Here is a 144,179-nt window from a genome sequence, read left to right on the forward strand (position 1 = left end):
CCTGCTATTCTAATAGACGCTGCTGCAAATTTCACCTCCCGATGTGGAAGCGAGATGTATAACTGTTGCCGACCATTACCCTGTGTGGACATTATCAGTGGGTGGACGATGAGCCTTATCGCTGATTGGATCTTTTCTGCTGATATAAAAGAAAAAACCTTCAATTTGCTGCCAACAGCGATGTGAAGTGTTTCTTGCAAATGATAACGTGAACCAATCATGAAACAGTCTGAACTATTGCATTAGTAAAATGAAGCAGACGAGTGCCGATCTACTTCCTGTGTTGTTGATTGGCCAACTTAAAGAGGACATGTCACTTCCTCAAATAAAAGTAGTTAAATACCTTGTTAAAATCCCCGAGTTCCCCCGATTCTGCCACTCCTTTCCGTTTTGTGTTGCACCACTCCACTGCAGAGATTTTCACATTTGTTGCACATTTATATGTGAAATCTCTGTTTGCAGACCAACTGGGAGTTTCTTCTGAGTTTTCTCTCGTTCGTTATCAGACTCTGTCAATCACAGCTTGGCATCTGGTCAATCAGCCTCAGACGCTACTGAGCCGTGATTAACAGTGTCTGGGAGTGAAGGGTAAGAGCGCACACCCTCAGAGAAAACTGAAGAAACATCCACTTACACTACAAGCAGAGATTTCACATACTGCGCTCCAAAATGAACAAATATGAATATCTCTACAATGGAAAGACACAGCGCAAAATGAAAAAAGCGTCAGAATCAGGGGACCTTAGTGATTTTCACAAGGCATATAACGCTTGAAGTCTTTAGCAAGTAGGAATGTCATCAACAGATCCTTTAGTTTTCATGGGAGATAAGCTGCCGCTACAAGTTTCCCTCCGCTCACCTTGTTGAAAACACATGAAAACTCGGCAAAGCGGGGAGTCAAGTGGTTTGGCTGCCTGCCGAAGGAATGAAAATTTGGCCAGTATAGCTAGATTTAGATAGGACAAATTTGGATATACCACTTGGAGCACAAGCAGTTGCTACAGCGCTCGGTATGGTGATCAAATTGTATTTATATAAAAGACTAAATTGGGACACTAGAAGCATATAAGGCGTGGATCTAGTGAGCTATGCTGTGCAGCAGGTCAGCGGTCTGTGACACGGAGTGCAGTGCTAAGCAACTTGTATGACAATCCAGCAAGCAGTTGACCCGAAACCCAGCAGACAATGCCTTTTATTAACAGTCCTTAAAAGAAAAAAAGGATCTGATGAGAAACCGAATAGAAAAGTTGCTCTCCCAAAAGGCAAAACAGTAGAAGTGATTGGAGAGATTATAAACATTGTGGTCTTTCAATGAGCATGATATGAAAGGAAATTAATCTATACTGTGTAAAGAGAACAAGTCCTTGGAGCCCTTGGAGTCCTTAGGTTACTGAATATTCGTACATTTCTATGCACGCGCTATGAATTCAAGGCTCTTAGCAGTGATGGCTGTTGAAGAGGTTCCTTAGAAGAACTGACCCAAGCAGCCAATGAATAGAGCGTGTACGTGGCGCTCTATTCACTTTTATAGGAGTCATGGAAATATTCAAGCATCGGGAAGCCCTGTTCTGGAGATAGTGGGGTCCTAGAGCTGAGGCCCCAGAATCAGATATTAGTGGTTGCAGAAATTCTGCAAATTTTGAAAGAGAACATAAAAACGCAGAGGGTTTGGGAAAATTATAGAAAAAAAGAATTATGGAAAAAAATAATGTTTTTACATCTCATTATCTATCTATCTATCTATCTTGTATCTAGTCAGGTATCTCTCTCATAGCTAGCTATCCATCTCATATCTGTCTATGTATCTCTGGTCATCATGTGGTTAACTCCCAGCATAATATACATTTTTCCATCTGCAGTGATTGTCGTTCTCTTCCTCCGTCAGTACAGATGGACACTGTGTTGGATTTCACCGCAGAAAGTGAGACGTTTGGCAGCAGTAATTACATTAGAAGCAAGATCTTATTATCGTTCACGGCCAGTGCATTTCTGACTTCATGAAGCCGACATTGGAGAATAGGTCACTTGATAATAAGACCGACGGGTTAAATCTGAAAGACATAAATGTTATGTCCTCAGGTAGCCTACAGACATCCGCCTAGGCAGCCCCAGGGTGAGCGGGTTATTGTCCCGGTTCCATTGTTTCCCTCCCCAGCTCTGGTTTATTTCCCTATTAACCTTCAGGCAGGAAGAATATAATTGTTTGAGTTGACAACAGCCCTGGATTTATGGAGTAACACATCTTTAACTCCTTAAGTATCCAGATCATTTCACTTTATTTTCCTCCTCCATAACTTTTATATTTTTCCGTCCACATCGCCTTACGAGGGCTTGATTTTTGCTGGACTATAGCAGTTTTGAATTACACTGTTCATTTTACCATACAATGTACTGAGTTACAGGAAAATATTCCAAAGGTGATGAAAAAAAAAAAATCTGTCATTTTTATAGGTTTGGTTTTTACGTAACTTACTAGGCAGTAATAAGGTTCTGATAATATTGATATCTGACTCGTATATTTTCTATTATATTTTAGCAGTTTAAAAAATGTCATTACTTAGTAGCAAAGTAAAATTTTCACCATTTGTCTAACCTATACTTTTTTCTTTCATTCTCTGTTGAAAGAGCAGTGTTTTTTGTGTACAAGTTTGTATTGATAACTATTTTGAACTACATACGATGCTTTAATTGCTTTTTATTCCATTTTTGTCGGGGAGAAGCAATTCTGGCTTGATGATTTCTATGTTATATTTTCCCCATTTATCTATTGGGTCAATTAATAGCGATGAGCGAACATGCTGAGATAAGGTGCTATCCGAGCATTCTCGTGTTCTTCGACGTCCTCAAAAAATATGTTTGAGTCACCGCATAGGTATAATGTGGAAGGGGGAGGGGAGGAGAGGGGTACAATCTTACAGAATGTCCATGAAAAAAGAATATAATCACAGAGACATGAATGAATACAATATTATATAAGCGTAACAGGCATCCTGTTCAGTTAGAAGGCAGAGGGAGAGAATCAGGAGATGATATAAAAGATGACGAGATCCAGGGGTCCCACCATGTGAGAACCTTATTTTTTTTAGAAAGACAAACAGCTGTGATTGATTCATAGCTAAAATGCAGATTAATCTTGGCTATTAATTCAGATCTGGAGGGAACAATAGGGGACCTCCAATGTTTTGTAATACAATGTCTAGCTGCAACCAGGATATTAGAGATTATGGGTTGAAGGGGAGGTGGGAAGTTCAAAAGAGAAATACCTAATACTGCTAGAGGACCAGTTAGGACGAAGGGGAGACGAGTGACCTCTGCTAGAATAGACTCAACCTGACACCAAAATATTTGAATACTGGGGCATTCCCACCAAACATGAGCCAACGAACCAGTAAGATTACAATTTTTCCAGGACAGGGGGGAGGAAAGCTGAAATTTAGATAGGAGTTTTGAAATTTAGTAGGAGTGAGGCACCATTGAAGATGAATTTTTTTAATCTGCTCGAGGTGACCAAGGCATGAGGAGAATTTGGATGGGTGTGTCATAGCGTTATTCCAGTCCTCCAGGGAGGCCTCAAATGAGAGGGCAGCTTCCCAAGAGGACATAAAGGGGAGCCTATCTGCAACACCTCCAACATATTTTTTGAGCACGCCGAAGACACTCGGTTAGCATACGGGCATGCTCGGTCATCACTATCAATTGCTTATAAAATAAAAAAAATATATATATATATATATATATATATATATACATACATATATATACACAGTGCCTTGCGAAAGTATTCGGCCCCCTGGAACTTTTCAACCTTTTCCCACATATCATGCTTCAAACAAAGATACCAAATGTAAATTTTTGGTGAAGAATCAACAACAAGTGGAACACAATTGTGAAGTTGAACGAAATTTATTGGTTATTTTAAATTTTTGTGGAAATTCAAAAACTGAAAAGTGGGGCGTGCAATATTATTCTGCTCCTTTAACTTAATACTTTGTTGCGCCACCTTTTGTTGCGATTACAGCTGCAAGTCGCTTGGGGTATGTCTATATCAGTTTTGTACATCGAGAGACTGAATTTCTTGCCCATTCTTCCTTGGCAAACAGCTGGAGCTCAGTGAGGTTTGATGGAGATCGTTTGTGAACAGCAGTTTTCAGCTCTTTCCACAGATTCTCGATTGGATTGAGGTCTGGACTTTAACTTGGCCATTCTAACACCTGGATACGTTTATTTGTGAACCGTTCCATTGTAGATTTTACTTTATGTTTGGGATCATTGTCTTGTTGGAAGACAAATCTCTGTCCTAGTCTCAGGTCTTTTGCAGACTCCAACAGGTTTTCTTCAAGAATGGTCCTGTATTTGGCTCCATCCATCTTCCCATCAATTTCAACCATCTTCCCTGTCCCTGCTGAAGAAAAGCAGGCCCAAACCATGATGCTGCCACCACCATGTTTGACAGTGGGGATGGTGTGTTCAGGGTGATGAGCGGTGTTGCCTTTTCGCCAACCATATCGTTTGGCATTGTTGCCAAAAAGTTCGACTTTGGTTTCATCTGGCCAGAGCACCTTCTTCTACATGTTTGGTGTGTCTCCCAGGTGGCTTGTTGCAAACATTAAACAACACTTTTTATGGATATCTTTGAGAAATGGCTTTCTTCTTGCCACTCTTCCATAAAGGCCAGATTTGTGCAGTGTATGACTGATTGTTGTCCTATGGACAGACTGTCCCACCTCAGCTGTAGATCTCTGCAGTTCATCCAGAGTGATCATGGGCCTCTTGGCTGCATCTCTGATCAGTCTTCTCCTTGTCTGAGATGAAAGTTTAGGGGGACGGCCGGGTCTTGGTAGGTTTGCAGTGGTATGATATTTCTTCTATTTCAATATGATCACTTGCACAGTGCTCCTTGGGATGTTTAAAGTTTTGGAAATCATTTTGTATCCAAATCCGGCATTAAACTTCTCCACAACAGTATCACGGACCTGCCTGTTGTGTTCCTAGGTCTTCATGATGCTCTCTGTGCTTCAAACAGATCCCTGAGACTATCACAGAGCAGGTGCATTTATACGGAGACTTGATTACACACAGATGGATTATATTTATCATCATTAGGCATTTAGAACAACATTGGATCATTCAGAGATCCACAATGAACTTCTGGAGTGAGTTTGCTGCACCGAAAGTAAAGGGGCCAAATAATATTGCACGCCCCACTTTTCATTTTTTGAATTTCCAAAAAAATTTAAAATAATCAATAAATTTAATTCAACTTCACAATTGTGTTCCACTAGTTGTTGATTATTCACCAAAAATTTACATTTGGTATCTTTATGTTTGAAGCATGATATGTGGGAAAAGGTTGAAAAGTTCCAGGGAGCCGAATACTTTCGCAAGGCACTGTACATATACACAGGGTGGGCCATTTATATGGATACACCTTAATAAAATGGGAATGGTTGGTGATATCAACTTCCTGTTTGTGGCACATTAGTATATAGGAGGGGGGAACTTGGGTGATGACCATGGCGGCCATTTTGAAGTCGGCCATTTTGCATCCAACTTTATTTTTTCCAATGGGAAGAGTGTCATGTGACACATCAAACTTATTGAGAATTTTACAAGAAAACAATGGTGTGCTTGGTTTTAACATAACTTTATTCTTTCATGAGTTATTTACACATTTATGACCACTTATAAAATGTGTTCAAACTGCTGCCCATTGTGTTGGATTGTCAATGCAACCCTCTTCTCCCACTCTTGACACACTGATAGCAACACTGCAGAAGAAATGCTAGCACAGACTTCCAGTATCTGTTGTTTCAGATGCTGCACATCTCGTGTCTACACAGCATAGAATATTACCTTCAGATGACCCCAAAGATAAAAGTCTAAGGGGGTCAGATCGGGAGACCTTGGTGGCCATTCAACTGGCCCACGACGACCAATCCACTTTCCAGGAAACTGTTCATGTAGGAATGCTCGGACCTGACACCTATAATTGATGGTATGGTGTGGTATATGGGGTACAAAGATAGTGGGGCCATTCTTCATCAATGGAAACCTCAATGCTACTGGATATCTGCAATTGCTACATGATGATGTGTTGCCATCTTTATGTACTGAAGATGGCATGTTCCCTGAGTTTTTCCAGCAAGATGGTGCACCACCACATTATGGGTGTCAGGTCCGAGCATTCCTACAAGGAATCTGACCCCCTTAGACCAGCATAAAGTTACGTTAAAACCAAGCACAACATTGTTTTTCGTGTGAAATTCTCAATAAGTTTGATGTGTCACATGACCTTCCCATTGGAAAAAATAAAGTTGGATCCAAAATGGCCGCCATGGTCACCACCCATCTTGAAAAGTTTCCCCCTCTCATATACTAATGTGCCACAAGCAGGAAGTTGATATCAGCAACCATTCCCATTTTATTTAGGTGTATTCATATAAGTGGCCCACCCTGTATATACCCCATATATTTTTTTTATTATTATTATTTCTTGGTTTTTGGATGAGGAACATTTTTTGGTTTTTATTTTTACTTATAATAATATCTATTTTTTAAAACATTTGCACTGTGGTTGCAGAGACATCACATCCATGCTCGACACTTACCTGCACTACAGGCCTGTCATTTCTTGGCAGGCGCTTCTAGAGTTCTGGAAAACAAAAGAAATTAAAGGTCGTAAAATTTGGTGTAAAATTTAGGCCCTCACTGTAAAAAAGCAAACGAGAAGAGGCGAAACTAGAAACTCCTTGGCTGCAGTACAGATTCTGTAATGTGGCCCCAACATAACATTTGTAATATTGGTGTCCTGTTATGTAACAGATGGATCTCCGAGCCCCAACAGACACCTGGGCTTATGCCTCTGCACCCTATAGTAGCGCCCCTTAATAGCAAGATTGCTACGGTAAGAATGCATTTTTAATTTTAATTAATTGACTTAAGAAATCTACAGAATTATACATAGCAAAGTCTGAGCTCTGTAGATTTATCATCATGCTCCAGAGCTGAACTCACAATTCTGCTAGCTGTTACTGGAGACAGAAAGTAAGCCAAGAGCCACATCTGAAATCTAGGCTGGATTGCAATAATACAGGGGAAGAGTTTGTTTCCTTATAGTGCCGATATAGGTATGGTTAGATTTTTTTTATCCTACTTGGATTTGAGGAGCAAATTCTGTAACAAAATCCACATGAAAAAAACAAAACAGTTTAGGGTATGTGCACACATTCAAATGAAAAAAAAAATGTCCAGCTTCACCGAATCCGTAAAAAAAAGTTTTCTTTATTCACAAACTTAAACATGGAGGATACAAACATGACTATGTCATGATTAAGGGAGCTTGGTCTCCAGAAACGCTTTGAGATTCTTACCCATATGGATTGTGCTGAAGTTTGTATCCTCCATGTTTAAGTTTGTGAATAAAGAAAACTTTTTTTCACGGATTCGGTGAAGCTGGACATTTTTTTCTTTTGGATTCTACATGCCTGGACACAGCGGGTCCGTGCTCCCGAAACTCAGCTTATGCATCACGGGTGAGCTGGTTTATATTCCTTCTCTTCAAAGTGTATGTGCACACATTGCAGATTTCCTGCGGATCCGCATAATTTTTTGCACAAACGCTGCAGATCCGCAAGTGATTTACAGTACAATGTAAATCAATGGCAAAAAAAAATGCTGTGCTAAAGGTGAGGAAAAATCCACGCGGATCTGCTGCGTTTCTGCACCCATTCCATAATAGAAATCCGCAGGGGTAAAAAAAAGGAAGAAATCTGCAAAAAAATTAAGATTCTGACCTGCGTTTTCTGCCAAGAAATGCAGAATATGCAAAGAAAATTCCACAGTCAAATCCGCAATGTGTGCATATGGCCAAAACACTCTAAGGCCGGTTTCACACGTCAGTGGCTCCGGTACGTGAGGTGACAGTTTCCTCACGTACCGGAGACACTGACACACGTAGACCCATTAAAATCAATGCATCTGTGCAGATGTCATTGATTTTTTGCGGACCGTGTCTCCGTGTGCCAAACAAGGAGACATGTCAGTGTTCGTGGGAGCGCACATATTACACGGACCCATTAAAGTCAATGGGTCCGTGTAAAACACGTACCACACACGGACGGTCTCCGTGTGCAGTCCCTGTGCCGTGCAGGAGACAGCGCTACAGTAAGGGCTGTCCCCCCCACATGGTGCTGAAGCCGCCATTCATATCTTCCCTGCAGCAGCGTTTGCTGCATAGAAGATATGAATAATAGTGTTTAAAAGAAAGATCTATCTGGCCCCCGCCCTCCCACCCCCTGTGCGCCCCCCGCTGTTCTGAAAATACTCACCCGCCTCCCTCGCATTGTCCTGTCCTGGCCGCACCTTCTACTGTATGCGGTCACGTGGGGCCGCCGATCAGAGTCATGAATATGTGGCTCCACCTCCCATAGGGGTGGAGCCGCATATTCATTACTGTAAATGAGCGGCCCCACGTGACCGCATACAGTAGAAGGTGCGGCCAGGACAGGAAGCAGCGACAGCCAACGAGGGAGGCGGGTGAGTATTTTCAGAACAGCGGGGGAAGGCGCACAGGGGGTGGGGGGGCGGGTGACAGATAGATCTTTCTTTTAAACACTATTATTTATATCTTCTATGCAGCAAACGCTGCTGCAGGGAAGATATGAATCGCGGGTTCAGCACCAGATGCTGGTACGTGTGGTACCCAGCACGGTGCGTGTGGTACCCAGTGGGCACACGGGCGGCACACGTGTGCCACACTGATGTACACCAGAAACGTAGGGGCACACGGACACGGATAATTCCGGTACGACTGTTTCCGGTACCGGAATTATCTGGACGTGTGAGACTGGCCTAAAAGAGGTCCCTATACATTTTAATGGTAGAATACTCAGGCTATGTTCACATGGTTTTTGAGATGTGCAGACTCTCTCCAAACACTGCTTGAAAACTCTTTCAATTGAATTTCTAGTTTTGTTTTTTTTGTAGCCATGGGGTCTAAAACATATTGCACGCTGAAGACCCTCGGTTAGCTCATCACTAGTACTAATCTTACAATATGCGACATTAAAGGGAACCTGTCACCTCGTTTTTTCCGTATAAGATAAAAATACCATTAAATAGGGCCTGAGCTATGCGTTACAATAGTGTATTTTGTGTACACTGATTCCCCACCTATGCTGCCGAAATACGTTACCAAAGTTGCCGTTTTCGCCTGTCAATCAGGCTGGTCTGGTCAGATGGGCGTGGTGACATCGCTGTTTCTTCCCCCAGATCTTGCTTATTTTTCCGTTGGTGGCGTAGTGGTTTGCGCATGCCCAAGTGCCGAATCCACTGTACAGGTGAGGAAAAAGAGCGCGATCTGCGCTATTCCCCTGGTGATCGGTGGGGGCGGCCATCTTCCTGTGGCCGCACGTGCGCAGATGGAGCGCTCTGCTGCCCGGGGCTTCAGGAAAATGGCTGCGGGATGCCGTGCGTGCGCAGATGGAGATCGCGGCGGCCATTTTCCTGAATCAGAGTTCGCATCTCGGCTTCAGGAAAATGGCCACCGCACAGGCAGCATAGGTGGGGAATCAGGGTCCACAAAATACACTATTGTAATGCACAGCTCAGGCCCTATTTAACAGTATTTTTATCTCATACGGAAAAACGGGGTGACAGGTTCCCTTTAATAGCTCAAGGATGGCTGAAAACTAATAAGCGGGAAATTGCTTACTATTTACAAGCACTATCAGAAAATATCCATCGATGAAGATGGGAAAAATCCTTTGTACTTTGTAGGGCCCAATAATATGTAAGATAAAAGGTGATAAAGGTTCCTATCACCGCCTTGTGCCCACTAAATGCAAATACAATGTAAAGACACAGAACGGGTATCGCCGCGGGTCCGAGCCATGAAATAGCACAATATTTATCCCGTGGCGAACAGAGAAAAGAGGGAAAAAAAGTAAAAATGGCAGAATTGTTTTTTTTTCTTATTTTGTCTCCCAGAAAGGGAATAAAAAGAGAAATGTGAGGAGGACAGCTCATCCTGCAAATAAACACCTGACAGGAAAATAAATCTTACGGCTTATTCTGGCCGGAGAAGGGGAATAGTAATAATTCTTTGCAGCTTCTCACAGCTCACACTTCATTTCTGAGGTAAATTAGGTCACACGATGTGATCACAGAGGAAGTACCACAGTGAATAATATAAAGCTGACTACTCTCCACAGGTGCAAAAAAAATGCGGGAAACGCACCATCGTGTGAGGAAGGGGGGGGGGGCACACAGCCGCCATGTTAGGTCACAGGGCCACCATATTGATCGCGGCCTAGCACGTGGAGTGCGCATGCGCCGGATCCTTACTTCCCCCCTCAGTTCCCCCGGGTTGTAACACGGATAGGCGGGGCTATGTCGTCACAGGCTGCGGGGCGGGGCTACGCTCGGGGTCGGAGCCATGGCCACACTGGATGCTGAGGTGAGGAGGATGATGGCGGCGGCGGCGGCTGGAGGGTGCGGGGCGCCGAGCGTGAGGGTGTGGGGTGCTTATGTCCGGGGCTTGTACGGGCTGTAGGTGGTGGTCGGTGTGGGAGGAGGGGACACGGGCGGCTCTTGTTATTCCATGTGTGCTCCATTATTATACCTGTGCACCCCGTATTGCCTTCCCCCCCTGCCATCTTGCCCACCTTTAGTTCCCACTTTTTACGTTCCCATATTGGACTCCCCACCATTCACCATTTTTGTGGCAGGTGCTGCCTGTAGCTGACTGGTGACGCCACTTTTTACGGATTTCACGTCTTCTCTTGCCCAATGGAAGCCGTATGATGGCGGTGACCAAGGCCCAGCGGATACATCAGGGGTCTTGTCTATCGGCTGTAAAGTTGGGGTTCAGTCTCATCGTTTCCATCGATGTAACTTGCATCGCCCCTTTGGGGTCGTAGGTGACTTTTCCGTTCCTGTGCCGACACATTGTAACTACTCCGCTGCTGTAGATGACTGACGTGGTGTCATATTTATGGATTTCGGGGGCATCTATTGCCCCGTAGAAGTCAATGACTTTTTTTACGTTGTGATGCGCTAAGATGGTGGCTCCCAGGCCTTATTCACATTTTGGGGGGCAGGGGGTCAGTTTCAGCCATGAAGTTGGGGCTTATTCTTATAATCTCCCTTCAGGTAACTCACATGGCCCCTTTCGGGGTCATAGGTGACTTTTCTGACACATTGTAATATTATGAGAGGCCCCTACGATCAGAAGTGCAGTAGTCGCCATCTCAAAAAGTTTTGTAATATACTTAGGTCCTGCTGGCGGCACTGGAGTCAGATGATCTAGACTCAAGGAAGGGAGCGCTTCTTAATTTTCTGCGTTTTTCAGGGACGTGGGTGGCTTTGCACGATTCTCAAAAGTTGCAAAATGTTTACACAGCTTCGATTTGCTCAAAGTATTGCTTCATGTCAAACAGTTTTATGTGGAAATTCTGCCTGAAACTGATGAATCCGTCCCCTTCATGCAGTAATTTCTCGATCTCTGCCTGCTGTCAGTGTAAGAAAACATTCATTGTTTACATCCAAACTCGTCTCACCCAATTGGGTTTTTGGTTCTTTACAAGTCGCTGTCCGGGTCCAAGCATGGGTTGAATTAGCCGAATCCCTGTGTAGATTTCTGGCCCTGCCATGTGTCTAGCTGGCATGTGGCTTATATCTCACAGATTCGTCATGGAAAAGCCAATGTGGTTGTTCCTCGTGCATATCCACAGCAGAAATCTGGAAAAAGAAAAACATGATGGCCCCAATTCATTACTTGTGAAGAATTTTTTCTTTGAAATCACTTTTTCTTTCATGTTAAGTGGTATTCGTTGATGTTGTGTTTTTTTTTTCTCCAAATTTTTCAAAACGGCGCACAATTTTACGCAAAGTAAAAAAAAAATGATGTAAGAAAAAGTTGCAAGTTGCGCAAAAATGTCACTAATTTTGCCCAAATAATTTATGGCATAGAAAAATTACTCCTGAGGGTAAGGAGAACATTTGTGCAAAGTTTTTGTGATTTTTGTTTTTTAAAAGGTTGGGTTTAACAAATTGGCTGAAAACATCTGGAAAAGCCTCAGTGACCTAAAAATCAAAAAATGATCTAAACTGCAAAAACAACAACTAAAAAAAATATTAGGGACCCTATTATTATTATTGTTATTATTATTTATTGTTATAGCGCCATTTATTCCATGGCGCTTTACATGTGAGGAGGGGTATACATAATAAAAACAAGTACAATAATCGAATTTGAATGAATTTGTTGTTAATCAGTTATTTTTTGACAATTGTACACACTAAAAAAATAGCGACAATGCAGTGATGAATCTTTCCTGATGGGTGAAGGTAGCCTAAAGGTACCGTCACACAGACAACGATGCCGATCGCTGCAGCGTCGCTGTTTGGTCGCTGAAGAGCTGTCACACAGACCGCTCTCCAGCGACCAACGATGCCGAGGTCCCCGGGTAACCAGGGTAAACATCGGGTTGCTAAGCGCAGGGCCGCGCTTAGTAACCCGATGTTTACCCTGGTTACCAGTGTAAAATGTAAAAAAACAAACAGTACATACTCACCTTCGCATCCCCCGGCGTCCGCTTCCTGCACTGACTGAGTGCCGGCCCTAACAGCAGAGCGGTGACGTCACCGCTGTGCTGTGCTTTCATTTTACGGCCGGCGCTCAGTCAGTGCAGGAAGGGGACGCGAAGGTGAGTATGTACTGTTTGTTTTTTTACATTTTACACTGGTAACTAGGGTAAACATCGGGTTACTAAGCGAGGCCCTGCGCTTAGTAACCCGATATTTACCCTGGTTACCATTGTAAAACATCGCTGGTATCGTTGCTTTTGCTGTCAAACACAACGATACACGGCGATCTGACGACCAAATAAAGTTCTGAACTTTAACCAGCGATATCACAGCAGGATCCAGATCGCTGCTGCGTGTCAAACTCAACGATATCGCTAGCCAGGACGCTGCAACGTCACGGATCGCTAGCGATATCGTTTAGTGTGAAGGTACCTTTAGTCTTTCTAGTCTCTAAAAGCAAGCGGAGCTATGATCATGAGACTCATTGAGATGATAAACCTCTTCAATAAGGTTAGAAAGGCGCAGAACTTTTATGCGATAATTTTATGAACTTGTATTGAATTAGTTTTCGCTTGCACCGTACATAGGGGAAATTTTCTATGTAGCCCAAGGCTAAGTCTCCTAGTCTTGTGGCACAGTTCTGTCCAACGTTAGGCCAAGATTTACCATACTGCGTCGTATTCCATTTTGTCAGGCTGCCTCTATTCCACTTTTGCTTCCGATCGCTTTATTTATTTTTATTTAATTTTTTTACATCTACCACTTTGAGTCTGGACCTCCAATGTGGAGTCATTTCAGTTATAGTCTGCACCGCGCTGGGGCCAAGTATTGTTTGGCCGCGTTCACACGTTTAGTATTTGGTGAGTTTTTTTACCTCCAATATTTGTAAGCCAAAACCAAAAATGTGTGAAAAATACATAAGTGGTGGCGTGTTTCGATTATACTTTTCTTCTGACTGGTTTTGGCTTACAAATACTGAAAAAAAACTCACCAAATACTTACCATGTGCATGTAGCGTTTTTACAGTACCATCAAACTGAATAAGATTTTTAAAATATTCAGGCACTGCATTTTTATTTTTTTTGTATGTGCAGCACATCAGTTATTTACATTTTTGCATCACAAATTTTACTCAGCAGGTTTTTTTTGGGGGGTGCAGAGAAAATCACTGTGCGTGAACCCTTCATGTACTGCAAGTCACAGCGTGGGTTTCCTTGTGAATGTAGCCTAAGGATTCGTTCACTCGAGCAGATTATCGTTTAAATGATAGATGGTAAATTGCAACGATGACCTGTCAGAGAAGTGTTTATACAGGACGAAAATCGTGAAGGAAATTGTTGACCTGTGTTCACACAGACAATCTGAATGTATTTTCACTTAGCATTCATATCCCATATGTGATGCTATTTATCCCCAATACATGAATTCGCAAAGTACCGTAGTTTACAAACATTTTTGTTGATACAAAGAAAATGTAATCAAATTAACGAAGTGAATTTGGTATTTCCGCCCATCACAATTATGTAATGATCTATCTGCTACTGATCTACTTATTTCCTTGGAACACAACCATGTTTAGGACTTCTCCCTTCCTCTTTTTTTTTCCGGTCAAATCATTGACTAAGTGATCAATCTGCTTTTTACATTCCACAGTTTTGGAAAGTGGAATTATTATTATTATTTTTGTGAAACGGTTTCATGAATGAGTGTTTTTTGGACACATGGTTTAGTCTCTTGTGCCATCACATTGCGCAGGTATTGTGAATGGTGGGTCGCTACCTGACGGCAGGTTTAAATGCAGCTTGAGGCTGGGGCTATGCCATGATGATCGCTCTATACACTAAGTATGAGCATAGTGCAGCTGACTGCAGTCACATGGCACTCCTGCAAGGTACCGTGACAAGTCACTAAAACTATTAACCAGCTGGATTATTTGCAGCTTGCTTGTCACAGTCACTTCATGGAAATCAGAGGGGCCTAACAACTGTGTGTGCCGTGAAAAAGGCATGGCTTAATAGGCTGCTTTCCTATTTTTAAGGTGGGACGGCACAGGTCACAAAGCCAAAGGTCGCAACATAATGCACGTGAGAAAAGGTTGCTTTGCGACCTTCACAGTACCTTGACAAGTAGAGGTTGTCCACTACTTTAACTTTGACCTATTTTTAGGATAGATCATCAATGTCTGAGATGCAAGGTTGCCGGTGCCGCACTCCAGCTGATCATACATTGATGACCTATCCTGAGGATAGGTCATCAGTGTTAAGGTAGTGGACAACCTCTTCATCCCTTTAACAACCTTTGATGTAAGTTTACATATGGTCAAGAAGTTTTCTGCAAAAATATGTAAATTTGCATCATGGCGATCATGCGGGCACAGGAGCAGTGCCCGCATGATTGCCTCCAGGTGCTCGGCTTAAGCGAATACCGAGTCTCGGCTGTCACTGGAGCAGTGTCGAAAGGGGTTATATGGCGTGCACTCGGCCTAATGGGACGAGGTGCTGGTGTAATGGACCTAGAGGCCCTGAATAAGCAGTTAATCAAATTCACCGCACTCTCTTTGAATATGTGAAGTGTCACACACTATCATCTATTGGAATAAGCGATAACGTGACAAAGGCTCAGGTTGAGCCGAAACGTTGTTAATCGCATATACTGTAATATTCTGTTACGCTCCCATCAGGTTGAATAAATTGTTACAATTTTCTTCACATATTCAAAGAGAGTGCGGTGAATTTGATTAACTGGAGCAGTGTCCACACCTGCCGTGGGCCATTGAACATCCTAAATGTCACAATCGATATCGATCGCAGTATTTAGAAGGCAGTGAGAGGGAGTGAGCTTTTCCCGGCCGATCGACGTCATCACGAGGGCCCGATTCTTGCCATGTCATGACAACATCCGGGTCACCCTGCTATGGAAAGCCGGTTAGACCATGCCAGGAGCATGGTCTAAGAATCTTCTGTCAGTGCAGCACTGACAGGTATAATGCATTGCAATGCTGCTGCAGAGCAGAGTACAAAAAGTAAGGGACAAAGTAAGGTAAAAAAAATAGTAAGAATATTTTTAAAAATCATTGAAATAAAAATATTAAACCAGGGCGTCTGAGTCATTGTAAAATGGGCCGACTCCAATTCCTAAAATATATAATTGGGTACAGGATGTGCTGGAAATGTTTTCATGATAGTTTGGGAAATTTATAAAATGTCCTATAAATGTCTGTTTTGTTCCGGATCTAAGGATCTTGGCTTATAGATGAGCTGAATCTTTGCAACGCTTTAAGTACATGCTCAGTAGTGACCAGTGCTGTGGAAGTCAGGGAAATTGAGAAGTCGGAGGTTTGGCTTTGTGACTCCACAGCCCTGCAATAAATACACATATTTATGTTAAAAAAAAAAAAGAAATACACATTTGTTATCGCTGCTTCTGGAAAGGCCCAATCAATAAAATTGTCACAGTATATAACCCTTTCAGTGAACCCTGTAAGAAAAAAAATTAACAAACGGTGGCAATTAAAAAGACGAATGTAAATAAAACTGGTATCGCTGAAAACGTCAACTTGTCCTGCAAAAAACGACGCCATACCGCTCCATCAGCGGAAAAAGAAAAAAGTTATAGCTCTCAGAATAAAGCGATTCAAAAACAATTGTTTTTTATAAAATTATTTTTGTGTAAAAAGCGCCAAAACATATATAATTATTATTTAAAAAAAAAAAACTGATATCGCTGTAATCGTACTGACCTGAAGAATAAAACTGCCTTATCAATTTTACTATATGGTGAATGGCATAAAAAGAAAACCTCCAAAAAACCATTCCAGAATTTCTATTTTTTTTTTTTTGTTCATTCTGTCTCCTAAAAATCATAATGGCAATGCAAAAAAAAAAAAAGCGTCGAAGTGTGTGACAGCAGCCAAAGGAAAAAAAAAAAGATATGAATCTGGAATGGCACTGACCCAAAGAATAAAGTCGTCTAACCACTTACACCGCACAAGGATCGGCGTGAAAAATAAATTCAGTTCTTCGCCTTCTATTGGTTTGTGCATTCTGCCTCCCAAAGATCGCAGTAAGGCGCAGCTCACATGTATCCTTCACTCTACGTTGAGCGCTTAGGCTACTTTCCAGGTCACCACCTGACAGCACACTGGAGGACGTCCTTCTTAGCCATGATGGGACAGGAAACACGAGAGGTTAAAAGGACCCTCCCCCTACCACCCTTCAGTGTTTTTCCTGTCCCATTATGGATAGGAACGGCGAGAGGAAGCTACCGTTCTGTGCGGGGGGATGTGGATCGGGGGGGCTTTGCCTCACCCTTCCCTCCATAAGGCGCCCGCTGGCCGACACCCGACCGAGGGTCCCTCTGCCTACCAGTGTAGCGCTGCTCCTGGTATGAGGATCGCTTCCCCCTGCCGGGGGCTCTCGATCCTTCCGTCACGCCCCCTGGTGCATGCGAATCCCAGCGGCGGCCTCTGCTGATGTCGGCGTCTCCATGCGGCCGGCATGGGGATGGAAACCCTCGCTGCACCATCCTCTCTTTCCGGCCGCGCGTCACTTCCGGTTTGCGGCTGAGGGGGGCGGGCGGCGTCTCTGCAGGCGGTAGTGAGCGCGGGAGCGCTGTACAGATGAAAAGAGGAACAGAAGTATAAAGGTATGTGCAGGGGCAGTAAGCGATCTCCAGTGCAGTAACATGGAGGACGCAGCTAGAGCAGAGGGGCAGGAGTCCACAGCGCTAGTAAGTAGAGCAGGGCTCTTTGTTATGGATATCTTAAAAAAAAAAAAAAAAAAAAAAAAGGGCATTATCCTAGAGTTTGTTATCTTCTATAGGCTGCCTCATTACCTGAAAAACCGTTAAAGAAACCTGGCAAAAGCAAGAAGTGCCCTATTTGTGCAGCCAAGCTGAAAGATACCTGGCAGAAACCCCTATGTGAAGCATGCACCTGCAAAATCATAGGAGAGGAGCAGGCTTCTCTTATGTCAAATATGAGAGCCATGATAAGAGAGGAGGTCCAGGCTTCGGTATCAAGTCTGGTACTACCGCAAGCCTCACCTTCAGAGAGACCGAGCAAAAGGCAGAGGGTCGATTACTCTTCAGGAGACTCGTTATCTGCGGTATCGGATATAGAGGAAGAGGAGAGCAGAGACCCTCCAGAGAGAGGGAGGAAATACTTATTCTCCGCAGCAGACACAGGAGAACTGTTGGAAGCTGTACGGCATACTATGCAGATTGAGGATCCACAACCATCTTGTTCGGTTCAAGATGAAATGTTTGGTGGCCTGCGCTCACAAACTGCGATGGTGTTTCCTGTAAATTCCCATATTAGATCCATGATTTTGGATGAATGGGAGGAGGCGGAGAAGAGATTGACTATTCCTAAAGATTTCCGACTCCGCTTGCCGTTTGACCCGGAGGATGTTAAAGAATGGGTCGATGTTCCTAAAATAGACATTCCATTGGCGAAAGTGTCCAAAAGAACCTCAATCCCCTTTGAGGACTCTTCCAACTTAAAAGAGCCCATGGACAGAAAGGCAGATGGACTTTTGAAACGGGCCTGGGAAAGTTCTTCGGCGGTTATCGGAGCTAATATTGCAGCAACATCAGTGGCTCGCTCCATGGACCAGTGGCTAAATGATCTTCAGGATCAATTAATAGCCAAAACTCCTAGAGATACTATCCTGAAATCTCTGCCTCTGTTGAAATTGGCAACCACCTTTTTAGCAGACGCGTCCGCGGAGACTGTTAGATTTGCGGCTAGAGGGCAATCTCTCTCTAATGCAGCCAGAAGAGCTATCTGGCTCAAAAGCTGGTCGGGTGATATGCACTCCAAAAATAAATTATGTTCCATACCCTTCTCTGGGGGCAGGGTCTTCGGACCAGTCCTCGACGATATCTTAGAGAAAGCCGCAGATGTAAAAAAGGGGTTCCCCGAAGAAAAGCCTAAAAAATTCCAGCCCTTTCGGAGACCCCGCTATAATCAGAAACAGGATTACAGGGGTAAAGGGAAGCAAGGTAGATGGAGCTACCAGAAAGGGGGAGATAGTAGACCCAAAACCAAGGACTCGAGTTACTCAGGTCCGAGGTCCAGCTACCATAGAAAATGACGCCATCAGAGTAGGGGGTCGTCTAGCCGGATTCCTAGAAGGTTGGAGGGAGATAACAACGAGTCCTTGGGTGTTACAAGTGGTGTCCCAGGGGTACAAAATCGAATTTTCCTCCCTTCCGCCCGAAAGATTTCTGGTGTCCAGTACACATCTAAAATCATCGTCCCCCATGTGGTCGGATATACAGGACCTCCTAAAAATGGCAGCAATTGTTCCGGTCCCCTCTCAAGAAGAGTACAGAGGTCATTACTCGAATCTCTTCTCGATAACAAAACCATCAGGAGAGTCGAGAACAATTATAAATCTGAAGCACCTAAACAACTGGGTGGTATACAAAAGGTTCAAAATGGAGTCGATTCGGTCTACCATTCCTCTGTTGGGAAAGGGTATGGTGATGTGCACTCTGGACCTAAAGAGTGCATATTACCATGTTCCCATTTACTTAAACCACCAAAAGTTCCTGCGGTTCGCGGTAAACATGGAAGGGAAAATCTATCACTTTCAGTTTCGCTGTCTCCCTTTCGGCCTGGCGTCGGCTCCGAGTTTTTACAAAACTTATGGTAGAGGTAGTCGCATATCTGAGAAATCAGGATTTGTTGGTAATCCCTTACCTAGACGACTTTTTGGTAGCGGCAGAGTCAGTAAACCAGCTCAGGATCAACTGTCAGTTCCTCATATCCACTCTAGAGAGTCTCGGATGGATCATAAACTGGGAGAAGTCAGATCTAATACCAAAATCCAGAATAAAATTCCTAGGAGTCATGCTCGACTCGGAAACAAGAATGTCCTACCTTCCGGAAGACAGGCTAAAGGGTATAGTAAAAAAGGTCCATCTTTTCTCCCGAGGCCGAAATACGATCAGAGACGGGATGATAATACTGGGGCTAATGACGGCCTGTATCCCTTGCGTGAGATGGAGTCAGTTTCATTCCCGACAGCTTCAGCAGGGAGTTCTGAAGAGCTGGAACAGAACGCAAAATTCTCTAAATCAAAGACTAAATCTTTCTTTTCAGATCAAGAGGTCCCTGGTATGGTGGACTCTCTCCAAAAATCTCCGGCTGGGAGTACCATGGCTCCAAACTCCGAGTGTGTCAGTCACGACAGACGCAAGTCAGGAAGGTTGGGGAGGTCATGTCCTGGGAAGATATTTCCAAGGTCGCTGGGAAAGAAAGGACAGCAAGAAGTCATCAAACCACAGAGAGTTGCATGCGGTTTGGAAGGTCTTAACGGCGGCACAACATTTGCTGAAGAACAAGCATGTAAAGATCTTCTCGGACAATACGACGACCGTAGCCTTCCTTCGACACCAGGGGGGCCCAAGACATCTGGCATTGCAAGATCTAGCAGAACAGATCTTCAAATGGGCAGAGAAGTCGGTGCGGTCAATCTCGGCGGTACATCTGGAGGGATCCAAGAACCAGTTGGCGGATTTCCTGAGCAGGAAAAGTGTATCCCCTACAGAGTGGGAACTAAACGACGAAGTATTCAGGGATCTTTGTCATCGTTGGGGGAAGCCGGCTGTGGATCTATTTGCTACAAAGCAAAATGCAAAAGTCAAGACCTTTTACTCCCTAAACCCCTGGGAAAGCCCAGCTGCGATCGATGCCCTGTCACAGCCTTGGAACGACGGTCTTCTGTATGCGTTTCCACCTCTGGCATTGATTCCAAGAGCACTCAGGAAAATCTGCAAGGACGGGGCCAAAGTCATCCTCATAGCTCCTCACTGGCCGAAACGAAGTTGGTTTCCAATGCTAAAGAGATTATCAGTGGAAGATCCCTTCCGGTTACCAGACAGAGAGGATCTTCTTCTACAAGGTCCAGTTCTACACCAGAACCCAGGAGCGCTTCAGTTGGCAGCCTGGATCCTGAACGGAAGGTCTTGAGGGCAAAAGGTCTTTCAGATGACGTCATTTCTACCCTTCAAGCCAGCAGGAAGCCGGTGACATCTGCCATCTACACAAAAATATGGAAAACATTCTGTGGATTCTGTGGGAAGATGACAGTTGATACTGACCATCCAGATATCCCAAAAATTCTTGACTTCTTGCAGTCAGGATTTCAGAAAGGTCTTAGACCAAGTACATTAAGAGTCCAGATAGCGGCCCTAAGTGTATTTTTTGATTTTTCTTTATCTACTCACCCCTGGATTAGTCGATTCTCTAGAGCAGTCCAGAGGCTAAGGCCATTTATTAGGAAATCAGTCCCACCGTGGGATCTTAATCTGGTCCTGAATTTTCTCTGTGATCAGTCCTGGGATATATCGGGAGACATAGACATCAACAAACTCTCTCTTAAAACCGCGTTTTTAGTTGCGATCACATCGGCAAAAAGGTTGGGGGAACTACAGGCTCTTTCGGTACAGAACCCGTATTTACAGATCTTCGATGATAAAATAGTACTAAAGCTTGATCCGGCCTTTCTCCCTAAGGTCGTTTCTGATACTAATATGAATCAGGAGATTGTTTTACCGTCTTTTTGCCAATTCCCTAAAAATCAAAAAGAAAGATTTTTTCATAACCTTGATGTAAGGGAATCAGTACTCAGGTACCTTGATCTATCTAGACCCTGGAGACAGGACAATAACTTGTTTGTTCAGTTCAGGGGTTCAAATAAGGGGAAAAAAGCGTCTAAAGCGACTATCGCACGGTGGATAAAATCTACAATTGATTTAGCCTACAAAGCTAAAGGTCTAAATTCCCCGGTTAATCTTAAAGCCCACTCATCTAGGGCCATGGCCACATCATGGGCGGAGAAAGGGGGGGCTACGGCAGACCAGATCTGTAGAGCTGCATCATGGTCTAATCTTAGTACCTTTTCTAAACACTATAAACTAGATGTAGTTTCGCCTCAGTTGGCTTTTGGTAGGAAGGTACTTCAAGCAGTGGTCCCACCCTGAATACCATTCTCCTTTGGTATTTCTCCAGTGTGCTGTCAGGTGGTGACCTGGAAAACAGTAATTAGACTTACTGGTAATTGTATTTCCAGGAATCCATCCTGACAGCACTGTTAGTTCCCTCCCTATGGTTTGATCTTTATACTTATGTGATGTAACATTTGTATGATTGATTATCTTGTTGTAATAAAACTTGTTTTTGCATCCATCCAGATGTGTTACTTTGGAAAAACACTGAAGGGTGGTAGGGGGAGGGTCCTTTTAACCTCTCGTGTTTCCTGTCCCATCATGGCTAAGAAGGACGTCCTCCAGTGTGCTGTCAGGATGGATTCCTGGAAATACAATTACCAGTAAGTCTAATTACTGTTTTCACACTTGCGTTTGTAGCAGCTGTGGAGGGCTGCGGAATTCCTCAGTTGAAGCCCCGCCCTCCGCCGCTAGCTCCGCCTATTTCTGCATGCGGCCAGCATGCGGCCTGTGTACCTATATTTAACATTAGGTACGCAGGTCGTGCCGCAGCATGCGTCGTTTTGACGATGCGGAAAAAAAAAATTGCTACAAGCTGCGTCCTACGCTGGTCTCCGCATCGTCAAAACGACGCATGCGGAAGCATCCGCATACTGCGGCACGACCTGCGTACCTAATGTTAAATATAGGTATGCGGGCCGCATGCAGAAATAGGCGGAGCTAGCGGCGGAGGGCGGGGCTTCACGGAGGAAGTCCGCAGCTGCTACAAACGCAAGTGTGAAACCGGCCTTACACTGGGTTTCCATGTAAATCTCTGAAATACGCAATTCACCTGGAACCCTCGGCAGAAGATTCCGTATAATGAGGCAGATGGAGGCACTGTGGATGCCATAGGACCTGTGATCGGGCGATGTCCGACTTTTTAGGTGTGCATAAGGCTATGTGCACACGTTGCGGATTTGCCTGTGGATCCGCAGCGGATTTGCAGCAGTTTTCCATCAGGTTTACAGTACCATGTAAACCTATGGAAAACCAAATCCGCTGTGCCCAACGCTGCGTTGTATTTTCCGCAGCATATCAATTTTTTGTGCGGATCCCGCAGCGGTTTACACCTGCTCCTCAATAGTGCGTTTTACCTGCGGATTGTTCAAAAACGGTGTGAAAAATCTGCACACGAATCCGCAACGTGGGCACATAGCCTAAAAGCACCGTCCACCAAAGTTTTGTGCACTTGCTGAAAGGACAACGCTGAACAGAGGCCAGATGGATTCCAGGGTAACTCTGTTGCCTCATTATAGTGATTGGATCCGTTGGGGTTTCACCTGAATCGTGTCACTCAGAGATTTAGATGAAAACCCCAAAGTAAGTGCTCAGCGTAGAGCGTCAGATAGATGTGATCCCAAATGTAAAATGTTCCCAATAAAAGCTTTAACTCAATCCACAAAAAAGGCAAGTCCCCACACAGATCTGTCAACTATTAATGGAAATATAGGGGGCTTCCACATTATTGTTAGTACAAAGCCTCTGGAGAAAACAATATGGCCCCCAATTGTGCTTAAACCGCATTTAGTGTCTGGGCACACGTTGCGGATTTGCCGCTGCGGATTCGCAGCAGTTTTCCATGCGGTTTACAGTGCCATGTAAACCTATGGAAAACCAAATCCGCAGTTCACATGCTGTGGTTTATTTTCCGCAGCATGTCATTTCTTTGGTCGGATTCTGCAGCGTTTTACACCTGTTCCATAATTGGAATCCACAGGTGTAAAAACGTAGGTGAAATCCGCGCAAAAACCGTGGTAAATCTGCAGGTAAAACGCAGGGCGTTTTACCTGCGGATTTTTCGGGAGTCGGTGCGGAAAAATCCGCACACGAATCCGCAACGTGTGCACATACCCTTAGTTTCCACATCTTTGGTATTTCTGTAGCAATGAGAGCCCGCCTAATTTATGGGGTCCAAGTCTCCAGAAGCACGAGGCTGGGCACAATGTATGGGCCCTACAAGGTAAGCACACTATACTGGCAGATTTGCAATTGGCAACATCCACTGCTTGTGTCTGAAAATACCCATGGCGTCAAAGCTGTCCCTACACCTGTAGATAAAGTCCTAGGCTGTGTAATCTTCAAAACGGGGTTACTTTAGGAGGGATTTGGCTCTGTATATGTAGTCTGCAAACTATTCTGCTATAATTTGTTCTCCGAGACTCCAATAGCGCTCCGTCCCTCCCGGGTCTCGTCGTACGGCTAAGCAGTACTGTACAGCCACGTATATATTTCCACGTTCAACAGAAATTGTGGGACAAATTTTGATCCCATTTCCCCATGTGAAAATGTAAACTTTTGTGGCTAAAACTAAATTTTTGTGGTAAAAAATGTAATTTTCTTCTTCAATACCCAAAGGTATAAAATTCTTTGACACACCCGTGGTGTCAATATGCTCACTGCACCGTTAGATGAATTAATTGAGAGGTGTAGTTTGTAAAATGGGGTCACTTATGGGAGGCTCTGCTGTTGGCACCCTTGAAAACAAAATACAGTGTGTCTGTAAAGTCATGGTGCACTTTTGACCAGTCACTGTAAAGCAACAAAAAACAAAAAAAATGTGAAATCTGCTCAAAATAAAAGAAACGCTCTCCCAGTTTCATATCTATTCAGTGCAGTTCGGTGTGGGCTCCATTTGTTGCCCTACACACATCCAAACGATAGTGAAGTTCTTGCCACACACGGGTAAGGAGGTCTGGTGTAAGTGAATAACGTCTGTGATTATCTGTTTTACGTGATTAATGTCATTGATACGTTCAATGTACACATGTTGCTTCACATAACCCAAAAAGTAGAAGTCTAAGGGCTTGTGCACACGCTGCGGATTCCATTGCGGAATTTTCCGCAGCGGATTTGATAAATTCGCAGTGCAAAACCGCTGCGGTTTTTACTGCAGATTTATCGTGGTTTCTATTGCGGTTTCCGCTGCGGGTTTTCACCTGCAGATTTCTATTGGAGCAGGTGTAAACCCGCAGCGGAATCCGCACAAAGAATTGACATGCTGCGGAATATAAACCGCTGCATTTCCGCGCATTTTTTTCCGCAGCATGTGCACTGCGGATTTCGTTTCCCATAGGTTTACATTGTACTGTAAACTCATAGGAAACTGCTTCGGACCCGCAGCAAAATCCGCAGCGTGTGCACATACCCTAAGGGGTGTCGGGTCCGGGATCGTGGTGGCCATGGCTTGACAGAACCCCTGTCTATCAACCATCAGGGGAATGTTCTATCCAGAAACTCATGAACAATGGTGGCGTAGTGTGGAGGAGCGCCGTCCTGTTGAAAGATGACACCTTCTCGAAATTGTGGCAAATTTAAAATGTGGCCTGGTCGGGAAGGTGAAAACAGGATTGGGGGCGATGGAGTTAAATACGCGCTCCCTTCTAATTTCTATCCTCTCAATGTATTGCAATCATATTATAGTGCACTGACAATCGCTAATTTTGACCTTCTACCCAGCTAATTCCCTTTTCCATTAGGTCTACGACGTCATGTGATTAATAACTGGCTAACTGAATCCTCGTAAGCTCTATGTAGAAACAGGAGGTCAATTTCTCTATATAAGTCCTAAGTTACTGCAAAAGTCCATGACAGGGAGGAGCTGGGTCAGGAATTGAAGTGAGGAATGGTAAATGCCGGGACAAGAGACTTCCTGTTTCTACGTAGAGAAGAGTAAAAGAGAAGAATTTACTGGGTAGAAAGGTGAAATGAGCAATTGTAAGTACACAGTGCTTTATATTATGACGACTGCAGTATATTAAGAGGATAACAATTTTTATCTAAGTGGTTGTTTAAATTGGAACCAGATGGATTTTTTTTGTGACCTTTTATGTTCACAGGTTACTATGTGACCCCTTTCTCCTATGACGTAGCAGTGTCATAGTCATTTTTGCCTGCGCTACTTTTTGTCAAAATCACTGCGTTGCCACACAGCAAGAAGACCTCAGATGTCAAACCCGATTTTAGGGAAACTGGAAGGTACTATGACCACCTACAGCAGGTCACATAAAAACCAACTGGTTTAACCTTTCAGGACTTGCTTGTCGTGGTACTTTGCAGGCTGACATTGACCCCATTCTCCTGCATTATACTGCAATGTAATGACTGCATAGAGCCGTCGGTTACGAGCAGAAGGGTCAGAATTTCCATTGCGGATTTACGCCAAAGTGGTGCCATAAGCCATAAAAGTAGGGCCGGGTTCACACCTGTGTGTGGATGTTCCATTTGTTTTGTTTTAGGAACGGAAGTGGATCAGTGGCATTACTGATGTACATGGAAGATGGGCCCCATTCATTATTTTGCTTATGTTTTTATAATGAGGGAAAAAAAGTTCTGTATCCTGAGCTCTTCTGTGGATGCAAATGATCCATTTTGGTCATGAATTGTCCGTTTCTAACACAGAGGAGACAAACTAAATTCCCAAACTTACTATATGTATCGGTGAAGAAGAAAAAAAAATCGCTGTGTCTTCAAAGCCCCAAATTTCTGTGTTTTTGAGGTTAATATTCACTTGAAAACCACAGTGTCTTGTGGCGAAACCGCATCGTGGCTGTACCCATAACCTGCGAGCAATTGTGCTGCAAAACAAAGGTCTCGCATTATTCAAAAGTTGTCGTCAGTACAATGAATCTAGTAGGAATGCTGGGATTTGTAGTTTTTTTTTAACACCTAGAGAGCCACACTTTAGTGGGAAACTGAAGATGGGGGGTCGGCTGTGCCAGCTGGATGGCAGATGGCTTTGAAACCAGTATGTTGAATACGGATGGTTGGGTTCTATTGGAGTATGGACATCCAGATAGGAATCCCCAAAAATATCTACTGATCTAGCACACTTTTTTCCTTTATTGACACCTGCCCGGTCACCAGCAGCCTCCACTGGAGAAATGTCATTCAAGTCAGAAGAAGTGGTGTTGGAGCGCTGACTGCACGACTCTTCCTGAATATTCGGTGGTATCTGACTTCATCGCACTGAGTTTCATGCATTAATTTTTGGGGATTTTTCTAGATCGTATTTAGCATTTGCTGGCATATTCAGAAACATCAATGTATGTAACGTCATGGTGGGAGTTAGGCTATGTGCACACGTTGTGGATTCGTGTGTGGATTTTTCCACACCGTTTTTGCAAAATCCGCAGGTAAAACGCACTAAGGATTACCTGCGCTTTTTGTGCGGATTCCACCTGCGGTTTTACACCTGCGGATTCCTATTATGGAGCACTGCGGATTTAGTTTTCCATACGTTTACATGGTACTGTACAACACATGGAAGAGTGCTGCGAATCCGCAGTGGCCAATCCGCAGCAAAATCCACAACATGTGCACATAGCCTCAGAGTGTGAGGAGAAGAAGCAAACGAGGTCCCTGAGGGCTATATGCCATGGAATCACCAGGGGAATAACAGAGGGCTTGTTAGGCGGAGGTTCAGAGAGCGGTCAGTCATACATTTCTCGTGGTACCCGAAACCTACTTTGGCTTTAATTGCGCCAGGGCATGCTAGGAGTTGTGGCTTTGCAACAGGAATGCCTTAGAGCATACATGTCAAACTCAGACCCGCGGGTCAAATCTGGCCAGCATTGTAATGACATGTGGCCCTCGAGAAAATACCAAAAGTCTGCTAGAGTTGGCCCGCTGGTACTAATACTACATATCCCACGTTTCCAGTCTGGCACGCTCCCTGGTTACTCCAAGCCTGTTTACAGTACGCCCGTACTTATTCCTGACCGGCGTTCACCTGAGCTGGTTCCCTTCTCCCTACATCAGTGCGCACTCCCATACAGTTCAGCGCGCATAGCACCTGCTACCCGCTATGTCCTCCACAAGCGGGGCACAGCTACGATATTGAGCCGCTGCGCTCATGCCATGATTTATTACAGTTATAACCACTAATGGAGATGAATGACCTAGGAAAGGTATGTTATATAATCGAAAACGGCCTGAAGGGTCAAAGCCCCACTAGTGAGGACCCTAATCTAGCAGGTCAATAAAACTTAGCTTTTATTCTATTATATTATAATAGTTATTTTATGGAGTAATGAGTTATAATGACTCCTAATTTGCCTTAAATAGATTCGATATATGTCTATAATCTAATCTATCTATGGCAAATTAGGATGGTCACATAGAAGGTGCTTTCACATCACGTTTCTGCACCCGTTTGTTGGTCCCTTCGGGGCTTCCGAACCCCTCACAAAACTGGATTCAAATGTACAGTATGTGCCAGCAGGGCCATAGACGATAATGGTTTAAGGCCTCGTCGTCTGAATGTTAGCCTCCAGAGGCCAACATTCGCTCTGTCAGCACCATAACAGTCTATGGTTTTACAGGGGGTTCGGATGTATGTCCCGACAGGACCAATGGACGGGAGCTGAACACAATGAAGCACCTTATATATGACCAGCCTAATTTGCTGTAAATAGATTAGATTATACACACATATTGAATAATGAAAACTATTTATGGTAAATTAGGAGTCATAATTCATTACTCCATAAAATAACTATTTTAATATAGTACATTAAAAGCTAAGGTTTTTTTATTAACCTGCTAGAGAAGGGTCAGTACTAGTGGGGCTTTGCCCTTTCAGACTTTTTTGGATCATGCCATGATTTATTTTATCGCTCTCTTTAATGTAATCTCCATTTTGTTTTGTTTGTTTTTTTTGCATTATCTTTTCCCTGTGTATTGAGAACTTACCCTTATTGTTCGCTTCCTAAAAGTTCATCTTTATATTTGATGAAAAGTGAAAACTTTTTCACTTGTAGACATTTTTTAATATCACGGTTGGGCCGCGACTTTATCTGAAGTTTTTAATTTTGGCCCTTTGAGTGTTTTGAGTTTGACATCCCTACTAGAGGGCCTCTAATTCAGGGCCTGCGTGTTTTGGCTAGGAGAGTCGGCCTCTTATGGCCAAGCTCACGTTCTCTTTTAGATGTCCCAAAAGGCCAAACAGCATGTGGTGAACTTGGGGGCGACCGTTGTGGCTTTTTGATTATAACCCTTTGTATGCAGATGGACATAGATGCCATAAAGCCGATGTGGCCAGGATCTCGTTAGCAGTCGGGTTGCATTACGACAGATGTCATTACTGTGGGGAGTGTGAGAAATCCTCGCCGAAAGCTCCGGATTGGCTCATAGGTAAGGATTGGATTACATTCCATTTTAGAAAAACAGGTTAACCCTTTCGTCAACGTGCCCTTATGAAAAGCCTCCGCTGTGGAAACATATACCTGGCAACCAGAGGGTTAACATCGTCCCATCTCCTGGGAACCTCCACACAATTAGAGTCTAATAAGATGGTAATGGTGAGATTAATCGACCCCCGGGAGTCGCGCGTCTCGCTGGGAATCTGGGCCTGTCGAGATATCCTGCAGGCGTCTGGTCCAGATGGAGATGGCTGTGAGAAGAGATAAGCGGCAGGGACTGAGATTGGCCGCACCCGGGTGGTCCCATCTATCGCCAGCGCGCAGTGCCACCTTCCTTTATCAGTGTACACGCCTCACGTGTGGAACTAAAGCGGCATTTGTAGAAACGTGACCAAGTGTCGAGGCTTCAGATGTGGCCCATGGCTGGCTGCCGTGACACACGGGCATTTCTGTAGAGTTCTTCTATGAGCCCCCTTCCTCCTGAGCACTATATCATTATCATAGGTCTTGAGGGTCTTGTGTTAATGGGTGGGGTGGTTCACCTATTGGGAGCCTCTACAGAGACACACCTAGTCAGACTTTTACCCTGGAGGAGCTTAGGTGTCCAGAGATATCATTAGATGTCCACCTGGTGCATGTGGATTTTCCTGGTGCATGTGGATTTTTTTTCTTTTCTTTTGTAAAAATGAGGGGGTTGGAGGCTACAAGCAACAGGCAGTCTCAGGATCAGCTTTTATTAATAATAATAATAATAGTAATAACAATATTATTATTATTGTTATTATGCAAAGCACTCAACTACTTGCACCAATTAAAAAGCATTACATCTTCTGCTGAAAATTGCAACTAAATTTAAAAAAAAAATATAGATAAAAAGGAACATAGTATTATAAAACTTAAATACAAACCAATAAAAAGCTACATAAAAACATAATTTATTATAAATGAATACAATGCATTACATGTTAATCACAGAATGTTATAAATGAAGAAAGACATTTTTAATAAAAAGAAAAGTTAACTTTCTGTTGAAGAATCATCGTGATTATCCTCAGACCCTTAAATTAAAACAATTCCTAATATTTGGAACAGGGAATGTATTTCTAGACAAGTAGGCAGATTGGCCTTTCAGATGGCTGAGAAAGCTGGGTGCCCACCCACTGGTGAGATTTACTGGGGGTTAAGCAAAATTAATAATCTGAAATAGTTGAATAGATTTCTTTATTTCCAAATTGCAGTAGTTGTACGGATGACACAAGTGTAAGGGGGATTTTCTGCTTCGGTCTCATTCAGACGTGCGAGTGTTGTTCACGGATAGCTCTCGTACCTGGGGCAGGCTATGGGGCTGTTAACATGTCCGATTATTATTTATTTTTATTTTTTTTATCCTCGGACTGACTAGTAAAATCACGGAGACATGATTGATACGAGTGTTGGGTCAAAATTGGCAATGCAAGTGTATGGGCCGGTGAAAGAATCTGGCAGAAATCGGATGCCATATTCAGAGACTGTCAGATAGGAGAAGGTGGATAAACTTTTTTTTTTCCCCAAACTAGAAAAACTGATGAAATGCGGATGAAAATCACAGATGAAACTGGTACATTTTTCTCATACATGAAAAATCCTGACGGGTGAAAGAAGCCTTATATTGTCAGTGTATGTGTCATTGTTCGGTGATTGTTAGTTGTAGATTTGTGGCCAAGAAACGGCACACGATTATTCTGCAGCTCATGTCCTGCACTTTCGCTCCACTTCCTGCGGGTGTCGCTGTTGCACAGATTTGTGTTTTTTTCCCCACTTTTTTCACCTCTTACAGTAAAAACTACATGTCCTGCACCCACATTTTAATCCCAACTTTGCATCAGTGGACCTGTTCCAAATAGCCTCATAAATGGTGACTTGCTTTACTCCAGAATACACAGTGCTTACCGTATATCTGAAATCTATTTGATTGAATTTTTTTTTATCTGTCCCCCAATCGGCGTCCTTAAGGATTCTGGTATTTTTAGTAGCAAGAATAAAGCTGCATTCTGCAATATAATTGCTGACAAAATTGCATCAAAGGCTGACAGGCTGTAAATAAGTGTGAACAGCAGCCTGCGTGGAGCCACTTCCTAAGTAACTAGTCAACTGTTATCTACAAACTGTCCCTTCAGAGAGGAGACTCTAGCGCCACCTATTGGAAGTAGTAATGCTAAAAGACACTATCGACCCTTTAACCCCTTTAGGACCAGAGGTATTTTTGTTTTTACATTTTCGTTTTTTGCTCCCCTAGTTTCCAGAGCCATAGCTTTATTATTTTTTTGGTCAATATGGCCATGTGAGGGCTTATTTTTTCCGGGACAAGTTGTACTTTTGAACAACAGCATTGGTTTTACCATATCGTGTACTAGAAAACAGGAAAAAAAATGTTCAAGTGTGATGAGCTTGCAAAAAAGTGCCATTCCAAAGTTGTTGTTTTTTGTTTGTTTTTTTACCATGTTCACTAAATGCTAAAACTGGCCTGCCATTATGATTCTCCAGGTCATTACGAGTTCACAGACACCAAACGTGTAGGTTCTTTTTGAAGTGGTAAAAAAAAAATCCAAAATTTGGTTTAAAAAAAAAAAATTTGCACCATTTTTTTGAGACCTGTAGCGTCTCCAGTTTTCGTGATCTGGGGCTAGGTGAGGGCTTTTTTTTTTTTTTAACCCCTTCACCCCCGGAGCTTTTTCCGTTTTCGTTTTTCGCTCCCCTCCTTCCCAGAGCCATAACTTTTTTATTTTTCCGTCAATTTGGCCATGTGAGGGCTTATTTTTTGCGGGACGAGTTGTACTTTTGAACGACATCATTGGTTTTAGCATGTCGTGTACTAGAAAACGGGAAAAAAATTCCAAGTGCAGTGAAATTGCAAAAAAAGTGCAATCCCACACTTGTTTTTTGCTTGCCTATTTTGCTAGGTTCACTAAATGCTAAAACTGACCTGCCATTATGATTCTCCAGGTCACTACGAGTTCATAGACACCTAACATGACTAGGTTATTTTTCACCTAAGTGGTGAAAAAAAATTCCAAACTTTGCAAAAAACAAAACAAAACAAAATTGCGCCATTTTCCGATACTCGTAGCGTCTCCATTTTTCGTGATCTGAGGTCAGGTGAGGGCTTATTTTTTGCGTGCCGAGCTGGCGTTTTTAATGATAGCATTTTGGTGCAGATACGTTCTTTTGATCGCCCGTTATTGCATTTTAATGCAATGTCGTGGCGACCAAAAAAACGTAAATCTGGCGTTTCAAATTTTTTTCTCATTACGCCATTTAGCGATCAGGTTAATGCTTTTTTTTATTGATAGATCGGGCGATTCTGAACGCGGCGATACCAAATATGTGTAGGTTGGGGTTTTTTTTTATTGATTTATTTTGATTGGGGCGAAAGGGGGGTGATTTAAACTTTTATATTTTTTTTATTTTTTTCACATTTTTAAAAACTTTTTTTTTTTACTTTTGCCATGCTTCTATAGCCTCCATGGGAGGCTAGAAGCAGGCACAGCCCGATCGGCTCTGCTATGCAGCAGTGATCATAAGATCGCTGCTACACAGCAGATTTGCAGGTGTGCTGTGAGCGCCGACCACAGGGGGGCGCTCACAGCCACCGGCAATCAGTAACCATAGAGGTCTCAAGGACCTCTATGGTTACAATGGAGGAGCATCGCCGACCCCCGATCATGTGACGGGGGTCGGCGATGCGCTCATATCCGGCCGCACGGCCGGATGCGGTAGTTAAATGCCGCTGTCTGCGTTTGACAGCGGCATTTAACTAGTTAATAGGCGCGCGCAGATCGCGATTCTGCTCGCGCCTATTGCGGGCACATGTCAGCTGTTCAAAACAGCTGACATGTCCCGGCTTTGATGTGCGCTCACCGCCGGAGCGCACATCAAAGCGGGGGTCCCGACATGTGACGTACTATACCGTCACATGTCGGGAAGGGGTTAAACACCGAGCTGACGTTTTTATTGATACCAATTTGGTTCAGATACGATCTTTTGATCGCCCGTTACTGCATTTTATTGCAATGTAGCAGTTACCCAAAAAAGTAATTCTGATTTGATTTTTTTTCTCATTGCTTCGTTTGGTGATCAGGTTAATTCTTTTTTCCAGGTCATCCACCTGACAGCACCATGGAGGTTGTCTTCTTATCCACAGTGGGACAGGAAACCACGAGCATAAAAGGACCCTCCCCTTACCAATCATCAGTGTTTTTCCTGTCCCACTTTGGATAGGAACTACGAGGATTCCGGCAGCTCCGTTTGGGGGAGTGTGGATCGGGGGGTCTCGGCCCTTATTACCCTTCCCACTACAAGTCCCCGTAAGCCGAAACCCGACACAGGGTCCCTCAGCTCACCCGGTGCAGCGCTGCTCCTGGGATTGCCGGTCGTTTCCTCCTGGAGAGGCTCTCGACCGAGCACGCCGCCGAGCGTTTCCGGGTCTGCCTTTGGAACAGAGCAGACAGCCTGGACGCTCACCGCAGCTCTGTCTCCCTGGAACGCCGCACGCTGAGCCCGGCATAGCACTTCCGGGTCGCGGTCGACAGGGGGCGGGGGCGGCGTCCCCATCTCTCTATGGGGAAGATGCAGCACTTCCGGGGCATGCCGGCGAGCGCGAACGCTCCAACGCCAGAATCCCAAGAACTCTCAGGAAGATCGCAGAAGATGGAGCCAAAGTCCTTCTTGTAGTACCGTACTGGCCGAAGAGGAGTTGGTTTACCTTACTGAACAAGATGTCAAAGGGGAAACCAGTTATTCTTCCACAAAGAAGGGATCTCCTCTTTCAAGGTCCCGTTCTACACCAGAATCCGGAATCCCTCCGTCTATCAGCCTGGATCCTGAGCGGCAAGTCCTAAGAGCAAAGGGTTTATCGGACGAGGTGATCTCTACGTTAAAAGCAAGCAGGAAGCCAGTAACCTCTTCTATCTACTTAAAAATCTGGAAAAAATTCTGCAGCCACTGTGGAGAAACTGCAGTCGATACTGACCGGCCTAATGTTCCCAAAATCCTTGATTTTCTCCAGGCAGGGTTTAATGCAGGTCTCAGACCCAGTACCTTACGGGTACAAATCGCGGCCCTTAGTGTTTTCTACGACTGTACTTTATCAGCTCACCCATGGATAAGTCGATTTTCCAGAGCAGTTGCAAGACTAAAACCTCTATTAAGGAAGACTATCCCACCATGGGATTTAAATCTGGTTCTTAACGAATTATGTAAAATTCAGTTTAATTTGGACGATAACCCAGACATAGGTAAATTGTCCCTAAAAACGGCCTTCCTTGTAGCCATTACTTCCGCTAAGAGACTGGGAGAGCTTCAGGCCCTCTCTATTCAAGATCCGTACTTACAGATTTTTCATGACAGGCTGGTTCTGAGACTGGACCCAGCTTTCCTTCCGAAGGTGGTCTCCGATTCAAATATTAATCAGGAAGTCATACTCCCTTCTTTCTTTCAGTCTCCCAGAAATCAAAAAGAGTCTCTTTATCATAGTCTGGACGTTAAAGAATCGGTTCTTAAATACCTAGAAATTACAGCACCCTGGAGGGTAGATAATAACCTTTTTGTTCAATTTAGAGGCCCGAATAAGGGTAAGAAGGCATCTAAATCCACAATTGCGAGATGGATTAGATCCGCAATAATCTCGGCCTATAAAGCCCGGGGGAGGGATCCACCGGGTTATATCAGAGCACATTCGTCTAGGTCAATGGCAGCCTCATGGGCAGAAAAAGGGGGGGCTTCAGCAGATCAAATTTGTAACGCCGCTTCCTGGTCTAACCTTAGTACTTTTTCCAAACATTACAAACTAGACGTGATGTCAACACAATTAAGTTTTGGCAGGAGGGTACTCCAGGCAGTATTCCCACCCTAGGAAGTAGTCTGCTTTGGTACTTCTCCATGGTGCTGTCAGGTGGATGACCTGGAAAACGGTAATTAGTCTTACCGGTAATAGTATTTCCAGGAATCCATCCTGACAGCACTGCTAGTTTCCCTTCCCATGCTAATTTACTAAGATCTGATGTGACGTAAACATTTGTATCTTGTTTGTGTTTAAATAAAATATTCTTTTTTGGCATCCATCCAGATGTGGTACTTTGAAAATCACTGATGATTGGTAAGGGGAGGGTCCTTTTATGCTCGTGGTTTCCTGTCCCACTGTGGATAAGAAGACAACCTCCATGGTGCTGTCAGGATGGATTCCTGGAAATACTATTACCGGTAAGACTAATTACCGTTTTTTATGTTGATAGATTGGGCGATTCTGAATGCGGCGATACCAAATACGTGTATATTAGTGTATATTAGATTTTTTTTCTTCTTTTTTTAATGGGGCGAAAGGGAGGTGATTTGACCTTTTTATATATTTTTTTTAATTTCAATTTTTTTTTTTTTTTCTTTTTGCATGTTTCAATAGTCTCCATGGGAGACTAGAAGCTGCAGTACTTTGATCACCTCTGCTACACACAGGCGATGATCAAGTTGCCTGTATGTAGCAGAAAACCTCACTTGCTATGAGCACCGATCACGGAGCGGTACTCATAGCAATCCGGCAGTGACAACCATAAAGGTCTGCTGGAGATCTCTGGTTGTCACGCCAACCCATCGGTGACCCGTGATCATGTGACTGGGACACCGATGGGCGGGATTTACGACGTGCTTTTGGTAAGTGTGAGTTTAACTACTGAACAGCCGTGGATGGATCGCAATTCCACCCGCAGCTGTTGTGGGCACATGTCAGCCTTATAGATCAGCTGTCATGTGCCCGGAAAGGTGCAGGCTGGAGCCCACACCAAACAGGGGGAGTCCGACATCGGCGTACTATTACGCCCGATGACGGAAAGAGATTAAGGAGCCTTGCCACATGACTTAGGATAAAAGCCAGACTAGAATCTAAATTTGCAGACACTTGTTTCGTATGAGATCTACTTTGGCTGTGTGAGAGCCTGGAGGCCTCTGACTGGGATCTAAGGTTACGTTCCCACAATGAGCTTTTATCGCATTTTTGAAGCTGTGTATTTTCGCTGCGGCAAAAACGCAGCGTTTTACAGCAGCAAAGTGGATGGGAGATATATATCTCTTGTGTCCGCTGTGTTTCTTTTATACGCTGCTTAATCTGTTTTTCCAATCCACAGTATGTTGATTTCTGTCTCGGGTTTTCTGTGCGAAATTTCTCCATAGACTTGCATTAGATGCGGGAAATCTACAAGTAAAAAACAAACGCAGCGAAAACTCCTGTAATCCGCACCTAAGAACCAGGAAGTTTAAAAATACAAAGCAGCTTTATTTAAAGCATGACACATCAAACAGACGAAAAACACACAAACTCAATGAAATCCAAAGCGCTGCCATCTATTGAGCCCAGGAGAATCCGCATGTGTGCACAGAACCGCGCAGATTTACCGCATCCAATACATTGCCATGCTGCGGTCCTGAAAGACAGTGTCCGCGATTATCCGCAGGTGCACATACACACATAGTGGACATGGGGTTTCTAGAAATCCCCTCCTCTGTGCTGTAACATCTGGACACTGCGGGTTTCATGCTGCATAAATACACAGCGTCAAATCCTGAACGTGGGAACGTCCCCTAAGGGGTAATGTTGGTCAATTACTAGTTATACAATTGCATAGTATCTACCAATCAAAGTTTTAGATCTGCTGCATCATAAAATCCACTACTCCCATCATCCCTTCATTGTTCGATGAATCTGTTGTCTCATCTGGTTGGATGACATGGAGGTCAATACACAAGCATTATTAATCTTCTGGGTATCCCACTTCTCCTGCGGATAAAAACTTTTCTTAGGGTATGTGCACACGCTGCGGATTCCATCGCGGAATTTTCCGCAGCGGATTTGATTAAATCCGCAGTGCAAAAAGTACTGCGGATTTATCGCGGTTTTTTGTGCGGTTTCCACTGCGGTTTTAGACACCTGCGGTTTTTTAATATGGAGCAGGTGCCAAACCGCTGCGGATTCCGCACAAAGAATTGACATGCTGCGGAAAATAAACCGCAGCGTTTTTTTTTTTGTTTCAATAATTTTTATTTATTTAAAGGTGCGTTTTTGCGTGTTTTTTTCTGCAGCATGTGCACAGCGGTTTTTGTTTTCCATAGGTTAACATTGTACTGTACACCGCATGGAAAACTGCTGCGGATCCGCAGCGTCAAAAACGCTGCGGATCCGCAGCAAAAACCGCAACGTGTGCACATGGCCTTACTATAGACCAGTCATCTTTAACCTGTGGCTCTCCTCCAGCTTTTGTAAGACTTCAGCTCTCGACGTGCCCCCACGGTTTGGAGACCACTGCTGTACACTTGGGGTCAGCAATGTGCAGCACTCACGCAGCTTCAATTCCTAGCATGCCTGCGGCTGTCGGGATCATGCTGGGAGTAGTAGTTACACCACAGCCGGAGTACAGCAGGAGGCCGACATCTTACATGATTGATGCATGAGGTTAGTCACTGGTCAGTTCCTGCAGGGAGCGGATATTTAATAAATGCAAGGTCCCACCATGACGGTGAACCAAGCCAGAGAGTGTGACCATCTCTAGGGTTGGCACTGCAGTAGCAGATGGCCGATCCGTCCTCGGTAACGGATTTTTTTTTTCTTTATTTGATGGACGCGGAGGGGGATTTATCCAACATTTGTCTCTGTAGATGAAAACTCAGCCTTAATCTGGGAAAGCAGCTTGCACCATCTGAAACGATGGTGGTGATTATTTGTGGCTTGGTCCGATGGGCCACGTGCTGTAATGATCTTTGACAGGCCACATTTGCGACTTTTGGTTTAGTGCTTTCCCAGAGCTTCCACGGGTAAGTTATGGTACTTAGTAAATTTGGTGCATAATTTTTTGCTAAAGCGGTATACCCAGAATCAAAAGTACAGATCCCCTTTATCAAATAGGGGATAACCCACTGATTGCTGAGACCCCCGGTGATCCTGAGAACAGGGGCTCTGCAGAGCGGAGGTTTCCATGCTTCACCTTACTTGCTGGACAGCTGGACATAGCCGAGCGCAGTACTCTGTCTCCAGCAGTCCCGTAGACAATAGCTGGAGCGGAGGTCTGGTGTTCACTCCTCTCCTCCTTTCACAATAGTAAGTTATCCTCCTAGCTATAACTTTCTATGCCCTTCTTGGTAAATTTGGTACATTGTCCTCTACCGCCCTTCAGGTTAAGACGGGTATATGAAATGCCATTCTTAGTAAATTCTCTCATGTCTTAGGGTGTGTTCACACAGGATGGGCACTCAGATGATTTTTTTTTTTTCCATCTGGATTTTTGCTTAGCTTATTACCGTAGCAATAAAGTTGAGTCCATGTGCTGCACAAACAAAAATCCTTTGTGTAATCATTACGGTGTGGAACCTGCCTGCTACCTTGCCATGGACAGATCTGTGGAGGGGTTGTCAGAAAATCATGAGTGTTGTCGGATCATGACTCGCTGATTTCTGGTGGTCTTTGCAGAAAATGCTCAGTGCTCGTCCATAGACTGTAACATAAGGAGTGGGATCATTGGGACTGGGCTTTATCTAGGACTTTTTGGAAGCAGAGGGGCCATATATGAGGAATATAACCTTATAGGACCTAGGTTAATCTTGGCTGTAACACGAACGCTAGACATCAGAGCTTGCCATCTAATTGTACAGCTTCAGGTCTACAAGAGCCGGAGCCTGAAATGTGCAGATTGGATACTATTTTGCATGCACGGAGTTACAATGTATCATTAAAGCCGACACTTTGTAACCTTGTGCTGATGATGGGTTGCTGTTTCAGGGATGATTAGTGTGAGGAATTGGCCTAGCCTCCATTAAGGAGCACAGTGCCTTGACTTGGACTTTGGTGGAGGCCCTTGCTCGGCTAGGGGGAATCTTTCTTTATTGACACAGTACAGCCGACCAGCCATGAGCTGATTTCCTGCTGGAGGGAAGGAGCTCTCACTGAGCATGCTCCTCAGCTGCTACTAGTGCTGAAGGCTCATGGAGACACCAGGGTAGGCCTCAGCAGCTGCTGGAGGACAATCTGATGGCACAGTGGCCTGTGGTGGAGGTACGTCAGCCCATCGGGGCTCAGATCGCCCTCCTGCTCCATATTATCTCCCAGTGAGCTGGTTCTGGAGCTGCTGACTTGTCAGACTCTTTGTTTCCTCCAGGCTGTTAAGAGACAATTTACATATTTCAAGTGTTGGCTAATGTTTCTTCTCCTAGTGAAAGGCTCGTCCTGCTGGGTTTTGGGTTGCTGCATGCAGATCTGTCTTCTCTTCTCCCCTTCCCTTTCTTTGACTTGGAAAGTTTCCAGGTAGCACCCACCTTGTGTTACTTGACCTAGTTTTTGTCATCTTGTGTTCATTGTGTTGCACAATGTAATCCTCTACACGATGACCATCCAAGCGTCCTCATTGCCCCAGACCTTCTGTGGGTAATGGGCACGACATTAGGAATATATATATATATATATATATATTAGAAAGGTGGCCTCCTTGAGGTGGAGATGAAGTCTTTTAACTCTTCAGTGCACCTATTACCGTGGCTCTACTTGCAGAAAGGAGACCTTTGCTTTTCTTTTTCACATTTTATGGCTTCATTGAAACCTGATTGCATCGAGCAGCCTCCATATTGTATGTAGCTTGTTAGACAGGCTCCATTCTCATGTTTTGGTTTTTCTCTTGTCTTAGACAAAGGCATCTCAATTGGAAATCTATAGGGGATCATAACCTTGTAAAACCATGGATTTGTATTTTTGTGTTGGCCCTTTAAGACACTGGCTGAATAAATTGCCAAGAGAAGAAAGTAGTTAAGATTCATCATTTTTATTTTCATTGTTTGGCTTATTTATTAACTCTTGATTTATTTATTTTTATTATTTTTTAATTATTTTTTCTTAAATTGTTTTATTTTTCTATAGATATTCTTGTATTTTCCTGATTTTATTGTAATTTTTTTTTTGTTTCTAGGCTTCAATTTTTATTTATTTTAATATCAATTTTGGTATTTATTTCTCTTATGTATATTTTTTAATTTACTTTTCCCATAAGTATTATTTTAGAATTTGATTTTTAATATCATTTATCGAATTTTATATATTTTATATAATTTTTTTCCCTTTTCTTTTTTCACTTTCACAAGATTTTGAATTTATTTATATTTTAATATAATTGCAGGATTTTGTTTTAATCTTATTTTAGAATTTTTTTTAAATATCTATTTTATATTTTGAGCGCTTTGGATTTATTCATGGAAAATGGTGACATTTTGGGCATTTTATTTTTTGCAATTTGCTTATTTCCTGTTGTATTTTCCAGGCTGTAGGTTGAAGTTGTATGTGACTTTTTATTTCCTAATTTTAACCTAATATAGGATATAATGAAGAAGTTATAATTACCGGCAAGTTGTATTTGCTGCATGGCATAGGTATAGTGTTATTGGGCATCTTAGTGTTTCGTGGGCAGTTTTTACCTAGCAGATTCTTGCAGTGCTCGGAGCAGCTAGGTGATTTGCTTCTTGCTCGGGATAATACAGTTTTGATGAGTGCCCTTTTAAGTTCTCCAAGGGTTGCAAAACAGCGACTCCCAACATACCAGGGCTTGTTAGGAGTTGTTGTTTTGCAAGAGTTGTAGAGCCGCAGGTTGGAGATCATGACAACCAATATGGTGAGCAAAGCTTCAGCCCAAGTTCCAAGTATAGACTAATGGACACAGTGCTACCCTCCTGTGTGTTGCACCGTCTGGCGTCCATCTATTCTGCTCGAATTGCACTCTATGCACAGTACAGTACATGCATTTCCTCTGAGACAAGCCTTGGTGGCCCTCGCTGAGCACAAGGACTTTCTCCACATTACAGCCGACCAGCCATGAGCTGATTTCCTGCTGGAGGGAAGGAGCTCTCACTGAGCATGCTCCTCAGCTACTCCTAGTGCTGAAGGCTCATGGAGACACCAGGGTAGGCCTGAGCAGCTGCTGGAGGACAATCTGAGTGGCCTGCGGTGGAGGTATGTCAGTTCGCCCTTTTGCTTACTCTCTTAAAAGCATCAAGCAAGCACCTTCCTTCCTTTTTTCCCCTCCAGTGTTTTTCTTCTTATGGAGCAGTTGGACGGTGGAAAGTTTGCAGTCGCCTCCACCCATCCCCAGAGTCATTCTTTAATTTGCATTACTAAAAAGGCAACAGAGATATAAAATAAAAAAGCAAACAGTGGGATGCACCTTATAGAAGATCTTGACCCAAACAGGGAGGACTTTGTGCCTTGTGCTCGGGGTGAGCTGATGACATTGAGCCCGATGTCTTGACTGTATGTGGCTGCGTCTAATTCTCCACTTGTGCTGGACACATCTGTGTTCTTGCATTTTTACAATCCTGAATGGTTAAAATTCTTTGGATGAACCTATTTCCTTTTAACTCCTCTTGGAGTGGCATCCAGCCATTTGCCAGGCTTGTCCTGGAACTCTCGGGGGTTTTCTTCTGCAAGTGACATGGAGTCCTCCTGTTTTGACCTGGAGAAGATAAAGTAGCTCAAAGTTCTTACAATTATTAGATGGCTGTCAGGTCGGACAAGTATAGGGTTTAGAGGCCGGACAAGAGGGCTGAAACTTTCTGAATGTTTTCTGCAAACTTTTTAATATGTTCTTTTCAAAATACTCCTGGGCTTGTATTAAATAAAATCACTGGGAACTCAAATAAAAAAAAAAAGAGAGGAAAAAACTCATTTTGCCAGTAGCAATGAGATTGTGCATGACTGTGGATTACCCACTTGTCCGTGAAGGTTGTCTTTTTCAACAATGAATCTTGCTAACAAGTCCTTCACACGTCCGTTTAAAAAAAAGTGCGCTTAAGACTGTCCCGTTTTTACTATCTGCGTGGTTTTATTTTGGCAGTACGTGTGCCATCCGTGTGTACGTGTGCCATTTTTAACACTTAAAACTCTATAAGTTCTTTATTGCATTCTATACTGGCATGTGTCACACAGACAGCACATGGATGTCACACTTATGTCATCCGTGTGCGGTGCGTATCGTCATCGTTGCTACCGGAAAAAAACGGACCTGCCTAGATGGGGGTCATGCAGACTTGTGCACAGCCCCATAGATTATAATGGGTGTGCGTGTGTACATGTCTCCGGTATGTGTGAAAACGGACCTGTGAAGGTGGCTTAAAAAAGAATGTGGTTCCTAGTGACATTTACTGTCATTATTAACCCTTTACAGAGTCTTGCCATGAAACTTAGAATATAGAGCCAATGCAGAAACTTCTCTAGAAGGAAAAGACCGCCAGCTCTGTAAACAGCTTTTTTTGTGGGTTTTTTCCTTCCCTTTGTCAGTGCAAAGTACACCCCCACAGACTTCTATAAAAGTCTTCTCACCCAGCCAACCAGTCTTTACTTTACACTATTTAGGGGCTAAAACCCCATAAAGCAGTTGTTTGCAAATCTCTTTAACAACATATTTACTCATAGGGTAAGCATTGAGGTTTGTGTTTTTCTTTTTTTGCAGGCATCCACACAAAAATTTGATTTTTTTTTTTTTTTTTTTAATCCATTTTACTCAAGGATCAATATTAATCTCTAGGATAGCTACCTCCGATAACTGGCATTAGAGACCCTGTTCACTTTCAAGAGGATATTTGCATTCATTTTGCCAGAGAGCAATTCATGGCCTATAAGTCTCCATATGCCAACTTCTCATTTTCCAGAGAACGTTGCATGGCCTATAAGTCTCCATTTGCAAACTTGACATTTTCCCAAAGGAGAAATTCATGGCCTATAAGTCTGCATATGCCATCGTTGCACTCTCCTGAAGGAGAAACTTAGCTTTCACCATAACTTTAAGTGAAGACCATAAATCCCGATCGATCTCACCTATGGGTGGGTCGCAGTTCTTGAGATTTGCATGAATGACTTTTTATTAATGTCCGACAATATCTGGGAAAAGCCAACCCAGAATATTCAGTTTTTCAACAAATCTGGTTGTCAGAAAGCAGGTGGTGTAAAATCTGTTCTGTGGTTAAATATGTTCTTGGGCTGTCGGTTGAAGATCTTTTGTGATCCAAGTTCCAATCCATCTTTAGAAGTATTTTATTATATGTGTGGTGATTTTTCGATTCTGGTTGTATAATTGTATCATAAGACTTACAAATTAAGAATGTATTTCATTTTTTTTTCTCCTAAAAATGTATACACAATAGGGGTGTATATATAATGGGGGTCAATAATAAAATTAAGTATTGGGAGGGCAGAGAGGTTTAGTGTTTCATCCCACCTTTGTAGGAGAGAGAAGGGGCAGCTTTCCCTTGCTTGGTACCTGTGGAAAACTGCTGAAGGCGTTGTCTGGTACTGCTCCCGTCCATTAGCAGGGCTGTGGAGTTGGTAAGCCAAACCTCCGACTCCACAGCCCTGTCCATTAGAGTAGAATAGATGGATGCTACCTGCCGATCACGCATGCATCCTGGCGGGCATGTGCAGGCGCAATGTCATTAGCGCTTCTACCCTTCCAATTTGGAAGTGAGCAATGACAGACAACCAAGTGTTGGTGCGAATCGATAAAAACGACCAGTAATCTGTGGCCAAAAGATGGGAACCATGAGAATCATCTCTTACTTCATGGCATCCCCGGCTTGTCTTTGATTAGCTGGCCTCGTTGTGGATTGTGGATGTTGATATGACCAGCTAATGAAAATGGAAGCCACATCTGGTGAGATGATGCCTTCCTTACGGCTCCCGTTCAGTGGCCACACATTATTGACCCGGTCCTTCGAATCAATTGGCTCCAACTCTTACGGAAAACCCTTCTAAGTTTTTGAGGGTACTTTTCAACACCTAAGGGAACTTCTGTCTAAAGTCGTTGCCCCTTGGGGTACACGTCTCCTCCGTGTTAACACTCCTGTTTCCTCCAAGATATTCAATAGGGGAAAAAAAATTAACCTTCGGAAGATTTCTGAAATTTTTAACCATTGTTGTCAAGGAAACCGTCGTATCTGCGGCTGCCAAAAATGTGCCATTAAGAAAATATAGTTTACAACTTGTGAGCCCGGCAGCTGCGGCTCGTGCAGCCTGCTATGGAACTACAACTCACAGCATACTAGAAGTGGTGAGGGCATACTGGGGGTTACATTACAGGTTGCAAACTACTCATGTTTATTGTGCAAATTGAAGATCTGGAGGCATTTTTTTTTTTTTTTGCAAATGTCCTTTGTTTAGAAGGTCTGACACAATGGACGTGTGTGCACTGGGCGGGCGGCTCGGCATTGTGTGGGATTGTAGTGCACGCTGCTGGAATGTGGCTCCTGGCTGCAAGAAACTCTTGGATTTAGGAAGGACGGCCTGGAAATCATTGCTGAAGCTTCCAGGGAGCAGCACGTGGCGGTGTAATTGCCAGGCCACCGGTCTGTAGGTTGACGTTACAGCTGGTGGATTATCTGATATTCATTGCAATGACACTTCCTCCTTTTTCTTTCTTCTTTTTTTTTTTTTTTTTTTTTTGTTACTGTTGATCGCCGTGCAATGGCTGAGAATCTGTGTGCACTGAGCATGCCCCAAGTCTGGCTGCACCCACAGTGTCTGGAACGTGTGTGAAGCTTCTTGTAGGCCTGGACCAGGTAGGACAATGCATTTCGATGGGAAACCAGAGCAATTTTTGGACATTGAAGTGAGGACAGAGGCCCCTGAGGAGATAAGAGGTGGTATGCTACAGCATGGCAAAGCGGGCACTCTAGCCTTGCATGGGTATGTGTGTAGATGACTGCTCTTGGCCATGGTGACTTCTAACTTGGAGGAGGAAGGAATTGGCGTCAGATCCCACCTTTTTATGTTTTGCAATGTCGGGAAAGCTGCCAGACATTAAATGCCGTGGTGTCTGCAGCTGTCTGCCTTCCAGCAGGTGCAGGGAATGGATTTATTTACTACTCACCGGTAAATGCTCCAATTTTGTAGCCGTTTTTTCTGCATGCTGATGTGAAGCATTCCCTATATTCCACATAGATGGCCCCACGGATTTTCAAGACATCCAATGTCGGAGGCCATCCATTATGACTCAACTAGACCGAGCAGATCTTTTCCCACTATGACACAAAGGCCCAAGATCACACATGGGCAGTGACTGTGTTTGGGGAAGGATACAGATATGGTTATCACATGCAGCCTGTTTTGGTGCTTTATTTCACTTTTCTTTTTATAGCTGGAAGTGAAGTATTTGCTAAGGTTGTTATGTGTGGAATCACACGTGTTTGTGTTTTTCCTATTCAGGTTAATGTGGAAAATCCACTGAAAAAAAGTGATCGAGCAGAATGTGTTACGGAGAAGGTAGTAGGGACTCAATATAGAGCATGAAGTTAGACAGTAGGGACTGAACGTAGAGTGTGCTGTGATAGGGAGAAGAGACTATGGACTGAACGTAGAGCGTGCTGTGATAGGGAGAAGACAGGAGTGACTGAACGTAGAGCGTGCTGTGATAGGGAGAATATAGTGGGGACAGAAAGTAGAGCGTGCTGTGATAGGGAGAAGACAGTAGGGGCTGAACGTAGAGCGTGCTGTGATAGGGAGAAGATAGTAGGGACTGAACGTAGAGCATGCTGTGATAGAGAGAAGACAGGAGTGACTGAACGTAGAGCGTGCTGTGATAGGGAGAATATAGTGGGGACAGAAAGTAGAGCGTGCTGTGATAGGGAGAAGACAGTAGGGGCTGAACGTAGAGCGTGCTGTGATAGGGAGAAGACAGGAGTGACTGAACGTAGAGCGTGCTGTGATAGGGAGAATATAGTGGGGACAGAAAGTAGAGCGTGCTGTGATAGGGAGAAGACAGTAGGGACTGAACGTAGAGCGTGCTGTGATAGGGAGAAGATAGTAGGGACTGAACGTAGAGCATGCTGTGATAGAGAGAAGACAGGAGTGACTGAACGTAGAGCGTGCTGTGATAGGGAGAATATAGTGGGGACAGAAAGTAGAGCGTGCTGTGATAGGGAGAAGACAGTAGGGGCTGAACGTAGAGCGTGCTGTGATAGGGAGAAGACAGTAAGGACTGAACATAGAGCGTGCTGTGATAGGGAGAAGACAGTAGGGACTGAACGTAGAGCGTGCTGTGATAGGGTGAAGACAGTAGGGACTGAACGTAGAGCGTGCTGTCATAGGGTGAAGACAGTAGGGACTGAACGTAGAGTGTGCTGTGATAGGGAGAAGAGACTATGGACTGAACGTAGAGCGTGCTGTGATGGGGAGAAGACAGTAGGGACTGAACGTAGAGCGTGCTGTGATAGGGAGACGACAGTAGGGGCTGAACGTAGAGCGTTCTGTGATAGGGAGAAGATAGTAGGGACTGAACGTAGAGCGTGCTGTGATAGGGAGAATATAGTGGGGACAGAAAGTAGAGCGTGCTGTGATAGGGAGAAGACAGTAGGGAGGGACTGAACATAGAGCGTGCTGTGATAGGGAGAAGATAGTAGGGACTGAACGTAGAGCGTGCTGTGATAGGGAGAAGACAGGAGTGACTGAACGTAGAGCGTGCTGTGATAGGGAGAATATAGTGGGGACAGAAAGTAGAGCGTGCTGTGATAGGGAGAAGACAGTAGGGAGGGACTGAACATAGAGCGTGCTGTGATAGGGAGAAGACAGTAGGGACTGAACGTAGAGCGTGCTGTGATAGGGAGAAGATAGTAGGGACTGAACGTAGAGCGTGCTGTGATAGGGAGAAGACAGTAGGGGCTGAACGTAGAGCGTGCTGTGATAGGGAGAAGATAGTAGGGACTGAACGTAGAGCGTGCTGTGATAGGGAGAAGACAGTAGGTCTTTAACGTAGAGCGTGCTGTGATAGGGAGAAGACGGTAGGGACTGAACGTAGAGCGTGCTGTGATAGGGAGAAGACGGTAGGGACTGAACGTAGAGCGTGCTGTGATAGGGAGAAGATATTATGGACTTTAGGTTGAGCGTGCTGTGATAGAGAGAAATAGTAGAGACTACACGTAGAGCGTGCTGTGATAGGGAGAAGACAGTAGGGACTAAACGTAGAGCGTGCTGTGATAGGGAGAAGACAGTAGGGACTGAACGTATAGCGTGCTGTGATAGGGAGAAGACAGTAGGGACTGGATGTAGAGCATGCTGTGATAGGGAGAAGACAATAGGGACTGAACGTAGAGCGTGCTGTGATATGGAGAAGACAGGGACTGAACATAGAGCGTGCTGTGATGGGGAGAAGACAGTAGGGACTGAACGTAGAGCGTGCTGTGATAGGGTGAAGACAGTAGGGACTGAACGTAGAGCGTGCTGTGATAGGGTGAAGACAGTAGGGACTGAACGTAGAGTGTGCTGTGATGGGGAGAAGACAGTAGGGACTGAACGTAGAGCGTGCTGTGATAGGGAGACGACAGTAGGGGCTGAACGTAGAGCGTTCTGTGATAGGGAGAAGATAGTAGGGACTGAACGTAGAGCGTGCTGTGATAGGGAGAATATAGTGGGGACAGAAAGTAGAGCGTGCTGTGATAGGGAGAAGACAGTAGGGGCTGAACATAGAGCGTGCTGTGATAGGGAGAAGACAGTAGGGACTGAACATAGAGCGTGCTGTGATAGGGAGAAGACAGTAGGGACTGAACGTAGAGCGTGCTGTGATAGGGTGAAGACAGTAGGGACTGAACGTAGAGCGTGCTGTGATAGGGAGAAGACAGTATGGATTGAACGTAGAGCGTGCTGCGATAGGGAGAAGACAGTAGGGACTGAACGTAGAGCGTGCTGTGATAGGGAGAAGATATTAGGGACTTTAGGTTGAGCGTGCTGTGATAGAGAGAAATAGTAGGGACTAAACGTAGAGCGTGCTGTGATAGGGAGAAGACAGTAGGGACTAAACGTAGAGCGTGCTGTGATAGGGAGAAGACAAGAGGGACTGAACGTAGAGCGTGCTGTGATAGGGAGAAGACAGTAGGGACTGAATGTAGAGCATGCTGTGATAGGGAGAAGACAATAGGGACTGAACGTAGAGCGTGCTGTGGTAGGGAGAAGACTGTAGGGATTGAACGTAGAGCGTGCTGCGATAGGGAGAAGACAGTATGGATTGAACGTAGAGCGTGCTGCAATAGGGAGAAGACAGTATGGATTGAACGTAGAGCGTGCTGCGATAGGGAGAAGACAGTAGGGACTTTAGGTTGAGCGTGCTGTGATAGAGAGAAATAGTAGGGACTAAACGTAGAGCGTGCTGTGATAGGGAGAAGACAGTAGGGACTAAACGTAGAGCGTGCTGTGATAGGGAGAAGACAAGAGGGACTGAACGTAGAGCGTGCTGTGATAGGGAGAAGACAGTAGGGACTGAATGTAGAGCATGCTGTGATAGGGAGAAGACAATAGGGACTGAACGTAGAGCGTGCTGTGGTAGGGAGAAGACTGTAGGGATTGAACGTAGAGCGTGCTGTGATAGGGAGAAGATGGTAGGGACTGAACGTAGAGCGTGCTGTGATATGGAGAAGACAGGGACTGAACGTAGAGCGTGCTGTGATAGGGAGAAGACAGTAGGGACTGAATGTAGATTGTGCTGTGATAGGGAGAAGACTGTAGGGATTGAACGTAGAGCGTGCTGTGATGAGGAGAAGACAGTAGGGGCTGAATGTAGAGCGTACTGTGATAGGGAGAAGACAGTAGGTACTGAACGTAGAGCGTGCTGTAATAGGGAGAAGACAGTAGGGACTGAACGTAGATTGTGCTGTGATAGTGAGAAGACAGTAGGGGCTGAACGTAGAGCGTGCTGTGATAGGGAGAAGACAGTAGGGGCTGAACGTAGAGCGTTCTGTGATAGGGAGAAGGCAGTAAGTACTGAACGTAGAGCTTGCTGTAATAAGGAGAAGACAGTAGGGACTGAACGTAGATTGTGCTGTGATAGGGAGAAGACAGGGATTGAACGTAGAGCGTGCTGTGATAGGGAGAAGATATTAGGGACTTTAGGTTGAGCGTGCTGTGATAGAGAGAAATAGTAGGGACTAAACTTAGAGCGTGCTGTGATAGGGAGAAGACAGTAGGGACTAAACGTAGAGCGTGCTGTGATAGGGAGAAGACAAGAGGGACTGAACGTAGAGCGTGCTGTGATAGGGAGAAGACAGTAGGGACTGAACGTAGAGCATGCTGTGATAGGGAGAAGACAATAGGGACTGAACGTAGAGCGTGCTGTGATAGGGAGAAGACTGTAGGGATTGAACGTAGAGCGTGCTGTGATAGGGAGAAGATGGTAGGGACTGAACGTAGAGCGTGCTGTGATAGGGAGAAGATGGTAGGGACTGAACGTAGAGCGTGCTGTGATATGGAGAAGACAGGGACTGAACGTAGATTGTGCTGTGATAGGGAGAAGACTGTAGGGATTGAACGTAGAGCGTGCTGTGATGAGGAGAATACAGTAGGGGCTGAATGTAGAGCGTACTGTGATAGGGAGAAGACAGTAGGTACTGAACGTAGAGCGTGCTGTAATAGGGAGAAGACAGTAGGGACTGAACGTAGATTGTGCTGTGATAGTGAGAAGACAGTAGGGGCTGAACGTAGAGCGTGCTGTGATAGTGAGAAGACAGTAGGGGCTGAACGTAGAGCGTGCTGTGATAGGGAGAAGACAGTAGGGGCTGAACGTAGAGCGTGCTGTGATAGGGAGAAGGCAGTAAGTACTGAACGTAGAGCTTGCTGTAATAAGGAGAAGACAGTAGGGACTGAACGTAGATTGTGCTGTGATAGGGAGAAGACCATAAGTACTGAACGTAGAGCCTGCTGTGATAGGGAGAAGATAGTGGCAAAGAAAGTAGAGCGTGCTGTGATAGGGAGAAGATAGTGGGGACTGAACGTAGAGCGTGCTGTGATAGGGAGAAGATAGTGGGGACTGAACGTAGAGCGTGCTGTGATGGGGGGAAGACAGTAGGGACTGAACGTAGATTGTGCTGTGATAGGGAGAAGACAGTAGGGATTGAACTTAGAGCGTGCTGTGATAGGGAGAAGACTGTAGGGATTGAACGTAGCGCGTGCTGTGATAGGGAGAAGATGGTAGGGATTGAACGTAGAGCGTGCTGTGATAGGGAGAAGACAGTAGCGATTGAACGTAGAGCGTGCTGTGATAGGGAGAAGACCATAAGTACTGAACGTAGAGCCTGCTGTGATAGGGAGAAGATAGTGGGGACCGAACGTAGAGCGTGCTGTGATAGGGAGAAGATAGTGGGGACTGAACGTAGAGCGTGCTGTGATAGGGAGAAGATAGTGGGGACTGAACGTAGAGCGTGCTGTGGTAGGGAGAAGACAGTAGGGACTGAACGTAGAGCGTGCTGTGATAGGGAGAAGATGGTAGGGATTGAACGTAGAGCGTGCTGTGATAGGGAGAAGATGGTAGGGACTGAACGTAGAGCGTGCTGCGATAGGGAGAAGACAGTAGGGACTGAACGTAGAACGTGCTGCGATAGGGAGAAGACAGTAGGGACTGAACGTAGAGCGTGCTGCGATAGGGAGAAGACAGTAGGGACTGAGCGTAGAGCGTGCTGCGATAGGGAGAAGACAGTAGGGACTGAACGTAGAGCGTGCTGCGATAGGGAGAAGACAGTAGGGACTGAACGTAGATTGTGCTGTGATAGGGAGAAGATAGTGGGGACTGAACGTAGAGCGTGCTGCGATAAGGAGAAGACCAAAAGTACTAAACGTAGAGCCTGCTGTGATAGGGAGAAGATAGTGGGGACAGAAAGTAGAGCGTTCTGTGATAGGGAGAAGACGGACTGAACGTAGAGCGTGCTGTGATAGGGAGAAGACGGACTGAACGTAGAGCGTGCTGTGATGGGGAGAAGACAGTAGTGACTTAATGTAGAGCGTGAAGTGATGGGGATGAAGCTGTAGGGATTCTAAAAAGTAGGTAACATGAAGCATTGAAGAGTAAAGGTACCTTCACACATAATGATTTTGTTAACGATATCGTTGCAACGTCACGCTTTTTGTGACGTAGCAACGATCCCGCTAACGATCTCGTTATAGTGTGACAGCGACCAACGATCATCGTTGGTCGTAGGGAGTAATCAGGACTAGGGTTGAGCGACCTTTAGTTTTTTAAAAGTCGAGTGTAATCGGCCGACCACCGTGAAAAGTCGGGTTTCAAAATTTTTTTAATATTATTTTTTGAATCTATCTCTCTCTCTCTCTCTCCTCATTTTACACTTTGCACATCGCTGTAATGCACGCAAAAAAAAATACCTGTTGTTGTGTACGCCCCCTAACACCTACGTCAGCACTCTACCGCTCCTTCATTGGCTGCAAAAATGGCGCTAAACGCGTCATACGAAACGCGACTTTCGCGCCTAGATCGCGTACCGCATGGCCGACCCCACACAGGGATCGGGTCGGGTTTCATGAGACGCCGACTTTGCCAAAAGTCGGCGACTTATGAAAATTAACGACCCGTTTCGCTCAACCCTAATCAGGACCTTTATTTGGTCGCTGATCACCCGCTGTCATCGCTGGATCGGCGTGTGTGACACCGATCCAGCGATGTGTTCACTTGTAACCAGGGTAAATATCGGGTTACTAAGCGCGGCCCTGCTCTTAGTAACCCGATGGTTACCCTGGTTACCCGGGGACTTCGGCATCGTTGAAGACAGTTTCAACGATGCCGAAGTCGTTCCCCTGATCGTTGGTCGCTGGAGAGAGCTGTCTGTGTGACAGCTCCCCAGCGACCACACAACGACTTACCAACGATCACGGCCAGGTCGTATCGCTGGTCGTGATCGTTGGTAAGTCGTTAAGTGTAACGGTACCTTAATGCCAGGTTCACACCCATCCTGTGCTGTCTGCTGTGACATGAGGCAAAAAAAATTACCACTGCTGGGACAGAGGCCAGAAGGTGTCCACAGTGACTATCGGCTTCATTCATGTGATGGTCTCCGTTGAGGTTTCTGTGGGAATTCTGCAGTGGGGGAAAAAAGTATCGTCAGCCACCAATTGTGCAAGTTCTCCCACTTGAAAAGATGAGAGAGGCCTGTAATTTACATCATAGGTAGACCACCACTATGAGAGTCAAAATGAGAAAACAAATCTAGAAATCACCTTGTCTGATTTGGCAAGATTTATTTTGCAAATTATGGTGGAAAATAAGTATTTGGTCACCTAAAAACATGCAAGGCATAAACTTAGTAGCAAAGCCACAAAAGAGAGCTAAAAATCCCCCAAAAATACAGCTGATAAGGGGCAGCACCACTTACCTGCCCAGGTCTCTGAACAAATGCACTCCAGGATGCAGCCAGCCCTTATAGCAAAGATGTTGGTATAGGTAAGCGGTGCTGCCCCTTTTTTCAGCTATATTACCGGACATAAGCACAAATGGCGCACAATTGTATGCTGTCTGTACCTGGGGATTGATTGCCCGCCATCCACCTCGGCTGTCTCTCCCATACACAGCACAGGAGTGCTCCTGTGACCTTTATGGCACACCGGGCGGTGGTTTACTACTTCTGGGAGAACAAAACGATCTCCAGACTGAAATTGAATGTGCCGGATCCTTAGCTCCGCCAACGTCATCCGCCAGGGACCCCCCAAACATACACATCAGACTGTCTGCCAAACCATTCTGCATTGAGGTGTGAGATGCCTCCTGTAAGATATAGACAGGCGTCGTGCACTCCCCACTGTCCTTCATCTTGCGCCCACCCCATCGTCAGCCATCAATTGCTTGGCAGTTGCCTGCTGATACCATGCCCTTTCCCTAGCGGTTGAGAGCTGAGGGATGTCCACAAGGAGGCTGCCATAGTATACAAGGTCTAGAGATGGAGGCCAGAAGAGCAGCGCCATGAGCAGGCATCCAGTGTGACCTGGTCACTGTGCACAGATGGGGTCTACATTGGGACCCCCACCCCACTTATCAGTAGTTTACAGCTTCTCATGATGCATTGCTAATGATGGATATCATTATTGGATTACGCAGTCATTTTTTTCCCATTCTCAGACATTTAGCAATCCCCGCTTCTGCTGCTTTTGCCATAAGTTGTCTCTCTTGCACCGTCCTCCTCAGCCACCTCGGCTCTTTGCACACCAGGCGAGGATTCTTGTGGTTTTCCTTGCAATCACCGGAGATGGCTGCTGATGTGAAATGGTTCTCCACACATGATTATTTTATTTATTTTTTTTATTGTTAATGCCTCTGTTTTACCTATAGAGGGAGCTAGGTCACGTGACCCAGTGCAGAGGCTTCATGGGCCAAGGAAGAAGGGGAAAAAAGGCAGGACACGTTAGCCGTCTCTCACAGGCCTGCACGTCTGGTGACTCGCCCAGGGGCAGACGTAATGACTGTACGAGTCTGGTAGGGGCTGAAAAGCCAGATCTTCTCTTTGTAAGGTCGTGAGGAGTCCTGGGACTTAGCTTCTTTTGTCATTTGACTTTGACTCTGCACCATGTGTAGATACCTTCATCTAGGAGAAGACCTCACTTATGGCTTGGATGGGTTCCTACCTTCCTAGGTGCAATCCATAGCCTTCTGGGCTCACGTTATGCATGTCTAGGAGACCTTTAATTGGGGAAAGTCTCGTCTAGTTTTTGCTATAGGCTTGCATTGTAGCTCCCATGATGCCGCTTGTTCCAGAAGTTGAGGCTCTTTTTGCACTTTTCCCATTGAAGGTATTGTACACATGACATTGTAGAGAGGCATCATTCGCTGAACATTTGCTTTTCTTTACTGGTTGCCTCTGTATGGGAGCGTGCAGTCTGCTGCAAAAATAGGTTTACTGACATGGAGGACATTTAATTTGGGCGTCTGGAGACTTCTAGTATCAGGGCATGCTGAGAGCTGTAGCTTCCAGAAGGTTTGGAGATCACACTGTGACCGTGCACCTAAAATGCAGTGTACAGTGTCCGCAGGGCAGGTGATAACTTGCCGGTCATTGGGAGTTTGAGCACCAATCTTGAGAACGAGGTGTTGAAATACCCCGTGAGAATGCGGCGATGGTACAGCACAGGATTCATGGTGGTCCTATCGGGACAAGCGCTGTATAGGACCTTCTGATATAAATTGGTTATGGTTGTCAGCACGCAATGCGCGTTTCTGCATGAACGGTGATAATTTGAAGATCGGTGGCGGTCCGATTGTTGGGAACCCCACCATTCTGTAGAACAGAGATCTGTAGTGCCCCATGGGAACAAAGCGATGATCGCAGCCCCCCACAAATTATCCTATATTTCTACTAACTTCCTAAAGGCTGATTCACACAATGATGTACTGGTCCATATTAAGCCCAGACAGACAGGTCAGGCTGGGATGAGAAACCCTTAAGTTGGCTATTCATGCTGCAGCTACCACACCCGCAAGTGGTGGCCAATGCCCGCAGAACCTAGTGACCATTCTTCATCACGTGGGCATGGATCAGCCACAGAATGAAAGCCTGGCCTTATTCGTGACCCATGGTGGTAGGGGGTCTCCTGGAGGACCGGAGATGAATATGACCTGGGGTTACAGTCCTCAGATCTCGTCAGTCTGGACGCCGACGTTTCCCACTGCCACGCAGCTACGAATTCCTCTCCTCGCTTTAATTATGTATTTTATATTTGCAAAAAGTAGGGCAGAAGTCTCCAGCAGTTTCCATGGTGTTTCTTTGCACCGTTCCCTCCTCCTTTTCCTTTCTTTCCATACCTTCCTGATAATTGCAACCATTCAACGCTTTATCTATATCCACTGTGTGAAGAATTGCTGAAGCGGCAGATGGCGGTGTCCCCCGGATTTGCTGGATGCATGATGGATGCGGACATTGTGTGTGTGACTGAACAGAATTGCAGTTGCAGCATTAATATTTGATGTGATAACCTGGCACCCGGCAGAGGATCAATACGAGCGCAGAGGACCCTTTGCCCATGGCAGACGCTCATCGGAGGGCTCCTTTAGATCTGGTCTTCCCCTCTCCACCCCAATGTCACTATGGATAATCCCATTATCTTGGATTCTCCTATGTGATCCTCTAGGGGCCACACATTGAGCTTGTTCTTGGAAGATATTAGGGGGAAGGCCGCCGTCATCGCTGATATTGATGCATTGGAGGTGCATTGCTCGATTTTTTTGCCAGTGTCTGTTTTGCTAGGAAATTATGAGCCCATTATGATGACGTAGGGATTCATCTATAAGTATTCTCATAGACTGCAGATGGAGGAAACCTGAGATCTTTGGCTTTGCAGTAGGAGACAATGCAAGGTCTGTGAAATGGCTGCTGATCCGAGCCGACTCGAAATGGTCTCCAGTGTGCCCACTTGGCCAGTAGAGGGAGCCCCGTCACACACGAGCGGTGCACATGTCTGCACTCACATCTTGGCACAGTCTGTGCGCTTGGATGGGGCATCACTCCAGGTACAGAGCATTGTGCCATCCAGGCCTTGTGTTGTGAAATCTTCAGGGCATGTCGAAATATGTGGCTATTTTTAATTTTTTTTGCACTGTCACACTTTTTAGGAGGCGAGGAACCATGGGGCTTGAGCATTGGAAATGTTGCAGGCCATTGTTGGCATCATGTCTGCAGATTTTGAGCAATAAGAGATCTGAGCTTCAGGGAAGGAGAAGGTCGGGATCCCAGGAGACTGCAGGGGAAACGCTCTCACATTTTCCACCTTGAGTTCGGGATGGGTATAATGCATGCACCAGCCATCACTCTTCACACTGACTTGCAAGATCAGGGTGGAATTTTCTGTGTGTATCGATAGATCTGGGGTTCCTCAGGAGAGAGCATGGCATGGGTGCGGCCATAGAAGGTGCCACTAGTGCACAGAAATGGAAAAACATGGCGGCTTTCTCCATATAATAGTGCCCCACCTGTCTAAGGGTTTTACAAGGTATTGAATGGAGCTGCAATACCACACACAACCTACGGACGGGCATGGAGCCATTTCTGGGAAAACGGCAGTCATGGTTTTCCCATTCCAGGCTCAGGATAGGTCCGATTGCTATGGTTTATCATTATGTCTTAGTCTGGCTGGTGTTGGATCCGTCGTGGTCTGACCAGCCCAGATCAGCACGGCCCTACAGTACTGGGTACAGCCTCCCTGATCGTTGGTGGCCCTGGAGGTCTTCTACGTAACGGCGATTAATCTAGGTCGAGGGAAGAAACCACTTTATTTTTTTCTTTTCTTTAGTCTTGTTGAAAAAAAAATAAATTCATATTTCCTGACATAGAGCGTCTCATACTGTATGCATTTCTTTTCCATGTTTTCTATTTTTTGTCAAAAGTTTAACCACAATATCTCTGATCCTCTCCAGAGCTTTCCAATTTTTTTTTTCCTTCCTCCTCGCTTGAGGGTTTAGGCCTCATGGGTCCTAATGCAAATAATGAAAATTTCCTTGGGCTGCTTCTCGTGGCTCGCACCATATACATCCTTATCTCCTGTCGCTGGCATGCAGCTAAGGAGGATTACCTGCCGCCTTCGGCTCTGTTCACATCACATTTCAGCCTTCCCTTGACATCCGGGAGGATTTACTGACGTATACCTTTGAAGACCTTTGCTAGTATATAGGTGCACAGTGGTATATGGGTTATGTAGGGCTTCCATGTTAAAATACCGTGCGTAAAGGCAAAAATGGACTCTTTTCTATACATCTGAAATAAGGTATACTAGGTGGCCCGTGTAAAATTTTCGCACATTGGTTGTCGGGGACGCAGGCAATTTCAGGAAAATCAAGCTGGTCAAATGTAAATGTATTTAATGAGCTGATGAACACAGAGAGGTATGTGTGTCACTGATACTGATACTGTATATATATATATATATATATATACTGTATATATAGACTGTATATATGGTATTTTACTTACTGATCAGAAGGGGTCTGGTTGTCGGGTCTTTGCAAAAGAACAGGGGCAGCAGCATTTTTTCCCCTCCGCAGCAGCACTGCCATCTATCTGCAGTGTAGGGAAGTGCAACACAGCCCTATGTATGTGAATGGAGCAGCTCCCTGTACACCAGTGCCACTTTGACAGTAAAAATGATGAAGAATTGACCCCATAACTGAGCGTATTTACTCCATTGTATAATAATTGGGAATATCCCTTTAAAAAAAAAGTAATATTTGCAGATTATTTTACCTTTCTCCCCCCCCCCCAACGGTTGGATATTTTTTTTTTCAATTTTTGCAAGGTTGTTTCCACCAATCTCTCCCATTGGGAAACAATGTACAGTCTGAGTTATGTCAATGCTGCAGTTTTTTACTTGGAACCAGAGGTGACTCCAGGTCACCAATAAGCTGCATCCTTAGAAAGAAGATAGACTTTTTCAATGACTGTCCAATAATACGAAAAATCTGATGGTTCAGAACCTGTCATGTGCTTTGGGGTAGTGTGATGCCACCTGCAGGCCATTTTTCCTAACTGCAGGTTTCAGAAAATTAATGTTTAACCCCTTTCTGCCATTGGACGTACTATTCCGTCCATGTGGGGTGGGCCCTACTTCCCAAGGACGGAATAGTACGTCCAGCATGATCGGCCGCGCTCACGGGGGGAGTGCGGCCATTCGCGGCCGGGTGTCAGCTGCCTATCGTAGCTGACATCCGGCACTATGTGCCAGGAGCGGTCACGGACCGCCCCCGGCACATTAACCCCCAGCACACCGCGATCAAACATGATCGCGGTGTGCCGGCGGTATAGGGAAGCATCACGCAGGGAGGGGGCTCCCTGCGTGCTTCCCTGAGACCCCCGCAGCAACGCGATGTGATCGCGTTGCTCCGAGGGTCTCCTACCTCCTTCCTCGCTGCAGGTCCCGGATCCAAGATGGCCGCGGCATCCGGGTCCTGCAGGGAGGGAGGTGGCTTACCGAGTGCCTGCTCAGAGCAGGCGCTGGTAAGCCTGCTTTGCTCTAAGTCAGATCGGTGATCTGACAGAGTGCTATGCAAACTGTCAGATCACCGATCTGTGATGTCCCCCCCTGGGACACAGTAAAAAAGTTTAAAAAAAATGTCCACATGTGTAAAAAATAAAAAATAAAAAAAAAATTCCTAAATAAATAATAAAAAAAATTATTCCCATAAATACATTTCTTTATCTAAATAAAAAGAAATCAAACAATAAAAGTACACATATTTAGTATCGCCGCGTCCGTAACGACCCCACCTATAAAACTATATCACTAGTTAACCCCTTCAGTGAACACCGTAAAAAAAAAAAAAAAACGAGGCAAAAAACAATGCTTTATTCTCATACCGCCAAACAAAAAGTGGAATAACACGCGATCAAAAAGACGGATATTAATAACCATGGTACCACTGAAAACGTCATCTTGTCCTGCAAAAAACGAGCCACCATACACCATCATCAGCGAAAAAATAAAAAAGTTATAGTCCTCAGAATAAAGCGATGCCAAAATAATTATTTTTTCTATAAAATAGCTTTTATCGTATAAAAGCGCCAAAACATAAAAAAAGATATAAATGAGGTATCGCTGTAATCGTACTGACCCGAAGAATAAAACTGCCTTATCAATTTTACCAAACGCGGAACGGTATAAACGCCTCCCCCAAAAGAAATTAATGAATAGCTGGTTTTTGGTCATTCTGCCTCACAAAAATCGGAATAAAAAGCGATCAAAAAATCTCCCGTGCCCGAACATGTTACCAATAAAAACGTCAACTCGTCCCGCAAAAAACAAGACCTCACATGACTCTGTGGACTCAAATATGGAAAAATTATAGCTCTCAAAATGTGGTAACGCAAAAAATATTTTTTGCAATAAAAAGCGTCTTTCAGTGTGTGACGGCTGCCAATCATAAAAATCCGCTAAAAGACCCGATATAAAAGTAAATCAAACCCCCCCTTCATCACCCGCTTAGTTAGGGAAAAATTAAAAAAATTTAAAAAATGTATTTATTTCCATTTTCCGGTTAGGGTTAGGGCTAGGGTTAGGGTTAGGGTTGGGGCTAGGGTTAAGGCTACATTTAGGGTTGGGGCTAAAGTTAGGGTTGGGGCTTAAGTTAGGGTTAGGGTTTGGATTACATTTACGGTTGGGAATAGGGTTGGGATTAGGGTTAGGGGTGTGTCTGGGTTAGAGGTGTGGTTAGGGTTACCGTTGGGATTAGGGTTAGGGGTGTGTTTGGATTAGGGTTTCAGTTATAATTGGGGGGTTTCCACTGTTCAGGCACATCAGGGGCTCTCCAAACGCGACATGGCGTCCGATTTCAATTCCAGCCAATTCTGCGTTGAAAAAGTAAAACAGTGCTCCTTCCCTTCCAAGCTCTCCCGTGCGCCTAAACAGGGGTTTACCCCAACATATGGGGTATCAGCGTACTCGGAACACATTGGAGAACAACTTTTGGGGTCCAATTTCTCCTGTTACCCTTGGGAAAATACAAAACTAGGGGCTAAAAAATAATTTTTGTGGAAAAAAAAATATTTTTATTTGCATGGCTCTGCGTTATAAACTGTAGTGAAACACTTGGGGGTTCAAAGCTCTCACAACACATCTAGATGAGTTTCTTAGGGGGTCTACTTTCCAAAATGGTGTCACTTGTGTTTTTTTTTTACTGTTTAGGTACATTAGGGGCTCTGCAAACGCAATGTGACGCCTGCAGACCATTCCATCTAAGTCTGCATTCCAAATGGCGCTCCTTCCCTTCCGAGCCCTCCCATGCGCCCAAACGGTGGTTCCCCCCCACATATGGGGTATCAGCGTACTCAAGACAAGTTGGACAACACCTTTTGGGGTCCAATTTCTCCTGTTACCATTGGGAAAATACAAAACTGGGGGCTAAAAAATAATTTTTGGGGGAACATTTTTTTTCTTTATTTTCACGGCTCTGCGTTATAAACTGTAGTGAAACACTTGGGGGTTCAAAGCTCTCACAACACATCTAGATGAGTTCCTTAGGGGGTCTACTTTCCAAAATGGTGTCACTTGTGGTTTTTTTTTACTGTTTAGGTACATTAGGGGCTCTGCAAACGCAATGTGACGCCTGCAGACCATTCCATCTAAGTCTGCATTCCAAATGGCGCTCCATCCCTTCCAAGCCCTCCCATGCGCCCAAACGGTGGTTCCCCCCCACATATGGGGTATCAGCGTACTCAGGACAAATTGGACAACAACTTTTGGGGTCCAATTTCTCCTGTTACCCTCGGGAAAATACAAAACTGGGGGTTAAAAAATAATTTTTGTGGGAAAAAATTTTTGTTTGATTTTTACGGCTCTGCATTATAAATTTCTGTGAAGCACTTGGTGGGTCAAAGTGCTCACCACACCTCTAGATAAGTTCCTTAGGGGGTCTACTTTCCAAAATGGTGTCACTTGTGGGGGGTTTCAATGTTTAGGCACATCACTGGCTCTCCAAACGCAACATGACGTCCCATCTCAATTCCTGTCAATTTTGCAGTGAAAAGTCAAACGGCGCTCCTTCCCTTCCAAGCTCTCCCATGCGCCCAAACAGTGGTTTACCCGCACATATGGGGTATCAGCGTACTCAGGACAAATTGTACAACAACTTTTGGGGTCCAATTTCTTCTCGTACCCTTGGGAAAATAAAAAATTGGGGGCGAAAAGATCATTTTTGTGAAATAATATGATTTTTTATTTTTACGGTTCTGCATTATAAACTTCTGTGAAGCACTTGGTGGGTCAAAGTGCTCACCACACCTCTAGATAAGTTCCTTAGGGGGTCTACTTTCCATAATGGTGTCACTTGTGGGGGGTTTCAATGTTTAGGCACATCAGTGGCTCTCCAAACGCAACATGGCGTCCCATCTCAATTCCAGTCAATTTTGCATTGAAAAGTCAAATGGCGCTCCTTCGCTTCCGAGCTCTGTCATGCGCCCAAACAGTGGTTTACCCCCACATATGGGGTATCGGCGTACTCAGGACAAATTGTACAACATCTTTTGGTGTCCATTTTCTCCTGTTACCCTTGGTAAAATAAAACAAATTGGAGCTGAAGTAAATTTTGTGTGAAAAAAAGTTAAATGTTCATTTTTATTTAAACATTCCAAAAATTCCTGTGAAACACCTGAAGGGTTTGAATGTGGTTTTGAGCACCTTGAGGGGTGCAGTTTTTAGAAAATACCCAAGTGTGACACCATTCTATCATATAGACACCTCAAAATGACTTCAAATGAGATGTGGTCCCTAAAACAAAATGGTGTTGTAAAAATGAGAAATTGCTGGTCAACTTTTAACCCTTATAACTCCCTAACAAAAAAAAATTTTGGTTCCAAAATGGTGCTGATGTAAAGTAGACATGTGGGAAATGTTACTTATTAAGTATTTTGTGTGACAGATCTCTGTGATTTTATTGCATAAAAATTCAAAGTTGGAAAATTGCGAAATTTTCAAAATTTTCGCCAAATTTCCATTTTTTTCACAAATAAACGCAGGTAATATCAAAGAAATTTTACCACTATCATGAAGTACAATATGTCACGAGAAAACAATGTCAGAATCACCAGGATCCGTTGAAGCGTTCCAGAGTTATAACCTCATAAAGGGACAGTGGTCAGAATTGTAAAAATTGGCCTGGTCATTAACGTGCAAACCACCCTTGGGGGTGAAGGGGTTACAATGTATTTTGTGGTCACATCGTGGATGAGCTGTTTGAGGGCCTCCGAAGAAAGACCCACATCGATCATTTGATCATCGGATCTGCTTCATTATTTAGTAAAGGTGGTGGTGGTCCGAAAGATTACTTTTTTTTTTTTTGTACAATCAAGCCGATCCGGTGATCAGATGATTGATTGATCGATGCAGTTACTTCTTCAGAAACCCTCAAATGGGTAATTTTGCCAACCATCATGGTATAAATGGTTGGTAGAAGCTGGTGGCGGTCAGAAGGACTACCACATTTTGCAGCTACACCGTGATGGTTGGTGGTGTGAGCGGTTTTAGGGTTTCTGAAGAGAAGGACCCACATCGATCGATCGATCAATCATCTGATCGCTTTCTTTCCATGAGCCAGTAGAGGAGTCGTAGTTATGATGGTCTGAGCAAGGACATGGAGATGAAAAGTAGTCATCTGCCGTTCACAATATTTCTGGTGGCCAAACACTCCATAATAATAATTGTGGCCACTGGACCCACTACCAGACATTATGGCTTCTACTGTAGGGGGTTTACATGTAGACCCATAGATGACATGCGAGAAGATCTGCTTTTCTGCATTTGATAATCTCTGCTCTACGAACCAGTTTGTGTTAGATGACAAACTTTATGCATTTGGTCAACAACCAAATCTACTTGTCTTAGTTGTCGGATTTTGGTGCCTTTCTCCGCTATCGATGAGGGTTGCAGCGGTAGCGTTGTCTTGGGCTTCTAGTCAGAGGTATACATGGAGGTGCATTTGTAGCCACCACAGCCGAGGTCGCAGAGCTTGGCTGTTGTCCTGCTATTGTGCCAAGTGTCTCTTTTTCCCTGCCGGTCGTGGAGGCCTGTCATAATCTCTTCCACCTGGTTGCAGTGACTATGGCGATGGCCGATCATCCACTCTGTACACAGTGCAGTGGGGAAATGGCAGCGAGTTAGGAGAGCATGCTCGCTAGAGGCCTGGAGGAGGGGGAGGTGGTGGCGGCGTAGGACGAGGGCGATGATCTAATTCCATGCAATCCTTGACGGAAAAACAAGACCAGGCATCATTTTTAATGACAGAGCAGAAGCCGGGACTACAAGGATTCATCTGGCTAGGCCGCAGCCTGCTGTTTACACCTGTGTCCTACAAGGAGCCATTGGTCTGTAAGGACTTTCTGCTGCCATTTTTGATACCTACCTATAATTTCTATGCACGTTTTATAACTTTGAGCATGTGATTGTAAGATCGATGTCCCATCTTGGAAAGAAGCGTGTGGTTGCCTGCCTCTGTACGATAGTGTCAACTGTGCTGGTTTATGTCTTTAACTATTCCCAATGGTCAAGACCCAACCCCTCTTTTGTAGCAAGGAGAAAGAGTAGACGATACCAGTGTCTAGTCTACTCTTTGCAGATTACATTTGCTTCTAACCTAAAGTCTAATTATCTAATAATCTCCTGTGCAATGAATGCCATCTATTGTTCTCTGCTATCAGCCCTTTCCTGATGTAAGATTCCTCCCCCTTTACTATCTTATATCTCTTTCTGAGAGCCTGAAGGCTCAGTACACATGTGCAGATGATAGCAGCTGCTTGTGTTAAGGCCCCGTCTCACACAGCGACGCTGCAGCGATACAGACAACGATGCTGATCGCTGCAGCGTCGCTGTTTTGTTGCTGTGTGGTCGCTGGGGAGCTGTCACACAGACAGCTCTCTCCAGCGACCAACGATCAGGGGAACGACTTCGGCATCGTTGAAACTGTCTTCAACGATGCCTAAGTCCCCCTGCAGCACCCGGGTAACCAGGGTAAACATCGGGTTACTAAGCGCGGCCCTGCGCTTAGTAACCCGATGTTTACCCTGGTTACCAGTGAAGACATCGCTGGATCGGTGTCACACACACCGATTCAGCGATGTCAGCGGGACCTCAACGACCAAAAAAAGGTCCAGGCCATTCCGACACGACCAGCGATCTCACAGCAGGGGCCTGATCGCTGGTACGTGTCACACATAGCGAGATCGCTACTGAGGTCGCTGTTGCGTCACAAAACTAGTGACTCAGCAGCGATCTCGGTAGCGATCTCGCTATGTGAGACGGGGCCTTTAGAAGGCCTCACCTTGACGGGTCCTGCTAGACGTATGAAGAAGCTTGGCTGTCTCAGAAGCGCTGCAAGGGGACGTTCAATTGAGTGTAGAGCTAGTGAAGCGTAATATTCACACTGGGGTCTGCAGAAGATGGCTAGGTAAGAGTTTGGATACCTAAATTTGGCATGATCTCGCTTTCAGATGCACCCCCATGGTTCCTTCACCTCAGTCTATCCTCGGACTCTCCTGCTAACTTCAGTCCAAATCCCGTCAGATCCCAGGTGTCCCGTCTGATCGCTGGTTTCTCCTTCCTACCTACTCCCATTTCCCCAATAGAGCAGACCATAGTTTTCTTCTGCCGATCCCACCAGTATAAGGACTTGATCCCACCAGTATAAGGACTTGATCCCATCAGTATAAGGACTTGACCATACGAGGGCAAACTCTGCTGAACAGTTCCTGCACAGTGAATGGGATTTCTGAAATCTTATGCACCCACTGCTTATTTTTTACTTTCGGATTTAAACTATAAAAACATATTTTTTTAATCTGCAGTTAGTCTGTGTTTTCAATGTCTTTTACCCATTTAAATTAATTAGAAAAAAACGCACATTTTACACAGCGTTTTTTTTTTTTTTTTCCTGCCAACTCTCCAGCTTTTGGTGCACAAAAAATCAGCTGCAAACACGTTACTTACGCACACACAAGGCGGCCATGAACCTGAAAGCACCACTTCAGCGTTTTGTTTTTCAGTGCTGGAGTGGCGCTTTACATCGAAGACCCTTGCCACCCAGTCATATACTCATCCTCTGGCACCTAAGACGTTTTTTGGCGCCTGTCTGGTTTTGCGGCACCATCTTGTGAGTGCTGTTTCGGACTCCCCTGAAGCTACGTCACTTGCTCTAAATGCAAATCTATGAGAGCCAGAACGAGGCCACAACGAGGCTCCCATAGACTTGTTTTGAAAAAAGTGACCTCTTCACTGGAGCAGTTGGCAGGTCACTTTTCGCTGGAGAGTAACACTGGAAGACGATGAAGGCAGCAGGTGAGTAAGGGGCTGGGGAATTACATTTAAAGCACCACTCCAGCGGTGCAATAAAAGAAAAATGCTGGAGTGGTGCTGTAACATTTGCTTCCTTGTTTTGTAGGTTCTCGTTTGTTATTCCCACCACGGAAAAAGTCAAATTGGTTTTTGGATTATTCCGATTGCCTCCTACCTAAGAGCTATTATTTTATTATTTTTTGCTTTGGGGGAGCAGACGATGGACGGTTCTGCAGTGTCTGCTGTCGTGGGGTTAAAAAATTTTTGGTACAAATTGATCATTGATTCCCAAATCCAGCCCTCACCGCCCGAACACATCATGGTTTTAGGGTTTCCTTAGTATTGCACCAATTTCTGCTGCCTTAATAATAATTCCATCCTCTGTAATACCAAGGAAACCCTGAAAGCCTGATGTGTTGGGGGCCGTGAGGACTGGATTTTGGGAAACACTGATCTAAGGCAATGCTGTCATTGATGGGCTGTGTGACACATTGGGACGCCGTCTGCTGCTTGCTCAAGTGCCGAAGGCCTAAGGGATCATTCACACTACAGTTTTTCTTGTGAGTTCTGTGGTTTTTACCGATAAAACTGCTATTATAGTCTGTGGGGTAATTCACATGTCTGTAAGTCTGTATTTTTGTGGTCCTAGCAAAATTAAGGAGACTTATCCAATATTGATTCTTGGATTAAAATCACCAATGCAAATCTAGAGGTCCATGAAAAAAATTGGATGCCACTTTCATGCCATTCATGTGTCGTCCGCATATAACTGACTGTTTGGTAGAAGGCTGAGATACCAAGCAGAATCTGGTGAAGCACTAACCCAAACTTTGATGGAAACGGACACTGACCAAACTCTACTTGGACTGATTTTCGTGTGAGAAATGAGCCTAAGGCTGTGCAAGTCTTGGTGTAAGGGTGGCGATCCACAATGGTTTTTGGGGATCCCTGCTGATCAGCACGTGCCGTCGCTTTCTCAAGTGAGAGTCACTGATTTTGGAGATATCCGTTGATAATTTTACACTGCACGTCTGTATACCATTCATATCTCAACATAACCCTTTTTCTGGATTTTTCTGACCTCTCGGCCCAGATTTTAGATCTAGATTGGCCGTTGGATATTCGCCCGTGGATGGCCTCCACAGGGTGTCTAACAATTGTATTGATGGTGCACGGGCCCTGGTGAGTGAACTTTGGGTTGCAGTATTTCGTCTCTATGCACTGATATTAATAGGTTACTTTCTGGGATTTAGAACGCCTATTTTTCCAAAGTCCATAAACCCCTCGCTGCAGCCAATGCCCCGTACTTTGCCAGGATGGAAGTTTCCCAACCTTTCTTCCTTCTCTGTTGAGCAGTCCTTCTAGCCGGCGTCACCCTGAAGAATAACGTTGACTTTGTCCACCTGATTTAGGGCAGACCTGCTCGATCACCGTAGGACTGCTTGGGTTAAATTGTGCCATGATACATATTTGCAGTCTTATCCGTCTTCTGCCTTTGACTTCCTCTACGTGAGCTGCTCTCCAGCACGAGGCAGCAATGAGGACAAGGCTCCATGTTTGCAATCTTTATGCTTTTTTTTTATTACTTCTCCTTGGAAGATCCTAAAAAAAATCCCTGAGTCCTGTGTGTGGCCGTGGTGCATGTCTGGAGCCTTGAGACAGCCCAGCCAGAAGGGCTTGGTAATCAGTGGTAGGAGAGCAAGGGGAAGGTAGCAAGGACTTTTATTGTGAAGGCAGACAGTGCCTGCAGTTGGCTTTTGTTGGGTCTGATCTATCAGCCGACATTATCCCTGGGAGGGAGCGGGCCTTCCCCCACCTTCCTGCCAATCGTGGCTGCTGGTTGGATTGAAAACAGAAGGGAACCTTAGCTCTTGGGGGGTGATTGAAGATCTTGCATGGAGGCACAAAGTTACAGACAGTTGTTTTGTTTTCATTTTTTTTTTTTAAAGGGGAGGGGGCTTCAGCTTTTACCAAGATGGAGAACCAGCTTGGGGTTTGCAAATATGCATTTTGCATAATTGCATTACATGATGCATTTTGCATTTAAGCAATTTACAGAAAAAAGGGGGGCTCTGTGGTTTGCATCCAGCAGTTTGGGGGAACACTGGCTTTGCTTAGAAAAATCCTCATGGTTCGGGCTTCAAGTGAAACCTCTGCTGATCTCATGGGTTCTGCTGTGTGACACTGGGTTCTTGCACTGTGTGTGAGGAGGGTTGTAGAGCGGTCTAGACACCACCATCTGCATTATTCACTGCAGGGACGAGCCTAATGCCCTTGATCATTTCACGAGATCTCTGGACCCGAATACTCCGCAGGGGCTCCAGCTCATGTAAAGTGGCTACTGTGAGGGCTTCTTTGTAAGGCCCATCTGTGCTGGCTCCTGTAGGGCCTTTACACCCCCACTACGTCGGGTAAGATTCACTTTGTCATTGCAAGCATTTGTGATTTAATATATTTATTTTTTTCTTTTAATGTTGGAATCACAGGAAAAAAATCCATTGCGAGGCCTGATAACTACACAACCAAAGAACAGCCGGCCTCCGGGGAGAAGGTTGTGCATCGAGACCAACATCAGAATATATATATATTTTTATTCTTTCATTTATTATTATTATTATTATTATTATTATATACTTTTTTATATTTTAAAAATGCAATAACAAAATGTAAAATAGATACCGTACTCGATTATTTTAAAATGGACATTAAATCCTGTGGTAATGTATGGGGGATGCAGGCCATTTATCATCATTTTTGAAGGGAGTCCACACTTTCTTTAGTAGAAAATAATTAGACTAAAATAAATTATGGTTTCTTTTTAGGCGCCAGGTGAGGCCAATGAAAACCCAGTAGATACTTATGAATTCTGACTTGTAATCACTAGTCTGGACCCCATCAGATGGCACCGTTTCTTCTCGGCCGGGTCTTGGTGTCCATGGCTGGGCTTTTTGAGGGTCTTGTTGTGTTCCTCCATCCACATTCCCGTGTGTCCAGGCTCCATCATTATTCTCCCATGTCCCCTCCATGACCACTTTAGGCTACGTTCACATTTGCGGCTAGCGCCGCAGCGGCGGGCGCCGCAGCGGCGGGCGCCGCAGCGGCGCCGCATGCATCATGCGCCCCTATATTTAACATGGGGGCGCATGGACATGCGGTGCACTTGCTTTTTGCGCCGCATGCGTCCCTGCGGCGCCCGCGTCGGGGCGCAGAGGACGCAGCAAGTTGCATTTTTGCTGCGTCCAAAATCAATGGAAAAAAGGACGCATGCGGCGCAAAAAGCAGCGTTGTGCATGTGTTCACATTTGCGCTGTGCGTTGCGGCGGCGACGCTGCGGCGCACACCGCAAATGTGAACGTAGCCTTAGATCCTTTTTCGATGTAACTTAAAACATTCTTGCAATTTTTTTTTCTTTTTTAGACGTGAAATCAGGACAGGAAATATTTTGTAGGTTTTTTTTCTGCTGGAGCGTCTTGTCTGGATATGATTTATCGTCTCCTTGCGGTGGCTGCAGACATGTTTTATTAAGCAGGATATGCCGGCTGCATTGTTATCTCTTCATCTGCCTATTCCTTTCCTAGAGATCCCGAAATATCTTGCTACCATTGTACCTTTTCGCTTCAGAAAAACCACATAGTAGGCTGGCCTGGCCTTATTTTCTTTTTATATCTTTTTTTGTCCCCTTCTCCACATTTCATAACCTGATCTCATTGTATTCTTTTATTATTATACATTATTTTTTATTTATTTTCAAGGCTGCTTTGACTTTAACCCTTGATTTGTCTTCTATTACGACGTATGGATATAGTTTGGTATCTATGGGAGTAGATGGATTTTGAATCTTGACCCTGATTATTAGGTGATAAAGTCCGCACTGATTCTCAGATTGGAGGACTTATGCCGACCCCGCGCTGTTCATTCTCTATGGGGCTGCAAAGACATGACAACCCTATCAAACCCGGCACCAAACTGTCAGGGTATGTTCACACAGTGGGGTTTTTTTTTTCAGATTCTTTTTTTCCCCCATGAAAAATCCTGAGTACATTACCCGCACTTTTTTGTTGTTTTTTTGCATTCAGTTGACCAGGTGAAAAAAAAATATATAATAATGCAGGAAAGATACTAAAAGAATTGACAGGCTGGGATTTAAAAAAATGTGCAGCAGCTCAGAATAACGCACCGTGTGAATGAGATTCTAGAAATGTTATTTATTTTGTTGGTACTGTGAAACGCCTGTGAAAAGCGCAATGTGTGAACAATCTCTTAATAGTCGACCCCTATGAATTGTCTTATCATTTGGGGCTTCTCGAAAAACCTAAATTCTATAGTATTTCATTCACCCCTCGTAAATGGGCAGTTGTCAGGATGAAACCCCCCCCCCCCCAAAAAAAAAAAAAAAATCTACCATACTACAACCTCACTGTACTGTTCACTAGTTTGAGGTACTACAAGTCCAAGCATTGCTGAATGAAAGGTTTCTTCACCCCATGTTTCTTGAAATTCAGCATGTTTTTTCCTTCAGTGTATCGGAGACATCAAAACTTTGCAGCCCCCTCTTCTTAGCAATCTGACCTGTTCACCTATGACTTCTCCTGGGATGGGGGGCCATACATGTCGGCTCCTGCCGCCGGCCATACCTCGATCTGCAGCAACTCAAGATTTCATGTCCTATATGTATAATTTTCTGAACACAGCAGTACAGGACTGTGAATAGGTATGAGAGACAAGCCCAATCTTCGCTTTCAGGCACAGTTCTGTTATTTGCCGCACCGACTGCTTTAGGTGCCCCATGGATATAGTTGAAGGGGATTCTCCTTTTGGGATTTTCCATAAGTGCGGCTCTGTAGGATCCCAGAGCGTCTGCACATTACACGGACGGCCCATTGATTTCACTGTAATGCTTCCATTGCAGCAAGGGCCCTCTAATCATTGGTAAATGCTGGCTATTGGGGAAGCCGATCGCCTGGCTTCCGATTGATGGCTATGACTGTGTCTGTTATAGGACCACTAAGCCAGAGATTGGCTCCTGTGGCTGTGAAATGTACGGCTAAAGCTCTCGGTGGTCCTTATGGACTGCTGGCGGTATCTGTTATGGGGGCCATCCCGATTTAATGTACAGGGGACCTCCCCTCATTAGCAGAACCATAGCGGCATCTAGCAGAGCCCTTGGATTCGGGGCTGGGCTGGACAGTCCCTTTAAATTTGTGGTTTTGATTGGAATTATATGAAGAATCCTTAATGTAAAATGCAGTTCTGTCGTCACCTTTAGTAAAAAATAAAATAAAATCTTTTATTTTCATGCAGCGGGTTGGCGCAAGCAAGGTGGAATCCAGAAAGGATCTGCTGAAAGACATCACAAACAGCAAGGAAGAAGGTACGGAAATCCAGCGCCAGTCACCCTCCATCCGCTTGTCTTGTTAGTTATGAATTTGACCTCCAAGAACAATCATTTTCTGCGTAGACGTGGAGCAGAAGAACATTTAGGCTCAGTTCACACAGAGATTTTTTTCCTAACAGAAACCGCTTCAGGAAATGCTCCTTTTTAGGGATTTGTGGTGCAGATTTTCTTTACCTAAAGAGCTTTTGAAGAAGTTTAAAAGTTCTATTTTTTTCCCCCCTAGTCTTTTGATTAGACACTGCCTAGTTTGGAGCAGGATCCACTTCCACAAAGTTGCTTGAACTCTTTATGGGAGAAAAAACACTCAAAAAGCTCCTCATATGAACAGTAAAGTGGGTTTTTCATAGAAATGAATAGGAAGCATTTTAACGTGTTTTTTTTCTGCAGGATTTTGGAGTGGATGTGTGCCAAAAATGTAATAAAAAATAATAATAAATAAAACCCTTTGTGTGAACATGGTCTTAAACTGATTTCAAGAGGTAGATGTTCTGGCCAAATAAGATTTTGTTCACACGAGGTGGTTTTGCATTGTTTTTGGCTGCCCCTATAAGAGCACTGCCGACAGATATGGAGAACTATGATGCAAACGTATTTGCTTTTAAAGAATCGGGTTCTGGCTGAACCCCAAGTGTATCAGATCTCGTCCCTCTTTGTTTCCAGATCCTTACAAGGCACCGGATATACGCAGTCGCAGCTTCCTATTTTATAGATAGGCCCTTTAAAGTTTCTAAAACATATCGGTACTTATGCATTTAGGGTTGTATTTTACTAATGTGCTCACAATTTATTTTCTAGTGACCGATGCCATGGCCGGGGATGAGAATTTGCCCGAAAAAGTCGGCGACACTAATGGTTCTTGCGAGAGGACTGACCCAAAGGAGCACACAGTATCTCCACATGGTGGACAGGACGGCACAAAACTGCATAACCAGGACCCTAATTACAAAACCTGTTGGGTGGCGGAGAACGGTGTCTGTGAAAGAGACCCAACAGATGTCCGACAGCACCCACTGAAAATAAACAGTCCCATGCAAACATCTGTTATGGGGAGCAATGGATATATATTAAACAAATCTGTTGTCCATCAACAGCCTTTACGGACCTCAAGCTCCTCTCCGCTAAGCGGCCATGCTGCAAAGACTATTCCTGGAGCTGCTCTCAAGACTAAAGTGGCCTCCAATGTATATGTACCCACAGCCCCTTCTCCCGCTCCCCCTCAGGTGGGAGATCAAGTTCAAGACGAGAGCCCAAAGATTACAGATTCTTCTGTATCGGACTCAAAAGCTTACAGAGCACGGAAAACCCTGCCAAGGTCTGCCTGCAGTTCGGTAAGGGGAACAGCCATGATGTTTTAGCCATCTACCCATGTACATTTACTAATATACATGTGACTAACAGAGAACATACAGATTATACCCCAGAGCTGCACTCACTATTCTGCTGGTGCAGTCACTGTGTACATACATTACATTACTGATCCTGAGTGACATCCTGTATTATACCCCAGAGCTGCACTCTCTATTCTGCTGGTACATACATTACATTACTGATCCTGAGTTGCATCCTTTATTATACTCCAGAGCTGCACTCACTATTCAGCTGGTGCAGTCACTGTGTACATACATTACATTACTGATCCTGTACTGATCCTGAGTTACATCCTGTATTTTACCCCAGAGCTGCACTCACTATTCTGCTGGTGCAGTCACTGTGTGCATACATTACATTACTGATCCTGTACTGATCCTGAGCTACATCCTGTATTATACCCCAGAGCTGCACTCACTATTCTGCTGGTGCAGTCACTGTGTACATACATTACATTACTGATCCTGTACTGATCTTGAGTTACATCCTGTATTATACTCCAGAGCTGCACTCACTATTCTGCTGGTGCAGTCACTGTGTGCATACATTACATTACTGATCCTGAACTGATCCTGAGTTACATCCTGTATTATACCCCAGAGCTGCACTCACTAATATACTGGTGCAGTCACTGTGTACATACATTACTGATCCTGAGCTACATCCTGTATTATACCCCAGAGCTGCACTCACTATTCTGCTGGTGCAGTCACTGTGTACATACTGTACATTACATTACTGATCCTGTACTGATCCTGAGTTACATCCTGTATTATACTGCAGAGCTGCACTCACTATGCTGCTGGTGCAGTCACTGTGTACATACATTACATTACTGATCCTGAGTTACATCCTTTATTATGCTCCAGAGCTGCATTCATTGTTCTGCTCTCATTGGAAAAAGTAAAATCTATTAGAAACGCCCGTGTCGGATGGGCCTATATATTTCTGGATGTGAATTATTTTTACCTTACGTCAGATCATATTTCCTATATTGCAAATCACCAGATGCTTCTCTGCGTTCTCGGAGATGTCAGCTCTGGTCCTGCAGACATAAAGAAGCTGTTCTTTTGTAGTCCTAGTATTGTGCTGTAATGGGGGGCTGAGTGGTTCGGAGCCATCACCCGGTGCAGTCATACCCGCTGATGTACGATCTGCTTTATTATAGGGGTCTGCATGGTGACACCCCCCCTGTGTGCACGAGGTCCCTGATAACAATACACCTGAGCACAAGGAAAGCTGCCAAGAATGTTATTGATACAAGCAGGAAAGGGGCAACTGGGCTGACGTGTGCGGCACCACCTTTCTCCAGCAGTGCAGATTTCAGTGAGGGACGCTGCTAGTCGGCTGGTAGCTGCTGGACGTTTAGTTAATGTCTCCACATGTCGTAATCTGGTTGGGGTACGACACACTCCCGATACTGATCAGATCTCTCTATTTCCCGGCTTCTGTACCTCGGCTCGGTCCCAGGCAGTGGTGGCGTCTGTGTTGTATGGGTCCCCTCCACATTCATGGGGACAGAGCTTAAAGGGATCGTCCCATAAATGCTGTGGGGTTTTACTTTTATGGCCCTGTAAAATATAAAGCACTCACCTTACTGATTCCTGACAACTCTTTCCCGATGTTGCCCAAGTTACCTTTTCTGACCGCTGCAACAAAGCAGTAGCCAAATTTGCCAGTGATTGGCTGCAGCAATTACATGTCAATACAACCACAACAGGATGTTACATAGACAGACTTTTGTAGAGATATGTGCCCACTGATTGGCTGCAGCAGTTAAATGGTCATCTGCTGGAAGGGACTGGGGCAGTGTTAGAAAATGAGTAGCTGGGCAGTGATCCTGGGGATGGTGGCCAGTGATCCCGGTAATGTGGGCAGTGATCCTGGTAATGTGGGCAGTGATCCTGGTAATGTGGGCAGTGATCCTGGTAATATGGGCAGTGATCCCGGGATGGTGGGCAGTGATCCCGGGATGGTGGGCAGTGATCCCGGGATGGTGGGCAGTGATCCCGGTAATGTGGGCAGTGATCCTGGTAATGTGGGCAGTGAGTGATCCTGGTAATGTGGGCAGTGAGTGATCCTGGTAATGTGGGCAGTGAGTGATCCTGGTAATGTGGGCAGTGATCCCGGGATGGTGGGCAGTGATCCCGGGATGGTGGGCAGTGATCCTGGTAATGTGGGCAGTGATCCTGGTAATGTGGGCAGTGAGTGATCCTGGTAATATGGGCAGTGATCCCGCGATGGTGGGCAGTGATCCCGGGATGGTGGGCACTGATCCTGGCGTGTGCCCTCATGCCTAATAGCAACCACACTGTTTGGTTCAGACGCTCTGTTTCGGTGCAGTTTCTCATGCTGAGATCTGACTGTCTAGAGTTACAGGCCGAGGCCTGAGGCTGCAGTACTGGGATCCCCTGATGTCTGCCCGCTGCAGTGTTGTCATAGACGCTATGTGGGTTATATCTGTCACGCTGGATTCGCTTTGGTCTTCTCGGCTCATTGGCACCTGGCAGAAAACATGTATGGAACATGATGTCATCAGATCCTCAGTAGTGCAGCCTCAGGCTTTGGGCCTATAATGTCAAGTGATCATATCTCTGCACAGAAGTGCCATATCACAACATAACTTTCTCATGCATACCGGACCTTTTCCAGACTCCTCACCTCCTGGTTTATTACTTGTAATCACATATATGTGTAAAGTGGATAAAGACTTTATAGAAATATGTAAAGACTATGCGGCCCCCTATTTGTAAGGTAATGGCAGCACCCCGTCTGACCCGGCCCCCGCTGTCACCTCGGTAGCTCCTGTGATTCCAGTCTTCCTCCTCTTTCCCTGCCCTATGATAATGGCTCCTGCCTTCTCTTATAGCCCGTACATAAGGATTCCAGCGAGTCGTCGGAGCAAATGGAAAGCGTGGAAGATTCTGCTGCCAAAAACGGTTTGGAGAGTGGGAAACAGCCGCCCGTCCTTCAGCCCAGCACAACACCAGAGCTGCCACCTCAGGGTCATAGCGGGGCGAGGCTGCAGTCAGGTAAGGGGGCCGCACCGAGGACCGGTCACTCCACGTGAGCCACGACCTCGACTAATAGAACACTGTGCCTCGTTTTAGCGGCAGTGGCCTCTCGGAAAAAGAAACGACGGATGGGGACATACAGTCTGCTACCGAGAAAGAAGACCAAAGTACTGAAGCAGAGAACGGTCCTGGAGATGTTCAAGAGCATGGCACATTCCTCCTCCAGTCCCAAGGTGAGGGATGTTCTGCGACAAGCGGCTGCCCTTACCCACTGATCTCGCTGCCTCTTGGAGCATTTTGTGCACAGTTCTGCTCCTTATCTTGTAACAAAATGGTAAAAAAGAAGAAAAAAATCCACAGTTGTTTTTTGGGTTTAATGGAGCTCATTTTGCAGTTACAATGACCTAACAGCGTGTTTCTCCAAGTCAGTAGGAATACCGCAATACCAAACCTGTATAGTAGGCTGGTATTGTTTGTTTTCTTTAATTACCATTTCAGTAGCTCAATATATATATATTTTTAATAAAGTTTTGTGGCGCTGTTTTTTTCAGGACCCATAGCTTTTTGTGTATTACCATCAATGTAGCTGTGTTGGGGCTTTTTTTTTTTTTGCGCGGCAAGCTGGTGTTCATTCATATGAATTTTTGGGGTACATTGTGATCACTTCTATGTTTTTTTGGTTTTTCTTTTTGAGTGGTGCTGAGGCAGCCAAAAACCCCCTGCAATTTTGGCATGTTGATTTTCTTCCTTTTTATATCGTTTACCAATCAGATTAATATTCTATTTTGATTGGACTTTTTCGGTCACTGAGATACCAAATACATTACTTTTGAATTTTTTTTATGTTTCTTGGAGAATTTATATGACCAGCACGGGGGGCTTTAGCTGGTCCCCGGTTGTCACAGCATCAGCTCCCTACCGTTGCATTGCGGAGGGAACCGATAGGCACCTGAATGAATGCCTAGGTCAGATGTCGATGCTTAAATGTCGCTGTCAGTCACGGATCTCGGCTGTAATGTCAGATGTCGGCATTTTTATGGTCCATGAGTACAGTATTGGCCTCTTCGCCCCCCAACACAAACTCGCCAACCTCCTGGATTTGAGGCTGTTGAGGGGGTCAGGAGACCCGCTGGCGGTCGTACACGGACATGTGATTCCGGCCTTAGTATTAGTCCCCCTGTATTACATCCCTGGCTCAGTGGTTGATTGTGATTATTGCTGTCACTACATTGTTTGCTTCCCACCGTAGAGTGATAAGGACTCCGAGGCTCCTCACATGAATGGAGAAAATATAGACATGGATTCAGAAGAAGATGAAGAATACTCTGAAGACCCGGAGGAAGACGATTATCAGAGCGGAGAACCAAGTGTCTCTGAAAACCAGGAGGAGGACAGTGCTTCCAAATATGTCACAGCAGAGACCGACAGCCTGAAGAAGGTATTCACCTGGATCATGGGCAACCCCCCTGATTAGCGTTCGCTGCCTAGGCTTTTAGACTATGATGTTTCCCCCTATTGACATCGTCCATTGTTGTGTACAGGGAGATGAACACGTGTGAATTGTTAGCCTAGAGATCTGTTGATTGCTTCTCATAGGCTGCAATTGCAACAGTGACACCTGCAGGCCAGATTAGGAACTGAAGATCATATATAATTATACTAAAATGTTATACGTTATATCATTTGTGTTATATATGAATGCATCGGTGTTTTTGTCTATTTTTGTTGTTAAGGGAATCATACAGCACAATTCTTTCATATGCTTATACAGAATCACACTGCAGGATGGCATGATGCTGTTTTGTGAGCAGCTTTGGATTATAGGGGTCTCATGTGCACAGATCCTCTATGGCGGCATGCTGGTTCTGTAGTACTGGACAGCAGGCATGCCATATGGTGCCACCCTGAGACACCATTTTTACCTCTTGCCATAATGCAACACAATACGACATATGATGGATGTTTATGAGCGATGGGCCTATTGAGCCACATTACAAAATTAGCCAGACTGTATGAAGTGATAGGGTCACGTTTAGGATAAACGCTCAGTGGATTCTCTGTCAGTATTTTCCGGATACTACGATAGCAGCGTTGTGGATGAGGCTTCACGAAATCTTCATAGAAAATCCGGAGCGTAAATTGAGCAGCACCGTGGGTTTAATTTCTGCCATGAAAATGCCAACATTTCACCTAGAATAAGTCCTCATGGTAATGTTCCCATTAACGCCGATGGTTCTCACCTTTATGTAATGATTTATCTGTCACCCAGGTGGATGACATAGAATCTGAAGCCGAGGAGGAGGCCGAGTCTATGGAATCCCAAGAGGAGGAGGACGATGATGAATCGGATTTAGTGAGTACTGATCTGGGGGAAAGGATGAATAATGTGTGTTAGGATCATTTCTATATGTTTTTCTTTCCATGCTTATTGATGTAGTAATGGTCAGGTCTAGTTTCCCTGGTTTTGGGAATTGCATGCACTGAATGTATTGCATTATATGCAGATTAATAAGCTAAGTGCGCTTAAGTTGATTTACTGGTGAAGGAGAAGTAATGAACGAGGAAAGGATGTGGGCCGGAAATAATTGTATTATGTGCCCCAATGTATGTAATGGAGAGACTTCATTAGGAAGAAAAGCCCGTGTAAATGTCGTATCTTATAAAGCAAGACGCAGCGTGAATGTGGATCGTCCGGAAGGAAACTTTAAAGGGGACACTAATATCAACATATGATGTGTAATTGTGCTACCCGGGAGTGTGCGATTGTAGGTCTGTGCTGCAGAAAGCGCTGGATTCTAAGAGGATGTATACAGTATATCACAAAAAATAAAAATTATCCCATGTAAAATATATAAAGTTTATTTAAAAAATATTATAATGTAATAACTTCCATGGAGTTGGCATGCCTGGTGGGCACAGCCTAGCGGAGCACCGCCGAAGGTATCTATGATTTCTGGTTCAGGCTGGGTGCTGCCGTCATGGGGCTCTCCCCCGCCCAGCCGCACTCAGGATGGGACCGGATGTGATGTAACTACCGGGGCGCGGGTCACCACGCATGCGCCGTATCCAAACACATTGATTAAAATTAGATACAGCCCTCCTAGGAAGCCCACGCGAAACGCGTTGTGCTAAGGCCGGGTTCAGATTTGCATTTGGGGGCTTTGTAGAGGGCTGCTTCCTTCCCCGCTATGTCCTGCCTACTTCAGCATGCATCCTGCGTACCTATCTTTAACATTGGGTACGCAGGACATGCAGATGCGTCGTTTTGACACGCCCGCTGTCCGTAAAAAACGCAACTTGTTGCGTTCCTGTGCAGTCGACGGGGGCGTCAAAACAACGCATCCGCATGTCCTGCTTACCCAATGTTAAAGATAGGTACGCAGGATGCATGCTGAAGTAGGCGGGACATAGCGGATGAAGTACGCAGCCCTCCACAAAGCCCCCAAATGCAAATCTGAACTCTGCCTTACAGCGTCTGCTCCCAGGTGGATATAATGGGTAAGGACACAATTTAGCTTTATCTTTGCAGCTTTTGTTTCCCTTAAAGCGATATACACCTCATTACTCAACTAGTGACATACATCTGACTTATATATTCTACAAATGGTCCATGAACTAGTGTGTGTTTGTCGTTTGGGAACAATGACTGCATGAGCACTAGCACTTTATGAGACTTGCTGATACTTTTTGTCCCCCCCCCCCCCCCCCATCCACTACACTTACTGGGGACTATGTGCTTTACACCTGTGTAGATCAAATATCCACTTTGTTTTTCTATGTGAATTGTGTTATTCAGTTTTTATATTATATTTTTTTAAATAAACTTTATATATTTTATATGGGTTAATTTTTGCTCTTCTTTTATGCGTTTTCAATAATTATGGGAGTGTCCCGTGCTAAAATACCGTAGCTCCCCTTACCACTTGGTATAGGGTCTGACTTACTATTATTATTATTATTATTAGTATTATTATTATGTGTTCTATTTCAAGGATTTTGGTTATATCACAAAAAATGAGTACAACCCTCATTTTTGTAAATACTTTATTATATCTTTCATGGGACAACACTGAAGACATGACACTTTGATACAATGTAGTCAGTGTGCGGCTTGTGTAACAGTGTAAATTTAGTGTCCTCTAAATAAATCAACACGCTGCGATTGATGTAGAAACTGCTGGCAACAAAAGTGAGTGCACCCCTAAGAGAAAATAGCCAAATTGTGCCCAAAATGTCAATATTTTGGGTGGCCACCGTCATTTCAAGCACTGCCTTAACTCTCTTGTGTATGGAGGTCACTAGAGCTGCACAGGCTACCACTGGAATCCTCTTCCCTCCTCCATGACGACTTCATGGAGCTGGTGGATGCTGGAGACCTTGCACTCCTCCACCTTCTGTTTGAGGATGCCCCACAGATGTTCAATAGGGTTTAGGTCTGGAGACATGCTTGGCCAGTCCAGCACCTTTACCCTCAGTTTCTTTATAAGGCAGTGGCATCTTGGAGGTGTGTTTAGGGTCGTTATTTTGGAATACTGCCCTCGGCCCAGTTTCTAAAGGGAGGGAATCATGCTCTGCATCAGTAAGTCACAGTACATGTTCTCATTCATGGTTTCCTCAATGATCTGTAGCTCCCTACAGCCCGCAGCACTCAGCCCCAAACTGTGACATTCCCACCACCATGCTGGGCTGTAGGCAAGACATACCAGTGACATTCCCACCACCATGCTGGGCTTTAGGCAAGACATAACATGTTGTGTGGTCTGAGCACTGACAGGCGGACCCCCCTACCCCTGTAAGCTCTGCAGCAATGTGTATGGTCTGAGCACTGACAGGCGTACCCCCCACCCCTGTAACCTCCACAGCAATATGTGTGGTCTGATCACTGACAGGCGGACCCCCCACACCCCTGTAACCTCTGCAGGAATGTGTATGGTCTGAGCACTGACAGGCGGACCCCCCCCCACCCCTGTAACCTCTGCTGCAATGTGTGTGGTCTGAGCACTGACAGGCGGAACCCCCACCCCTGTAACCTCTGCAGCAATGTGTGTGGTCTGATCACTGACAGGCTGACCCCCCACACCCCTGTAACCTCTGCAGCAATGTGTATGGTCTGAGCACTGACAGGCGGACCTCCCCCCCCCCCCCCCCCCCCCACCCCTGTAACCTCTGCTGCAATGTGTGTGGTCTGAGCACTGACAGGCGGAACCCCCCACCCCTGTAACCTCTGCTGCAATGTGTGTGTGGTCTGAGCACTGACAGGCAGACCCCCCACCCCTGTAACCTCTGCAGCAATGTGTATGGTCTGATCACTGATAGGCGGACCCGCCCACCCCTGTAACCTCTGCAGCAATGTGTATGGTCTGATCACTGATAGGCGGACCCCCCACCCCTGTAACCTCTGCAGCAATGTGTATGGTCTGATCACTGACAGGCAGACCCCCCCACCCCTGTAACCTCTGCAGCAGTGTGTATGGTCTGAGCACTGACAGGCGGACCCCCCCACCCCTGTAACTTCTGCTGTAATGTGTGTGGTCTGAGCACTGACAGGCGGACCCCCCCACCCCTGTAACCTCTGCAGCAATGTGTGTGGTCTGAGCACTGACAGGCTGAACCCCCCCCTCCACCCCTGTAACAATGTGTATGGTGTGAGCACTGACAGGCGGACCACCCACCCCTGTAACCTCTGCAGCAATGTGTGTGGTCCGAGCACTGACAGAGACCCCAAACCCCTGTAACCTCTGCAGCAATGCACATGATCTGAGCACTGACAGGCTGACTCCCCTACCCCTGTAACCTCTGCTGCAATGTGTGGTCTGAGCAATGACAGGCGGACCCCCTGCCCCCGTAACCTCTGCAGCAATGTTGACACTCATACGTCTATTCTGAAAAGACAGCCTCTGTTTCTGACCTTCTTTGGTTGACCGTGGCGAGGCCAGTTCTGAGTGGGACCTGTGACAAGCCATCGTGCTGCACCTCAGTGTCAGGGTGTTGGCAATCTTCTTATAGACTAGGCCATCTTTACAAGAGCAACAATTCTTTTTTTTTTTTTCCAAGATCCTCAGAGTTCTTTGCCATGAGGTGCCATGATGCACTTCCAGTGACCAGTTTGGGAGAATGCGAGAGCTTAACACCAAATTTACCATCCCTGCTCCGCATTCACACCTGAGCGCTTGTAATACTAATGATGTGTAGAAATTTACCGCACACTCGATATTGGTATGATGCAAAAAAAGGTTTTATGCCAAATTAATTCAAAAACAATATACAAAAGGTTGCCACATTGATATTTGTAGAGAGAACTCAACGTTTCGACCCTCCCGGGTCTAAGGGTACCGTTACACTAAACGATTTACCAACGATCACGACCAGCGATACGACCAGCGATACGACCTGGCCGTGATCGTTGGTAAGTTGTTGTGTGGTCGCTGGAGAGCTGTCACACAGACCGCTCTCCAGCGACCAACGATGCCGAAGTCCCCAGGTAACCAGGGTAAACATCGGGTTTCTAAGCACAGGGCCGCGCTTAGTAACCCGATGTTTACCCTGGTTACCATTGTAAATGTAAAAAAAACCAAAAACCCTACATACTCACATTCCGGTGACTGTCACGTCCCCCGGCGTCAGCTTCCCGCACTGACTGTGTCAGTGCCGGCCGTAAAGCACAGCGGTGACGTCACCGCTGTGCTCTGCTTTTACTTTACGGCCGGCGCTCACAGTCAGTGCGGGAAGCTGACGGCGAGGGACGTGACAGACATCGGAATGTGAGTATGTAGTGTTTTTTTTTTTTTTACATTTACAATGGTAACCAGGGTAAACATCGGGTTACTAAGCGCGGCCCTGCGCTTAGTAACCCGATGTTTACCCTGGTTACAAGCGAACACATCGCTGGATCGGTGTCACACACACCGATCCAGCGATGACAGCGGGTGATCCAGCGACGAAATAAAGTTTCAAACGATCTGCTACGATGTACGATTCTCAGCGGGGTCCCTGATCGCAGTAGCGTGTCAGACACAGCGAGATCGTATGTATATCGCTGGAACGTCACGGATCGTGCCATCGTAGCGACCAAAGTGCCACTGTGAGACGGTACCCTTATTCATGGGGTTACTAGGAAAGCAAAAACAACAGTATAAATAGCTGTTCGTCATATATCAACGTTCTAGACATTTGTAACAAAATAACATGAAATAAAACAACAATATAACACCAAAAATTAGAAATAAAATTAAAAACAGGCAACCAGAGGTGGTGAAAGACTTGCAATAAGGAGCAACGAAAATCAACATCTGGCAATAAGTTAGGTCAGGTAAGTAGTAACATGTAAAGTGCGTTTTAATTACCTCTGATCCTTGGTACATATACATAACAGTGGCAGTGGTAGAGGGTATGCAAACGATCCCTTCCAGGCATAACCTGTCATTATGATAAGATGTCTATTTTATTATACTGTATAGATAGACAGTTCATGTACAGAAGTTTTGTTAGTATAGCAGGATAAGGGAAGGGACCCCTGGTGGTCCTAGGTGCATGTAGCTATGGAGGATGTATTATGTAATAAGTATGGTATTGGAGTCCCCATATAGATGATCAAGTTAGTGATGTATTAAGACATACAGGAAAGGTCCCATAAGGTGTGTCCTAAGTGGACTTGTTTATTAGCAGCCCTAGATGGAGGAAATAGTATTGGTATGTGTGGCAGTTAAAGTGTCCATTTATCCGGTACCCGTCCCATGAAGTGTGTCAATGCTAGTGTAAGTCATAGTATGTAAAAGATATAACGAAGTATACTGCAATAAAGAGACTCCATTGGATACCTTGTTGCAGGGCCAGATACAATCTCTGTGTCCCGGGTAGATGGAGCCTGATTGAAAGGGCCGTCACGTTATGGAAAGGCCTGTCAGTTAGATGGGTATACATAGATAAATAAGAAGTAATGCAGGGTGACTAGCAAAAAAAGGGGGGAGGGGGGGGCGGCGGCGAGCGGCATCTGTACCTGTGACTCCAATACCATACTTATTACATAATACATCCTCCATAGCTACACGCACCTAGGACCACCAGGGGTCCCTTCCCTTATCCTGCTATATTAACAAAACTTCTGTACATGAACTGTCTATCTATACAGTATAATAAAATCGACATCATAATGACAGGTTATGCCTGGAAGGGATCGTTTGCATACCCTCTACCACTGCCACTGTTATATATATATATGTACCAAGGATCAGAGGTAATTAAAACGCACTTTATATGTTACTACTTACCTGACCTAACTTATTTTCGTTGCTCCTTATTGCAAGTCTTTCACCACCTCTGGCTGCCTGTTTTTAATTTTATTTCTAATTTTTGGTGTTATATTGTTGTTTTATTTCATGTTATTTTGTTACAAATGTCTAGAACGTTGATATATGACGAACAGCTATTTATACTGTTGTTTTTGCTTTCCTAGTAACCCCATGAATAAGACCCGGGAGGGTCGAAACGTTGGGTTCTCTACAAATATCAGTGTGGCAACCTTTTGTATATTGTTTTTGAATTAATTTGGCATAAAACCTTTTTTTGCATCATACCAATATCGAGTGTGCGGTAAATTTCTACACATGATTGACTAGACCACACGGTCTCTTTTACCAGCACCTCCTTGTCCCTGACCTGAGTGCACACCATTATTCCTACATTTGTAATACTAATGAGTCACATGACATCAAGGAGAGAAAATGGCTAATTGGCAACAATTTGGCCATTGTCACTTAGGGGTGTACTCACTTTTGTTGCCAACGGTTTAGATATTAATGACTGTGTGCTGAGTTATTTACAGAGCACCACATTTAGTTATACAGGCCGTACACTGACTACTTTATGTTGTATCAAAGTGTCAGATCTTCAATGTTGTCCCATGAAAAGATGTAAAATGTTTACAAAAATGTGAGGGGTGTACTCACTTTTGTGATATACTGTACATATAGCGAAATATATAAATTATATATACGATGAAATAAATTGTTATGTGTAACAATGAGAAATGACACGGAAAAAGTATTGAACACATGAAGAAAATGAGGTGCAATAAGCCATGGAAAGTCATGACACAAGCTGAGATCTATCAGTAATGAGAAAGCCATCCTGCCTCTTAGCCAAAAATAATATCAGCTGGTTCAACTGATGGGCTGTAAAAAGGTGTCTCATTACCAAGGAGCCACACGAGAAATATCTCATGATGGGTAAAACCATTGAACTGTCTCAAGACATTCACAACCTTATTCTTGCAAAACATACTCATGGCATTGGTTACAGAAGAACTTCTGAACAACTGAAGGTTGCATTGGGCACTGTTGGGGCCATAATCTGGAAGCGGAAAGAACATAATTTCACCATAAACCGGCCACTACCAGGTGCTCCATGCAAGATTTCAGATAGAACAGTGAAATTATCTATCATACGAATTGTTCAAGAGCCAAAGGCCACCTGTGGAGAGCTACAGAAAGACCTGGAATCAGCAGGTACAATTGTTTGAGACAAAATGATAAGTAATGCACACAACCTCCATGGCCTGTATCCACACTCACCGTGCAAGACTCCATTGCTGAACAAAAAGCTTTTTCAAGCTCTTTTAAAGTTTGCTCAATAATATTTAGCCGAGTCTTTGAAATACTGGGAGACTGTAGTCTAGTTATATGAGAACAAAATCAAACTCTTTAGTTGCCATAATATATACCTTGTTTGGAGTCCAAAAGGGACTGAATTTCACCCCCAAATCACCATACCTACAGTGAAGTTTGGAGGTGGGAGCATCATGGTGTGAGGCTGTTTTTCATCGTCTACCAGGATGGTGAAGATAAAATGAAGGTGGACATTTTAGAAAGACAATGATCCCAAACACACAGCCAAGGAAACTCAATTTGTTTCAGAGAGAGAAAATAATGCTGCTAGAATGGCTGAGCCGATCACCGGATCCTGGATCCAATAGATAATGTATGGAAGGAAATAAAGCTCAGAGTCCTTAGGAGGAGCCCACAGGACGTTCAAGATGTGAAGAGTGTTTGTGTGTAAGAATGGGTCAAAATCACACCTGAGCAATGCCTGCGACTAGTTTCTCCATGAAGATGTCGTCACCAACAAAGGCTTTTGTACGAAATATTGATTACATTTCAGTAAGCATGCTCAGTACTTTCTCCCTCTGTCATTTCTCATTATTACGCATAACTTAATTAATGGACATCTATGGTTTGATTTTGTTTGCCTGTGTGGATTGAATGGGTTGTTACCAACATCTGGTGAGAATTTCTTGTCAATAGCATATTTAGAAATATATTTACTTAGAAAATTGGTGATGTGTTCAACATTTATTTCACCCACTGCATATGGTCATGATATTTAATGTTTATGTCCTCGTAGAGCTCGGAGTCCAGTTTACAGAGGAAGAATCTGAAAAGGCAAAAAGGCCTCTCTGACAGTCCATGGATGACAAAAAACACCAAGCAGAAAGGGCAGAGTGAAGCAAAGCCAAACCCGCTTTTCGGTAACGGAACATTTCACAAATGGGACCGGCATACAGAGAGTAATCCACTAGTCACTATGGACGTGGTTCCTGTCACTCCCATCAACAAGATTGGGGCTGTTAGAAAGTTCATCCCTAGTAAGCATCTGGTCAGTCATGTGTCCTCTGAGTCGCTGTGCTAACCACAGGGGAGGCAGAGTTCCCATCCTGGTGCCCCTGGGCTACTCGCACTTTTCGTAGTGTATCTGTAGGGGCCGTTGCAGGGGCGGAAACATACAGAAGATGGCGCATATGGAAGAACAGTCCAATAGTTCTGTCTATGACAGACACTGCTTACTTCGTGCACCAATCTTATGTCCTCCCAACGGCTTCATGAAGCACAGACTTTATAGGGTTACTCTGTCGCCTCATTGGGGGACACAGGACCATGGGTTTTATGCTGCTGTCCACTAGGAGGCGACACTATGCATAATCTGAAAAAGATTAACCGTGGCTCCTCCTCTGCAGTATACACCCCTGGACGGCGTCAGCCTTCTCCAGTTTTTGCTTAGTGTTGCATAGGAGGCACACCTAGATTTTTTACTCCGTTTTTTTCCGACGGATTACAGATGAAGAAAAGTGGGTCTCCTGTGAGACTCCCGGCATGGCTCCTTCCTCGGCCCCCTATTACGGGGTGCCCGGTTGAAGTAGAGATGGCTATTCCCCATGTTGCTCCTTCCCCAGTCCCTCGGGTGCTGGTTCGAAGTCGAGACCCCCCTCCTTCCCCAATTCCTGTTGGTTTCTGGGTTGAGGTCGAGCCAAGGCTCGTGCATGCCACCCAGCGGTTCCCTCGCTTCTTCAAGCAGGAGTCATAGTACCGGTTCCCACGGCTGGGCGCTTCCGAGGGTTCTATTCCAATCTATTCGTAGTCCCCAGGAAAGGAGGCAGCGTACGGCCCATACTGGACCTAAAACAACTCAACAAATATGTACAAGTTCGTCACTTCCGGTGGAGTCCCCTTCGGTCCATCATTGCGTCCATGGAGAAGGGAGAATATCTCGCCTTCATAAAAATACAAGACGCATACCTGCATATACCGATTGCACCTGCTCGTCAGAGTTTTCTCAGGTTCGCAGTCGACCAGGACCACTACCAGTTCGTGGCTCTTCCGTTCGGACTCGCCACGGCTCCCAGAGTGTTTACCAAGGTCATGGCAGCCACCATGGACGTCCTGCACTCCAGAGGCATAGTAGTCGTTCCATATCTGGACGATCTACTCATCAAGGCTCCTACCTTCAAGGACTGCGAGCTCAGCGTCTCAATCACAATCGACACTGAGTCGCATGGGCTGGTTAGTCAACCTACAAAGGTCATCACCAACCCTGAGTCTGTCTCTGACCTTCCTGGGAATGCTATACAACACCTCCAGGGGTCTAGTGCTCTTTCCCAGGCACAAGGCACTGGCTCTCCGCCTAGGAGTTCGCATCCTCTTCTGCAAACCCCCTCGATCTCTCCGGTTTGCCATGAGTCCTCGTCTGGATGGGGGGCAGCAATAGAAGCGGTCCCAATTTGGCCCAGTTTCACCTCAGGCCTCTCCAACTAGCCATTCTCATGTCCTGGGACAGGAATCCCTTTCTCTCTCGACAGGGAGTTCCGGCTAACGTCGTCAACCAAGAGGTCCCTGCACTGGTGGCTCAAGCCAACCTCGCTAGCAAAGGGGAAATCCTTTCTCACAGGTCAGTGGAAGGTTCTGACCACCGATGCGAGCCTGACGGGTTGGGGTGCAGTGCACCTACACCACAGGGCAAGTGGTCCCCAGTGGAAGCGACCATGCCCATCAACATCCTGGGAATTCGTGCCATCCTCCTGGCATTGAGGGCCTTCCATCACTTACTGGCAGCCTCTCACATCAGAATCCAATCGGACAATTCCTCCACTGTGGCATATGTGAATCACCAAGGGGGGACCCGCAGTACCCAGGCGATGCGAGAAGTATCACACATCCTCCACTGGGTGGAGGACACAGGCTCGGTTCTCCCACATTCTGGGTGTGGACAACTGGGAAGCAGACTTCCTCAGACGACAAGGAATAGATTCGGGAGAGTGGTCTCTCCATCCCGAAGTTTTTCGTCAGATCTGCCATCGCTGTCCCTGGGCTCGCCTAAGAGCCAGGTGTCAGCCCTCTCAGTGCTTTTTTTCAAAGGCGCATTGCTACCATGCTGCGAGTAAGGACTTTTCTTCAGGGGGTTTCCCGATTGGTTCCCCCCTACAGACGACCACTAGAAACGTGGGACCTCAACCTGGTCCTGACAGCATTGCAGGAACCACCCTTCGAACCCCTTAAGGAGGTCCCACTCTGCCTTCTCTCCCAGACGGTGGTTTCTTTCCTGGTGGCACTCGCTACGCAGGGTGTCTGAACTGACAGCACTCTCCTGCAGACGGCCCTTCCTGGTTTTTCACCAGGACAAGGTAGTTCTCCCTTCCGAAGGTTGTGTCCAACTTCCACCTCAATGAGGAAATTTCTCTGCCTTCCCTTTGTCCGGTCCCGGTTCATAGAGTGGAGAAGGCTCTGCATGCGCTTGACCTTGTCAGGGCATTGTGTATATATGTGTCTAGGACTGTGTCCTTTCGGAGGTCTGATCCCTTTTCCTTCTTCCGGAAGGCGGCCGCAAGGGTCTCCCAGCTTCCAAAGCTACCCTTGCCAGGAAGATTACATCCACCATACAAGAGGCCTACCGCCTTAAGAATTCTCCTCTTCCAGCCGGTATTACGGCACACTCTACACGGGCGGTAGGGGCCTCCTGGGCCATTCAGCTCCAGGCTTCGGCACAACAAGTGTGTAAGGGGGCTACTTGGACTAGCCCACATTCTTTTACTAAACACTACAGGGTTCATACCCAGTCCTCAGCGGAAGCGAGCCTGGGTAGATGTGTTCTGCAGGCGGCGGTGCCCCAAGTATAAGGGCCTGTCTGCACAATATTCGTCCATTGCTTCCCACCCAGGGACTGCTTTAGGACGTCCCATGGTCCTGTGTCCCCCAATGAGGCGACAGAGTAAAGGAGATTTTTGTGTACTCACCGTAAAATCTCTTTCTCTTAGCCTCTAATTGGGGAACACAGCTCCCACCCTGTTGCCCTTTTCGGGCCGTTGTTACTGTTGAGTTCTCATATTGTTCTTTGAGCTCGTACATAGTGGCCTTCTTATAGGCATATCTATGTCATTCATGTTACGTTCTCCTACTGCTTTTGCACAAAACTGGAGAAGGCTGACGCCGTCCAAGAGTGTATACTGCAGAGGAGGAGCCACGGTTAATCTTTTTCAGATTATGCATAGTGTCGCCTCCTAGTGGACAGCAGCATAACACCCATGGTCCTGTGTCCCCCAATTAGAGGCTAAGAGAAAGAGATTTTACGGTGAGTACACAAAAATCTCCTTTTTCCTACCTGAGCAAGTTAGCACATATCCACGGGAGAGTTGATTAGTTAGCTCCAGATTCCATGTTTGAGTCTTTTGTGATCTGTGCAATCGTGTCTTTCCATTGATTGTACCTACTTTTTATCGAAGTCTGAAAATAATAGAGGTATTAGGGCACCTGATATCACAGTTACAGATCACCTATTTGGGCACCAGATGAGGGTCATCCATGGATGGCACCACACATGAAGAGTGGACTGGCACGGAGTGTATTTTCCCTCTTGGGTCTGAGATTGTGAGACGGACCCTGGTTCGCTGTAATCACTGCGTATGCCCCCTGACTTCTTCTGCCTGTCTGGTCGGCACAGGCGGCGAGCACTGTCCGACTGGCAAACATGAAAGTCTCCATGTCTCCTGCCTTAGTGCTACCTGATCACAATGGGGAAGGGATCAGAAAGCGCACACGCTGTCGTACTATGTCAGAATGCCAAGTCTGCAAATATTGTACAATATCTGATGGGCTTGTGGTCACCCTTCCTGGGGCAACTCTGCAACCAAAGGAGACCAGATTCTGTACGATGTGCCCAAAAGCAGAACGGTCCGTCTGAACTGGAAAGATCATCATGTCACTAATGACCCAAATCTATGTTTGCTCCTGGCTATTCCTGACCTCTCCAGGTGTCGATTTGGACCGTTAGAGCCCTTCCCCAAGCTGTAGACGTGCACAGATGGCCTCTCGCACTTCCATTCAGCAACCTTTTCCTGTTTTGTAGTGGGTGAAGGCGATGTTCAGGACACCAGCACAGAGTACACAGAAGTGTCGCTCGACTCTCTGGACCTGCGAGTGAAAGAGATCTTGTCCCCCCAGTCCAAAGGTGAGCGCTCAGGTCATCTGATGAACGGGCAATCAGTTGTAGGGTGACACCATTGTGTATGACCCTTAACCAGTAAGCTTCATGAAGCACAGACTTTATAGGGTTTTCCTACCTGGGCAAGTTAGCACATATCCACGGGAGAGGTGATAAGTTGTTGGGGTCCTACATATCCCCAGAATGGGGCTCCAAAATGCCTTGTTAGATGCATGCGCACCCCTCTGCTCCTCCTATGGGATTGCCAGCTATAGACGGAGTTCAATACTGACTAAAAATGTCAACTACCTGCACCCCGGCAGGGACTCCCATCATTTCTGGCATACGCTCATCATTATGCAGTTCTGTTCCTCTGCTTTGTTCTCTTCTTGGCAATCTCCCATGACGCCCCCTGGTGGCCGACTGTAACGTAGAGAATAAATTCCCATAATTGGCCGAATGATTTCTTTCTGTCTCAATTCAGCCCTGTTTTGTGCGGTACTTCTTGTGTGAGACCCTTCTCCTCTCCCCTTAAGAGGATCTTATTAGTTTGGTCCCCACTAACCATGTCTCGGGGATCTGTTTGGAGTTTGGATTGAACAGGCCTCCCCACTGAAGATGGTATCTCAGTATGACATAACCTGTCAGCCTGTCAATTCCTAGTTCTCTTCCATGTCTACTGATGAAAAATAATCCAATTTTTTTTACTAATTTCATATTTTTAAACCACCCCTACTCCCACTGGGTTCAGACCCCTGAGTATTTGCAAGTTTGGAGCTTAGGGAATATACAGTGAAACCTCCCCAAAGATGTCCCCTATATCCAGACCAGTTTTACAATGACAGAATCATTTTTTGCTGGACCCCTGCCCCCCAGAAGACCACATTTAATTGCAGTTTTGGTTGGTCATCTTAACGAGCTTACTCTTTACCGTCCGCCTTAAATAGGCAGATACTACCCGCATATGTTGTCTGTCAGAGCACACCGTGACCCCATCTGCAGTATTCCAGTCCATGGCCCCTCTGTGTGCAAACGGCCGAATCCCACCTTCCAGAGCTTCAGATGTGAGCCCCCGACTGAGCCACTGACATGAGGGTAAAGGGCAATGTGAACATAGCCTCGTACAGCACTATCGTGTACATGGACTAACTTAAAGGGGTTGCCTAATCACAGAAAACCTTTTCAGAGCACAACCCTATGGGCAATCAGCTGGTCAATTCCCCCGTGGCACACCCGTCTGGATTCACTGGTGCGACCAGCCATAATACTACATTTCCCATGCAGCTGCTACTACTGGGAATGTAATGTAATAGATCATATGGAAACTTGAGAGCGAACACAAGATGATCTAAAAAATAAAAATCCAATTGGGCTGATAGGTTTTGTTTTTGTTGTACCCATAGGGCTTTCCAATGGATCCGAATCTATGGAGGTTGATGGCCTTCAAGGAATCCCCCTTTGTAGCTGCCGAATGGAAACCCCCAAAGAGGACGAAGTGACAGCTACCGCCGGAGATCGCTGCATGGCCGTCGAGAGCACAGACCAAGAGGTCAGACTTGTCTTTTTGGGGGCGGGGGATATGAATTACCCTAAAACTACAATTTCCTAGTATACTCAGGTCTCTTTGGGATTTTGCTTAGATCCTGGCATCAGGGTGCATTGTCTATGATGATCTCTCAGTTATGGATCACCTTGGAGTATTGGGTCACTAAGGGCTCTGAGCAGTGATCTTGTGATCACTTGTATTGAGAGGGGTCTGACTATATTACTCTGCCCCATTGCCTGGAATCAGGATGGTCTGCGACTTTCTATCATGCGTCCCTTAGTTCTGGTTTTCATGGGGCGGAGGGCCGTCTAGTCCAGGATGTGCCTTCCCCTGTGCAGCGATGCCTGGTCTATGTAGGGGCCATATTATGTGATTACTGCTAACGTCAGTGTATTACAATGGCTCTGTAAGTTATTTGCTGTGAAACGGGTAAATCCCGAAGCTGATGACTTTCCTGTTTTTGCTCCTCTTTGCAGCTGAGCCGGTGCACGACCGAGGTTATCAAGTATGAGCTGATGAGACCGTCTAACAAAGTGCAAAATCTGGTATTGTGTGAGGACCACCGGGGCAAGATGGTGAAGCACCAGTGTTGTCCTGGGTGTGGATACTTCTGCACAGCCGTAAGTTGCGGTGACAAACTCATGTCTACTAGTCTAGTGGACCTTTCTGCAATTGTGCATCCCCTCTGTAGCATCAAGGATATCTACTTCAAGCTCTTGTTGTTTTAACATGTATTGGCAATTCTTTCCCTCTATAAGCATTGAGATTATATCCCATAAGTGGGGGGGTCTTGTATATGGGGTCTCCAATCATCACCTAGAGCAAAGCCACGCAAGGAAGTTGGGCTTTTTCAATATATTTGATCACATTCCCCATGAAATAATGTTATTATTTATATAGCACCATTAATTCCATGCTGCTGTACATGAGAAAGGGGTTTCACAAATCTTTTCTAAGAAATGTTCATTGTGCCGTCCCTCTGTTACTCCTTCTGGAAATTGTGTTGTTTTTTTTTCCTGTGGAGATTACAAACATGTGATGAGAGCGGACGCTCTCCTGTAAAGGGCAAATGCACCACATGGCATGGGAACTAGCAACGCCTGGCAGTATTTAAGCATCAGGAGCCGTGCAGAGATAAGGGGGCGCCGACATTAATGCACTTGGTGACTACCGATAATTGCCAGGTAATTGTAATTGGATTTTACATTTTGGAATATTTTCAGGGCACGTACATGGAATGCCAACCCGAAACCAGCATCTCCCACAGATTTCATAAGCTTTGCGCCACTCAAGTCAACAATGCCAGTTACTGTCCACATTGCGGGGAAGAGCTTTCCAAGGCTAAAGAGGTCACCATTGCGAAAGCAGATACCACCTCTACTGTGTGCGCTGTGACCGATGGCCCCATAGAGGACGTCCCAATCGAGGGTCAAGCAGACACTACAACAGAGAGGTAATTCCCGTGACAAGACTGCCCCTCTGTTGTGTCCTTATGAATGTGCAAAAGGTTTACATCATAGGACACGAGAGTGGATTGTGCAGTTTGGCATATGAGTCTCATTAATACTTTTATCCATTTTTAGAAAAGACTTTGACCTCATAATATAAAAGTCCCATGATACCTTTTTTCTACGAATTTGAAGCATTTTCAGGAACATATGGGTCACTTTGGTTTATTTACATGCTGCTTATCTGCTGTGTCCATTTCCTGTTTTATACCTTACATTTCAGATTGCTCCGAGCATGCATGAAGCTGAGTGTGATTACATCGAGCATGCATGAAGCTGTGTGATTGCACCGAGCATGCATGAAGCTGAGTGTGATTACACCGAGCATGCATGAAGCTGAGTGTGATTGCAGCGAGCATGCATGAAGCTGAGTGTTATTGCACCGAGCATGCAGGAAGCTGAGTGTGATTACACCGAGCATGCATGAAGCTGTGTGATTGCACCGAGCATGCATGAAGCTGAGTGTGATTACACCGAGCATGCATGAAGCTGAGTGTGATTGCAGCGAGCATGCATGAAGCTGAGTGTTATTGCACCGAGCATGCAGGAAGCTGAGTGTGATTACACCGAGCATGCATGAAGCTGTGTGATTGCACCGAGCATGTATGAAGCTGAGTGTGATTACACCGAGCATGCATGAGGCTGAGTGTGCTTGCACCGAGCATGTATGAAGCTGAGTGTGATTACACCGAGCGTGCATGAGGCTGAGTGTGATTGCACAGAGCGTGCATGAGGCTGAGTGTGATTGCATCGAGCATGCATGAGGCTGAGTGTGATTGCACCGAGCATGCATGAAGCTGTGTGATTGCACCGAGCATGTATGAAGCTGAGTGTGATTACACCGAGCATGCATGAGGCTGAGTGTTATTGCACCGAGCATGTATGAAGCTGAGTGTTATTGCACCGAGCATGCATGAGGCTGAGTGTTATTGCACCGAGCATGTATGAAGCTGTGTGATTGCACCGAGCATGTATGAAGCTGAGTGTGATTGCACCGAGCATGCATGAGGCTGAGTGTTATTGCACCGAGCATCCATGAGGCTGAGTGTTATTGCACCGAGCATGTATGAAGCTGAGTGTTATTGCACCGAGCATGTATGAAGCTGAGTGTGATTGCACCGAGCATGTATGAAGCTGAGTGTGATTGCACCGAGCATGCATGAAGCTGAGTGTGATTACACCGAGCATGCATGAAGCTGGGTGTTATTGCACCGAGCATGTATGAAGCTGAGTGTTATTGCACCGAGCATGTATGAAGCTGAGTGTGATTGCACCGAGCATGCATGAAGCTGAGTGTGATTGCACCGAGCATGCATGAAGCTGAGTGTGATTACACCGAGCATGCATGAAGCTGAGTGTGATTACACCGAGCATGCATGAAGCTGAGTGTGATTACACCGAGCATGTATGAAGCTGAGTGTGATTACACCGAGCATGCATGAGGCTGAGTGTGATTACACCGAGCATGTGTGAAGCTGAGTGTGATTACACCGAGCATGTATGAAGCTGAGTGTGATTGAGCCGCGCCTGCTCGCTCCCGCCAGCCTCAACATTTCCTGCCCCGCAGCATAAATAGGAAATACATACACTCACTGGCCACTTTATTAGGTACACCTGTCCAACTTCTTGTTAACACTTAATTTCTAATCAGCCAATCACATGGTGGCAACTCAGTGCATTTAGGCATGTAGACATGGTCAAGACAATCTCCTGCAGTTCAAACCGAGCATCAGTATGGGGAAGAAAGGTGATTTGAGTGCCTTTGAACGTGGCATGGTTGTTGGTGCCAGAAGGGCTGGTCGGAGTATTTCAGAAACTGCTGATCTACTGGGATTTTCACGCACAACCATCTCTAGGGTTTACAGAGAATGGTCCGAAAAAGAAAAAAAATCCAGTGAGCGGCAGTTCTGTGGGCGGAAATGCCTTGTTGATGCCAGAGGTCAGAGGAGAATGGGCAGACTGGTTCGAGCTGATAGAAAGGCAACAGTGACTCAAATCGCCACCCGTTACAACCAAGGTAGGCCTAAGAGCATCTCTGAACGCACAGTGCGTCGAACTTTGAGGCAGATGGGCTACAGCAGCAGAAGACCACACCGGGTACCACTCCTTTCAGCTAAGAACAGGAAACTGAGGCTACAATTTGCACAAGCTCATCGAAATTGGACAGTAGAAGATTGGAAAAATGTTGCTTGGTCTGATGAGTCTCGATTTCTGCTGCGACATTCGGATGGTAGGGTCAGAATTTGGCGTAAACAACATGAAATCTTTGGGATGTGGTGGAACGGGAGATTCGCATCAGGGATGTGCAGCCGACAAATCTGCGGCAACTGTGTGATGCCATCATGTCAATATGGACCAAAATCTCTGAGGAATGCTTCCAGCACCTTGTTGAATCTATGCCACGAAGAATTGAGGCAGTTCTGAAGGCAAAAGGGGTCCAACCCGTTACTAGCATGGTGTACCTAATAAAGTGGCCAGTGAGTGTACATTTTCTGTTCCATGAGTAAATTGGAACACTTCCCTTTTTTTTTTGCAAGGATTGGGCACTAGTTGGGTTGGTTTCTGAAACCCCTGTTAAACACCAAGGTTTACCACATGTAGCACAGAACACTTCAGGTTCTCACCTGGATTTTTTTTTACGTTTGTTTATTGGGAGATCCAAATCCAGAAATATACCAATTGTTTGACCTGTGACGTTTCTGAATGTGACATAATATTGTTTGCACCTCCTGGGGCCTCTACGACCCCGGCAGTATGTTGTATTGCTGATTAGTCAGCGACTGTTCCCTGATGCATTGTCTCCTTGTGTCTCTCAATAGCGATTTCACAGCCCAGAAATCAGTAGATGATTCTAAGACAGACGAGTCCGCTCCTCATCCGTCCTGTGAGGTCTCGGAAGCTCACGGTGCTGGGAAATCTCCGGGCTTGTCTCAGGGACCTGTGAAGGAGACTCTGGAGAGCGCTTTGCTTGCCCTGGACTCAGAGAAGTGAGCAGATTATTTTGTCTCATTCTATTAATACATTTCTGAATTCATTCTCATTTCAATCACATAATAAATATTTCTTTTGACTTGTCATAGAGACAATGTCTCCTCTATTTCTAGGCCTAAGAAACTCCGGTTCCATCCCAAACAGCTGTATTTCTCTGCAAGACAAGGAGAGCTGCAGAAAGTGTTAATGATGCTGGGTGAGTCCATAGCTGCAATAGTGTCTTACTGGCCGCCTGGCACCACTCCTGTCCATGGCTGTGTCATCCCACGTGCCCGACATGGTGCTCCACACGCCGCCCCCGCGGTGCCCGACATGGTGCTCCACACGCCGCCCACGGTGTTCGACACGCCGCCCATGGTGCTCGACATGGTGCTCAATACGCCGCCCACGGTGCTCGACACACTGCCCACGTTGCTTGACATGGTGCCTGACACGCCGCCCACGGTGCCCGAAACACCGCATGAGCAAGAGTGGCAGGACGGCTCCTGAGATAAAGATAACCTTTTTCTAATCCTAGACTATCCCTTTAACCTCTTGTCAGAACCTGCTGCTTATACACATTAGAGTAGATTGTTAGCAAATTAATTTAAAGGGCTCGCCCACTAAACGATCTCACTGCGCTTTATAAAATATCTGTGTACTTACCCCACGGACTGGGGCTGTTACTCCAGTCTCACCACTAACATGATCAGTGATGGCTGCAGCTGATCGGCGGAACAGGGGAGTTCCACCAGGCGGCTACACGCTCATTCCCCTGACAGCCACCTCTCTTGACTCCCCCATACACCTGCATGCCCCTTCAGCTGAGCATGCATACGTATTAAGTGAAAATATGGGAGGGTGCTGCTTCTGGAAACTTGGCAAGAGCTTAGCTCCTCGAGATCATAAGGATTGGACTTTCTCTTAAAGTTTAATTGTCCAATCCTTATCTCCTCTGTCATCCATCATCGGGTGAGATTCGTGAGGCCCCCATAACTATCAGATGGACAGTAGTCCCCTTGAAATCAATGCGTTCATCATATATACATCTAACATGCATGGCCATCTTTAGAGCGATTGTTGAGGAAGAAGAATGTAAGGTAAGGTTGAGATGTAGTACAAGACCTGGCCTGAAGTGGTGCTGTTTTATGACCCCCACTTAATGTTTGACACAAGTATGCACACGAGTGGTCCCGTGACGACTGCTGGATCTGGCAAGTAGAGACTAATCCAAACAGAATTCAGCAGGGTGGATAACAAGCTAAAATGGCTATGAGCCCCTGTGTGTGACCCTCTCCCTTGTTTCGGCAGACTGGCAGGGGATGTTGATACTCCCGCTCTGGCAAGGTTTCTCCATGGGTTTGTTTCTCTGCCAGCCTCCTGAATAAGTTGTGTATCCCCAGAGCCGCAGACATATCACACAAACGTGGGCTGCTGCCTATTCTAGGCCGGCGAGTACACAGGGACGTGCTGATCGGTGCAATATTCCCTGCCCGCTAATGAGGTCTCTGTAGCTGCAGCACCAAATTAAAAGAGAATTTGAGATGTGCCGGAGAATTTACTTGTGAACACTGCCAGGGGCTGACCCAACAACCCTGCTGGGGAACAGACGCCTTCATCTGTGCCCTCCTATTCCTGGCACTGTGTGGGTAGATTGATTTCTGACCAGGCTTCATTTCTCCCAGTTTGTGTGTGTTAACCTGACGGAGTGATGCACAGCAAAGACAGGACAAAGCTCCGGAAGAAAGGCCTTAATATAAACCTCCGAGCATGCGGAAAACTAGGGCATGCATTGTAAGAGATGGCTGCCAAGTAATGGTTGCCGGCCCTATTATACCATTTATTAATTTAATTCGGAGATATTTAACTTCTGCATATATTCTTTTAACAGTCAGCGGTATATTTCTCTGATGCAAAGCTCCAAAACTTCTGCATAGACGTGACAATCTGGCTACCCTTAGCCACCACCAGGGGGAGCTAATCGCATACAAGCTTATTAGCCAGTCCAGTTTATGCGCTCTTTAGCTCCCTCTGGTGGTGGAAGGCAGCTAGTGCATTATCTTTAACTCTATGCAGAGGATTTGGAGCTTGTATCAGAAAAATGTATCTCTAGGTACATTTAAGAAATTAGTCTGCAGAATTTTTTACCTAAAAGGAGAGACGTTCACTATAACATTTGAGGGGAAATTTTTTTTTTTAATGATTTCATAAAAATTCTTTGCAAGGTTACAATGGTTTGAGGGATGGAGGTTGTCATGGCTGAATGCTTTCTAATTATATTTTCTTTTCTTTTTTTCCTTTTGAAGTGGATGGGATCGATCCTAATTTCAAGATGGAGCAGCAGGGTAAAAGGACCCCATTGCACGCTGCAGCAGAGTTGGGACACACAGATATCTGCCATATGCTTGTTCAGGTGAGCGACTGGGCGACGTTGTCCTCATTGCCTTTTTTCCACAATATACATTGTCCACCCCTTGAATACATTGTAATAGCTCCATTTCTCTACGGCACTATAAATCTCTTGCATGGAGTTAAAGCGTTCCATGTTAGAATCCTTTTGTCACCACTAGGTGGAGCTGACTGCTCCTAATTTATGCATGGAACACAGTATTCAGTGAGCTCCATCTAGTGGTGGATGCAGGTAGCAAAAATGTAATATGTAAAAGGATATTTTCCCCTTTGAGGGTAATTTTTTCCCTACTTAAAAGCACATATTTTTGGCTAACAATTGGGATTCATTAAAAATTGTTGATGTTGATGTCTCGTTAAAAATCGATGTTGCACTGCCTGTAGCTGAATTTACAGAGAACCCTGTCAGCGAGCGTGATTGACGGGGAGAATTTATAACTCTCATCTTTATGAAACCTTGTCAGAAGATTTATGAGCGCAAAGTTCAGCTCAAGCCTCCTGTGGTCGTAAATCATCTGGGAAGAAGTAAGATGAGGGTTGTAAATCCTCCCGTCAAAAGGAGCTCACCGCATAGTTCGGGGGCTGCAGAGTTGGGGTACCTCCTCTTGGGTGCAAGGGGGGGGGTCTTTTTGCTTTATGATATGGAGATTTTATTAATACTCTTACAGGCTGGAGCAAACCTTGATAACTGCTCTGAGGATCAGCGGACTCCATTGATGGACGCAGCCGAGAACAATCACTTGGAGACTGTGAAGTATCTGGTCAAGGCTGGAGCCTTGTTGGAGCCTAAGGTAAAGACCTGTTGAGGCGTCATATGGCGACCCTCCGCCCTACATGTTGTTGTGTGCCACCTTTACTAAAGGGTTAGCCCAGGAGCTTATATGTCATCAATATCAGATGGGTGGTGGTCCGACGCCGATCACCCCCACTGCCGCCCGGGAGTAATCCGTATACAGAATCAGGACCTGTCAGGTCTCTGCTCCGTACACCATGTGCTACCAAAGACCAAGGGATATATGTACATAATCGGTGGTGGTGCTGCACAACCCCTCTGTCACAGTATTGCATATAGTGAGATTGGCCACTGTGGAGCTTGGCTACCATGGCCAGCCTTTATGGTTGTCCATGGCCATTAATGACTCTTTTCTGCATTTTGATGCCCGGTTCTAGGACTCTGAAGGTTCCTCCTGTTTGCATTTGGCTGCAAAGAAAGGTCACTTTGATGTGGTGAAGCATCTGCTCACCAACGAGCAAATGGATGTCAACTGCCAGGTAACTCCTCGGGGCACCTGCCACTGGTAGGATGCCACCTGGGCTGCCCGCATGTATCAGCGGAAGCCATGACTGCATCATGTTGCAGCGAGACGGCCGCCATTTGTGTGTGTGTTGCTTTTTTTTAGCTGTACTTTTTTTTACCACCTTTGTCTTCTTGTAATTATCTTGCAATCAGTCATAGGGCAGAATGACATTTTCTATTCTTCCAAGTGATCACTTCCCCGGTGCGACAACTGGTCCTCCGCCCCCTTCTGATTTGTGTATTTGCAAAGCCCCCCCACGTATCCTTGTCTGCCGCTGCGTTCAGTGGCGGTCCTGTTATATTGTTACACTGTCCTATCAATACTGGCGGACCATACATACATGATGCTCGGCTGAACTTGCATGGATGGGGAGATCTGGGTCTAAAACATATGGTCAGTCTGAGCTTTACTCTCAAAGGATTGGACATGTTGAAATCCAACATGTCCGATCCTCCTCTTTCCTACAATCGGTGCAGATAATACACCTCCTCATACACATTAGATCATTGGCCGGTCCCATATTCATAAATCTGTAAAGCAACGGATGGCATATGGCTAGGATGTGGCGTCCATGTCTGATCGGAGGTGGACCAACCTCTGCGACCCCCACTGAGGGTTCCCAATCAGGCACTGTTTTGTATTCCTTCATTCTAGGGCTCTCTGGGGTCCTAGGACCCCTACATATGAGATACTGACATTGATGGCATACCTTTGGAGAACACCCTGTAGATCAGACCTGTCCTCTGACAAGTGGGCTCCCAGTGCCTCAATCTTTACTTCTCCCCTAGGATGATGGAGGCTGGACCCCAATGATTTGGGCTACAGAATACAAGCACGTGGAGCTAGTTAAACTGTTACATTCCAGTGACGCCGACCTCAACATCCGGGATAATGTGAGTCATGTGCGGTTTTATTGATTTTCATAGCACTGGATGATGAGAGTGCTGTATCATTTTTTTATCTATACCGACTGCTGTTTCCAGTAAGTGCCGCCCAGTTTAGGGAATTGGGAATGGCCAGTAAAGACGACCAGCGTGCACGGCCGGATGTGTCCCCTTGTAGTCTGTCCTCACCCCCTCGCTGCAGTTACCTCTCACAAAGCTTGATTCATTTAATTTGATTTCCTTTTAATTTCTTTATTTATTATCACTGTGAATTTTCCACCTCTGACCTCTATCTATAGTTTACATGTAAGACCAGTTTGCACAGCAATGTGAGGAATTACCTGGAAGGATTACAACTTGTAGAAAACTGCAGAGCTGCATTAAGAGTTCTGTGAGCTTCAGAGCTGAAATCACCCAACATTATTTATTCAGTATCTTCTCCGAACTTCCTCTAAAGGTACCGTCACACTTAGCGACGCTGCGGCGATATAGACAACGAGCCGAACTAAACTAGATCGCTGGAGCGTCGCTGTTTAGGTCGCTGTAGAGACGTCAAACACAGCAACTCCAGAACGATGCAGGAGCGATCCAGTGACGTAGCGGTGACTCACCTCTCGTTCTCGCTGGTTGTTAGCTCCATGTCAAACAGCCGGAGTGTACCGACTGGCTAGAAGGAGACGCTGCGACGCCCCCTGTGCTCTTTGCTGGCGTCGTTGCTTTTGATGTCAAACATGACGATACACGCCGACCTGGCGACTAAACAAAGTTCTGGACTTCTAGCTCCGACCAGCGATGACACAGCGGGATCCAGATCGCTGCTGCGTGTCAAACACAACGAGATTGCTATCCAGGACGCTGCATCGTCACGGATTGTTGTCGTTCTCTTTGCAAAGTTGCTGAGTGTGACGGTACCTTTAGTATTTTCTGGAAAGTGTCATTATTACACCAGATACTGATGTAAGAAAAATTAACAGCTCATCTGCTTTATAGAAGCTCAATTTCGTACATCAACCTGACAGAATAGTGAGTGCAGCTCTGGAGTATAATACAGGATGTAATTCAGGACCAGTACAGGATCAGTAATGTATGTACACAGTGACTGCACCAGCAGAATAGTAAGTGCAGCTCTGGAGTAAATACAGGATGTAACTCAGGATCAGTAATGTAATGTATGTACACAGTGACTGCACCAGCAGAATAGTGAGTGCAGCTCTGGAGTATAATACAGGATGTAACTCAGGACCAGTACGGGATCAGTAATGTATGTACACAGTGACTGCACCAGCAGAATAGTGAGTGCAGCTCTGGGGTATAATACAGGATGTAATTCAGGACCAGTACAGGATCAGTAATGTATGTACACAGTGACTGCACCAGCAGAATAGTGAGTGCAGCTCTGGAGTATAATACAGGATGTAGCTCAGGATCAGTACAGGATCAGTAATGTACTGTATGTACACAGTGACTGCACCAGCAGAATAGTGAGTGCAGCTCTGGAGGATAATACAAGAGGTAACTCAGGATCAGTAATGTACTGTATGTACACAGTGACTGCACCAGCAGAATAGTAAGTGCAGCTCTGGAGTAAATACAGGATGTAACTCAGGATCAGTAATGTAATGTATGTACACAGTGACTGCACCAGCAGAATAGTGAGTGCAGCTCTGGAGTATAATACAGGATGTAACTCAGGATCAGTAATGTAATGTATGTACACAGTGACTGCACCAGCAGAATAGTGAGTGCAGCTCTGGAGTATAATACAGGATGTAACTCAGGATCAGTACAGGATCAGTAATGTATGTACACAGTGACTACACCAGCAGAATAGTGAGTGCAGCTCTAGAGTATAATACAGGATGTAACTCAGGATCAGTACAGGATCAGTAATGTATGTACATAGTGACTGCACCAGCAGAATAGTGAGTGCAGCTCTGGAGTATAATACAGGATGTAACTCAGGACCAGTACGGGATCAGTAATGTATGTACACAGTGACTGCACCAGCAGAATAGTGAGTGCAGCTCTGGGGTATAATACAGGATGTAATTCAGGACCAGTACAGGATCAGTAATGTATGTACACAGTGACTGCACCAGCAGAATAGTGAGTGCAGCTCTGGAGTATAATACAGGATGTAGCTCAGGATCAGTACAGGATCAGTAATGTACTGTATGTACACAGTGACTGCACCAGCAGAATAGTGAGTGCAGCTCTGGAGGATAATACAAGAGGTAACTCAGGATCAGTAATGTACTGTATGTACACAGTGACTGCACCAGCAGAATAGTAAGTGCAGCTCTGGAGTAAATACAGGATGTAACTCAGGATCAGTAATGTAATGTATGTACACAGTGACTGCACCAGCAGAATAGTGAGTGCAGCTCTGGAGTATAATACAGGATGTAATTCAGGACCAGTACAGGATCAGTAATGTATGTACACAGTGACTGCACCAGCAGAATAGTGAGTGCAGCTCTGGAGTATAATACAGGATGTAGCTCAGGATCAGTAATGTAATGTATGTACACAGTGACTGCACCAGCAGAATAGTGAGTGCAGCTCTGGGGTATAATACAGGATGTAACTCAGGATCATTGTTAGATAAGTTATGTTGTGTACACAGATTAATGCTATATGTAAACTGTACATTGGAGTAAAAGGGTGGACATCACAATGAATCAATCTATACCTCTTTCTCCATCTTCTCTGCCCCATTCCAGGAAGAGAACATCTGCCTGCACTGGGCGGCGTTTGCCGGAGCTGTTGAAATTGCTGAGATCCTTCTGGCATCTAAATGTGACCTGAGAGCTGTCAACATCCATGGAGATTCCCCTCTTCACATCGCTGCTCGGGAGAACCGATATGAATGCGTCTCGTAAGTCGGAGCTCAGAGCCTGTCTGTGTATAGGCTGGAATAGTCACTAATCCTGGAGGCTGGGATAGCCGCCATACTGCTGCTCACCTAGCTCTGTCACTAACATGTATTTATAGGTGTCTTTATTTTTTGTTTTATTTTTTTTTATTTAAAGGGAACCTGTCAGCAGAATTGTGCTTGGTAAACTACAGACAGTGTCAGGTCGGCGCCATTACAATAATACCTGGGTGATGAAATCCGTCTTGTGGTTGTTGTTTAATCTTTATTTTCAGTTTTGTGTTAATGATATGCCTGTGCTGTGGGGTGGACCCGAGGGGGGGGGGGGGGTGCATGTGGTGCTCTGATTAATCGTGAAAAAAGAATACACCTGCGCTGCAGCATGATCGCATGTGTAAGGCTACTTTCCGACATCAGGTTTTTTGTTTCAGGCAGAATCCGGCTAAGGCTACTTTCACACATCAGGTTTTCAGTGTCAGGCTAAATCCGGCGAATGTTGGAAAAACTGGATCCGGCGCAGATTGTGAAAAACTGATGCGACGGATCCGTTTTTTGATGGATCCGGCTAGCATATCTAGATTATTGGCTAAAAAAATTTTTGGAGCATGCTCAGTTTAAAAAAAACGGATCAGGCCACCGGATCCGACTTTTTCCAGATCCGGCACCTTCCGGCTCCCATAGGCTTCCATCCTAGCAAACAGCCGGAAGCGCCGGATACAGCGCTTCAGGCTTTTTCGCCGGAGACAAAAAACGTTGCTATGGACGTTTTTTCAAGAAACCGGAAGCGGCAGATTTGCTGGATCCGGCAAAAACCGGACGCAACGCAATGTCATCCGGTGCAATCCGGCACAAATTCAAGTCTATGGGAAAAAAACCTAATCTGGCGGCAACATTCGTTTGATCCGGTTTTTTGAAAATTAGCCAGATTTAGCCTGACACTGAAAACCTGATGTGTGAAAGTAGCCTTATGTTGTAAATAACGGATCCGTTGCAAATAGTGAAAAAACTGATGCAACAGATCCATTTTTCTGCCGGATCCGGATTTTATTTTTAACATGGAGTTTACATTGACTTGAGAGAGCGAGAGAGACGTCGCTAATACAAGTCTGAGAAAAAAACGGATCCGGCGTAAAAAAAACAAAAAAAAACGGATCAGTTTTTTTTCAAAACTTGCCAGATTGTGCCTGAAACAAAAACCCTGATGTATGAAAGTAGCCTAAAAGAAAAAGTCTGAAAATGGCGCCTGCACAGTAGCAGCTACTGGTGATCCAATAGCTGCTACTGCGCAGTTGCCGCCAGCACCATCTTGGAGGAGGAATTTATTTTTTTCCTCAAGCAAGATGGCTCCGCTAGCACTTGCGCCGTAGCAGCTATCAGATCGCTGTGCAGGCGCCATTTTTAAACACACCTTTTTTCTGATTAATTTATTTATAGCATGATATAAAAGAATGAACTGCAAACTAGATTATATATATATATATATATATATATATATATATATATATATATATATATATTTCGCAAAAACAGGCAGCACTCCATGGTCTTTAGGTAAATATGCAGGTGTTTATTGTGCCCACATCTTCATGCAACGTTTCGGCTCTAGCTGAGCCTTTCTCAAGCCTTTCTCAGCTAGAGCCGAAACGTTGCATGAAGATGTGGGCACAATAAACACCTGCATATTTACCTAAAGACCATGGAGTGCTGCCTGTTTTTGCGAAATATATGAATTGGAAACAACCGAGGACGGGTTGTCTGGGCTCTGCACCCGAAGATAAGTAGTGGAGTGTGCTGTTCCATTTTTTCTATTATATATATATATATATATATATATATATATATATATATATATATATATATATATATATATATATATATATATATATATATATATATATATATATATATATATATATATATATATATATACAGTGGGGCAAAAAAGTATTTAGTCAGTCAGCAATAGTGCAAGTTCCACCACTTAAAAAGATGAGAGGCGTCTGTAATTTACATCATAGGTAGACCTCAACTATGGGAGACAAACTGAGGAAATAAAAATCCAGAAAATCACATTGTCTGTTTTTTTATCATTTTATTTGCATATTATGGTGGAAAATAAGTATTTGGTCAGAAACAAACAATCAAGATTTCTGGCTCTCACAGACCTGTAACTTCTTCTTTAAGAGTCTCCTCTTTCCTCCACTCATTACCTGTAGTAATGGCACCTGTTTAAACTTGTTATAAGTATGAAAAGACACCTGTGCACACCCTCAAACAGTCTGACTCCAAACTCCACTATGGTGAAGACCAAAGAGCTGTCAAAGGACACCAGAAACAAAATTGTAGCCCTGCACCAGGCTGGGAAGACTGAATCTGCAATAGCCAACCAGCTTGGAGTGAAGAAATCAACAGTGGGAGCAATAATTAGAAAATGGAAGACATTCAAGACCACTAATAAACTCCCTCGATCTGGGGCTCCACGCAAAATCCCACCCCATGGGGTCAGAATGATCACAAGAACGGTGAGCAAAAATCCCAGAACCACGCGGGGGGACCTAGTGAATGAACTGCAGAGAGCTGGGACCAATGTAACAAGGCCTACCATAAGTAACACACTACGCCACCATGGACTCAGATCCTGCAGTGCCAGACGTGTCCCACTGCTTAAGCCAGTACATGTCCGGGCCCGTCTGAAGTTTGCTAGAGAGCATTTGGATGATCCAGAGGAGTTTTGGGAGAATGTCCTATGGTCTGATGAAACCAAACTGGAACTGTTTGGTAGAAACACAACTTGTCGTGTTTGGAGGAAAAAGAATACTGAGTTGCATCCATCAAACACCATACCTACTGTAAAGCATGGTGGTGGAAACATCATGCTTTGGGGCTGTTTCTCTGCAAAGGGGCCAGGACGACTGATCCGGGTACATGAAAGAATGAATGGGGCCATGTATCGTGAGATTTTGAGTGCAAACCTCCTTCCATCAGCAAGGGCATTGAAGATGAAACGTGGCTGGGTCTTTCAACATGACAATGATCCAAAGCACACCGCCAGGGCAACGAAGGAGTGGCTTCGTAAGAAGCATTTCAAGGTCCTGGAGTGGCCTAGCCAGTCTCCAGATCTCAACCCTATAGAAAACCTTTGGAGGGAGTTGAAAGTCCGTGTTGCCAAGCGAAAAGCCAAAAACATCACTGCTCTAGAGGAGATCTGCATGGAGGAATGGGCCAACATACCAACAACAGTGTGTGGCAACCTTCTGAAGACTTACAGAAAACGTTTGACCTCTGTCATTGCCAACAAAGGATATATTACAAAGTATTGAGATGAAATTTTGTTTCTGACCAAATACTTATTTTCCACCATAATATGCAAATAAAATGATAAAAAAACAGACAATGTGATTTTCTGGATTTTTTTTTTCTCAGTTTGTCTCCCATAGTTGAGGTCTACCTATGATGTAAATTACAGACGCCTCTCATCTTTTTAAGTGGTGGAACTTGCACTATTGCTGACTGACTAAATACTTTTTTGCCCCACTGTATATATATACACATATATTTATAATCTCCATTATGTAAACTAGAGGGCAGGTCAGTGAGGGATCAGTGACCTATCAGCAGTCTTTATTATGAATACCTAATCAGAGCACCAGATGAAGACCCCCACTGGACCACCCCGCAGCACTGGCATATCATTAACTCAAAACTGAAAATACAGATTAAACAACAACCACAAGTCGGATTTCATCACCAGGTATCAGTGTAATCAGTATAACGGCGCCGACCTGACACTGTCTGTAGGTTACTGAGCACAATCCTGCTGACAGATTCCCTTTAAAGGGGAAATGCTTTTTATAAAAGCAGTAGGTATACAAGCCCCTCATTGGTGACATCAGTGCCTGCTAACACTGTCGTTGGCATACAGCAGTCAGTCTCCGCCATGTACGACTTTACCTGTCACTCTTTTGCCCTAGGCTCTTCTTAAGTCATGGTGCTGAGGTTGGTCTGAAAAACAAGGAGGGCGAAACCCCCCTTGAGTGTTGTAGCCCCAACTCCCAAGTCTGGACCGCTCTCAAGAATAGGAGTAACTCGTCTGAGAAGCCGAAACAGGAGGAGGTCGTAATGAATAGGTTAGTAGTGGCACCAGGTCCTCCATGGCGTCCGTCAGATTTATTTTATTTTTTTGGTATGGAGTCCACATATTTTTATTTTGTTAAAAGGGATATATCCAGGGGCTATGAGAATATCCCAATACCCTGCATCAATGGCGAAGACTTAGAACCTTGCCCCATCAATTACAAATATGTCTCCCAAAACTGCGTCACCTCCCCGCTCAACGTGGACCGAAACATTACCCACCTTCAGGTAAGATGCAGCAGCGCCCTCTATAGACTGAACCCAGCTGTACAAGACATTTCTGAATGATTTTCTTCTCTTCTCAGTACTGTGTGTGCATAGATGACTGTTCCTCTAGTAACTGCATGTGCAGCCAGCTAAGCATGAGGTGCTGGTATGATAAGGTACGTATGGCCGGCGTCTGCCCATCATAAACGCTATTACTGCTTATCTCCAATAAGAAAGGTGGAGGGTGGGGGGCGGACTACTGTTTGGTTCGTGCAGAAAATTTATCCCTTGGTGGCCAGAGTATTTTAAAAGTGGTTTTCCTATCTTTTACAATTTACTGCTTATTAACATTTTCAGCAGTTCTTTAGATATTAGTACTTTTCTTTTGTTTACAATTAGTTGCCTTGGAGACCGACCACAGCTGGTAGCCAGCAGAACATGCGCAAGTGCTCACAAGTTATTTCCTATTAATCTGTAAACACTCTTTTGTAGCTGGCCAGGATCACTGTTACCGCCTACTCCCGGCCAGCTTCAGCACACTGCTTAGAAGTGGTCGGTCACCTAGGCAACAAGCTGTAAACAAAAAAGCAGAAAAGTGTTAATATTGTAAGAAAGGCTGTAAATTTCAAAAAGTCGCAAATTGCAAAAGAGTATATATTTACAGGAACTATTATTCAATATCCATCTATGAAGATGGGAATAACCCTTAAAGGCAAAGTTGTCATTTTTTTAAAGGTGTTCCACCTCGCAGTTATGCTTAGAGAGGTAAGAGGCACAGCTGCTTGCCAGGTATCATTCATGCCTCCTAATTATTAGGACCGGCATATACAGACCCTGGTGAGCGAGCGTTGTGCGACTTGTCAGGAGCACCTCTAAATTCCTAAAGTATAAGTGATTGTCACAGGGTCCTTCTCCGGTATCACAATCAACAAAGCGAGAGATGAGTGAAAAGATCCAAGAATCTTTATTTAGGCAAAAACAGGAAAGGTCCAGATATACGATCCACCACACAAAGGATAAAAAAATAGTCCAGAACACAAATGCAGTTCAGTAACAGGATAAAAGTCCAACAATCCAGCACAAAGGATAAAATATGGTCCATATGCTTCCCCTTCTCTCTGACGTGCTGTGTTCACTTCATTGTTCCAAACAAGACTGATCTGTGTCTCACCTTCCTGATATTTTAAAGGTACCTTCACACTAAACGACTTTTCAACGATAACGATAGCGATCCGTGACGTTGCATCGTCCTGGATAGCGATATCGTTGTGTTTGACACGCAGCAGCGATCAGGATCCTGCTGTGATATCGCTGGTCGTTGCTGAAAGTCCAGAACTTTATTTGGTCGTCAGATCGGCGTGTATCGTCGTGTTTGACAGCAAAAGCAACGATGCCAGCAATGTTTTACAATGGTAACCAGGGTAAATATCGGGTTACTAAGCGCAGGGCCGTGCTTAGTAACCCGATATTTACCCTGGTTACCATTGTAAATGTAAAAAAAAAACAGTACATACTCACCTTCTGATGTCCGTCAGGTCCCTGGCCGTCTGCTTCCCGCACTGACTGTGAGCGCTGGCCGGCCGTAAAGCACAGCGGTGACGTCACCGCTGTGCTCTGCTTTTACTTTACGGCGCTCAGTCAGTGCGGGAAGCAGACGGCCAGGGACCTGACAGACATCAGAAGGTGAGTATGTACTGTTTGTTTTTTTTTACATTTACAATGGTAACCAGGGTAAACATCGGGTTACTAAGCGCGGCCCTGCGCTTAGTAACCCGATGTTTACCCTGGTTACCCGGGGACTTCGGCATCGTTGGTCGCTGGAGAGCGGTCTGTGTGACCGCTCTCCAGCGACCACACTGCGACGCTGCAGCGATCGGCATCGTTGACGATATCGCTGCAGCGTCGTTTAATGTGACGGTACCTTGAGTCTCCCTCCTCATTCACAGGTCAGGAGGGGAAAGGTGTCAGGGGCTCATTGTCTCAACAAGCTAGGTCAACATGTCATTAGCATATTCGCAAACAACATTATTCACTGACCCTGTGGAGAGATAACAGTACAGGAATGTGGGGAGAATATCAGATGGCAAATAACAACTCAACACCATGAAAACAAGCAAAACAGAAATATACACAAAATGATACCCACATAGCATATCACACCATCACAGTGATTAACATCCTGTAAGGACACATTTACCAATCGGGTGACTTGAGTTGTGCTTCCAAACGTGGTGTTGTGCCGGGTCCGCAATGGAGGAAGAACGGACAGAGGTTCGCTGGAGCACCAAGGTCCTGGGCAGCCCTTATAAATTAATAGATAAGACCGTTGCTCTTGAATAGCGATCGTTTGTGACCATTCACATTGAGTTAGTGGTCCCTAAAATAATTTTTCTCCTCTTTCAGAGCGGACGCCTATTGCCTGAATTCAACATTGTGGAACCACCACTGATCTTTGAATGTAACCACGCCTGCTCCTGCTTGCGAAACTGTCGCAACAGAGTGGTGCAGAACGGCCTAAAGTGAGTCTCCGTACAGTCTTTATCCCTCCGATTACACATGCACGCTCTCCCAGGTGAGGAGGTATAAGCCGCTGCCATACACCTCTAGCAGCTGCTTATCCTCCACAGGAACATGGAGCAGCCATCTTTAATTGATTGTGTTCCATTCTTCCTCACCCCTGAGGAGTCTGAACCCCTAAACACTGCTTTTGTGGCCACAGTTACCCGTACGCACCTAGAAGGTTTATGTCCCACAGTCTGGATTTCACCGTAGCTCCACATTGCACGGTGACCCTCTATAGGATCGTGCAGCCGGCAGCCTTTTACCTATACAGATACATTGGCACATACTGGCCTAAGGAGCACACTTTTGACCTCTGTCTTGTAATTGGGGGACTGCAGAACTGCTGAGGTGTAGTCCTGGTTTCCACAGTTTGCTCTTACCCTGACATACTGGATCCTGCAGAGATTGGGCAGGCTGAGCGGGCTTTCATCTCTTTGATGTCTATGGCACAGCTGGCACCGTCTATCCTCCCGCTGTTTTTCCAGTCTTTATGAATCTTCACAATCCTTGATCGGGATATATTTGTGCCGAAAAATAAAGGTTCAGGTATGTTAACATTTCCGTAATTGCTTATTCACTTGTTTCATTCCCACAGGGTCAGATTACAGCTGTACCGGACCAAAAATATGGGCTGGGGAGTGCGGACACTGCAGGAGATCCCCATGGGGACGTTTGTGTGCGAGTAAGTGATTCCTTGTCATACCTTCTCCTCTGTATAGACATTGCCTCCTCAGGAAGTCGTGTGAATGTATCTCACCGGACATGTGCCAGGTCTGCTCTGTCTGACAATGCCCGTCCATCATGGTCGTACCGTACGGATGGTGATGGTGTGACTGTCCTGGTTCGCCTTGCTGTGCAACGTCGCACACCAACGTTCTCCACAAGGTGGAGTTTGCGGAGTGTTCTTCCTTCCCATAGCCTGGAGACAAGATTTTCTTCCCTGGTTAAGCACTGAAGGAATTTTCTGCGCAATGGAAACTGCATTTGGAGGGACCAGCAACAAGTCTTATACTACAGGCAGTCAGACTGTGGGACACATCGGTGGCATCGTGCATTAGTGTACCAGCACCAATGGATGCAGCTGCACCCCATGATTAAGAACCTGCTGTTCTAGATATTCTTAATATACAAATTTATTGTATACAAGCAGATTAATATAATTTCTGTAGGGCCACCACTGCCGGCAGCTTAGACCCATGTATATTAGGTCACCTTTGGCCCTATCCTACTGTTACTCTCAGCATGGGCCGACCCTATAATGTGTATTCCAGCAGCCTGATTCTCCCCAAATAACTGATGTTGGGGCAAGGAAGCATCGTCATGTTGGATTTTTTTTCAGATGTCTGACAGCTGACAACACAGGCATGCTCAGCCCAACTGAGCATGGTTATGTAAGGTGGTGTCAGTAGAAATAGCCATCAGCCGAACAAGTGTTGTGCCGACTGCTTCGCAAGGTTTAGGTGTAAAGTAAGCAGCTAGCTTCCATGCGTTACCTTCCGGAAGGATATGAACCATGGCACACAAGGCAGCCGGGAGATTTGCCATCTCTTCCAAAGGGCTCTCTTTTTCTTTTCCATGAGAGTTGGCAAATGTCTTACTTTGGATCAGGACCATTTGTTGCTTGTGGTCTTGGCCACAATGAGGGCACGGAGGACCTTTACTGACATGTGAAAGGGAATTGCATTTCTAGCAGTTGCCTAATACACAGCTATTGGGGATTATAGGACAGTGACACCAGCAGGTAGTAGTGCGGCTCAGACTGTATGTGGGGGGAGCAGTAATAGGACTTGTCTGTATATTCAGCTATTGGGGATTATAGGACGGTGACACCAGCAGGTAGTAGTGCGGCTCAGACTGTAAGTGGGGCAGCAGTAATAGGACTTGTCTGTATATACAGCTATTGGGGATTATAGGACGGTGACACCAGCAGGTAGTAGTGCGGCTCAGACTGTAGGTGGGGGGGAGCAGTAATAGGACTTGTCTGTATATACAGCTATTGGGGGATTATAGGACAGTGACACCAGCAGGTAGTAGTGCGGCTCAGACTGTATGTGGGGGGAGCAGTAATAGGACTTGTCTGTATATTCAGCTATTGCGGATTATAGGACGGTGACACCAGCAGGTAGTAGTGCGGCTCAGACTGTAGGTGGGGGAGCAGTAATAGGACTTGTCTGTATACACAGCTATTGGGGATTATAGGACGGTGACACCAGCAGGTAGTAGTGCGGCTCAGCCTGTATGTGGGGGAGCAGTAATAGGACTTGTCTGTATACACAGCTATTGGGGATTATAGGACAGTGACACCAGCAGGTAGTAGTGCGGCTCAGACTGTATGTGGGGGAGCAGTAATAGGACTTGTCTGTATACACAGCTATTGGGGATTATAGGACGGTGACACCAGCAGGTAGTAGTGCGGCTCAGACTGTAGGTGGGGGAGCAGTAATAGGACTTGTCTGTATATACAGCTATTGGGGATTATAGGACGGTGACACCAGCAGGTAGTAGTGCGGCTCAGACTGTATGTGGGGGAGCAGTAATAGGACTTGTCTGTATATACAGCTATTGGGGATTATAGGACGGTGACACCAGCAGGTAGTAGTGCGGCTCAGACTGTATGTGGGGGGAGCAGTAATAGGACTTGTCTGTATACACAGCTATTGGGGATTATAAGAGGGTGACACCAGCAGGTAGTAGTGCGGCTCAGACTGTAGGTGGGGGAGCAGTAATAGGACTTGTCTGTATATTCAGCTATTGCGGATTATAGGACGGTGACACCAGCAGGTAGTAGTGCGGCTCAGACTGTAAGTGGGGCAGCAGTAATAGGACTTGTCTGTATATACAGCTATTGGGGATTATAGGACGGTGACACCAGCAGGTAGTAGTGCGGCTCAGACTGTAGGTGGGGGGGAGCAGTAATAGGACTTGTCTGTATATACAGCTATTGGGGATTATAGGACAGTGACACCAGCAGGTAGTAGTGCGGCTCAGACTGTAGGTGGGGGAGCAGTAATAGGACTTGTCTGTATATACAGCTATTGGGGATTATAGGACGGTGACACCAGCAGGTAGTAGTGCGGCTCAGACTGTATGTGGGGGAGCAGTAATAGGACTTGTCTGTATATACAGCTATTGGGGATTATAGGACGGTGACACCAGCAGGTAGTAGTGCGGCTCAGACTGTATGTGGGGGGAGCAGTAATAGGACTTGTCTGTATACACAGCTATTGGGGATTATAAGAGGGTGACACCAGCAGGTAGTAGTGCGGCTCAGACTGTAGGTGGGGGAGCAGTAATAGGACTTGTCTGTATATTCAGCTATTGCGGATTATAGGACGGTGACACCAGCAGGTAGTAGTGCGGCTCAGACTGTAAGTGGGGCAGCAGTAATAGGACTTGTCTGTATATACAGCTATTGGGGATTATAGGACGGTGACACCAGCAGGTAGTAGTGCGGCTCAGACTGTAGGTGGGGGGGAGCAGTAATAGGACTTGTCTGTATATACAGCTATTGGGGATTATAGGACAGTGACACCAGCAGGTAGTAGTGCGGCTCAGACTGTATGTGGGGGGAGCAGTAATAGGACTTGTCTGTATATTCTTCTATTGCGGATTATAGGACGGTGACACCAGCAGGTAGTAGTGCGGCTCAGACTGTAGGTGGGGGAGCAGTAATAGGACTTGTCTGTATATACAGCTATTGGGGATTATAGGACGGTGACACCAGCAGGTAGTAGTGCGGCTCAGACTGTAGGTGGGGGAGCAGTAATAGGACTTGTCTGTATATACAGCTATTGGGGATTATAGGACGGTGACACCAGCAGGTAGTAGTGCGGCTCAGCCTGTATGTGGGGGAGCAGTAATAGGACTTGTCTGTATACACAGCTATTGGGGATTATAGGACGGTGACACCAGCAGGTAGTAGTGCGGCTCAGACTGTAGGTGGGGGAGCAGTAATAGGACTTGTCTGTATATACAGCTATTGGGGATTATAGGACGGTGACACCAGCAGGTAGTAGTGCGGCTCAGACTGTATGTGGGGGAGCAGTAATAGGACTTATCTGTATATACAGCTATTGGGGATTATAGGACGGTGACACCAGCAGGTAGTAGTGCGGCTCAGACTGTATGTGGGGGGAGCAGTAATAGGACTTGTCTGTATACACAGCTATTGGGGATTATAAGAGGGTGACACCAGCAGGTAGTAGTGCGGCTCAGACTGTAGGTGGGGGAGCAGTAATAGGACTTGTCTGTATATTCAGCTATTGCGGATTATAGGACGGTGACACCAGCAGGTAGTAGTGCGGCTCAGACTGTAGGTGGGGGGGAGCAGTAATAGGACTTGTCTGTATATACAGCTATTGGGGATTATAGGACAGTGACACCAGCAGGTAGTAGTGCGGCTCAGACTGTATGTGGGGGGAGCAGTAATAGGACTTGTCTGTATATTCAGCTATTGCGGATTATAGGACGGTGACACCAGCAGGTAGTAGTGCGGCTCAGACTGTAGGTGGGGGAGCAGTAATAGGACTTGTCTGTATATACAGCTATTGGGGATTATAGGACGGTGACACCAGCAGGTAGTAGTGCGGCTCAGACTGTAGGTGGGGGAGCAGTAATAGGACTTGTCTGTATATACAGCTATTGGGGATTATAGGACGGTGACACCAGCAGGTAGTAGTGCGGCTCAGCCTGTATGTGGGGGAGCAGTAATAGGACTTGTCTGTATACACAGCTATTGGGGATTATAGGACGGTGACACCAGCAGGTAGTAGTGCGGCTCAGACTGTAGGTGGGGGAGCAGTAATAGGACTTGTCTGTATATACAGCTATTGGGGATTATAGGACGGTGACACCAGCAGGTAGTATTGCGGCTCAGCCTGTATGTGGGGGAGCAGTAATAGGACTTGTCTGTATACACAGCTATTGGGGATTATAGGACGGTGACACCAGCAGGTAGTAGTGCGGCTCAGACTGTAGGTGGGGGAGCAGTAATAGGACTTGTCTGTATATACAGCTATTGGGGATTATAGGACGGTGACACCAGCAGGTAGTAGTGCGGCTCAGACTGTAAGTGGGGGGAGTAGTAATAGGACTTGTCTGTATATACAGCTATTGGGGATTATAGGACGGTGACACCAGCAGGTAGTAGTGCGGCTCAGACTGTAAGTGGGGGGAGTAGTAATAGAACTTGTCTGATGGGCGGCAGTTTTCGTGCAGAGGCGCCATCCTGTAGTATCGCATTGTGTTTTCACTGTCTACTTTTTTGATTATCATTCTTGCCAGGTACGTGGGAGAGTTAATTTCGGACACAGAGGCGGATGTACGTGACGACGACACCTATTTGTTTGATCTGGATAATAAGGTGAGTTTCCGAGCGGCATAGCACCTTGTAGTTGGACATAAATCTCGGGTGGTTCAGGTGAAGCTCTCTTGTGACACCCGAGGGGAGTGATCGTCACCAATCGGGCCATGATTGAGTCAACCATTTCCAGGAAGTTTTGGTATTTGCACAAAGCCTAACACACAGGCGTCTACATTCTGGGAACTGTCCGAGCGTGCCAGAGACCGGCGGGTGCTGTGCAAATGTTCTCTGACCGCTCTCCACCAACCACTTTAATTGTGCGCCATTGGCATCGGCCGTCCATTAAAGATCATTATGAATGTGCCCAGAAGGCACGGCCAAATCCTTTAATGCATCTTTCTGCTCCGGGACCCGACGTGGCTGAAATTAGCAGTGGTAATTAAAGTTGGCTTGTACAATTGTTCACTGCTGAGAAGAAAGGAGACCCCCTCCTCTTCCTCCGCTCGTCTCTCTGCTCCCCAGGACATAAGGAAAGCACACGGCTCCTCCTCACACAGCGCTGGCCTCATTTGTTCTACTTTTTATTTAATTTCTGATGGCACAGTTTTGGCTGCTTCCTCACTCAGTTCCTCAGAAAATCCTCGGTGGCTGCTTTTTTGCATAAGTAGCGCCAGGTGGGCAGTATAAGTGCTCACAAAAAATTATTATCTACCTTCCTTAATAGAAAAGGAAATATCGGTGTCTGGCAGATCCATTTGTTACGCTGCTATGCCATCAGCAAGTTAAAGAAGTTTCTAACTTTCGCATTGTTCAGCAAGTGTGGGTGATGACGTTGTGCTGCACATATCCATCGTGGGCAGCCATCATGCATCGGATGGCGAGAGTGGGTGATGACATTGCGCTGCACATATCCATTGTGGGCGGCCATCATGCATTAGACGGCGAGAGTGGGTGATGACGTTGTGCTGCACGTATCCACTGTGGTCAGTTATCATGCATTGGATGGCAAGAGTGGGTGATGACGTTGTGCTGCACATAACGATCGTGGGCAGCTATCGTGCTTTGGATGGCAAGTGTGGATGATGACGTTGTGCTGCACATATCCATCGTGGCCAGCCATCGTGCATTGGATGGCGAGAGTGGGTGATGACATTGCACTGCACATATCCTTCGTGGGCAGCCATCGTGCATTGGATGGCGAGAGTGGGTGATGACATTGCGCTGCACATATCCATTGTGGGCGGCCATTGTGCATTGGATGGCGAGTGTAGCTGATGACGTTTCGCTGCACATATCCATCGTGGGCAGCTGTCGTGCACATGTCCTATTCCGATGCAGGAGTGTGCATCGATGGACAGACCCTTTAATGGCTGCTGCTTATGTACAATGTGCTCTGTTGTCTCATTGCTCATGTTACAAGCCAATAACAAGTACCAGAGCCTGCACCTTATTACAGAACGTGGCACATCGGGCTAACTGCGATCGGCGCTGGCACAGAGTAGTGCACCAGACTAGATAAATCGACCCCATCATCTCAATCATTGTGTATTGGGCTAAAGCTGGGGGAAGTAATGGTGAATCGGTGATGCTCGGAGTCTGGGTGGACGGCCGCAGGCAGGGTGCCAGCCCCGCTAAAGTAATTTGTTGCCATGTGACTGATCGCATGTGCTGATATCTGTCACTGATAGTCTGATCTCTGTAAAGCATATAAAGACTGTAATGGGGCAAAAGACTAATCAGAGAGGCACCAGCTCCACCAGCCCTCGTCCTCCGCAGCAGCCTGTCTGTTCCGGCTCTGTCTGTACTAACAGTGTTTTGTGTTACAGGACGGAGAGGTTTATTGCATTGATGCCCGGTTCTACGGCAACATCAGTCGCTTCATCAACCACCTCTGCGAGCCCAACCTGATGCCCGTCCGGGTGTTCATGTCCCATCAGGACCTGCGGTTCCCCCGCATTGCTTTATTCAGCAGTAGACCTATCCATGCAGGAGAACAAATTGGGTAAGTAAGGCAAATAAAAAAAACATGGCTGCTTTTTTCTAGAGCGAGTGTGCCACCCCTGCCTACAGGTTGTGTCTGACATTACAGTGTCAGAAGACATGCAGTACTGCACACAACCTGTGGATAAGTCTGCCGCTGCTGCTTTTCTTCCCTTTATGGCCCTTTTAGCAGGAAATCCTATTTAAGGGGTGCGGACAACTTGAAAAAAAAAAAAGCATATTTTATTACTTAAATACATGTATTAAAATAACATTCCAAAAACATTTTTTCAGTTGAGCTTCAGTAAAAATTGTGCACCGTTCATCTTTTACAGCCTGGTTGTTTTTTTGCACTTGGCTGTCCGCAGAATGAGGTAACTAAGAATCTGTTAGTGAGCTGATAGGAAAGTTTGTATCTCTTCTGGTTTTTTTGTGAGCTGATTTATGACCATATCAAAGTCCATCTCAACTTGGATGCAGCCTGCAGTCATAAATCGACTCATAGGATTTCAGAAAGGACAGATAAGAATTACAAGCTTCCTGAGAGAAGTGCACTGATGGCTCCTCAGTTAACTCATTCAGCAGTGTGCAGGGAAACAGGGAGCCTCTAGGAGTGGAATGGTGCAAGATTTGCGGTAGTAGGTACGGCTCAGTGGAAAGCCTAAATGTCTGGTCCTTCAGGTCAGGATGGGGGATGTCGCCACATCAAACATGTGGAGTCGATGTCCAGAAGACGTCTTGAAACCTTTAATCCGCTCTCCTCTCACCTTTTATGTTTTCTCTTGCAGTTTTGACTATGGTGATCGATTCTGGGACATTAAGGGCAAGCTCTTCAGCTGTCGCTGTGGCTCCCCCAAATGCAAGCACCCTACGATCAAAGTCACCCCCCACTGCCAGCCAGCAACCCCTACAGAAGCACCACAAGAGAACGGCCTACCGGACACCTCCACCGCACACAGCCTTTGCTGAGAAGACATGGACACCATTATGTTTCCTTTTTTTGTTTTTGCTCCCCCTTCTTCACCATCATTTTTCTGTGTGAAACCGTAGAAGGAGCCAGCGTCCCCGACGTGGTCCCTAAAGACAGATACCCCCTACCCTCCCCCTGTTCTCTAAATCAAGCTGGATGTAATTTGCTTCGACCGCGTCCATCAGGCTGAAGAAGAGGAGACGTCTCATGGACTCCTTCACTTGTTTTATAACATTCACAGACTAAGGTGAACTCTTTTCGTGCCGGAGAGTGGCTTTGGCAGACAAAGGGGGTACCAAGTGAAAAGTATTTTTTACCCCCTTCAGGGGGAAAACCTTTTGTGTTACCCCTCTGTCACTCAAGTTGAGCATATGTCGTGCCACCACAGGCCACGTAACATCGACCAGTAGAAAAAAAAATACAGATTCTTCTTAAACGAAGCAGAGTGCAAATTGTCCCCAAACATATGGGAAGGGACATGTATTCAAAGGGGACTTGCATCTTTAATTTGTGCTCTGAAATGCCAGTAAGGGGATTGCCTGGGATTTGTTTTTTTTCCTTTTTCAGAAACTGCACCTCTCCTGTTTTCAGGCTGTGTCTGGTCTTGCAGGTAAGTCAGATATAAGTAAATGCTAGACCCAGCCTATGGATGAGAAAGGAGCAGCTTCTGGGACAAGAAAAAAATCCTGACAAATCCCTTTATGACATGTGAGACTGGACACCAGATTGTAAGGAGCTGATCAGTGGCGACATGCCTGACACATGACAACATGGAGCAGACAGAGTGCCGCAGCTAAAGTGACCCGCTAAAATGTGCGGCTTTAAGGGCCCAGGGACAGTGGAGACACGGGGTGTCAGAGGGTTTGTGTGAGATAATTGTTTCTTACGACCATGTTCCCACCTAGCAGAAATGTCGCGTTTGTCTTGTGTGTGCAGAGAATCCACTGTGTTAAACCGTTCGTGCAAAGTGGATGCGATTTCATGAAAACATCTGCCCACTCTGCTAGACTTATGGAGAGTCTAAAAAAAAAAAAGGCGCGTAATAAACACAACTGTGGTTTTATTTGCAGAATTCCAGCTTTTACGTTCTTTAAAAAAAAAAAAAAGGGGGGGGGGGGGAAACGCAGTAAAAAATAAAAAAATCTAGTAACATTATTTGCTGAAAAAATGCATTTGTGGGAACATGGCCTAAGGGATTTTTTCTTTCCGGACATTGCGCCACTCAGCTCCACAGGTTGTGTTTGGTATTGCAGCTCCGTTTACTGTACCCTCTGCAGCATTTACCAACAAGTCGCATGAAGGGGGTGATAGATGTGATTGGGGGTAAAGGAGGGATGACTGCTGGGGCCCCCACCGATAAGAACAGGGGCCTCGAAGTTCCCTGTGTGAATGGAGCCGTAGTGCACGTGTGATCACTGCTCAGTCACTGTCCGAGTCTCCTATAGACTCATAAGTGGGCGCACAATACCGCTTAATTTGCACAGAAGACCCTTTACCAACGTTGGACCCCAGTGATCATAAATTCGTCGCCTACTCTGAGAATAGGTGATATGTGTTGTTTATTGGGAACGGGGCTGAGCCGCAATAACAGACTCGACCTGTATACAAGAAAGAAGCCTTTTTATTAAAAAAAAAATCTAATCTCGGACAGTCCCTTTAAACCGTCCCCCAAACATTCATCTGGTCCTGGGTGCCCATGACGTTACATCATCTGTACTCTGCCCGCTCTTCTCCCCGTCTCTGAGGCTGTAGGGCTGATGGATCTGGCACACAGTCTGTATTCTCTCTTTTTTGGAAGGGTTTCACATGCCAAGGAATAGATGCCAGTCTGTGTGTTAAAAGTGGCATCCTGCAGTTCTTTAAAGGGTTAAGTGTGCACAATTTCTACATGCATTAGCAATGAGTCTCCCCCGCCGCCTTGGAGATTTTTTATTTTTCATTTGTACTGGTCATAGACTGTAAGGTCCTAACGTGGTGGCAGCAGCAGATCCCGACCCAGCGGACCCGCCGGAATAAAAATAAACACAGACACTGAGCATTACCGATTTCTACCAGTAGCAAGTGGAACGTCTTGTGTTTTCCATGCCATAAATTCCTACATGATCTTTTTACGAGTAGAAGAAAAAATAAAGTTTGGAAGTTCCAGAAATTAAAAAAAAATAATAATAATAAAAAAAGGTGCTGATACCCCCTGCCCCGATTTATATACTGAACAGACCCCTCCTGTCAACTGTACCATACAGAATTCTGATTTTAGGATGAATTACCAGAAGCAGACCTTTTTTTAAAGAAAAATAAAAATAAAAAAATGTTAGCAGAACCGTAGTGTGAATACAATTCTTTTTGTATTTTGTTTTTTTTTTTGTGTTTTTGTTTTTTCCTTTTAAATAAATAATTAAAAAAAAAACACCAAACCTGCCGTTTTTCGGTGGATTTCAATTTGTCATTTATTTTTTAAAATTGTCATTAGTGCAGCTACCGGGTTTTTTTGTTTGTTTTTTTTTTTCCTGTTTGATCATGATTTGTAAGTGCCCCCTTCCCATCCGATCATTGCCAACATTCAGTCTTCGTTTTCCTGTTTTGTTTTCAGTAAAACAATAAAATGCTTTAATCTGAGCGTGGATGTTATCTCTTCCAGGATCGCTAAGTGGGATGCGGCTGATTTTCAGGGAGATTTTTTTTTCCCATATTCACAGTTAGGTGTGCGGCTTGTTAGGATTTAAAGGCACAGTGTCAGTTTTCAGTTGGATTATCACTTTGGCAAGGGTTAAAGTAGTTGTCCAGGATTATAAAAACATTTTTTTCTGAAAGAAATCATCCATGTTTTTCTAATTTAGGACAACCCCTTTAATTAGTCTCATAGCTACAGCAGGCCTGCTATGGGAAAAGTTGGCATTCTGTGATATTGGGATATAGGGAATCCAAATCCCTTGACCTAACCGCGTAGATGCTTTGAGCAAGGACGACTTTGGCATTTAAGGGGGTTAAACAAACGATTGGAGTTGCAGTGGGATGTTTTCTGTCTACTAAATCTGGCACCCGCTGCTGTTGGCGCAAGCGCCGCTCTGGTCACAAGGGCGCAGTTAGGCCAGTTTGCACCAAGCAAATATAGGAACGCTGCTGGCAAAACCAATATACTATGTAATGCCAAGTACTGGCCTCAGGGGGCAGAGGGTGACACAGGAGTACTTGGCGTCACGCCAGGCTCTGTACTAGGCATCGGGTGCACCTTTTGAGAGAAGCCCTTACTGTATATGATTTTTTTTTTTTTACTGGATCTGTCGTGTTAGAGCAGCAGTGGGGGCGCTGTTGCATTGATGTCTATGGAAATCATGTGCCTTCAACAGTGGTGAAAAGCAGTACTGCAAGCAGCTAAGGTGCACTTTGAGATGCAGAATTGCATTGTACATGTTGAAATCCAACAGCCTGACCTTTCTCCTTCACCCGGTATCTCCCATCAGACAAAAGGCAGGACACCCCCCGTACACATCCGGTGGTCAGTCAATGCTGGCACCTGTGTGTGTGGGCAGCTTTACAAGCCTCCGTGATCTGACGGTTTTTCCTTAATTTTATGGAGGGTGGGGTTGATACCTTACAGGATGACTGTTCACCCCAAGTCCCTCCGCTCGGTGCAGCATGGTGCGGCCAATCACACTTTCCTACCGGCTTGTTTTCCCTCTATCTCCACCTCCCCCGTCTTTGATTGACAGCTCTGGCATCATGGAGTCAGACATGGGTGGACATAGCTGGAAACCAATCCGGTGGGAAGGTGTATGTAAAAGCTTGGCCACGCCGTGACACACCGACCACCTTTACTTGGTTATAGCTATTATTCTGTGTGGACAGAGTCCCTTTTAAAGGGGTTGTCCAAGATTAGAAAAAAATTATTGGTTTCTTCCGGAAACAGTGCTACCCTGGCCCATTGGTTGTATCCGGCATTGCAGCTGAGGTTCGTTAGTGTGAATGGGGCTGAGTAGCAATACTGTACAAGACCTTTAGGCTTCCCTTACTCCTGAAAAATCACTCCACAGCGCCGGCCACTAGGTGTCGCCTTTCTGACTAATCCATTTCACAGCAGAGACTGTGAAATCGTATTACAGGAAATGGAAGCTTCCTCTCCTCCTGCTCTTCTGTCTGTCAAACTACTTACAGCAGGCGCCACTGGACAATGGCAAGAGCAATGTGTGCTGGGAAGTGAAAGTTCCTGCACCTATCGTGCTGGCAGAATACTAATGAAGAACTGTAAGTTGAGAGCATGGAAATTGGGAGAAGAATTTGATATATATGAGCCAAAACAGTTTTACCTTGTTGTCGGGAATGGAGCCAGCCAGGTCACGTTTTTCCACAGATTTTCCGTGTGTGGCCAGGGGCTATCACCCAAGGGCTAATATAAGACTGGCCCGTGTTGCCTGTGCTGGTAGTAGCGCAGTATAGATAGTAAGCCCACGCTTTCTGTTGATTCGTGTAAGGATCTCTAGTGATTTTGCTTGGAATGAACCTTTAATCGGATCCCAATGTATCAGTGCTGCTCGGACGGTTGCTGTAGCCCCGTGGCACAAGTAGGGGCTCCATGATCATCTACAGGCATTCTGGCCATGGGGCGCCCTCTGTATTATGCAGCCGACCTGGGACCACCAGGATCGTAGTGACTCTAATTCTGCATTTCGGAGATTTAGAGACCCCTGATTTGGACGCGGAGAATAATGATAAAAAAATAACAAAAAATCTCGGCGCAATAATGTTGAAGGAAGCGATGGAGGCTGCGCGGCGGATGTTTTATCGGCCTGTAAGTCACCAAGGATTCGCGTCTCAGTCCTGTTTGCATCTTTCCTGTGACCCATTAAAAGGTTTCAGTAGCTGCAGAGCTAAAAGCTTTTCCAAAGTATTTGCAAGAACTTGTCCCCAGGGCGCTGTTCCTGCCGTCTGCGTGGAATCCGGTATTGTCTGTAGGTATGTAGTGCACAGCCCCCACCGCCGCGGAGGGGAAGATTATCCTATTAAATACACAAGTCGATGAAATCCACTGATCGGACATATAGGGTCTATGGCGACGTAGCCGCTCGGCCAGCAGGCTTCCTGACCACATAAAACTGAAATGTGACCATCCGACATGGTTAGCGCTATCGATTCCCACTGCTCACATCCTCTGCCCTGAGCCTGATGGCTCCTCTGTCAATATCAATTACTGGAGGGGCCCCATATACATATAGGAGGGCTGTAATATCGCTGCCAAGAGCGCCAATCTGGAGGCTGTGCCATCTGTCTCAGCTGTGGGGTAGTTCTAGTGGCCATGACAAATGGCACTGGGGCATTACCAATTCACACTGTAGGGCTGCTGCATCGCTCTGGCTACCACTATGGGCAACATAATGGGCACCGCTCTGGCCATCGCTGTGAGCACCGCTCTGGGCATCTCTCTGGGAACCACTATGGGAATAGCTCTTGGCGTTGCTATGAGCATCACTCTGAGCATCGCTATGGGCACCGTTCTGGGCATCTCTCTGGGAACCGCTATGGGCCTTGTTTATGCTGGTTTCATTTTTTTTCTCCTATCTTCAATGGAGGTGGAAGCAGAGTTAGACTTCCTTTAACCCATATTTACAAATATTTGAATGCCCTGCTCAGGACCACCCCTTTAAAAGTCCATGGCCTTTTATAAGATGGACTTTGCATCAACCCCACATTTTTATGCTTCGGGTGAGACATGTTGGCAGGTGGCCTTTTGGTGTCGGAACCTCATTGGCCTTAATGCAACTTCTCCAACAGCGCCCCCAACTATCACGGTGTCTAGTAGCACCAGTCTTCTCATATGAGCCAAAAAGACCTCCCCCCCCCCACTAGGCTCCAGGGCCCATTACAGTCACGCCCCGCTGGGCACCTTCCAGCTGTGCCCATCTCAATCTGTAGAAATGACTGTAACCCAAGTGCCAGGACCCCGGCCAGCGACAACTCATGGCTGTTAGGTCCAGGACAGATGCAGAGTCAGTTGTCAGGCAATCTTTGACAGTGCCATGGAGATTGAGCTGTTACAATGTAGGAACCTTCCTGTCCCCACTCTCTTTCCTGTAAATCTAGGAGGTCCCTCGGCCATTTCTGAGCACAGTGCGGCCATGACTTGGTCACAGTCACCCGGCTTCTTAGACATGCTTAGCCCCTGCTCACTCCTTGACGTCGCCTATTATCCAGCATTACTAAAGGATTTCATCCTTATTTCCTATAGTGAGACGTCCGTGACTAAATGGTGTGTAAATAGCCATCATCAGCATCCAGGCTTTATAATCCCCCCACAGCGGCCCCCCGCCTGGAGGTACGTGGCAATAATGTAGATAAGGTCTAAAAATTACCGGACTGGAACACGACATGACGAAAAATCACCCGAGTGGGAAGGAAGCGTCCGCGGCGCAGATCTGGTGATCAGCAGAGACAGCTCCATAGCTGATCTTTCATCAGGTCATACATAAAGATTACGGAGGATCTGCCGCTATCCGGACACGTCTGCTTTAGTAAATAATTTAATTACTATTGATATAATAATTCTAGGGTTTTAAAAAATGAAATTGTGCAGTTCCTCTGATGTTCCTCTTGGAAATTCTCAATTGGGTGTTACCAGTGGGGGGCGTGCCTCTACACAGTCTGACGGGGTCCAATCAGTGCTGCCAGGATCAGATGGGATACGCCCACTTGACTAGAGGAATGGTGATACCTAGTTGTCAATTTATTTATAAACTACCAGGAGGAATAATGGAGGAATGGCACAATGCATTGTCCCAAGATGATCCAGAATTGTCATTTCATGGGGATCGCATGTATTTACTATAGCACGCGAGGACAGACTATAGGTCTTGAAATAGTAACTTTTTTTTCTTTTGTTTAACAGCGTGTTGCCTTGGAGACCAACCACCGCTGTTAGACAGCAGAACACAGTGCTTACAAGCTCTTTTCTATTGAGCCTGTAAGCGTTGTACTGAAGCTGGCCTGGAGCATTGGAGCGACCTGTTACCTCCTGATCACCTCTGTGCAGTGCTTACAACCAGTGGTGGTCAGTCTCCTAGGGAATGAGCTGTAAACAAAAGAAAAGTGTTCATTTCTCAAGAACGGCTGCAAATTTTAATAAGCAGTAACTTGCAAAAGTGCTTGTTTTTACAAGTACTGTCCAGTGATATGCATCTGTGAAGATGGGAACAGCCCCTTTAAATCCGGCATTGGGACCTGGTAGGTGCCAAACTATATTTACAATTCGGGTATAATTAGATACTGGAACAATGGGAGTGGATACAAATCAGAAAATGCCCCTTTCTTTAGGCTGGTGTAAGCGGAGACAAAAATACAGGGCGATGTATGAGTTCCTGGAGTGGTTTTCATGTACCTGTGTTACATGCACCCACGTGGCACGTACTCGGAGGGTCTGATGAGGTTCCGCATGTGCTTCTTCCCTGGGTAGTTGTGCTCCTTACACCAAAGTAGCAACAGAAATCCCATATACATATTTGAGAAGCAGGGGTAGCGATACAAATTGTCCGCAACCCCTGTTCAAACAACCTCAGCTCCAATAAACATCAGACAAAAATAGGAGAAAAAGGAGCAAACTGATTACATCCGGTAAAAATAGTCATATAACTTTATTAATTCGTAGAAAATATAAAACATCTCAACAATACATAAAGAGCCATAAACAATGCAGATTGCTATATACCCCCCCCCCCTATCACCACCTCACATTACACGAGTCCCTGAAAAAATGACATAAAGGTCCAAAGACCATAACCCTGAGGGAGCAGTGCATCCAAAAGTGGACACCTGGAGGTCAGCATGCATCCATAAAGTGACTAAGGATAAAGTAACACCTGTATGTCTTTCATATAAAGTGCGGAAGTAACTAGCAAAAGGTGCAATGCTTACCAGCAGATGAGTGGGAACAAGGGGGGTCGGATGGAGGGTCCCGATGCACGTTTCGCGGCTACTTGGGGCTGCTTTCTCAAGGGAGTATACCTCAGGCCCTTACAGGACCTTCAAATAACCCGGTGAACTTGGTCACATGACCAAATGTGGCCAATCAGGATGGCTTACGTCGGCACATGCGCACTGCGGCCGCCAGGTCCTGGAGTGTGGGTAAGGCGTCATGGAAAGTGCGCACATGCCGGGGAAAGATCCACGGAGCGATGCGCACACCATAAAAACGCCCACCCGCAGACAGGAAACGGCAGGTCACAGCGCGATGCGCACAACCATCCAAACATGCAAGTGCGCAACAGCCAGAATGGCAAACAGAGGAACCACCACACATTATATGGCATCACAGATAACATTAACAGATGGCAAATATTCAGTTTATCCGCAATTGCTGTGGTGGCTGTGCTTTTCCCATATAACGTAATGTAAGTCCAGGGTCATTTTCTGGTCCAAAGGAAGGGCCCGGATAAAGAAGTATAAGAAAGCGCTATAGATCAGCAGAGTCACAACCACTAGATAAACAAAAAGACAATCATATTAAAATAAAATTAAAAACACATCCACGGGGTTAATAGACATGGGGGCATGTGGGAACAGGAGGCTGAAGAGCCAAGAGATATGTATTGGGAACACTATAAAAAAGGGGCAAAACTCAAAGATTCATTGAGACCTTTCGGTGTCATGGTATCTAGTTGGACGATCCACCTTGTCTCAATTTGTGCGAGGAGTTTTTTATTGTCACCTCCTCTTATGCCCAAGTAATAAAGGGCATCAATCCCCCTCACCTTCAAAATTCTTGCGTCAGTATTGTGATATAACTTAAAGTGACGGGGGATTCTTTTCAACTCCGAAATATCGGACACTGTCTTGGCCGCGCCAATGTCCTGCACCCGTATTCTCAGTTCTCTTGTGGTAAGACCCACGTATATCTTGGGGCATGAACAAGTGGCGTAATATACAACATTAGAGGTACCACAAGAAATACATTGTCTGATTTTAAATTCTTTCGACCCATCTGATGAGACAATGGAAGAGCAGCGTAGAACATTGGCGCAGGCAAGACAGTGCCCGCATGAAAAAGATCCAACCTGAGGACCACTAGTGCCAAAGGGATTGCACGGAGCCGGAACGTAGTGGCTCCTAACCAGTAAGTCACCAAGATTAATGGATTTTTTGGGAGTCATCAGTTACCCAGGGAGGCCCTCAGGGTGGAATCAGCCCCCAAAACGGGCCAGTGTTTATTAAGAATAGCACGCATACTGTGCCATTCATGGTTGTAGATGGAGATGAACCGGATTGGTCCATTGCCACCCACATCCTTACACCTCTTCACTGGATGTAACAAACTACTATGTGAGGTTTTCCTTGCACGATCATACCCAGTTTTGACACATCTGTGACTATAGCAACGGGCCAAAAAACGTTTAAGGTCCGAGGCCTGTACCTCAAATTTGGAGTCAATGGAACATATTCGTTGCATCCTAAGGAACTGTCCGACCAGGACGGCTCTCACTGTGGACGGATGATGAGCTAAAGAAGCGTGTAGCAAAGAATTAACAGAGGTAGACTTCTTGAATACGTCTGGATGCGCCTTTCACCATCAACCTCAAGACGGACATCCAGAAAGTCAACCCTCCTCTCACCAAAAGTATATGTAAGTCGAATGTTAAAGGTATTGTCATTTAACATCCTCATAAAATCCTCGAGCTGACAGGCCAGCCCGTCCCACAACAAAATGATGTCATCAATATAGCGGTACCAGCACAGCACATGGGAGACGGCCGGTGGGCCCCCGTCGCCGAAAATACGTCTCTCCCAGGCGCCTAGGAAGAGATTTGCGTACGAGGGCACACAGGCCGCCCCCATGGCCGTGCCCCACTTCTGCAGATAAAAATTGTCTTTAAAGACAAAAAAGTTATGGGACAGGACATAGCTCAGCAGCTCGAGGATCAAACCACATAGAGAGCTGTCCAGGTCAGAGGCCCCCAGGAAGAGACGAACAGCCTCCAGACCCTGGGCATGATCGATGCAAGTATAAAGGCTCTCGACGTCAATGGTGACGAGGAGAGTATTGGTGTCCACAAGGATGCCATCAACCCGCTTCAGGGCGTCCGTCGTGTCACGGATATGGGAAGGCAGTAATTCCACAAGGGGTTTTAAATAGAAATCTATAAACTGACATACAAAATCACAAATGCCCCCTATTCCGGACACGATAGGACGCCCCAGGGGGTCGAGGGCATCCTTGTGGATTTTTGGTAGCAAATAAAACGTTGGTACCTTTGGGGACCTAACCATCAATCCATCAAAAACTGTCTTAGTGATGATGTTAGCCTCAAGGGCCTTAATCAAAATTAACTGGAGTTCGTGGGCAAATGAGGCCATAGGATTAAATGACAGTTTGCAATATGTTGTAGAGTCTCTCAATTGCCAGAAGCCTTCCCGCTCATACCTATCACTAGGCCAAACCACTATGTTCCCACCCTTGTCTGCGGGCTTGAAAACAACGTCCTTAAGAGATTGTAGCTCAAAAATAGCTTGGCGCTGTTTAAAGGTCAGATTGTCAAATTTACGTCTTGACAGTTTCTTAAAGTCGTCACTAACCAATTTTGTAAAGATTTCAATATTTGGGCTCAGAGACAAGGGGGGGGGACCTAGTGGACCTGGGCATAACAGAAGGGGGAACCTACTTGTGTGCAAACTGTCTTGTTCCCCAAGAAGATCCTCCAGATCACGGAGAGTGTCCATTTCCACCTCACTCATGGTCTCAGGTGTACTTCTTTTGCTGTGAAGATTTCTCAAAATCACATTATGGGAAAATAGGTGCAGATCCTTTAACGCTACAAAATAATTAAAAGGATTAGTGGGAGAGAAGGTGAGACTCTTACTCAAAACCTCTAATTGTACCGCAGTCAGTGAATGAGATGAAAGGTTCAATACCTGTAATCCACCCTGAGGACCGGCCTGGGGCACCCTACCCCCGGAATTTTTATTTTTGGTAAATTGCCTAGTAGCAATCCTTTGGCTAGTTGGCTCAACAGCCGGAGTACCACCTGACTGTGTTTCTCTAGGCACTTTGTCGTCCTCACAGGTGGATCTATTTGAACGTGAGGTGGACCTAGATCGAGAATATGACACATTCCTGGAATGAGAACGGGATCGTCCGAGAGAATTGCGCCATCTATACACACGACATTGTTGTTTGTCTTGAATATCTCTCTTGCATGTTTGGATTGTTGTCCGCATCGCGCTGTGACCTACCGTTTCCTGTCTGCGGGTGGGCGTCTTTATGGTGTGCGCATCGCTCCGTGGATCTTTCCCCGGCGTGTGCGCACTTTCCATGACGCCTTACCCACACTCCAGGACCTGGCGGCCGCAGTGTGCATGTGCCGACGAAAGCCATCCTGATTTGCCACATTTGGTCATGTGACCAAGTTCACCGGGTTATTTGAAGGTCCTGTAAGGGCCTGAGGTATACTCCCTTGAGAAAGCGGCCCCAAGTAGCCGCGAAACGTGCGTCGGGATCCTCCATCCGACCCCCCTTGTTCCCACACATCTGCTGGTAAGCATTGCACCTTTTGCTAGTTACTTCCGCACTTTATATGAAAGATAGACAGGTGTTACTTTATCCTTAGTCACTTTATGGATGCATGCTGACCTCCAGGTGTCCACTTTTGGATGCACTGCTCCCTCAGGGTTATGGTCTTTGGACCTTTATCTTATTTTTTCAGGGACTCGTGTAATGTGAAGTGATGATAGGTGGGGGGTGGGGTATATAGCAATCTGCATTGTTTATGGCTCGTCATGTACTGTTGAGATGTTTTATATTTTCTACGAATTAATAAAGTTATATGACTAATTTTACCGGATGTAATCAGTTTGCTCCTTTTTCTCCTATTTTTGTCCTTACACCAAAGGTATAAACCCCCATTTTCTGCATGCCCCTCACATCTGAGAGCAAGAAGGGGTCACGACCAACATCAGCCTGCTTCAAAATCCACGAAAAGATCCCATTAAGGAGAACACCATTTCCCCAGGCTACAATTATCCTTGAAATGGTGCAGAAATTGGGCAGTTCCTGCATAATGGCCATTCAATCTAAATACTCCAAAGGGGGTTACACAAAGCAGACGACCATACGCGACCCTAGAGAGGAATGAAAGGGTTAAAGGAGAGCTTCCCTTTTCCTCCTGGGAACAGGATTTGGGTTGAGGCTCGCTGTACATCCTCTGCTGACTGGTAGATGCTTCCCCGTAGTGCCCGGATCAGAGACACTTCTCCCGTCCTGCCAAAATGCCAAAAACACTGATCCGACCCTCTCGCTGGAAAGAAACTAAGTGCTCCGTGGAGTATGGTGAGTGTCCGGCCACATGGGATGATGGGGGTCTTACTTTACTATCTGCAGCTGAGAGTAATGGGGGACAAAGTAAATGGGGATTTATTGGGCCCCACAGAAATCAATACAAAATCTGATATGGGTTTTGCATTGGCGCCCAGGAGCTTGATGGTTTTCACATTAACCCAATGATCGCTAAGAAACTGTAGGAAGACCAATGGAGAGCAAGGACAATACCATGGCCAAAGACAATCTGTACCCTGAAACCTCACTAGGCCACTGATAGAACATGCATAAGGCTCACAATTATGGATGAGCGGACCCATGGATGTTTGGGTTTGAAGTTTAGTCCAAAATTCTGTTTGGGTACCAGAAATCTACCCGAACTTGAAGCTGAACCCCATAAAAGTAAATGGGGACCCAAATTTGGTGCTGTATAATGGTCATAGTAAGGGCTAAGGGGCTGCAAAAGTCTCATTCTCTCTCTTTACAGTTTTGGTTAGCTCATCTCTACTCATAATGTTCAGCAAGAAAGTTTAGAAAGCGAATTCCCCATGTCACTGCAAACAGACACAGAGCAATGATAAAATTCTGACTTCTCTTAGGCGCCACTAGGTGGAGCTCACTGCATATATACTTTCAATAGGAGCTGTAAACATCTGTATGCAGTAAGCTCCCCCTAGTGGTGGCAGAAGGCAATCAAAATCTGATCATTTAACTTTGTGTCTGTGTGAAAATGTCCAATATACAGGAGATAACAAAGGATCCACCACTCACAATAGGTGATGTCACAGCTCACCTCCTCCTCCTGTACAATTAGAGATAACACCTCTATATACAGTAGATAGCACAGGGTACACCATTCACAATAGGTGATGCCACAGCTCACCTCTTCCTCCCTTCACAATGACTGATAACACCTCTATATACAGCAGATATCACAGGATGCACCATTCACAATAGGTGATGTCACAGCTCACCTCCTCCTCCTGTACAATGACTGATAACACCTCTATATACAGTAGATAACACAGGATCCACCATTCACAATAGGCGATGTCACAGCTCACCTCCTCCTCCTGTACAATGACTGATAACACCTCTATATACAGTAGATAACACAGGATGCACCATTCACAATAGGTGATGTCACAGCTCACCTCCTCCTCCTGTACAATGACTGATAACACCTCTATATACAGCAGATAACACAGCATCCACCATTCACAATAGGTGATGTCACAGCTCACCTCCTCCTGTACAATGACTGATAACACCTCTCTATACAGTAGATAACACAGGATCCACCATTCACAATAGGTGATGTCACAGCTCACCTCCACCTTCTGTACAATGACTGATAACACCTCTATATACAGCTGATAACACAGGATCCACCACTCACAAAAGGTGATTGTATATATATATATATATTTTTATATATATATATATATATATATATATATATATATATATATATATATATACACAGAGGCGTATCTAGGGTTTCTGGCACCCGGGGCAAGAATTCATTTTGGCGCCCCCCCAGGACATATGCGATTTGCACACTCAGTCATGTACGTACGAGCCGCTCTCCTTAATGCTCTCAATATTCAGTGAAAAACTGAGAGAAGCGGGAAGAGAAGCTCGTTGTCACAGGACCATAAGTATGAAAGTCGCATATGAGTGAAGTGTCCATGTGACGACTACTGGAACCTGCAGAGCTGAATCCTGACATCGCAGCTTCTGAATTCTCACAACGCATGCACTGCACACTTTTAGGATTCTCCCTTGCTGGTGGACGGTCATGTCAGCACAAGCATGTGATTTGTATACCTCTGACCACATTCTGACTAGACGTCCCCGGCCTCACTCAGTTCATTTTCATTGACGGAGGCCACACATGTCTAGTCAGCGCGTGACCGTATGTATCTAAATTGCCGGCACGAGAGAATCCTGACAGCGTGCAGTGCGCAGTGTGAGAATTCAGAAGTCTGCAGTCACAAAGAATGACTGCAGACTCATCACAAACCAGGACATTCCCTTTAATGCTCCTAACATAAATAAAAACATGAGAGTTAGTATCACAAATAACATTTACATCCAGGTACCTTATAGATGACGTCGTCTCTGGAGTTGTTCTCCTTCATTTCTTCATCTTCTCCAGACCCCATGATGAGTTTTCTCATCCACAGCCGTCTCTGCAGACTTCCATCTTCTCCGCTCTTTTGAGGAAAATCTCCACATGATGCCCTTAAAGATACAAGTGTCATTATAATGCTCCTGAATAAAAAATTGCCCCTCACTATATTGTCTGCACAAAATATGACCCCCACACTGTCCCTCTTATGGTACATGCTCTTCACACTGACCTCTCCTTTCCATACCGACCCCCTCTTCACACTGTCCTCTCACACTGTGTCCCCCCTATAGGGCCCAGTATTTATACTGTACTCTCATCACACTCACCCTCCTTGGTATACTGTCCCCTCCTGGCTGCGCCCTTACACTGTCCCTCCATGCTATGCCCCCACTACTCAGTTTCTATTCTATGCCCAATCGCTTTTCTCCCCCATACTGTCTCCTCACACTATTCCCCTCCCTCCTCATAGTGTCTCCTCTCACATCCCTCCTGTTCACCATACTGTCTCCTCATATATTTACCCCCTCACTTTCTATACTGCCTGCTCACCTGTCCCACCATTGTGTCTGCACACATCCCAACACCCTCACTCCCCGTACTCTGTCCACATACGTTTTTCACATCGCTACTCATACTGTGCCCGCATACAATCCCCCGTTCGCTCCCCATACTGTCTGCACCCATCCCCCGTACTGTTTCCTCATACATGCCCCCCATTGCCCATACATGCCCCTGTGCTGTTTCCTCATATATGCCTATTATTTTCCTCTACCCCACCCCATCATTGCTCTCTTCACCACCTCCATCTTCGCCTTCTCCACCACCACTATCATTGCTTTCTTCCTTACCACCCCATAATTTCCCATTCCACCACCTCAATAATTTCTTCCTTTGTCTTTTCCACCATATCCATCATTTTCTCTTCCCCCACCATCCCCATCATTGCCCTTTCCACCACGATCATCATTGTCCTTTCCGCCATCACCATACTTGCCCATTCCACCACCTCCATCATTTTCTCCTCCTCCAATATCATCAGTGTGCTTTCCACCACCACCATCCATGTCCATTCTACCACGTCCATAATTTCTTCCCCCCCCCATTATTGCTCTTTCCACCACCTCCATGATTTCCTCCTCCCCACCATCATTGCATTCTCCCCCCACCACCATCGTTCATTCCAATTTCCACCTCCATCATTGCCCATTCCACCACCTCCATTTCCTCCCCCCATCATTGTCTATTCCACCTCCATCATTGCCCATTCCACCACATCCATCATTTCCTCCTCTCCCTCCATTCCAATTATTGCACTCTCCCCGTCAGCCCATCATTGCCCTCGCCTCTCCTCCCCGTACACACTCACACAAAACCATTTACCTCTCTGCACATTCACCCTCAGCTCTATGCATGCGCGCACAAACACACACATATTGCGTACAGTATAATGGCCACACCTAGTTACTCCTACACACACGGCTGAGCTCTGTACACCTTGCACACACGGCTCCGCTCCGTACACCTCGTACACACCCAGCTCCGCTCCATACACCTTGCACACACGGCTTCCGCTCCGCACACCTCGCACACACCCAGCTCCGCTCCATACACCTTGCACACACGGCTCTGCTCTGTACACCTCGTACACACACGGCTCCGCTCCATACACCTTGCACACACGGCGTCCGCTCCGCACACACGCAGCTCCGCTCCATACACACCTTGCACACACGGCTCCGCTCTGTACACCTCGTACACACACGGCTCCGCTCCGTACACACCCAGCTCCGCTCCATACACCTTGCACACGCGGCTTTCGCTCCGTACACCTCATACACACACGGCTCTGCTACATCCACACAAACCACTCCTGACCCCACACAAAACCTTACCCTCGTCAGCACCATGAAAACCAGCAGAGTCCTGCAATACACAGAGGTCCTCCCGATCATGTGACTGACTCCTCCCCTCCTGTGACCTCATCACAGGTCCTGTGCGCACAGAGCAGCAGCAGCCATAGTGGTGGTGTGTGGCTCTCTGCGGTGGAGGGGCTCTGCTTCGGGACAAATGCAGTCCAGTCCCACCTGCGACCGTGCCGCGTTAGTTACGCCGCTGACACTTGGGATTCGACCTGCAGCACTTTCTCTGAGCTGGCCTTGGACCGCCGCATCATCAGGCGGCCCGCTGGCGCCCCCTGTCGGCTGCGCTCGGGGCACATGCCCCGGCTGCCCCCCCCTGGATACGCCACTGTATATATATATATATATATATATATATATATATATATATATATATATACACACACACACACACAGGTGCATCTCACAAAATTAGAATATCATCAAAAAGTTCATTTATTTAAGTTCTTAAAAAAAAAAGTGAAACTCATTATATAGTTATTACAGACAGAGTGATCTATTTCATGTGATTTTTTCTGTTAATGTTGATGATTATGGCTTACAGCCAATGAAAACTCAAAAGTCATTATCTCAGTAAATTAGAACACTTTATAACACCAGCTTGAAAAATTATTTTAAAATCTGAAATGTTGGTCTACTGAAATGTATGTTCAGTAATGTACTCAATGCTTGGTCGGGGCTCCTTTTGCATCAATTACTGCATCATTGCGGCGTGGCATGGAGGCGATCAGCCTGTGGCACTGCTGAGGTGTTATGGAAGCCCAGGTTGCTTTGATAGCAGCCTTCAGCTCGTCTGCATTGTTGGGTCTGGTGTCTCATCTTCCTCTTGACAATACTCCATAGATTCTCTATGGGGTTAAGGTCAGGCGAGTTTGCTGCCAACCAAGCACAGTGATACTGTTGTTTGTAAACCATGTATTGGTACTTTTGGCAGTGTGGACAGGTGCCCAGTGCTGCTGGAGAATGACATTTCCATCTCCAAAAAGCTTGTCGGCAGAGGGAAGCATGAAGTGCTCTAAAATTTCCTGGTAGACGGCTGCGCTGACTTTGGTCTTGATAAAACACAGTGGACCTACCCCAGCAGATGACATGGCTCCCCTATACAGGGCCATCAGCCGGTGCGTGGAAATACCTATTGATACATTACTACCCACAATACAAGAGGAAGCCGGCCGCATCCAGCATTTCCCTAGTAAATGAACCATATGTAAACCTAAAGCTTTCACTTTCTTGATGCCTTTCAACATGATTAAAGATTTAAAGTGAATTTCCAGACTACTGCAAAACATTCAGCTTTCACTCATGGTAGTTTCAATCTTCCATGCCCTTAAAGGGATCCTGTCCGCACGCTTTTTCATATGACGGTAGTAGTATTTGTGTGCCGGCACTTGTCTCCTAATAAAATGACACCTTTTTTTGTAGAGATCTGATGTCCAAGTCATGAGAAATCTAATGTCAACAGCAAATGCAAATCATGTTGGAAATGCACTGGGGGCGTGTCTGTGCATCTGAACTGTATTGACACACCCCCATTGCACTTCCTGCCTGATTTGCATAGGATGTTTACATTCAATTTCTCATGACTGGCACATCAGATAGTTTGGACGGGTGGGCAAGTGCATTTAAAGTCATGATGTCAAAATGTGAAAGGTCCTCGTCAATATCGCTCACCTAAGCAATGCAATCTTGGGATCTCCCAGCTTTTTTCTGCCACCTTTTGCTCCTGCAGGGAGTGGCCTCATGAATTGCCCATAGTCAGTGAAGTGCTCCCTCTGCTGGTGGTATATGGTAGTGTGTAGCAGCCACTGATCATTAGTCTGGGTTTAGATGCTTCTATGAAGATCCAGCTTGCAATCTATTAGGATAGTTACAAACTATTTTTTTCTGATGGGATGTGAATGATGATGCTTTTAAGCCATTGAATTAATATTATGAACCCAGACAGTCTTAAGGTGCAAGTTAAGCTGACTTCTCCATATACCTTTAAATCTAAAACACAGAGACAAATGATACAAAGTCATGGTATATACTCATCCTGGCAGAAGTAAGGTACAAATTACACAGCAATAATAAGACCACCTGGTGGTTATCTGTGGTACTGCAACCTGCTATACCTATCAGGCGATACGCGAGGTTGGGCAGCCGGACACCGGACGTTTGGGGTTTTATAGGTAAAGCACAATAAAATGTATACAAAGGGTTAATCCGTATACCCGTCACCTAAAAGTATTGACTATAATAAAATGAATGAGACTGAGACTAAATGACTAATTGAGTCGTCTGGATGCAGAGACTGTATCGGGGGACAGTCACATTCATCATAAAGGTAATTATTAGAATTTATGCTTTAATTACTTCTACTGTGAGAGATGGATTATTAATGCCGGATTCAACTGATTTAATTGCATGAAAAAAATTAAATGTTTGACTTCAACAAGAACTTCCCCAAAACTGCAGGAAAGTAACAAAGGCAGAATGTCCGACGTGCAGTCAAGTAGGCGCATGATGGACACAAGCGACCAGCCAACGACATGGCGGCTACTGCCGGCGACACAGGCGCTGCTCAGCTCTCCCCAAGGAGGAGGTTGTCAGAGAAGCTCTGTCCCCTGAGCCAACCAACAGCCGACATGCTTCAAGAGCTTCTTCAGCATCTGCAGGGGGTATTATATAGTGATGTGTCCCAGCTGCTGCAGAACATCATCATACAAATGAGCTGCTGCAGGACCCCAGAGTACACTACTCAGCTGCTGCAGAACATCCTAATACACTACTCAGCTGCTGCAGAACGTCCTAATACACTACTCAGCTGCTGCAGAACATCCTACTACACTGCTCAGCTGCTGCAGAATCTCCTAAGGCTATGTGCATACGATGCGGAATTAGTGCGGATCCGCAGCGGATTTTTCCGCGCAGAAACGCTGCAGTTCCGCACAGTGATTTACAGTACAATGTAAATCAGTTGGAAAAAAAAAGCTGTGCTAATGGTGCGGAAAAATCCGCATGAAAACCGCTGCGGATCAAAAGAAGTAGCCTGCTACTTCTTTTGTGCTGAACTGCAGCGTTTCTGACCCCTTCCATTATAGAAATCCGCAGGGGTAAAAACCGCAGAAAATCCGCATCAATTCCACAACAAAAGCGCACAAAATCTGCGGCAAATCCGCACCTGCGTTTTCTGCCAGGAGATGCGGATTTTATGCGGAAAATTCTGCACCCCAATCCGCAACGTGTGCACATAGCCTAATACACTGCTCAGCTGCTGCAGGATCCCAGAATACACTACTCAGCTGCTGCAGAACCTCCTAATACACTGCTCTGCTGCTGCAGAATCTCCTAATACACTGCTCAGCTGCTGCAGGACCCCAGAATACACTACTCAGCTACTGAAGAACCTCCTAATACACTGCTATGCTGCTGCAGAACCTCCTAATACACTGCTCTGCTGCTGCAGAACCTCCTATTACAATGCTCTGCTGCTGCAGAATCTCCTAATACACTGCTCAGCTGCTGCAGGACCCCAGAATACACTACTCAGCTACTGAAGAACCTCCTAATACACTGCTCTGCTGCTGCAGAACCTTCTAATACACCGCACTGCTGCTGCAGAATCTCTTAGTACACTGCTCAACTACTGCAGAACGTCCTCATACACTGCTCAGCTGCTGCAGGACCTCCTAGTACACTGCACAGCTGCTGCAGAACCTCCTAGTACACTGTGCAGCTGCTGCAGAACCTCCTAGTTATCTACTAAGCTGCAGTAGGAGCCCAGAATACACTGCTCAGCTGCTGCAGAACCTCCTATTACACTACTCAGCTGCAGCAGAATCTCATAATTCACAACTTGTTTATAGATACAACTGGAATGATAATAAACGCAATAGGGTCTTATCCAGATAAAAAAGGAAGGAGTAAAGCGGCATGTCCTCTCCAGGGGGGCTGAGCCAGTCACAACTCCTCTCTAAGGGTAAATTCACACAGGGCGTTTTTGCTGCTTTTTTTTTCTGCTGCTTTTTTTTTCTGCAGCAAAACCTGATCATCTTGGCAGGAAAGAAGCTGCGTCAAAAACGCAGGTTTAGGTGCATTTTTGGTGCATTTTTGGTGCATTTTTGGTGTGGTTTTTTTTTCTCTTTGTCCAGACTAATGTCCTTGGATTTTCAGCAGCAAAAACGCAGCAAATAATGATACTTGCGTTTTTGCTGTGTTTTTTTCAACACCCATTCAAGTCAATGGGTGAAAAAACGCAGCAAAAACTCTGAAAGAAGTGACATGCTCCATGTCCAAAAAAACGCAGCAAAGCACAAAATACTGATCAAACAAAAAACCAATGTGTGTGCGTGAGATTTCTGAAATCTCATAGGATTTGCTGGTATTGTAAAAAGCAGCTGAAAATTAGCATAAAAAAGCAACAAAAACTCCCTGTGTGAACTTACCCTAAACTTGTATGAAAACAGCTGCTGCAGATCCACCAAGAGTATAACTTGGAGATGGGAGGATGTGAACCTACACTGCCGGGAGCCATACGATAAAACCACCATGTCCTGATGAAGAGGTACGATCACCTCCAGACGTGGCGACAAATAAACCTGCATCCGGCCTCTTATCGTATTGGATCCTCGGCAGCGCAGGTTCACGTCCACTCATCTCCAAGTCTGGACCGTAGAATGCAGAGCATAATACATGCCCAAGATGCTGCAGAACATTACAATACACACCTCAGCTGCAGAAGCAAGTACTAAACACCTCAGCTGCTGCAGAACCTCATAATACATAGCTCAGCTGCTGGAGAACTTCAGACTACCCTACCTGCTGCAGAACCTCATAATACATACTTCAGTTGCTGTAGAACCGGGTAATACACTGCTCCACCATAGCTATATAGAATGTCAAGGTTGCTCTTCCTCCATGAGACCCTTGTAGTTGCCCACCCTCAGTGACCTGCCGCTGGATGACGACTTCTACCAGTGTGGCCCTACAATCATGGCGTCTCCCCCTCACTTTTGTGCCTTGCAGCTCTCCGATCCGTGGGATACAACAGCTGGAATCTTCTGGCTCTGGGAGTTGAATATGGAGGTTCTTGGTCTAAATCCAATAAGGAGAGATCAAGTGGAAAACCAATGGAAGAGGAGACTGGGGTCCACCTGGAAGCGGAGTCTCATGAAGGGTCGGACCACCAGACCTTCTATCATTCCGTCCACCGGCTGCGAGTCATGAACAAGGTCAAGGACAGTCCAGAAGAAACCGCTGACCAGGAATCGCACAACTTGGTGGATTTCCACGAGAAACATAAAGTATTCATGGGTGACCAGAGAGACGGGTAAGATTTTCTGGGTTTGAATTACAATCTTCTGAGAAAGGGTTTGGTGGTTGCTCCAAGTCGATGACATGGTCCATTAGGGGCTCTCCAACCATTAAACATCAGATTCACCTTATAGATTATAAAATATGAAGAATGTCCGCCATATACATGTGAGCAAACAACACCGCCTTACGTAGTATGGCGCCACCTGGTGTTCACAGTGTTTAGTGATGTGGATGTCCACCATAGGAGCCCAAGCTGCAGGACACACAAGCTCAGTTACTACCCCCAAAGCCAGGCCTCGGCTTCTTCTGTTTATTGCAGAGCAACCAATAGGGATAGCTTCCAGGCCTGCTGGTCAGGAAAGGAGCAGAGTTTCATCAGTAGCAAGACAAAATAGCAGAAACGACTCCATCTGAAGGGGAAGTAATAAGGGTCTATATTGTCAGCTGCCAGAGGGGAAAGGAAACTAATTCTATCAAGAGCATGCCCATAACAGCACATTTTAGCAGCAAAATCAAGATAGACACATAAAATAAATAACACAAGATCTGTCCTTGAGTGGCCACCATTGAAAGCAAGGTCAAGACCCCTAGGTTCCGCATTGACAGCTGCCAGAGGAAGAAGGAGACTAATTCTGTCCTAAGCATGCCCCTAGCAGTCCAAATTGGCAGCAGCATCAAGATAGACACATAGAAGCAAATAAATAACTTAAATGCAGAGGATCTATCCACCAGTGGTCACCAGTGAAAGCAAGGGCCAGACCCCCAGATTGTGCATTGTCAGCTGCTAGAGGGAGAAGGAGATTAATTCTGTCCTGAGCTTTCCCCTACCAGCATCAAGATGGAAAGAAAAAGACTTCAATACAGAGGATCTGTCCACCAGTGGTCACAAATGAAAGCAAGGGCCTGACCCCCAGATTGTGCATTGTCAGCTGCTAGAGGGGGAAGGAGATTAATTCTGTCCTGAGCATTCCCCTACCAGCATCAAGATGGAAAGAAAAAGACTTCAATACAGAGGATCTGTCCACCAGTGGTCACCAGTGAAAGCAAGGGCTAGACCCCCAGATTGTGCATTGTCAGCTGCTAGAGGGGGAAGGAGATTAATTCTGTCCTGAGCATTCCCCTATCAGCATCAAGATGGAAATAAAAAGACTTCAATACAGAGAAGATGTTCACGAGTGACCACCAGTGAAAGCAAGGGCCAGACCCCCATGTTCTGCACCAGTCATAATCTTAGCAGAACCCCCTTTAGATAACCATTAGCGCACAAATTCGGCAGGAGAAGAACTCGACTCCACAGATCAGTGACAGCCCCGACCTGTCCTTAATCTCAGATGAGACGTTCCAGTTTGTCTGGTTAATTACAGCAAATCTGGATTTTAAAAAAAAGGAAGAATGGGAAAGAGACGCAATCTGACATTTTTTTAGATGTCCTGTCTCATCCCCTAGAGATTTCCTTCCCCAAGATGTGAGACAGTGTTAAAAATGAGCTGGGGACTAAGGGAATATTTAACCCTCTATGTTTCAGAATGCTATATATCAAGGCTCTACATGTGTAGCATTGCGTACTGATGAAAATCGCTTTGCCATGGCATTAGGGGTGCGAGTCCTGTATACCCCATGCACCCATGCTGGAGAGGGGTCACACCGATGACCAATTAATGTACAACAGCTTTAAATAGACATTCTGTTATTTTATATATTGTTCTGTTAATTGGTCACTGTATGTTAGTATTATTTGAGCACAGTATTTATGTATTGTGTCTGTTTCTTGGGACTGTACAGTAGGTTCTTCTTTGCAGAATGTGCTCACTGAAATATCATCCTTTAGGCATTATACAGTATGGAGCTGATAGCTAGACACTGTTGTACAGTATATTTATTTGAGCACTGTTGGGCGGTCTTTATGCATTGTGTGGCCCTGCTATTTGGGAAATGTGCAATATATTTTTTGTTTGTAGAATTTAGTCTTGGAATCATTGAATAGCATTATTACTTAACAACTCTATTGAATAGAGCTAATAACTAGATGCTGTGTTTCATGGTTATTTGAGGACTATATGGCGGTATTTATGCATTATGTGGCACTGCTATTTAGGCAACTTACAGAATATTATTTCTTGTATAATTTGGTTAATGAAACATCAAAAGCATTGTCATGTAGGCATCATTCTGTAGAGAGCGGATACTTAGACACTATGTTGCATCTTTATTTGGGCGCTGTATGGCGGTATTTAGATATTGTACATCTGTTACTTGGCCAATGCACATTATATTATTTTTGCAGCATATAGTGGTGAAGGCTTCAATAGTATTATCACTTTGGTTTCCTACTGTGTAGATACAATAATTAGGTACTGTTTTGTATAGTTATTTAAGCGCTGTTTGGCGGTATTTATGCCCTGTGTGGCATTGCTATTTAAGCAATGTATAGTTTAATATTTGTTGCAGAATATCATCCAGGAGGCATTATTATTTAGGCACTATACTGCACAGAGCTGATAACTAGACACTGTGTTGTATAGTTGTTTGAGCACAGTATGGTGGTTTTTATGCATTGTGTGGCACTACCACTTAGGCACTACATAGTATATTATTTTTCCAGAATATGGTTTTGGAACCAGCAAAAACTGTTATTATTTATGCCCCATACTGTATAGAGCTGATACGTAGACACAGTGTTGTATGGGGATTTTTTGTGCACTGTATGATGGTATATTATGGTATACTGGTCCCCAACAAGGCAGCAGACACCATACACATTTTTTTCTGTGCTTCATATTTACTTCATATTTACATTGCTCTGAAACAGTCCTCTGTGTAGAAGAATGCTATGGCTTTATTTGCATACAGAATTTCTTGGTTCACGAATAGAATGCCAGAATGATAGTGAAGACTGACACGTATCCTGACAGAACAGTAGAAGAACCAGAAGGTGGTGCAAAAGTCATTATTGGAAAAGTTAGGCTAATGGGGCCGCCATTTAAGTTGGCGCATTATAGAGTTTAATTAGTTTAGAATAAGAGGACAGCTGGAAATCTTGATGGGTGAATGATAGAACTGCTGCATAATACATGAGGAGGATTAATAAGTGGGTGATGGGTAAGAGGCTTGGAATGAGCTCTTATGAATTCACAAGGAAAGTGCTGTGTTGTCACCCTGACGAATAGTTCTGTTAATGAAGATCAGATTGTTTCCGGCTCTCACCAGTGACATCATAGCGAAGATTAATTCTGGTAATTTAGTTACAGACTCAAAATGGTTAAGTCAATGAATGCTGGCAAAACAACAGGGTATTACTGCCAGTCATGGGGAAGTGAATGTATCCGGCTGCAGTGGGGCAAGGAATATTCATAGTCTAAGATCAAGTCATTTATAGGGGAGTTAAAGGGGCACAACGATCCCCCTGCTGAGGGTCAGACATGGTCAGTTCCTGTATGCCTATTCTTGTACATAGGAGCAGTATTATAGTTGTTATATTCTTGTACATAGGGGGTAGTATTATAGTAGTTATATTCTTGTACATAGGAGCAGTATTATAGTAGTTATATTCTTGTACATAGGGGCAGTATTATAGTAGTTATATTCTTGTACATAGGAGCAGTATTATAGTAGTTATATTCTTGTACATAGGGGCAGTATTATAGTAGTCATATTCTTGTACATAGGGGCAGTATTATAGTAGCTATATTCTTGTACGTAGGGGCAGTATTATAGTAGTTATATTCTTGTACATAGGGAGCAGTATTATAGTAGTTGTATTCTTGGACATAGGGGGCAATATTATAGTAGTTATAGTCTTGTACATAGGGGTGGTATTATAGTAGTTATAGTCTTGTACATATGGGCAGTATTATAGTAGTTATATTCTTGTACATATGAGTAGTATTATAGTAGTCATATTCTTGTACATAGTGGCAGTATTATAGTAGTTATATTCTTGTACATAGAAGCAGTATTATAGCAGTTATATTCTTGTACAAAGGGGAGCAGTATTATAGCAGTTACATTCTTGTACATAGGAGCAGTATTATAGTAGTTATATTCTTGTACATAGGGGGTGTATTATAGTATTTATATTCTTGTACATAGGGGGCAGTATTATAGTAGTTATATTCTTGTACATAGGGGCAGTATTATAGCAGTTATATTCTTGTACATAGGGGCAGTATTATAGCAGTTATATTCTTGTAAATAGGAGCAGTATTATAGTAGTTATATTCTTGTACATAGGGGCAGTATTATAGTAGTTATATTCTTGTACATAGGGGCAGTATTATAGTAGTTATATTCTTGTACATAGGGGCAGTATTATAGCAGTTATATTCTTGTACATAGGGGCAGTATTATAGTAGTCATATTCTTGTACATAGGGGCAGTATTATAGTAGCTATATTCTTGTACGTAGGGGCAGTATTATAGTAGTTATATTCTTGTACATAGGGAGCAGTATTATAGTAGTTGTATTCTTGGACATAGGGGGCAATATTATAGTAGTTATAGTCTTGTACATAGGGGTGGTATTATAGTAGTTATAGTCTTGTACATATGGGCAGTATTATAGTAGTTATATTCTTGTACATATGAGTAGTATTATAGTAGTCATATTCTTGTACATAGTGGCAGTATTATAGTAGTTATATTCTTGTACATAGAAGCAGTATTATAGCAGTTATATTCTTGTACAAAGGGGAGCAGTATTATAGCAGTTACATTCTTGTACATAGGAGCAGTATTATAGTAGTTATATTCTTGTACATAGGGGGTGTATTATAGTATTTATATTCTTGTACATAGGGGGCAGTATTATAGTAGTTATATTCTTGTACATAGGGGCAGTATTATAGCAGTTATATTCTTGTACATAGGGGCAGTATTATAGCAGTTATATTCTTGTACATAGGAGCAGTATTATAGTAGTTATATTCTTGTACATAGGGGCAGTATTATAGTAGTTATATTCTTGTACATAGGGGCAGTATTATAGCAGTTATATTCTTGTACATAGGGGCAGTATTATAGCAGTTATATTCTTGTACATAAGGGGCA

At 45.3% G+C, this 144,179-nt stretch overlaps 1 protein-coding gene and 1 long non-coding RNA gene across 22 annotated transcripts; one reads left to right on the top strand and one right to left on the bottom strand.

Moving 5' to 3' along the window:
• The first annotated feature begins 10,315 nt into the window (after nt 1-10,315).
• Nucleotides 10,316-120,103, top strand: EHMT1 (euchromatic histone lysine methyltransferase 1). 20 transcript variants are annotated; one of them, XM_077284238.1, is made up of 28 exons: nt 10,399-10,456; nt 28,591-28,716; nt 69,625-69,694; nt 70,514-71,046; nt 73,956-74,118; nt 74,197-74,333; nt 75,350-75,538; nt 76,370-76,453; nt 84,499-84,739; nt 88,768-88,869; nt 90,246-90,391; nt 90,865-91,008; nt 91,612-91,841; nt 94,716-94,883; nt 94,977-95,083; nt 97,173-97,279; nt 97,944-98,066; nt 98,446-98,547; nt 99,362-99,466; nt 102,181-102,335; nt 106,304-106,459; nt 106,550-106,694; nt 106,772-106,849; nt 109,077-109,192; nt 109,831-109,917; nt 114,519-114,597; nt 116,364-116,539; nt 117,306-120,103. In XM_077284238.1, the coding sequence occupies exons 4-28, from the start codon at nt 70,525-70,527 to the stop codon at nt 117,484-117,486; spliced, it is 3,843 nt and encodes a 1,280-aa protein (XP_077140353.1). In that variant the 5' UTR covers nt 10,399-10,456; nt 28,591-28,716; nt 69,625-69,694; nt 70,514-70,524; the 3' UTR covers nt 117,487-120,103. The 20 variants fall into 20 exon arrangements, with proteins under 20 accessions (XP_077140346.1, XP_077140357.1, XP_077140359.1 ...); XM_077284231.1 differs by lacking the exon at nt 28,591-28,716 and having other exon boundaries at nt 10,316-10,456; XM_077284242.1 differs by lacking the exon at nt 28,591-28,716 and having other exon boundaries at nt 10,317-10,456; nt 84,499-84,622.
• Nucleotides 10,488-45,324, bottom strand: LOC143805227 (uncharacterized). 2 transcript variants are annotated; one of them, XR_013221202.1, is made up of 3 exons: nt 44,636-45,324; nt 40,940-41,227; nt 10,488-11,739 (listed from the first exon to the last, which is right to left on the bottom strand). It is a non-coding gene; the product is annotated as an uncharacterized LOC143805227 (long non-coding RNA). The 2 variants fall into 2 exon arrangements; XR_013221203.1 differs by lacking the exon at nt 10,488-11,739 and adding an exon at nt 35,889-35,943.
• Nucleotides 120,104-144,179: the final 24,076 nt, after the last annotated feature.

The sequence above is a fragment of the Ranitomeya variabilis genome, chromosome 2, assembly GCF_051348905.1.
Source record: "Ranitomeya variabilis isolate aRanVar5 chromosome 2, aRanVar5.hap1, whole genome shotgun sequence".
Lineage (NCBI taxonomy): Eukaryota > Metazoa > Chordata > Amphibia > Anura > Dendrobatidae > Ranitomeya > Ranitomeya variabilis.

Bases quoted from the DNA above. Each gene is read 5' to 3' on its own strand.
- EHMT1 (XM_077284227.1), top strand. From the start codon at position 52,892: ATGGGCCAAGGAAGAAGGGGAAAAAAGGCAGGACACGTTAGCCGTCTC. The intron at 95,084-97,172 runs GTGAGTCCATAG...TTCCTTTTGAAG, and splicing joins GAAAGTGTTAATGATGCTGG to TGGATGGGATCGATCCTAAT. The intron at 109,918-114,518 runs GTAAGTGATTCC...CATTCTTGCCAG, and splicing joins ATGGGGACGTTTGTGTGCGA to GTACGTGGGAGAGTTAATTT.